The sequence below is a fragment of the Seriola dumerili genome, unplaced genomic scaffold, assembly GCF_002260705.1.
Source record: "Seriola dumerili isolate Sdu_G_001 unplaced genomic scaffold, Sdu_1.0 BDQW01000121.1, whole genome shotgun sequence".
Lineage (NCBI taxonomy): Eukaryota > Metazoa > Chordata > Actinopteri > Carangiformes > Carangidae > Seriola > Seriola dumerili.
In genome coordinates, this window is record NW_019174376.1 from 1406139 (window position 1) to 1535351 (window position 129213).

At 39.0% G+C, this 129213-nt stretch overlaps 5 protein-coding genes across 5 annotated transcripts in view; 1 reads left to right on the forward strand and 4 right to left on the reverse strand.

Moving 5' to 3' along the window:
- The window catches only part of iars (isoleucyl-tRNA synthetase), a 54982-nt gene extending 48454 nt beyond the window's left edge, over positions 1–6528 (reverse strand). Inside the window, exons 1-7 of the mRNA XM_022748276.1 lie at positions 6493–6528; positions 5246–5369; positions 4110–4266; positions 3873–3992; positions 3553–3635; positions 3050–3167; positions 2736–2883 (exon numbers count right to left, since the gene is read on the reverse strand). Of these exons, the coding sequence (XP_022603997.1) occupies positions 2736–2883; positions 3050–3167; positions 3553–3635; positions 3873–3992; positions 4110–4266; positions 5246–5364 (745 nt within the window). The 5' untranslated portion in view covers positions 5365–5369; positions 6493–6528. The remainder of the gene's footprint in view (positions 1–2735; positions 2884–3049; positions 3168–3552; positions 3636–3872; positions 3993–4109; positions 4267–5245; positions 5370–6492) is intronic.
- A 1371-nt stretch (positions 6529–7899) lies between these two features.
- On the reverse strand, positions 7900–11270 carry rpl29 (ribosomal protein L29). The gene is made up of 4 exons (XM_022748395.1): positions 11215–11270; positions 10708–10760; positions 10073–10137; positions 7900–8083 (listed from the first exon to the last, which is right to left on the reverse strand). The coding sequence occupies exons 2-4, from the start codon at positions 10742–10744 to the stop codon at positions 7991–7993; spliced, it is 195 nt and encodes a 64-aa protein (XP_022604116.1). The 5' UTR covers positions 10745–10760; positions 11215–11270; the 3' UTR covers positions 7900–7990.
- Positions 11271–55010: 43740 nt separating this feature from the next.
- dusp7 (dual specificity phosphatase 7) lies at positions 55011–62010 on the reverse strand. The gene is made up of 3 exons (XM_022748286.1): positions 61132–62010; positions 58982–59410; positions 55011–56199 (listed from the first exon to the last, which is right to left on the reverse strand). The coding sequence occupies exons 1-3, from the start codon at positions 61538–61540 to the stop codon at positions 55883–55885; spliced, it is 1155 nt and encodes a 384-aa protein (XP_022604007.1). The 5' UTR covers positions 61541–62010; the 3' UTR covers positions 55011–55882.
- An 18208-nt stretch (positions 62011–80218) lies between these two features.
- On the reverse strand, positions 80219–121513 carry poc1a (POC1 centriolar protein A). Its single transcript, XM_022748258.1, has 11 exons — positions 121372–121513; positions 117673–117757; positions 117366–117537; positions 116981–117160; positions 116594–116701; positions 115985–116119; positions 110556–110562; positions 108177–108329; positions 107789–107938; positions 91570–91836; positions 80219–80699 (listed from the first exon to the last, which is right to left on the reverse strand). Exons 1-11 carry the CDS (start codon positions 121384–121386, stop codon positions 80589–80591), a joined length of 1383 nt encoding a protein of 460 aa, XP_022603979.1. The 5' UTR covers positions 121387–121513; the 3' UTR covers positions 80219–80588.
- Positions 119075–119832, forward strand: b9d2 (B9 domain containing 2). Its single transcript, XM_022748257.1, has one exon. It carries the CDS (start codon positions 119183–119185, stop codon positions 119708–119710), a length of 528 nt encoding a protein of 175 aa, XP_022603978.1. The 5' UTR covers positions 119075–119182; the 3' UTR covers positions 119711–119832.
- Positions 121514–129213: the final 7700 nt, after the last annotated feature.

Sequence of the window (129213 nt, forward strand, 5' to 3'; positions counted from 1 at the left end):
ACAAAGACAGCGATAAGAAAATGAGAGGAAAAATTGGGATGAAGATGGAGCGAGAGGGGACGGCAGATAAAAGACTGAGATGATACCCAAAAAAAAAAAAAAAAAAAAAAAAAATGTATTGGTATTCCAAGGCGGTCTCCCATGCAGCACAGAGCAAGAGGTGCAATGACAATGACAGACTGTGTTTCAACAGTGCCCCCTGCAGGATCAAAGAGGCCATGACAGGCTTGTATGAATCTAGGTCATCCTTTTAAAAACCCAGCAGTTTCTCTCACAGGGAACCAAAAACTACAACAGGAGGGTAACAGAAAAACAGTAGCCACCTCTCTGGAGTATTCTTTTTTTTATATTTGAACAAGGACAACACTTATTTTAAGTGACCTGATTTGAGGTTCATCCACATTTCTCAGGTCTGAACTACACACAAATTTATATGTCACACACACTAAACCTGCAGTTCAAGTTACGACAATACACCTTTTCAGCTGAACTCATATTTAAATGTCACAATAAGAAAAACACAGGTTCAAATAAGAAAATTAATGAAGGATAAATCCCATTAGCTGTGTCAGGGTCAGGGTCCTGGTATTGTGCATACTGGTTCCCTGTTACACTGTCATGGCTGGGACACTTGAATAGAACAGAGCCATTGTTAATGTTATTACTAACACCTGTGCTTTTCCTACTATGACAACTCAAAATTTCTGTTGTGGAAAAGGCCTAAAAGATATGCTAATAAAGATACTTTGAAAATCTGTCTGTTTTCTGCAGTTGGCTTGAAACTATGTTGATAGATAAGTGTAACGTGAGCAAAGAGGTTAGACGTATTATGCTGGAACTGAGGAGTATTTTAGGCATCAAATATTTTTGTTCAGTCTGTAAAAGGCAGAAAGAATGAAAAAAATCCTCATCTTCAGTTTTCAGATCCAAAATTGATGTTTACTTATTACCAGGTTAAAATCCAACTTAGTGCTGTGGTAAATTATTAGACAATCTATCAATTAATTGAGAAAATAAGACACTGACTAATTGATAATGAAAAGAGTCATTACAGCCCCACAAAATTGTCATCCATCAAGTTTCTATCAATTAAGTAAAACAAGTACATAATCCAAAATGACCATAAAGTTAAGTAAACACCTCTCTAAAACAGTTTTAACACAAACTGAACTTCACGACCTTCATGAGGTAGGATTTATGCAGGGCTGATGTATTACACTGACTGGTTTCAGGTGTACCAAATAAACTGGCAAGTGAGCGTATAGCAATGTGGTGTTGAAGCACAAATACTTGATTAAAGACACCGTTTCAATATTATTAAAGTTAGAGGAAACTTACTCATCTTAAATCTGCTTCAGTTTTTGACTATGCTTTGAGATTTTATTTAGTGAAGCCGGTTCCAGGTTGGACCTCAGATGGTGTCCTTACAAAGAAATCCATTTCAGATGGTGCCCTTATTAATTTACCCCTATAAATTGAGAAAGCACTTCTTAGTGCAGCCTGTATAAAGAAAGCATTAGCATAGTGGGTACACATTATTTAACAGTGTTGTTCAGATATGACAGGTCCATTTTACGTGGGTGAGTCTAGATTCACATGGAGGACAGATAACATTTTTCTTGACCCATGTTAACATCAGTCATGCCTTAGCATCAGGTTAGTGTTTGTGAATGTGGAGCATCTGGTTGGTTTCAGATAAAAACCAAGTTCCACTGACAGAGAGTCCCTTATCATACAACAAAAAACAGTGTTATTTTATCAGCCAACACACAGCCAAAAGCCAGAAAGTCCACCAACACATTATGGTACAGAAATCCTTTCCTCTGGGTACAATTTTCCAAGGCAGCACTCCTCCACTGCTAATTTGTTCCTGTTTGTTCTTTCTGAATAAAAACAACCATCAGCAGATACTGAGGTCCAAAACACTAAACCCACAAGGGAAACAAGATTTTTAGTCAAAAAACTCTGGCCTTAGGCAACAGTATTTAAGCAACATCATTCAACAAAACTACCAACCCCAGTAATTCAAGTAATCCTCAACACAAACATGTTAGTCAGCAGGATGTGTGAGCAGTTATTTCCTCTTCCTTCCCGCAAGAATCACTTTAAAAAAGTACAGATGGTAGTAACAAAACATTGGCTTTTTCTTTTCAGCCCATCAGTGGTTGTTTATATCGGCACGGGTGACTAAACCCTGATCTTTCAACAACCTAAGCTGTGTCCTAGTTTCATACTACGCACCAGTTCTAAGCAGGTTTCAAGTAGAAAAGTGACAAAATAAATATACTTAAAAGAGTCAATATGCATATTTAAAAAACACCTTGATTTTTGAGGGCACTGTTGATGGACATTTTTCTCATAAAGTGCAATGTACAAAGGAAGCGGAGGAGCTATTCACATCTGGAAAAAAATTTAAGGTAACTGTGGATAGTGGTGAGATAGCTCCAGGACAACATCAGAAAACAACAAATAACTACTAAATGTTGGAAAAACAATTTGCTGTCTCTGTTAAGTGTAATTACCAGTAGTATCAGAACATCACAGTTTGATGGAGGTCCAACAGGGCAAATATTATATAAGGTCCTGTTAGGATAAAAGCAATTTGATTTCTTGTATACTACGTAGTAAAAACAGTATACTATAAAGATTAGTGCTGTTTTTTAGTACATGCTGTATACAATTAGTGTGTAGTATGACACTGAGACACAGCATTCATGTCAAGTTTTGTCTCTCACCTTTGACTTTGACATATAGAAACTCCGGGTTGACGCAGAGGGCCAGGTTGCTCGGCAGTGTCCAGGGTGTTGTCGTCCAGGCAATCAAAGCAACATCTTGATTCTCAACCAGCGGGAAGCAGACGATCACAGATGGATCCTGAACGTCCTGCAGACAAAAATGAAAGACAGATTTGGTCAGTTCAGTTTTTTTTTTTCCCCAAATTATCTGCTCTCCCTGATCCTATCACCATCTCAGGAGATAAATAATACTGAATACTTGTTATAATTTATTAGACCAGCAGAGCTGTGATGTGGTTATAATTTCTACCAACCTTGTAGTTCTGGTGGGACTCAAAGTTGGAGAGAGGGGTGTTGCAGGCAGTGGAGAAAGGCATGACTTTGACACCTCGGTACACCAGACCCTTGTCATACAATTGTTTGAACACCCACCTGTATGAGTGAAAAGAAAAAAGTAAAAAAAAAACAAACAAAGTAAAAACAAAGTAATGGTACATAAGAGGACAGATCCTTAGTCTGATTTTTATTGTATTTATTACTTTTATGCTGCTTTATATAGTATATTTACTATACTCAGATTGTGGCTCGTCATTGTTATCAAGTGTTTAATGCCTGAAAACAAACCAGATTCCCTTCTGGCAGCTAACTGTTAAAGTTAAAGAAATGACAAAGTTGAGTAGATACTCAACTTTATACTAAGTGGTAATCTAGGATGAAAATTACTTTGTGCTTGTAAATCAAAAAAGCCTTCAATTCAATTCCTTGTAATTCAGTAGAATACAAATGATCTATCTTGTATTTTTTCTGACATCCATACCAAACAGTCTCCATGAACCATGGGTAGAGAGTCTTGTAGTCATTCTTGAAGTCAATCCACCTGCCCATTCGCCTCACTGAACTCTGGGAACAAAAAGAAGCAAAAACATAACAAGTCAAAAGAATATAATGGTCATATGCCAAGATTCTGCAGGGCAACTCATACACTATTATGTTTAGGTCTGTCTTTATTAAGGCTAAGGAATGTGAAATTAAAAAGACATTCACCTCCCATACAAAAAAAAAACCCACATTTGTTCTAAATAAGTATGGTTACAAAGGTTTCTCAAATGAGCATATTATTCTTCCTTGTATGCTCACCTCCCACTCGTTGGAGTATCTCATGACAATATTTCTGCACTGCTTGTTGTACTCAGCAATGCCCATCTTGGCCACATCTTCAGGCCCTTTGATCCCCAATGTTTTATCAATCTCATACTCCTACAAAAACACACAGGGCATGAGACACGTAATTAAATCAAACATAAATCTGTAAAACTGCACGGATGTTTCAGTAAAAAAAGATTTTAACAATATCCAGCAGAGCGAAAATCTTACCACAGGCAGACCGTGGCAGTCCCAGCCAAAGCGCCGGTCCACATGGAAGCCGCTCTGGTGGGCAAAGCGAGTAACAATGTCCTTGATGGTGCCGGCCAGGATGTGACCATAGTGGGGTAGACCTGTGGCAAAAGGAGGGCCATCGTAGAAGGTGTACCTGGTTGGAAAACAGGCAGTAAAATATTTTTTATGGAAAAACAGAAACGACAGTTTTGAGGTTACAAATGCAATATGTGCTGATATGAAGCCAACAGATAGAGTGTTTGCCATATGATGCTCAAGCTATTCTCCTTTTATGGACACTGTCATAAGTGCTGAGTCAATTTAATTATGATATCAGGGAGATTTTTAGGTGGTACCAAGCAAATATCCTGTTGAATCTCTAGTAGTATTGGTCAAGGTCTGTATGTGACCAAAGTTCCTCTATGCACTTTTGCTCGGTTTGCCATTTGTCATCATGACATTTACTCTTTTGTTGGATAGAGAGGAAAAAAAACATCTAAAATTACTTTGGTGATTACATTGTTTCAATGTAAATAAGACAGAAGCAGATATTTAAATCTTTATGTATTTTCCACCAATAACGAAACCCCAATGACTTTGTTAGAGATTATTTTTCCATCTATCTTTTTTCATTTATTGTGGTTAAATCACTTTATAAATATAAATGGATTTTTCTTCTTACTTAACATTTAATGTTTGTGCTGACTGACTTTTAATTTTTTTTTAATTATTCATTTGTTCAACTGGTTGCAATGGTCCATTGTTTCTTACTGCATGACTGCATATGCTGGACAAGTACTGATACTGACTATGATTAAATTCTGTAAGTACGCAATGGAATCTAAGGACAGGTTAGACAGGAAATGCAATGTCTTTATTTGGAAGCACGACAGCAGAAATGACATTCAAAAAAAAAAAAAAAAAATCCATAACCGCGCCAGGATAAATAAATTCAACAAGATGACTATGTCGCCGTTCTAAACCACTTCTAAAGTATGTACGGTACTTTCTCATGGAAAAGTATGACAATGCATCTTCATGACAAATATGAAAAGTAATGTATATTGTAACAGCCATTACATTTTAATATAAGCTGCTTATTTGTAATTAAAAACCAAAAGAGTTGAATTTACTTGGGCCTGTTCTTGGACTGTTTGAGGCATTCCTGGAAGCAGTCCTTGTCTTTCCACAACTGCAGGATCTTCTCCTCCTCAGAGGGAAAGTTGATGGACTCGGGGACTGGCTCCACCATGGTGTCTGTCAAAGCAAAGAAAGCAAAAGTAACTAAAATAGACTTGTGAAGCAGGAAGACATGGACTGTTCGTGTCATGAAGATCACACAATGAGTCTTTTGATTTAAAAGGTTATGATGTCAATAAAGCATGAGCCATTCAAATACGGATCATTAGCCTTTTCATTTGAAAACAACTGAACTAGAACTAATTAAATTTCCCTTTCAGTACACACTAACTGTTCCACAATGCTAGATGCAGGGTATCTGTAGGTCTTGAAAAGTCTTAAAAGCATTGAATTAAAGCACTGTCAAACACTGTCATTACTGCTAACTACAGTACTAGGAAGTTCATCACCATGGGCAAGTGTTGATTTTGACAAAACTTTGAATCATTTTAAATTGGTTAATCCAAACATCCACTTTATGCTGCTTATATGGGTCCAGGTAACATTAATTAAATTGAGTTTATCATTAGCAACTGTTGTTATATAGTCCTGGGAAGTACTTAAAATATGTGATGTAATAAGTCTTCAATAGTAGTTATTTTTGGTATTAACATTCAGGTATTAAATTGCATTCTGTGTGGTATTAAAAAGTTTTAAAAGTCTTAAATGTAAACTGGTGAACCCTGCAGAAACCTGTTCATACTATTTATGTCAGACTGGGAAATTAAACATACATTATATGCGGTGGGCAGTAACTATTTGTCTTTTTTTGTGAATGTCTCTCACCCTCCACAGATCCTTTTAGGATCTTATTAATAGCTGACCTGTCAAAACCCGTCTGTGCTCCGTAGTTTGTCAGCACAACATTTGACGAACATTTGATGAAATGTCAAGCCTAATGTAATATATAGCTTCAACGTCAACGTTGCAAATACAGAAACTTTGCCCAGACTAGTTAGTCGAGTCCAACAATCACTTTTCCACAGCAGTAAGTTCACAGGGATGACGCCTCCTTGTTGTTAGCTAGCAAGCTAAAGCTAGCCGATCAATGCTTCAGATAGTTAGCTTGTAGCTAAACAGGCTGCAAAGTTTGTTAAGGGGCGGTGTTTAAACGCTCACATATGCGAGCAGAGGTACAGTGAAGTGTGGCTGTAATCAACGCTTTATGTTGTGATTATTCAGTATGAATGGAGATACTCACATGTTGTCTGCCGCCGCCGGCTGCCGAGAGAGACAAGAAATGATGCAAGCTGGAGTCAGAGCAGGAGCGGAAATGACGACTAAACGCAAACTGACTTGTTGCATAAAAATAAAATGCTAATCAATGAATTAATAAAATAAAATTCAAATATATGTATCCAGTGGGGTTCCACAGTCTGAGATCACTGCATATGTAAATAAATGAAATTACATAACAAATCAATACATAAATAAATTGCGGCTTTAGTTTCTTGTTCTCCTGTGACTTTTCTCCACAACCAGTGAAACTTTCTAGATATCACCAGCAAAGCTATGTTAGCATGGATGTTTGTTGAACTGTTTTGTACACAGCCTAAGTCCTCCTTAAATGGAAATGTGGACATATTTATTTTGTCAAAAACAAAATGACAGTCTTCAGAAATTGGCCTTTTATTTGTCTAGATGTCTCTAGGATCTGTGCTTCAACACAATCCTGTCTCTGAGCTCTGTGGGCAGTTCCCTCTGCATACATCTTCATCTGTGAGACCTTATACACACAGGTGTGTGCCTTTCCAAATCAGGTCCAATCAACTGAATTTACCACGTGGGCTACAATCAAAGGAAATGGGAGGCACCTGAGTTAAATTTCAAGTGTCATAGCTAACGGTCTGTTAATGTGATATTTCAGATATAGCTAAAGATGTTTTCACTTTGTCATGATGGGGTATTGACTGTAGATTGATGAGGGATTTTTTTTCTTTTTAGGACTGCAACATAAAATGTGAAAAAAAACTGAAGGGTCTGAATATTTTCTGAAGGTACAAAGCAATGGCTTTCAAAACAGTTTTCACATTCATATCTTCCTATTTTCCTAGCACAGCAAGATCCAACGGAGGGTTCAGCTATGTAGGCAGGTAGACAACCTCCTGGAGATGACATGTAGGTTTGTGAAACCTTAAGATGAAGAAACTGACACCCTGCTTGACCAGCACTGAAGGCTAGTCGCCTACAGTACGTTTCCTTCCATAAAAATAATCTTTCACACAATTCATTTCACAACTCATTAAGGTATATTAAAGAATGAAATTGGGTAGACCAGAGTTGGCTTTCTGCTTTAGATTTAACTGGCCATAAGTAACCTGCTGGATTACAAGGTTTTGGAAATCTGCAGGGGTCACAGCACATTTCTAATGAAAAAGAGCAACACTGAATCAACTTTACTTAATCCGATTGAACTTTTTATTCGTACCTTCAAAATGTCATCTTGAAATTGGCCTTGTTCAGTTTTCTAAATTATTTGGATCTTGACACATGAGGAACAAAGACAGCAAAGTTGACATGAAATAAACCCTAAGCACTCAATAAATTTAGTTATTCCCTATGTCTCAGAAGCAGGAGCAGTGACAACAGAAACAAAAGTACAATCTGATGTTTGTTTGTTAACAAAGCATAGCTTTATTGTGATGGTGGAAACACAGTCTATGGAACGCTGACAGACATGGAGGTGACCGGATAGCAGCTTATTTCTGCTGAGCTGCCTTCTGTGCCGCCTTCTGACCCTTCTTGTTGTGCTTCTTGGCAAAGCGCATGTTCCTCAGGAACTTAGGGTCCACCTACAACAAACAAAGAAAACAAAATAAATGAACAGGCCAACGGCAGGAGGGGCGAAATTAAATCTTTTTTTTTTTTTTTGAACAAATTAATCAAACAACTTCCAACAAAATAAAGCAAAAGACAAACAGGCTCAAGGTGGGGGAAAATGCAAACACTCGTCTACATCAGAGTAGTTACATATCTGGGGTTCTGGTTTGAAAAAATATGTAATAGTAACTGAACTTAACTACCCGGCCTACAAAAATGAATACGTGAGATTAACAACAAAGACAATGCAGAACTCCTAGTGAAAAAAACAGTGGGGACTACTGTTTATAATAAAGTAGAATTGTGACAGCAAAAAGTGATTTCATTAGGTGTGAAAGATGGCTGAGGCAAAAAAAACATGCCACAATATACTTACACCCAGTCAGCCTTAAGCCAAATGATCCTAAAACTGGTCTCAACAGTAACAACTTTGACCATAAAAACAGAATTATTTCCTAGGCACTCCAGTGATGGAAGATGTAATATTGTCTGCATGATAATGCAAAGTCAGTTTTCCTGTATATGAAAGCACTGTTGATTGAAATTAGATCAGTTTACGGCTAGGATATATTTTATAGAAAATCTTGAGGGGATGTGAGTTTTATAAAATGATGCAGTGTCAGCTGAGAAAAACTGCATTTCACCAAGTTCTGACAACCAGCTAAAACTGCTGAACCTGTCTACCAATTTAACATTATAACAAACAGAAACCAGCTGGAGGACCACATCCAACAATGGTTTCAGCATTTTTAAATCAAGGCTGCCCAAGTACCATGACATTTTCTAAACTTTGGAAAATCATAAATCATGCAACTCTGAAAGTTAGTCTGAAAACTTAAAAGCCAATTTTGATGTAAACACATGGTAAGGACAGCTTTAGATTGAACATTTGAAGAATTTAGAATGACTACCGACTACTAAAAACTACAAAGAAAAAAGGTAACTTGCATCACTTTCCAGGTAAGGCTTAATATTTAGAGTTTTCCTAACCCACAAACAGGTAATGTGGGGATGCATGGACCTCCCCATCACTAAGCACATTTACAAACATTTTTGTAACCAGGTTATTACTAAGTTACTACAGTAATATATTTTCTTATAAGTCTATGGTCAGGGTCTATAAAAACAGTTTCAGTAAATAGGGAAGTAAACAGGGAGACCAGATTTAACTGGGAAGATATCTCCTGAAGGAAAATAATTTCCTGGCCATGTATACAAGGTGCTACTTTTTAAACTTTTATACATGTGCATGACAAAACCCTCAAACATGGAAAGTATTGTTATGACAGATAAACGGCAGGATGCAAGGAAAGATCTATACCACTAGTGGCTGCATCCTCGTATTCATATTAATTCAAAGTCATTCAAAAGCATATTCATAATAATTTAATTCCACGTCCAACTATACAGCATCCCTACAGCCACATAAGCCGGGTTCCAAAACTCAACAGTTAAATATGGGACACATTTGTGTTGTATGTGCAGGCTTTGTGCACTCGACAAAGCCTGTCCTATCACTTCGCATTTGTCCAAACCCTCCAAACAACACAAAAATAGAGCATGCAGCATCTTGAATCATTAATTTACAACAAGTGGGTCATGGAATAGAGAGAAGGCTGATCCCACATTCATGTCATATTTGAGTTATCTTAAGTAAGGGTTCATTACTTCGAAATAGTGTTTGTCAATTTCCAAGCTGTAATTGCAAAAGGAAAGTTGAGATTGGATCTCATGTCTGCCAAACTTCTTTGCTCAACATAATTGAAGTCATGTATAATAGATATGGTGTTACACAACAACTTTCTTGACATCAGTGCTCACATTTTGTCATCTACCATCCATCCCATGAGACCCAAATGCAGCAAAATTACAGTCCTGTGGTATGTAAACATCTTTTTTTAAGTGATCAAGTGTCTTGATTATCTAAACACCAAAGAATACACAGATGTTACAATACATACCCCCTTCAGTGACTCATAACGCTGAGATGTGGGCTTCTTGATGCCATTCCTGTGGGCTTTACGAGCTGTGCCAACACAAGGGGAAACAATTAGAAACAGGTTCATCCATAAACTAGGAGTCACCCATACAAAAAACACTAAAGAGGACAAGCATGCAAAAGTAAAAGTTGGAGCTGAAACATTACTGACAATCTTCCATTAGAGTGATGGTTTATGATTTAAAACACATAATCTTGCAATTCTGCCCTGCCACTTTACCTTTCCTGCTTGAGTTTGTAGAATTCGTGACATGCTGCACCTTCAAATCAATCCCTTAAGTATATTGTACTGCTGAAATTAATACTAACTGTTATATCACTGTTAAATGCACAGTTCACTGTTTATAGCACATATTAACTTATATAACCTTCACTTCTGAATGACTGCTTTTAAATACACTATGTTTACTTCTCATTCATATACTTTAATTTTTATACATCTTTTTTTTTTTTATAAAATAGCAATACAGAAAGACTGCAAAGTAAGAATTGAATTACACAGTATAACATATTGCTCTGTTCTTAAGTGTTCAAAGTGAAATAAGCTCCTACAGTGAGGAAACTTCAAACGTAGCTTTTCTCTGCTGTCATACTTACACTGGTTGTGGGTTGTGTGGTTCTTAGACTTGGCCATTTCGACACTGGTTTATCTGGAGAGAGAACATACAGCAATTCACGTTAATCTGAATGCTACATCACTGTTATTTGCATGTTAGCACACATTAGCTTATTTTGAATTGCTAACCAGCAAATTATAGAGTTTAATACAATACGAATAAAGCTACGTTTGCTATAAAACGAAGTGAAACAGCAACCGTGAAGGGACGATGTAAAAGGTACATTTCAGACTGAAACTCAGACTATTTTTCTGAATGTGGAACTAACGCCCGGTCGCTAGCTGCTGCTTTGCTAAACGAAGCGTTAGCACTTCAAAAGGCGTTAGTTTTATCTTTTTAATAAGGATCAAATCTGAAACATACTGCAGTGGACACATAACCAATAAAGTGCTTTATCAAAATCAGTGACTGTTTCTGTGCGGACATGTAAAATACACGAAGATTGATAAAGATTTTAAGACTCCACCAAAGTGGGGAAAAAAGATACCTGCCACACGAACAGACGACAACCGGAAGAGAAAGAAATTCAAACCCGGGGGAGAAGAAGAAGAAGAATCGCGTCAAGAAGATGAAGTCAGTGAGCGCTGTTTAATGACACTGCCTCCTATCGGTGAATTCTGAAACGACAGGTGACAGTCCACAGCTGGCCACTGGATGTCACTCTCTGGTCATATGACACCCACAAAATGAGAATGAAATGTGTGGCTGTATGAGTCACAATACACTCAGCTGCCAGTTTATTAGGAACACCTGGCTAACACTAATGCAGTCCTGCAATAAATCGTCCGTCGTAGAAACTGGTGTTGATTCAACTGTATGATCATTTTGATAGCTGCAGTTTGTGGTGCGTTATGTTGATGTGTTTTGTTTTTTCTTGGGTTCTTCATTAGAAATGAAAGTGTGGCAATGTCAACTTCCTCTGTCTGCGAGTGTAGGGTTTGATCTTTCTTTCTCCTTTACTAGATTAAGTTTATTTTCTCTTTTTATTTTGTTTAGTTTTGTTTTCATTTCTTTTCAGGTGGAACTAAATATACCCAAATACTGAAGTACAGTTTTGAGGCACCTAAGCATTCTTAAATTGCAAAAGACATGACAGAGGACATTGTACGGAAAAAGGAAAAAACAAAACAAAAAGGTAGCTTACCGGACAATTATAAAAAGTTTTGTTAAAAAGCAAGGGGATGTAGGTTATCTGGTAGTGTTATGTGGTAGTGTGTTGATTTGGTGTTGTGTGTATGTGTGGTATGATGTGTGTTCTGGAGGGAACTACATAACTGTATATAAAGTACTTGAAACTATCTCCACCTCAAACAGCTGCAAAAGAAAAATGCTCATTACAAACAATGTAATGTAACAATATATCAATCATATGAGCCATTTTTCTGCAGAACTAGTTATTTTACTTTTGAAACTTTAAGAACATTTTGCTGGTAATACTTCTGTAATTTAACAGTTTTACAATACAGTTTATTTTTCTCTTGTTTATGAGGTTCCACAAGTAGACATTGTTTCACAGGCCAAAAAAGGCTGAGAATCATTGTTACAGAAGATCAGAAAGAACCTAGAAGGTAATTATTCATTCCATTATAACCACATGCACACAATATGGCCCTATAGGAATACTGGCAATTATTTTTCTAAATCCCTTTGCCTCTCTTTCCTTCTGCCTCCTTGTGTCTGACAGTGACAGAACCATGACCTACTTGACCAGTTTATTATCAGCGTCCACTTCTAATTATTCCTTATGGAATAAGCTTTGTGGTTATACATACAGTTCACCTAAAAGGGTTTCACATGTTGTTCTACTACATAAATTAGTTCCTGTTACTAACTCCAGAGCTGTGCGCTGTTAGCCTGTTAACTTCTATTGGCTGCATGTGGACCAGAAATCTTACAGCATGTGTTGATTTGTGAAGATTTTCTTTTTGAAAAAAAGAAAAAAGATGAGGCCCCGATTGCGACAGAGCTTGAATTTCTCATGAACCTGCATTGCAAAACCTCCACAGGAAACCCTTTTTATGGGTCCACTGTTTGCACTTAAATCTAGTTCAGCCACTAAAACCATGTCATCACTACCAAAGTATCTCTCTGAGCCAAATAAGATGGATACTTGACATGTGAGTGAAGTGTGAGGTGGGGGTAAGTGCAAATAGGATGATTTCAGGACAAGATGAGAGGAAAAACATGCATCCACAGTATCATTAGTTGGCTGCAACTATTGATTCAGAAGCCTGTTTAAATGAATGAATGAATTAGTAGGTATTTAGTTATATCTTTTAAAGCCAGAATTATAAGATTTCGGCAAAACCATGAAATAATAAGTCAAAAGTTTGACTTCTAAATAGCATTTACAGGCAAAAACAACAAAGGTCAAATTTACAAGATAGAAAGTGAAAATTACCAGATCAAAATGTTGTATTACTGTACTTAATATTTGATCATTTTGATGTGGCAAGACAAGATTTTTGCTTATTATGTGACTTAGATTTCAGAGATAGATTTCAGTGCATATTAGCACAAAACTTTCCTCAATTGCGAAACATCTGAATGAGGTTTGGTGAAGATCACATGCAATCCTGTCTTCCTAGAAACTACGTATAGAATGCAACAGCAAAAACACTTGTGGTGAAATGAGATTTCCCTCTAATAGACCTGTCAAAGGCACCCATTAAGTGCCATTCATGATGGCTTTCATAGACGGACTGCTTCTGTTAGTCACTGTCCACCGAGGCGACAACACTGCAACCAGCACGGTGAGATGATGGACAGATTGTAAAGCAGCCAGCATTTATAGACGGATCCACAGAGATTACAGTGCTGCTGGCCCTCCCCTGTGTTGAGATGGATGAGAATGGATGCCGGACCATGTGACTGAGCTTACAGCTCTCTCTTGCACACACACTTGAGCACACACTGAAAGAAGTGAGGGATTTTTCTAAATTTGGCCGTAACCTCTGGTCCCCTTTCCTTTCCTTTCCTTTCCTTTCCTTTCCTTTCCTTTCCTTTCCTTTCCTTTCTCTCCTCTCATTCTCAGCTGAGGTTGGGTTGAATTCCTGCTCAAGCAGAAGAAATCAGGCAGCAGCATCCTATATTTAGACCCCTGTTTGATCATATGAGCCTCTCCGCTCCACTCTGCAACACTCGGCTGTGCTCAGTCAATTACAGGGTGCATGTGTTATTTCATATTTTCTCCTTGATCTGATAGTGGTCAAGAGAGGACTGGTTTCCATTTCCTGTCACATCTTTCGCACGTGGGACTTACGGTGGTGTGAGTTTTTACAGCAAAATGAACACGTCTTGATGAATATTTTCTCTTGTTTATCTGCGAGGAATCTTTATTAATGAGGGATGAGACACTTTCAGTTGCTTCACTGAAACACACACAATTATCATACTGTAACTCTCAGCAAGTGAATAAATCTGATCATTTCTCAAACAAACTGAATTGTATAAAAGTTTAAACTTAGTGACAATTTTTAAAAAAAATTATATAAGATTAAAGTGTATTCTCTCAGTATAAACGTATTAATTTATTTCCTGCAGGTCCATGTTTGCAGATATCTATCTTTCTCGACTCTATATTTTTCTGTTCAGACACATACAAATGCATACGCAATTTCAGTATTCCCAGGAACAACTTTAATACATTTTCAGAAAATGAAGGTCTTGTGTGCTGTCTAACTTGATCTTAGATATTACATCTTATCTGAGAGCCTGTAACTGATTTTCAATATAAGCAACAAACACTACACAGGCACATCCATAATTGTTTATGTTTATTAAACATTGTGCTATATTGCTTCCCTGATATTACATTGCCCATTTCATATCACAAAAAGAATTCAATTACTTTTGCATCTTCATTTCAAGTCATGATCAGTTTGTTGTAATTAGCTTTAATTCCCAGGGTATAAAGGTTTAAAAGCCTCTAAAATATGATCTAATGTCCGGATAATGTCTCATTTAACATTGCATAGCTACAGTACAGTATAATGATGGTTTTACAGAATGAGCAGTATCTCTAGAGATGCTGTACATTCATTCCCTCCGATAATAAGCCTACAGGGAACCACCAACTCTGCTCTGTTACTTAATCGTTTGCCTGTGAGAGAACAGAAGACATCACATGCTACTGCCACTGCTGCTGCTGCCGTGCTCTCTGTTTCTTTGTCTCTGTCATCCTTGTCATCCTCACACTGTGTCTCTTGCTGTTGCTCTTTCTTTATTTATTTCTCTGTTTTTTCTTTCACTCTCTGAATTTCTTATGTGCCTCTGCTGTTATCCAGAGGTGCCAGTACTTGTGCTTAACTTGGAAGCGCCATTTAATGCTACTTTATATGTATGTGTGGTACCAAAGGTCAGACCATGTCAATCTATTCAATAACTGTTGAGACATCCAAACTACAAATGTCAGCTTCTTGGTCTTTCACAAAAAAACCCAGAGGATCACCAAAGTCAGTAGGATTCATTTTCTGGGGACTTTACACATGCAGGGTCTTTTTACACAGTTGCATTGCTGCTCATACTCATTCATGACCTATCCACTGTCACCTGCTCCCTTTTTCTTCTACTCCAACTCAGTCGTTTGCTCTTTTCTGTCTCTGCATCTCTTTCTCAGCTTTACCCATGAACTCCATCTCTTGCTCTCCTGCTCTCTCTTTTGTACATCTCCCCACCCACTTTCATTTCCTTTTCATCTGTAAGAGGAAATCTTGCCTTTGAGCAGCGCAGAGTCGATCCCCCAGGGACTCACTTCACCTCAACACATGAAAGAGTCTGCTTATTATGTCTCTGGATTTGGAAGGCATTATATGCAAACACATCCAAACAGAGTGGAAGATCCATTGTAATAAACAGGAAAAAAAACCCACAAGGATATTGAAGAATTGACGAGTGACATAATCATGAATATGTAATATGTTCTTTGTTTAGCGTTAAATTAGGAGTTGCTAGAGTCTGCTACAAGCCTGTAAAGCAATAGTTAGTATTTGTTAGTATGTGGCTGTTTACTGTGACGTCTTCTTTACTGCTCTTTTAATACTACCTTAAATGAGGGCTAATGACTGAGGTCAGTTACTGGTATAGGTAATGGTAACAACTTGTTTTATGACATACTGTACGCCCTGTGTAGTCAAGTACATCAACCTGTTACAGAAACACACGTGAGTGCATAAACGTTCCCTTTTGAGAAAGGATGCACAAATATTCTTAAGGTAAGAAATCAAAGCATTAAAGCTAAAATGTTTTTCCTTTTAGCTCCATTTTTGGTCCCCACCAACTCCTGAGAAAAAATATCTGGATTGTTAGCTGTTAAATACACTATACAGGGGTTCATTCAATAGTCTATAGTTATAGTGTTCACATGGCCAACTTTTAAACAATTTTGAGAATTACTCAGGTTGTAACTCACATTCATCAGTCATTATAATTCATCTTTTTCATCATCTTTTTATCTTTGTTCACAATTCATGATGATGGTTAGCTCCTGTTTAGTGAACACTGATTCATACTGATTCACTTCTATTTACTTTGCATTGTGGGGTCATTTCACTACATAAGGTACAATAATTTTCACAAGACATTTTTACAAAATGGTGAAAACAGAACATTTTTGGACTTGACCTTTGTTAACTAGCCACCTGCTGACTTTTCCCGTCAACGGTTTGGTGGTCCACAAGTAGCATTCAGTGGTTCATGTTTTGCTAGAAGCAGTCAATGTTAATGGAAGAAAATATTAATTAATGGAGGGCATTATATTCCCATACTTAGAATACATATTTAGTTAGCTCATCTCCATAAATTGATGATGAATCATATAACCCTTGTTACTTTCTTACAATTGATTGAAGAGACCAACTAATTACTTATTTTGCATGTGAAAGATTTTCCTTCCTAATTCTCTGAAGAAACATAAAAAAAAGTAGAACATCTCTTTTATGTTTCATTTAGTTAAACTCATTATCAATCTCAATTAAAATAGCAGACTGGGCCTGACCTTTTCATATACCGTCTATGGGCCTGATCAATTCCAAATGTGCTCTGCAGTCCATGCTCTCAGCTTCTGCAGTAGTGCTCTTGAGCAACATGATGAATCACTGGTTGCTCAAGTGGTGCTGTTCAGCAAGAGGAAACTGCAGCAGTTGTTGTTTATGTGTATGTGGGCGGGTGGGTGGGTGGGTGTGTGGCTGTGTGGCTGTGTGTGTGTGTGTGTGCGTGCGTGTGTGTGCGTGTGTATCCTCCCTCACCAGATGCTACACATATGATGAATGTCTTCCTGCTAGGTTAAAAAGAGAAATGAATATAATGCTTAATGTCTTCTTTTTTGTTAGTTTGCAGGGTAGACTGACTATCTTACAAAACACTGCCTGTCCTCCATCAGTGAAAATCACTTGTACATCATACTTGTAAAAGTGTCTTCTCCTACTCTTCAAGCTTCGTTAATCACTGAGTGATTCTCTTGCTCTGCGCATATGTGCGTGTGTGTGTGTGAGCTTGTGTTTTGTCTCAGATGTACATCATGTCCTGAATGATCAAATGCAAATATACTGTTTGAGGTTTCTGTTCTTCTGACATGCAGCATGGGAAAATACTCTCTATAGCCATCTTTCTCTGTATGCCACCTCTAACTCCTCGTTTGCTTTGCTGCACTGACTTCATTCATTGTGGCCGAAGGACAGCACAGGAGAATGAAAGAATGAAGCAGAATGTGTGTTTATTGGTGCTGGGAGAAGATGAGTGGGCGGTCTCTGCTAAGATTGAGCTTTCTTATTGGTTAATGGGAAGGGATGAATGAAAGGATTCTGATTTGAATGAAGGCCAGATGTCACCGAGCATCAGGGCATGCAGCACCGCTGGGATGACAGGAAGGAGGGAGGAGTGGTGGAGGGAGGAGGTAGAAGAATGACTCATTCACTTTGCCCTACCTTCTATCAATCTGTCTATCCATCTATCTTGTCTCTCTTTCCTCCATTCTTCACATATCTCTGGCTCAGTTGGCACATGCACATTAAGTACAAAATACACAATAGAATAGATATGTTAAATAGCAAAATTAGACTTTAAGTCAAATAAAAACAGGAGGTTATGAAGTCAGTTTTGTTACTTTGATGTAAAAGACTTTAAAATCAAATATATTGGTTGTTCCAAAACGTTAACTGCGTGTTTACTATTGTAACCATGCCGCTGATACGCAAGTAGGGACAAATAACCTGTATGGTCATTTGTCCCTACTTGCCCCTATTTGTCCCTATTTGCATGCTAACACGCTAAACTAAGATGGTGAATATAGTAAACATTACACCTGCTGAACATGTTAGCATTGTCAGCGTCAACATTTTAGTGTGCCGATGTTTGTGTTTAACTCAAGGCACCTCTTAATTTTTAATTTAGGGTGAGGTCCACTGTGTAAGCCTGCTATATGTTTTTTATGCTGTTTGAGTGCACAATAATAAAATAGCAGCATCCTAATGACCTATTTGACTGAGACAAGACCTCTGTTGTATGTCACCCCCTTCACTCCCTCTCCATGTTTCCTCTCTATGTCCAGCGTCAACTTTGAAATAGTGCCACAAGGCTAACAAGATAATAAAAACATTAGAACAGAATATAGAATATCATATTCTTTGTCTAGTTTGATACTCAGTGGTGCAAACATATTTCAATCAATGCTAATGTTCAATGCTCAACCAAAATGTGATTATCTTTATTTACTTAAGAATAGCATTTATTATTGATTTCGTTGACTTTGCACTTCAATCTTGTTGTTTGACTTTGCCCATCATATTTGACTTTGTGCAGTCGTTGTTTCTGGCAAATGGAAACAACAACAGATGTCAGTGTTCATTACAGTAAATAGTCTGTACATCAGACAGATACGAATACCAGTTAATACTGTAATATGTGGTATAAAATCCCAAAACAGTATACAACAATAGAAACATCTACAAGGACGTGACTGGAAATGAAAGGAAATTACTATATACTGTCAAATACCAAAACATTTACATAAATATATTTGGCTGATATATAACTTAAAATAGAAGTAACCCTGATGAAATAGAAGATAAAAATATTAAATCTTTACATATCAAAAGATGTATAACAGACAGCTCTGTTTTCCTCAGTGAATGCAAAACTAAAAAAAAACACATTTTAGATCCTGTACAGCTAAGACTTCATTTGTCAGACATCAAAACATTTTTTCAAAAATCTAACCTTTTCTTTGAAAACAATATCAATGTGATATCCAACGCATCCAATGTTCTTAGAAATATAACCAAGATAAGACTTTTCCTCTGCTGAAATGACCTAGAAAAACTGAGACATGCTGTTATTTCTTCCAGTATTAATTACTGTAATGTACTCGTCTCAGGCGTCCCCGCTCTGCTCTCAATCAAACTAATTCAAAACTCAGCAAATGAATGTGAGCCAGTAAATATGATTACATTATCTCAGTCTCTGTTCATTGGCTCATTGTGAATGCACATATTGATTATAAACTTCTGTTTCTAACTACCAAAGCATTACGTCGTCTCTCCACGTAATATATCACTGATTCACTCGCTGCTCTGTTCACAGAATACACGTTCTTTGTTATTTTTGCAGGTGACAGCTCGGAGCACAGCCTCTCCTACTGTAGCTTCTTAACGGTGTCAGCGTATCAGACTCTGTCTCATTACTGGAGACTCGGTCGAGACTCAACAACAATTTGTTTTCTGCGATCCTAAAGGTTACCTGAGCTCTCACACACCCAACAATACTTTCCCTGTCTTCTCTTCTTTCTTCTTTGCCTGAAGTATTTCAGTTACTTCCTTCAACTAGTGGCTGTCTGTGCTGTATTCAAACACGCACGCACACACACACAAGAGATAAGACTTTATTGATCATTTTATTGATTTATTGAGGGAAATTCATGTGTTACAACAGCACAAGAGGCAGCCTTACAAGGTGGTATACTAAGAACAATGTGAGAAATAAAAAAAAGTACCATTCAAACAAAAGCTATGTACTATATACAGTAATTCTAGGGCTAGAAATAAAGAAATTATGGCGTCTGTGTTGAGTTAAGCTCTGATATGCTAAAAACTTTCATCAAAGAGGATTGGGATTGGGAAAACTTTAAATGTTTACTTTCTTTTCACTTTGATTGTTTTAATTAGACTTCCCAACTGTTACTTGTGTTCATTGAGACTGGAATGTTTAAACGCCGTCTGAGACTCCTGTTGTGTAACCGTTGTAATTGTGCATATGTCAACACCAGCTACAATGACAGTGATATGTGCAGTGCAATAAGATTGTTGGGGAAAAATATGAAGAATCTTCATTAAAAATGGCTTTAATCTGTGACTTCCAAAACAGTTACGAATCACTGCTGAAATATAAGTCAGTTTTATGATGTGAGAATGCTCTGGTTGAAGGTCGGTGAGGTTTAGGCACAAGGTTAGTTTTAGGGAAACATCACTGGGTTAAAATAACCACTTGGCAAATGTTATATAACTTGAACTGAAACATATGCTGTTTATCCTTATCATAGATGGCACAGATTAACATAAAGCAACTCACTGGTTAAATAACGGAGCTAAAACTGAAGCAAACGAGCTGTATTAATCATATTCTGGTGACTCACTTGTATTGCTGCCACACTCGTTCACATTCACACAGTGCACACACTTTTATTGCACATACAGTACACACATAAATGTGTCTTCACAACACACCTACACACACACACACACACATATACTTGGACACTGCAGCTCAGCAATGGGTATTTTTGAACACAGTGTTGTTGGGTAGCCCGTTATACAATATGTGTCTCAGGGACAGCCAGTCTTACTCTGACCTGTTTTCTGTCTCAGTGGGAAGGTGTGAAGAGACTGGCCTTGCAAACAGGCACGACTCACCATTGTCCTCTCAGAGAGAAAGAGCAAGAGAGAGAGAGAGAGAGAGAGGGAGAGAGGGAGAGTTGAAGATTAAAAGTAATCATCACCGCCACCAGGCTTTTCTACTGAATTATACTGACGAGACGCCAGAACAAACATAAAACGAGTCGCTGCAGAAAGAAAACACTGAGGAGACATTGTGATGATGTGAGGTGTACTTGATCTGAAAATGTAATTTTGAAGTCTTGATTGTCTAGAAAAGGAGGTTTTGGATTAAATAACACACAGGATAGGGTTGATGGGATGATGCTGACTTGCTGTAATGATGAGACCTTTATCTTCATCACAGTTGCCAGTATTTAACTGGTTTTTGCTTGTAAATTTGTTTTGTATATATCACAGTTACATCCCTTCTTACTATGTCTACCCCACTGGTCTATTCTTCATTCTGTACATAAGTGTATATGCCCGCCTACTTCCTTTCTGTTTAGATGCTTAACTGCATTGTGTGCAATGACAATAAAGTTGAATCTAATCTAATCTAATCCGATGTAAATAACCAAAACAAAAACAGAGACATTCCTTTTTTTTCTTTCTTTCTCCTCTCTTGAGCCTCAGACCGTTTCACTCTCTTCAGTAACCGTCCCCTTGTTTAATCATTCACGATTCCCTACATAGTAAGCACTCACTACTTTACTCTATAGTGAGCACTAAAGTGAGATTTCTGACATTCATGAATCATTGAATCATGAATTTCTCAACAGCTGTTGTTTTGAATGACTGCAATTTGCACTTCTATGAAAGGCAAATCATTGCACTGTGGGACTTTAGCAAGAATAAGGGTACGTGCTATGGACACTGCTTTTTCATTCCACAGTGGGATTTTTATTTTATAAGAAGAATTCAGATGCTCAAATAAAACAGTGAGATTGAGAGTCTTGCTGGTGTTTTCTCTCCCAGAAAGACCTTCATAGTGTTGCGCTCGGCTGTATACAAGAAAAGTGGCAGAAATAGTTGTGTGAAGAATATAAGAGAGCGTGAGAGACGAGTGAAAATCCTCTCTTACCTCTGTACAGCGTGTCAATCATAGCATAGAGACAGTGTGGATGCCAGATTGTTGGTTTGTGTGTTTACCATTTGCAGGATGATGTCCTGTCTATCATCAATGTGTATTTCAAGTTTCAATTTGTGGAAACTGTTTCATTGTTTTTCCCAAAGTAGTTTACCTCAGGCAAAGCAGCATTACAGTCCACAAATGAGAGTAGGCCCTACTGATTTTTGAGTAATGACATGACTGTGCGTCTTCATCTTTTGTGGGGCAAGATAGTCGAAAGTAAATTAAATGAACTGTGTTTTTGCTCTGAGATGAGTGGTAAGCCTCAGTTCACCTTCAATATTGTGAATCACTCCAAATTACAATAAATGCTGCATGTTTGGATTTTTCTCTGGAGACTGTGTCTTACATTTCTGAATTGAAAAACAAAAACAAATTACAGAAACACTATTATGTACAACTGTCCAAAAGTACATTGATGACCATGTGTCTGTAATTTTCACCTTCAATATTCTTTGTCAAGCCATCTGTGAATAGATACAATAAAATAAAAAAAATAAATAATACATGTTGTCTCTAACAAGGCCAGGCTCCTCAGAGAGTTGAGTCATGACTATTGAAGAGGTTGTTTGGCTCCGGGTTTGTTCAGATTATTATCCTGCTTCTTCTCTTCAGGCCTGGACAACACCACTCACCAGTCTTATTCAGCGGTCTGTGTATCTTTGTAGTTTTCAAGCCCTTTCCCTGCGGACCTATGTACTGAACCATTGTACAATTCATATGTTCAGACCTCTCTGTAGACTCATCATAATTACCCTGGCTTTAATAGGGCACCAACAAATGATACTTTGCTCATGTTGTTTTACATCTTTTGTAAAATTAGAGATACCCCTTAATATTATTTAAGGAAGGGAAAAAAAAATTAACTTTTACGAGAGAAAAAATTGTATTCTGGCCAATGTACTGAAATAGAAATAGATGTAATAGTTGTATGTGTCAACACTCATGTTCTTCTGAATCTTTTAACTGACAGCAGAATCAGCCACCCAGACAACTGGAGATCAGATTTAAAAGCAGGTAAGTGTGAATCCACTAGTTTGTGGTTCTCCTGAACTTTGTGTTACCATGTGCATCAAAAAGCTAAACCAAAAGAGACATTTTAATTACCTTAAAGAAGACCTTAAGAATTGGCTATGGCTATAATTGCTCTCCGTTTCACCAAAATCCTCACAGATTTCACAAATCAGTTGGACTACTGTTTGTAACAAACAAGATTTCATATTCAACATAATCAGAATTATAATAAAATGGATTTTGTAGACAAAACAAAGAGATAAATTCTGCATATACTATATGATCCATCATAAATCTTTGTGAAGCAAAGTGATGGACTCCAGGGCTACATTGTCTATAGTATCTCAAACTTTTTATTGACCGTTTAGAAACCTGCATTTCCATCAGCCTGATTCTCCTCTTCTTGTATTGCCACGTTGCTGCTGCCGACAGAAACGTGTGTCAACTCATCCCTGTGCTTGTAGTGCATGCTCGTGGCACATGTGATATAAATAATATGGCAGCCAACTCATCAAAAACGTTGCTCCTCAGCACCACTAGTGGTCAAGAACTCAACAGGGGACCTTTAAAAGAAAAAGGTTTTATTTGTTGTTCATAGTGGTGGGTCATGTGGTAGGGGTATGGGGGTTTGGCTTCATAATGATATATTTAAACATATCAGTAATGAGACACAGCAGCAACCTGAATCTTTCCGGCTAATCCTGTCTCTGTTTTCACCTTTTTCTTCTCCCTTTGCTCGCTCCCCTTTTTCATAGTAGGATTAATCTGCTGTCAGTGTGTGTGTAATTACAGCGGAAGCTCCTCTGTGGTTGGACTGTACATGTCGACACATACACACACACACACACACACACACACACACACACACACACTCGATGCAGAGCGAGAGCGGTGCTTACAGCTGGAACCCCACTGCTATCTGTGTTTGGGAAAAAGTAGGTCTCTCATCTTGTTAATCACACATGTACAGTTCGCTGCCAGATGAAGGTGTTGATTAAACACACTGGTAAGAGAAAAAGAGAGCTGCGGCTCCACCAGGGGATTTTTATGCTGAGGTGATTTTCAGGTCAGCCCAAAAATCTTGTGTGCTGATCAGATGTTGTGTTTTCCTGGAGGTTTTTTTTTTTTTTTTTTTGTGGAGGAGAGCACTCTCACACCTGGGACTCATAATACTTGAGAAATTCTTGAAAATAAAGTCATGTCTGCGAGGGTAACATAACACATGTGCAATGTAATGCAATGTAATGTAAAACTAGCACAACAGCAGTATAGATAAATATTTTTAAAATACCAATATCATGTTTGGTCAACTTTTGTAATTTGAAGGATTATATTTCTTCTTTCTCACTGGAAACAGGGTTTTCCAGGATGTCCGAATCTTTAGGATGCATTTCAATGAAGTCCAATAAAACAGCAGTCAGACGATCAAACAGGGTGTATTTAAGCAAACTGTTTGGCCTGAACTGCTTAATTTTGAGGTAAAACAGAGAGTGAGCCCATCCAAAATGTTGGTAATAATTGCTCAGTGCACATGAAATGAGACATGAACTGTGAAAATAAGGCCCATATTGTAATAAAAAATAATTATTCTATAATATTCAAAATCCCAAATGTTAACAAATGTTACATGCAGGCACCAGATATACATTATTTACTCTAATGTGGAGCAGGCGGTTAGCATCACCACTGTGAAATGAAATAAAATATATCTAAATATAAAATGTTATTACTGGGCTTGATCATGTATGTACATGCATGGTCTTTCAGTAAACCATATGCCTTATATCCTGTAAAGTTGAGTTTGTAATATACAGCTACAAAAATTGAATCTAGGCATCAATAACCAGAAAATAAATAAATAAATAAAAATTACCATCCCTTATCTAAATCTGATCTGTGAACAGTAACACTATCTCTGCTTCTCAGTATTCAGACATTCCAGCATCTGGTTTCTATCTGCTGCTATGGGAAACAGCACAAACTATCAGAGAAACAGGGACTCGATCCATAACATTTTTATCCAATTTTAGGTCCCATGGCTACAAGTGTAATCCATAAGGGCTGCATGTGTCTTATTTTCTTGCTGGGTGAGGTGCACAGATTTCCAACAGAAAACACTGGTGCGAGTGGGAGTGACCAGGATCTCCATGGGAGCGCGTGAGAGTGCGATGATGCATCTGTAGGAGTTAGAGCTGTAACAATCACAAATCGTACAGGAGCTGGCGGGTGCAGGATTGAGAAAAACACGATTGTTTTTTTTCTTCTTGTGACTTTTTTTTTTTGTTGATTCGTTATTGGAGAAATTCAAATATCTGTCTCACTGTTACAGCCAAAGACAATTTGTAACAGAGCTGCAAAAATGCTTTTCACGTACAGGTGGAGAAGTTAAGAAAATCCTGACGATGTGAGACGTGATCATTTTCCTCTGCACTGCTGCTGCCTCGTGTGTTCCTGAGCAGAGGCCATGTGACAGCAGATCCAGGCGGGCAGCCAGGCGCAGTGCAACTGCACAGACAACAATGCACAGGAACATGCACGAACAATTACACACGCATTCATGTCCACGCTAATGTATCTCTCCATGCGTGAGAGCGAACATGCTTCAGTAGCACATACTGTACACACACACACACACACACACACACACACACACACACACACACACACACACACACACACACACACAGACACGCTACTATGTCTGTGTAATCATGTGGATGTACCAGGAAAAACAACATATTGAGAGAGTATACGCAGAGACGCATGCTACACAAGCCAGCTCACTCCCTCTGTCCATCTCAGTCCTCTCTTACACTAACTCAAGGCCAGTGATGTGTGAAACTGAGAGGTGCAGCATGTGACTCCATTAATGAATGAACAGGTCTCAGCATAGAGTGTGTGAGTGCGCTTGTACATGATTGTGTGTGTGCCTTGAGTATGGTGGAATTAATACTCCCTTTGATCCCCTCTTGCGGATCACTCAGTACTGTAGATGGTGTGTGTGTGTGTGTGTGTGTATGCGCGTGTGTGTGTGCGTGTGAGAGAGAGAGAGATGGAGTGCAGAAGAGAGGGGGTGTTAGCAAATCCCTCTCATTCAGCAGCTAGCTACTGTTTGATATATCATTCAACTAAAAATGAGCCTTGGTGGAGAGAGGGAGGGAGGGAGAACGACGGGGATCGAGGCAGAAAATTGGAGCTGACAGAGATGAAGCGAGGCGGTATGAGACAAAATCGGAAGCAAAAAAAAAAAAAAAAAAGATGAGAGAGCCAGAGAATGGAAAGAAGATGGAGAGAGTGGGGAGAGAGGTGGTAGAGGGATGAAACAGGGCTGAGAGAACAGGAGAGTACGAGAGGAAAGAGGCCACTGCAAAGGATAATTAGAATCTAGGATCTACATTTCCTCTCCATTGATTAACTATGAATGGAGCTGGCAGGGCAGTTCAGCAAGGCAATGCTGGGCACTCTCTCTCTCTCTCACACACACACACATTCCCTCTCTCTCTCTCTCTCTTTCTCTCTCTATATATTTGTGTGTGTGTGTGTGTGTGTGTGTGTGTGCGCACGCACGCGCTTTGGTCTGGCCTCCGTTGTGCACTCGAATGCTCAAATGTGGTCGAGAGGATTCGTGTCCAAACATCCTGAGTGAAACACAGCGATCTGTGAAAAGTCACATGATCAGCTCTGCTCTGAGGAGCACACACACTTTAGTAGTCACTGCTCCAGCAGTAGCTCGGCTCATATTGGGAAAAGGAAGAGGGAGAGAGAGAGAGGAGAGGAGTCCTTGCAAACGCTGGATTTTACGAATGAGAGCAAACGAGTTTCTTCAACAGTGAAAACTTGAGTTGGAAATGAAGTGAAAGTGGATGTTTGTGTGTATGTCTATATGCTGCATGTTTTTGTTCATTCGCTCATCCAGCTGCTGTTTCTCAATGTTTTTCTTTTAGTCTGACTAAAGTTGCATGAATATAACTGTCACATAAAACTTCTCGAATGTCTTTTGTTCATTGTGTCTACTGGCGTCACTAGTGCGATAAATCTCAGAGATGTGGTGCTAAAATCTTTTCAGTGCTACACTCTGAAGAGCACAGTCTGCACTTCGTCTCTATTCAAGTCCTTTATACCATTATTGGAAATACTGTATCTATCATAAGTCATAAATAAGTCATTGGCACCTGTTTCATTCCTCTTTTACATTACATATTTGATTGTCACACCTTCCTCAAAAGGCTGAACTTAGATTTCCTAACTCATAATCACAGACCTACAGTATTTACATTTCTTTTTTTTGCCACACTATGAAACCATAACTTCCGAGTTCTGCACCAGAGGTAAGAAAACCGCAATCAAAATCCCACTGATTTGTGTGGGAGCCATGATGTTGGCTCCCGGTAACCACTGACTTCAGTGAATGCCAGATTTTTCATAGCACCAACAGGTCCACTTCGATCTTGTGAGCCTCAGCTGTAGTTTGACATTATTTTACAGCATGCTAACTTTCTGCTAACATCTGTAGGCATATTAAACATGCTGTGAGCATAGCATACTGAGAAGCTAATAAATGAACATCACACATTAATGTACTTGTCATCACATTATTAGTCAGTTTTTTCAAAAAGTTTGGCCAAATTTAAAAACATAATTTCAACATCACTTAAAAAAAACTTGCCTACAACTTGTAAAGATCCAAGAATGGCAAAGTTTAGCAAACAAAAACGTTTTGTTTTTCATCTAACCATCAGTTTCCTTTTCTGGTGGCTAATGAGTATAGCTGCCTCACAGGTCCTCACAAGTTCAAGATCTGAAACAGAGCTGTACAAAACATAACATGCGGAAATTATTTTCATGACGATCCAAAAAGGATAAGAGGACAGCCAGACCCGGTCTGAAGCAGAGGGATATTGATCCCAATTTTGTCTCAGTTATTATCGACTGAGTGAACTTACAAAGACCTCAAGCAGAGTTTTAATCTTGTGTAGCCTTGAAACTAAAGAAATAATATTTTTCATGAGTAGCAAACTCTGCAAGGCCTCCTTCTGGGGCTGTAAGATGATAGTGACCTTATATTCTTTTAGTAGTGGTGATGTTGTCTACTGTCCCAGATGAGGCCTTGAAAAGCACAGGGTATTTCAGAGTTAAATCGTGAGGGAGGCAGCAGCACGGAGGTACAAGTTCCTCCTGAGGCCATGGTCCATCTGGGAGCAAACACAGCCAGCATGATGTTCAACTCATGGTCACCCCAGCTGTTACAGAAAGGCTGCTTCACATTGTCTTAATTAGTCTTGCTGGATCTTGAACTTGAATCTGAAATAAATGTCTCCTGGGCCACGTCAGCGAGCGGTCGTCATCACCACGAGCCATTACACCAGCTCTTTATAAGTTTAAGTATATGTGTTAACTAAGTGAAGATTTACACATTATTACATTAAAAAGTTTGTACCACACAATCTTTCTTATGTAGAGACTAGTTGCTAATAAATATTTACACCCAGTAACTGTCAGGTAGCTGTAGCATATGTAGCTAACTGAATAAACTGATGAAGGGATTCTTGATCAAAATGATATGATAAACTAGAAGCATTTTAAATTGTGTTTCTCACATATAATGCAGTAGACTATAACTGAAGTTGCAGAACAATATTCCAGTCATGTTCGACAAATTGACCAAATAGCATCAGATATCATCAGCATAATTATTTATTTGCCACCTCTCCTAAACTGCATGAACACTGCTAACTCTCAAATATAAAGCAATAACAGTATTTCCATAGGATAGTTTAACATATCCTTTGGCCTCAAAACTGTTGATTTTGGCAGTTAGTGATACTGCTGCTGTGGCTTTCTGTTTATGATGATACTTTTGAAAAGACAGAGTTATAGACAGAGTTATAGCCTGATTTACCAATTTTTTTTTTTAACACTTTTTTTACCAGTAAATCCCTGCTTTGAAACTAGTGAGAAGTTACTAAGGACTTAGCACACACTTAAAACACAAATTTAGTAACGGATGTACAAATTGCTGCAAGGTGAAACCCATTCTGGGCTTGTACAATCACAAAGCCTCATTGAAAGTCCTAAAAAAGTACATTTACTCTATACTGCTCCACTATAATAGAATTAATAATACAAAAATATAACAAATATATGAGTTATTAATATAGTATATATATATATATATATATATATATATACATCAATAGGTTAAGCCAATAATGTGAAATATATTATTCTGAAATGGGCCATTCTTTATCATAAATACTTTTACTTTTGGTTCTTTTTTGATGCTAATGTGGGTATTTCTACTTCTTTCCCGCCTGAATACCTTCAAAAAACATGACCCACCATAGTTTTCTTGCAGTCACATGTGTTTTGTCTGACAACACTGCTGTATTTCAAATTGAAAGTGAAACACAATCTGTTTTTTTTTTTGTCAGCGCTATTTTGTAGAGCAGGCCTGTGTGCTTCAGACCCCATGAGAGGCCGACCCATAATTCTGACTGTGTGCCAAAGCTTCCACAAACTATTGATTCTCTTGTGCACTTTAGATGTAACCCAACTCTCGGCCCCCATCAATCCTCTCAGCCCCCTCTGCATCCCGCTGCAGCATCCAAAGCTGCCTTCTAGGGTACCAGGTCTGACTGGAAATTATTGATCCTGGCACGGACCATCTGATTATGGTTTGTTTTATGACTCTCTGGATGGGAGCTTTATTGTTTTAGTGGCAGCATCTGGTTTCTGATGATGGACTTGATGAGGTCAGTGTAGAGGGAGTGGAGGGGAGAGAGAGGCAGAAGTGAGGAGAGAAACACAGAGAACAATAGAGAAAGAGAGGGGCAGAGTGATGCGTTAGAGGGGAGAGTTTAATCAATACTCTAAAGCATGACATCATCGTTTAGCCGGTCTGGAGGGACGTCAGGCGCTCTGCCAGTAACCGACAACAACCAGACCCTAGCCATGAATCATTAATGTCATCCGCTCATCCCTCTGTGTTGGTTCAGTCCAGTCTGATGTTACAGGCCAGGGCACCTTCAAGGCAAAGCAGCATGTTTGTCACCAACAGCAACTGATCTAAAAATGCTGATGTTGAAGCCAGACACCACATGCCATTACCGCCACTACTAGACCATCACTCTTCTTTTAAGTTTTGTGATGATTTATTACCTGCAGGCTGCATGTAACTTATCATCTCTGGGAGCAGTGACTCGTGCTGAAATTGGTTAAAAAAAAAAAAAAAAATTAAATTTAAAATTGTTTCTCCTGACTCAGTTTGGGGCTACTTTTGGCCTTTGGATGTTTCGTGAGTACGACCCCTGAAGCACAAAGCACAACATGTTTACTTTTTTTTATCATTTTACCAGACCTCAGCTTTCTCCAAATCTTAACCAAAATGCTTTAGTTGCCCCAAAGCACTGTGCTCTGTATGCCCAACCAACCACTGGGAAAAAAACATTGCCTGTGAAAATAAAACCCAGGCAGCAACTATGTCTCCTATCGCCATGCAAGAGGCAAAACAAATAATTGGTATATAAATGATCATTTCTAGGGGACGGGGTTGACTGAAGTATTCTACTGTGACGTCTTCTATTACACAACATTTACTCTTACTATTTTCTTAGAACTACTGCTACCAACAGTGTTGTATACTACCATTACTGCTTCTTTTCCCATTAATACTTGTATTGTATAAACTGCAGCTAATAACAGTGCTACAGTGTAATTACCATTATAATTACAGCTACAATACTATAGTCCCTTCTGTTATTACTATTACCTCATACTGTCACTCTTGCATTGCCACTATTACTAGTATTATTACTGCTATTATTACCACCTACCTTAAGAACACCACTTTTTCCAACTCATGGTTGGGTGTAAAATTACAACTTACAGCTACTTAATTGTTTTCAATAATTAATAAATGCAATACATCAAATATTTTGTGTGCACTGACTAAAATGTTTTTGAGATTATATGTAAAAAATATTTTTCATACGACCCTGCTTTTTAGGAGATCAAAATAAAAAAATAAAAAAAAACATAACGTCAGGGGAAATCCATACAACACCACCCACATTCTAAATTAAGCAAACCTATTAGATTGCAAACAGGAGACATCCTCTACCTCACCCGGCTGACCTCCAGACGAGACAGGATGTCTCGTCTGGAGGTCATTTAAGTATACAAAAAAACACACAAGGATGCAAAAGGCAGACCACACATATCCGCACATGTGAGATAGACACATGAACAGACAGACAGAGACAGAGAAAGGGAGAGTCTGTGAATAGGGAGAGGAAGATGGGTGATGTAAGTTGGTATTCCTGCTGTCTGGAGGTGAATTGGTCTCCTGTGGATTATTGATGAAGCAGGGAGAGCCCCTTGAAACCCTGTACTGTCACCCATTTTAACTTTAATGATCCAGGCACACCCGAACTGCTGTATATCCTTACTGTTAGTATAGACAGACCTACAGATTGAGACAGACAGTCAAAGAGATACTGCATATCATATGATATTAAAATCTGTCTTGGTCTGACAGTGGTTTATTTATGGTAAAGTGGCACCTCCATAGAGAAACAGAAACAGAAACAGAAACAAACAGATGAAATGCATATACATAACATGAAAAATAAACATGCTCTATAGACAAAATACAAAAATGGAAACACAAGAAAAGGTGGTTTAAAGAGTCGGGTCTGGAGCTGTTTTTTGAAGGTACCCACTCATTTTCACCACTGTCCGTCAATGTCCTATGTTGGATCTTTGGAGCGTGCACATAGCTAATTGTCTTCTCTGATACACAGTGAGTCACCAGACGCCTCTGGTGGGGTGTAACACACAATAATGTTCACACTATACATTGAGGGACCCCATCTCCCCACCTCAAAGTCACTCCAACCAACCAGGTGTCTTCAGTGCAGCCACAAAGACATAATCCCCAAATCCCCCACTGGCTTCCCACCCATGAATACTCTGAGTTTGGAGAGGGGGGGGTCCAGAATACGGATATCAAGATGGGAGTAATGTGAGACCTTTTAACAGCCCTTGTTAAAAGCCTGTACCACTTGTGAACGATCCAAGGATGTCCTGCTAATGGAAGTAAAAAGAGAGTCGGAGTAATCCAAGTGGGATGAGATAAATGCAAGATTCGACCATGGCCATGGAAGAGAGAGCGACTCAGAGTCTACACTGTCGGCTCTGTGAGGCTGTACTGAGGCACAGTAGTGCTTTGAGCTGAAGGCTAAAGTGCTAATATACTAATGTTTGACAGGCATGTTTACAATTGTCATATTTTAGTGAAAGGTTAAAGCAGTAGTGAAAGAAGTACTCAGATCCTGTTCTTAAAAATACCATACATCAATGTATAAAATACTCTATTACAAATAAAATGACCTTCATTTAAAATCCTACTTAAATAAGCGTACAGAAGTATTGTCAAATGAATGTAGTTATGATATCAGATGACACTGTTTTGTAAAAATAACTGATTAATTGTTATTACACACAATTCCTGTTGGTAGTTTAGTCCAGTGGTTTTCAAACTGGAGGCTGGGCCCCTCTGAAGGGTCACAAGGTAAATCTTGGAGTAAAGAAGACGAAACAAAAGTTCTTTAAATGAAACCATCTGAGAAGTGTAGAGGGAGAACCTCTTTCTTTGGTAAAACTGTGTCTGACATGTGGCAACAGACCTCAAGACAGTGCTCTCTGGTCAAAGAGCCACTGGTTTCATTTTTAAGAACCTACTGTTCTTTATTAGATCACCATATGTTTATATGTAATACTGCAATCGGAAAAGAAACTAGTAGCCTAACTATAGCTGGTAAATAAGTGGTGGAGTTAATGTCTGAATGTCATGAATGTCCGTACAAAGTTTTGAGCCAATCCTTCTGGAAGATGTGGAGATATTACACTGGAAAATTAAAATGTTGTCCTCCCGGGAGTGCTAGAGGAAGAGTCAAGGGATCACTAAAGTCGATAGGATTTATCCTCTTGGGAACACGAATGTCTATACAAAATTTTAAGGCAACCGATTTTGTATTTGTTGAGATATTTCAGGCTAGACCAAAGTGGTGCAGGTTGACCGATGACTGACATCACTATCGCTAGAGGCTGAAATCACTCATTTCTGATTGGCCAAGAGGAGTCAGTTATAAGAAAACATTTTAAACATAGTAGTGATCAACAATTTAACAATTTTTCTAAATCAGTGTGCAAAGCACTGTTTATTAAACTGCAGATAATCATAGCAACAAGTCCGTCTACTTCCTGCTATGTTACCATTTAGTTTTCTCTCAATGGTGAAATGAACCAGAACATGTTGTAAACTTTGCTTTGCCCTCAATCAGAACGTCTCATCTTGTCATATCACTTCCATCTGAGTTTGAAATCCCTCAGCTGGATAAAAAACATGAGCCACTCAAGCAGGACATGCCGGTCAAAGCTTGGTCAAAAAGCGAGGCCTGAGATTTTAAAGGTAGAAGCCTTGGTTACCTTGGGGACCAGCCTGTCTGAGGCGCGAATAACATCACCAGCTGTGAGGAAGAGCAGATGTTGTTGACACATTTTTTCACGTGTGAGATCAAAGGATTCCCACAGTAGCTGCCGGAGAACCTAATGAAAACCCCCTCGACGATCTCCTTCACAAGGCTTAAAGTGAGGTGTGATATCACTGTATATCCACAAAGGTTAATCCCAGCATCACTGCCACACATACGCAGACACCTAAACACACAAGCACATGTTTATGTACACAAACAAATGTGTACATGCATATAAATACTTACACTCTCACAAATAAACAGACTCACAGTTCACCACACCGGATAGTGCTGTGTCCTTGTTGCCATAGTGACAAAATATTAAGCTCAATATATATATGTGTGTGTGTGTGTGTGTGTGTTAGTCACACACTTTTGTCACACCTTGATTGTGTTGAATGTTGATTTGCGAGGATTTCATCGGTGCTTTGCCACAGCTCTGGTGTGTGTGTGTGTGTGTGTGTGTGTGTGTGTGTGTGTGTGTGTGTGTGTGTGTGTGTGTGGATGACAAAACAGAGGAAACACTTGAGCTCGTCTGTCGGCACTCCAACCAGAAATAGGCCTGATGAACACCTACTCACCAGATAAGAGCCTCTTTTCCATTGAGCCCCAGACTGAAAATCACTCTGACTCAAAAATTACTCATTTTCTCCCCCTGAATCAACCAGTTGAGAGCTGACTTTTGCAAATTATGTCCCACTTTATATCTTTTATGTGAAGAAAATACTAGACTATGCAATTAATTGCAATAGGTGAAACATATTTCTACACTGCATAAAACATTAATCTTAACAAGACATTTTGGCTCAGATTAAGCCTTTGAGACTACGAGTGAGTGTTTGAGAATAAAGCTAAGATAGTGATGTAACTAGAATGTAGATGTTTGTTTAGACATTTGTGCTGTTTGTTTTCAGGAAATAATGTACTCTATTATAGACACAATAATGAAAAAGTTTTTGCAGCGTGCTCTGCCAAAAATATTGTTGAAATTTTTGTGCAGCAAAAGCTCTGTAGCTTGACTTTTTTCCATTTTATTTACAGGGACTCTGGCCCACACTTACAACAGTACTGTAATGAAGTTGTGATCGTTCAGGAAGTAGTGAGAGCAGATAACAGAGAAGGAGGGATGCTGCTTGTCTACAGTTAGAAGAAGATAAAGACAATAAAAGCACCGATTTAGGGAGTGCTGTTATTGTTTTTCTTTGCACAATTTATGCAGACAGCTTTACCCGCACTGTTACCTGTCCCACCTAAGCAAGTATATCTGGCTTGGTGAGGAACAGTCTGTCTAACAGTTACTCAAGACAGGTAAAGGAGTCCACAGCATCAATTAGAGGCAAACAGGTAAAGGTAAAAGTAAAGTTTTTTTGGGCTAAATGGCAAGAACCGCATTCGGTAGCAAAAAGGCAGTCAGAGCAACCAACAAAAAGCAAAAAGAGCACAGCAGAAAGGAAAAAGTGCTGTTGTAACCTGCATGGACAGAAATCCAGGTCAGACAGCTGCTTAAGGCTGGACTGCAAACAGACAACCAGAACAGAACAATGGCAAAGGGGCTGGCATATATACTGAGGGAATAATTAGGTGATTGGGATCAGGTGTGCAGGTGGGTGTGGAGGTCAGGTAATGAATGAAAGGCAGGAAACACAACAACACAACAACTTCAGAGCACGGCCGGAATAGGCCTTTTTTTTTTTTTTTTTTTTTTTTAAAATGGAAGACATTTTGACATGTCACCGCAAGAAAAGCACAGGTGTAAATAATAACATTAACGCGGTTAAATTCCATTTAGCTGCATCAATTTCAGGGACCTGGTGTTATTCATGCTCTTTCACACTCTCATGGTTTACTGGGACACTTGAACAAAAAATGATGAACTTGGCTGTTATCATTTTAGTGTTTCCTTTCCATTGTTCTTATCAATTTCTATTACAGGAAGCATTTTCTGAGCTGTGCCTGTCACGAGACGAGGACGTTATTACTCGTAAACTACAGTTGTCAGTATCTTCTTGGAGACACAACAACAGTTTGGTGTAAAAACTAAATTGTAAAACTTTGTCACATGAGTCCTTTTAAGAGCCTTTTCTATGTATTCTTTTATTTTATTTTCTACGATATTTGACCATAAGCAGAACAAACAGTTCCTCTGCTCTATCTGTAACACCATATGCCCATCATTGCTTTAACAGGAAGCTGGGCGGTTAACATGTTGGATGTTAATGGTCACAGCATCTATTTTCAGGCTGAGTGCTGCAACCTGAGATGGTTGGCAGCTGTGTGGATCTGGACTGGGCCGCTAGCCCCAGAGCACAGGGACAGGAAGGCAGATTGGACACTGGGGTTTAGGTATCAGTAAGTGTGTGTGTGTTGTGTGTGTCTCTGAGAGGGCAGGAAGTGGACGTGGACACCCGAGTCCTCTGATATGTAGGGAATCTGTCACCTCTGATCACATGGTGGAATCTGTCGCACCGGGCCAAGGACGGGCCAAGACTTTCCCACAGTCTGAAAATTAGTCAGAGAGAGACAGACACAGAGTCACTTCTGTCAGTTCTGCCAAAAACATGAGGTAGAGACTGAGCAACACTTCCTGTTACACCACAGCCTCTATCAAGACATAAAAACCAACTTGGTTATGAAAATAAAAATCAAATTACCAAGTATTCAGCATACTCTCGGACCAAAATAAAATGTTACATTTATGTGAAAAACTGACACAGCCAAATATGTCAGAGTTTAATAGAAAAACCAGCAACACATAAATAACAACAAAACATGAAACTGTACTAAGCCCCTTTTAAATCCCCCTTCTCTTTTTCATTGCTATTGGGCATTTCATTGTGAAACCATAACTCATCTACATTATGTATATTCTTTTATACTTTTTTTCTCATGATTTGGAGTTGAAAGTTCATTCTTGACCTTGAACCAGCAGTTGGGAAAACAGCCTTAACACAAGCTGTTGTGTGAAGCTTTTGAAAATGTAGATTTATTTCAACATTTTGTTCATATTAGCTTAAAAAATGAAAGTTTTGTTATTTTTTATTGTATAGATTCATAGTTTAGCATAGTGTATACATCTGTATAGTGCAGACAGTGCTGTGTAGTGTATTGATATGTTGTGAATTATTATAGTTTGTATATAACAGGACCTTATACGACAGGAATATTTTATTTCAAATTGCACTGAAGCCAGTAAAATACTGGACTACAAGCAGGACAACGGAGAATGCCCATGAGATGGGTGAGAAAAATGAATCCTTAAAACACCAACAGATTTAGAAAAATTTCCCAAATGACCAAATCTATTCTGTTACAAATATGTTATGACAAATGGATCATCCTCTCCTCTCCGCTCCTGCCCACAGCAGAAAATCTTCCAATAATTGCCTGTTCTCAGCTCAGAAAGCACACCGTGTGTCACTGTCAAATGAGTGGTGGCTTGTTAGCCGACAGAGTGAGAGGGCAGATTTGACTTGACCCTGTCACATGCTGATGCTAACAGAGGGCGACAGAGACAATGTCCAAACCCTCTAAGGGGAAAGACGACAGAAACTCAGATTCTTGTGTAGGATTGAATCATTTTCAAAAAATACCAAGCCATTCACCGTGTATTAAGAAATGGAAAAAGTGGAAAAAATGATGGGTCTCCTCTGTTATGACGACATTTTACGTTTTCTTATTATTTGCTCAATTGATCTGCTATTTCTATAGTTAGCTAGTTAGAAAAGCAGCTAATTAATCAATTTGTTAATCTAATTTGTTACCATTCAAGTTATTAAAATCACAAAATAAGCAGAACCTCGGAACATTTTCTCAGCACAAATTATGTCAATGTCACAATACGTTTCTTTACCGCAAACTAGACTAAGTGATTGTTCAAGGATGAGGCTTTAGAGTAACTGAACATTTCGGACACTTAAACTCAAACACTCTGCAGCTGAACACAATGTACATAATGGTTCAGACAGTGGTCCTCTTTTGGGCTTGTGACCCCTTAAAATGTGTCAAGGTCTACCTGTGACCCCCCATCACAGGTTATGGTATTAGTCTGGAAGTTAGTTAAGGATGGAAGAATTGAAAGTTTCCACAATTTTGCAAGAAAAGGGTAAAAAATGTAGGAAAAAAAAAACTATTTATAACTATTATAAATAAATATTGATTCAATTGTATTTTGACAAATTTTGGGAGTCCTTGGGGTCTCTGCCCCTTAGGTCCGGAACCACCTGGACAGGATAATGTTTTAGTCAAGCTGAAAGTGCCAGCTGACATGACTTGAAACTGAACCAAGGTCAGCTGAGGTGAAAACAAATATTTGCGTCCATTCACCACATACACCACAACACCATTCCTTTGCACTGCACTATTTCAAAGTCTGTCTGTTTTTAGACAAATATCGTCATGTAAATTTTTCATGATGAGGAATCATATTTCTGTTTTGTGCATTTCAAGATACGGGGGTCATTAAACATTTAATTTTTCTACCAGGCTATATTTAGCAGGTGCAATTCATTGAGCTATTACCTGTAGTGCAGGAATCCCTCTTCTACTTAAAGGGATTCCACCCAGTGTGATGATAGAAACTAATCTGTGTGCATGTGCATGTATGTGAATGTGAATGTGTATGTGTATGTGTCACACACACACACAAACACACACACACACAGATGCAGACATCTCAGCTGCTGTGCTGTAAAGCCGAGATTCATGTTCAGCAATAAGTAGCAGCCTGGGCAGCAACACAACCAGGGGATTTGTAGCTCATTAGTAGCCCCGACACACACACACACATACAGACACACACACACACACACACACACACACACACACACACACACACAGTGTCCTGTATCCTCTGCAGGAAATGACTTGTTGACATCCTGATTCTGAACGCTGCATCTTTAGCTCTCCCCACAGATAATGGACACTAATGAGGAGAGACAGACAGAAGCAAAGAGTCAGAGGGAGAGGACGAGTAAAGACAGGGACACCAGAAGCGGGAAAAAAAGAGAAAACAGAGCGTGAGGACTCCATTAAAAAAAAAAAAAAAAAAGCATTAGCTGGATGAAAGAAAAAAAAAGAGACATGGGATGAATTAGCTACGGAGACAATTAAGCGCGTTTGAATGAAACGAGAACACCCTGTGAGCACATAATGAGATTACAATGTGGAAAGAACATTCATGATTATTTTGAATCCACCAGAGAGCTCTCATCCCTGCTGATTCCAAAACCCATGTACTCCTCAATAATAAAGTATTTGACATGCAGTCTGAGCACGTTTGCTTAGTCTAAACAACAAAAGCAGTTTGATAAGACAGGAATGGCATTTCAAGTGATACCGACTCATCACTCAACTCATTTTTGCCTCTCATTGTTCATAAAAATGAAAAATGAAGTGAAGCCTTCCCTCTATATCATTTGTCAGCTGACTTATAATAGAAGTACTCTAGTGATTTCATTTTGCACTTCCATACATTTAGGGGTCTTGTGCAAAGCAGGACTACCAATCTGGACTCAAGACTCCCATGCGCTGGTGGGTCCATATCTCTTAATAGTAGATCCAATAAGTCCAGTTTGAGTAACAGATCCATGAGTTTTACAAAAATAAGAGACAGGATTTTACAACTTCGGGAAGTTAGCACGGTGACAACTTTTCCATCTTTTATTGCAACAATTGTGAAGTAAACAGTAGAAATACAGGCCAATGTGTTCACACCCCTGCGGCGTTAGTGGACTGGCCTCAATCAAGTGAATGAGGGAGATTTTTTTGGCCTCAGGGGGGAATTGGAGGAGGAGAGGGGGGTTAATAGGGGCTCAGCAGCACATTTCTATCCCAGGGCCCCCTAGCAGGTTAATCTGGCCACAGGCCTGTGAAAGACAGATAAAAAAAAAAGAAAAGAAAAGGAAAGAATAGTCAAGATTGATGCAGCAGAAGCTGAAATATCCTGACTTTTATTTGTTAATATGACGTTAAAAAGCCCAAAAAACACTGGATCTTGCACATCGCACAATGTGACTCTGTGGTCATCTTTCAAACTCGACACCTCCATAATACATGGGCTTTGCCATTAAAAAAAAAAAGTACATGAAAAATTGATGAACTGCCCTTTTAAATTAATTTAATCTCTCCTTCATTCATACAAGCTCGTCATATTGAAACCTGCACGCCCTCCACACCATTGTACTGTAGGAGCCTCAGACCAACATGATCCACATGTTGCTGCTTGTAGAGCAGAGAATATCCTTGGTTGTGACTCTGTCTAACACCAATCTACATATCATATTAAAAGTGTATATTATTATATACACTTTTTTTTTTAGAAAGTGGAACTGAGAGAGCGATGGTTACGCAATACTATGTTTCTTTCTTTTCATCAGTGGTGTTATTTTAAAACAGTGCTATGAATAAACAGCCTTCAGTGAGTCTTTCTGAAGGACAGAGCTCAGGGTCAGCCTTCCTGACGGTGTGTTCATTACGCTCTAAAGCTAAAGGTATATATAGGCAGAACCGGGTTTTAATCACATTGACAGAAGGGATTTTACTCATCAGTAGAGGTTTTCTGTGATAGGAGAGATATTATGCAAGGGAAATGCATTTATTCATCAAGCATGAAACGCGACCTCCTGTATCTGAATCCATTTAAATCACAGAGGAACAGAAGACAGAGACAGCTGAAACCGACAATCTGAATAATTAGTGGAAGTTGTACTAATATGCATTTTTTACATTCTTGTGTGTGAAGTCTACTCTATGGGGACTCCTGCAGCATTATGTAACACAACTCAATGTAGTCCAGGCCTTCATACAAAGAGCAGAACATGGAGTATAAAATTTAGGCCACAAGAGGGATGTTTTCCCGGCCTCAGCACATGAGGGAGAAGTGCTTATTGGAAGATTGAAAAGTATAGTTTCTTAAATCGTTATAAACTCAGGGAGCGGCTCTTGAGCACATGCTGTGAACCCTTTTCAACCCGGACAAATGGAGCTGCGCTTAACTCTAACTGTCAATGAGCAAGTCATCTGGAGAGGCTTGGTTGCTAAGTGCTCCGTATTTTGAGAAATGCGCTCATTCGCTTGCTTACCACTTCACAGATAAAACGGTGGATGCAAAAACTGCCACTGCACTCAACGTAGTCATCATACTATCTGTCTGAGGCTAATGTGACGCCTGGGGTACTCACTCTTATTTTTCTGTTGTTCTGCTGTATTTTGTTGTTATTTATTTGTTATTATGTTTACTAGATCCATTACTGTGTTGTACTGAGACGTAGTGCTGTTCTTTCACTGGCCATGTATTGTTCTTTGTGACATCTTTTTACATAGTCGGAAAAGGTAAGTAATTTGACAGCATGCTTTTTCACTTACAATAGTTACAATACCTACATTATATACCTATAATACTTGACCTAAATAAATGCATTGCATTCATCAGATTTTGTTACCGTAACAGTTTTATTCTGGTCATCCTCTATTTTGAATCTTTACTGGAAGTGAGTTTTAATGCTAGATGCTGTCGAGCTGCGCAGAAGGGGAAGAGCTTTTCATAGCTGTACGTAGATTATCCTATAGCTGATATTGAGATTTCAACCAATTAAGACAAATAAAATCTTAAAGCCTACAAACAAATACATGTTTTGTGGGTTTGTTTTCCCCCCATCTGAAAAGTCTTTCATTGTCGTCTATTTCCTGTGTTTACATATGCCAGCTCCCTGCCGGTGTCGACAAACAATCAGGATTTTGTACTGCCATCTTTCTCTCTCTTTTCTCTCTTGGCAGTGGTCACACAGTTACAGTATCGACACTCACACTCCACTCACATTCTTGAAATCCACTCGGATTCATGGAGATCAATCCTTCAAAGGCAAAGTGTTTGGACATCTGTGAACGCTTCACATCTGTCAGGCTCAGCTCTGTCTTGGCTCAGACCTGTAAAGATGTAGCTAAAATCACACTTCCTGCTTCATATGGTCTTGGTTTCTCCTCTTGAAAAGTTGAATGTATTGGAGGGCTGATATTTTCATAATTTTTATTTTATAATTTTCTACTTTTAATAGAGAGTGAACCCCTTCATCTCTGATAGATATGTTTTTACAGATCCTTTGCGCTTTGTAAATCCTGTAAAAAGTTATTTTATGCTACACTATTGATCCCTGAAAGATAAATTCCTCTTTTGCCTCGTCCACAGTGAGATCAAAGTACAACTTCTGATACAGAATTGCACCACTTCAGGGAGAAGAGATTCACTTTGTTGCTCAGGTAGGGTGCATTTTAACTGTGAAGGGGGACTGAATCACTGTGCCATTCTGCTTACCACTTCTAAGATCAGGGCACAGTCTGGTATGTACAGTCTCAGTCTCAGTTCAGTTGATTTGGGTTCAGTACAGTGCAGTTTAGGTCAGTGGGAGTTTTCAGAGGCTGATTATGCAAGCTGATAGATAATCTAATGGGGTCAGATAAGACTCTGGCTAGAGTCCAGGGCACGATGATAAGAACTCACCACTACTACCACAGCATGCGACTATGCTAATAAGGAAGACCCAGTAATAGGAGACTTTCCACTTGCAGTAGCTTCCACAAGTTGTGCAATATTTTAATGCATCACAAACACACAGATACAGGATCCTCTACAACCTGTAATCACTTATTCTGGTTTCTGTCTGTCCTGCTGAGCTCTGCAACAAATCCACTTCCTTCCTGTCCCCGGTTACCATGGTAACAGCAAAAGAGAACTCCGTTATCATCAGATGGATCGGGCCGCAAAAAAGTATTTTTATCTCCACTTCCCCATCTCTCTGCCTCATATAACCGAGGGACTGAGTGTCCTCACGGGTTTCACGGTACAGCTGGAATCTGCAGCCATTTCAAAGAATGTGAGAGAAGTTAGAGCGAGATAACAACAGAAAGACATTCAGAAGCTCATTGCATGTAGGAAGTCTAAGTATTTATCAAAGCTTCTGATATGAACAAAGAAAAAAAGAAAAAGAAAAAGCACACACACACACACACACACACACACACACACACACACACACACACACACACACACACACACACAGCAAAGGACGAATGTAGCAGCCGTAACACAACATGAAGATAGGAAGGCGATACGTTTCAAGCTCAGTGTTTCATCGATGCCAGTTTAGCTTCTTGTGTGTGTGTAATTAAGACATCACTTTTGGTAGCTATAAGCTAGAAAAGTATATTTCAACATCATGTCAAACACAACTCTGCTGGAAATATTAAACAAAGGTACCAAGTGAAAAGATTTGCCTTCAAAACTGCTAGACCCATTGAAAAGTCTGGGTTTTATAAGGAAATGTGAACATTTACATCTGTGATGTGTTTTAAACTAGATTGAGAATAAACCAAGGAAAATTATCATGAAAACATCTTGTGATTTCATTGTTTGTAAAATCATTCAAGTCTTAATCCTTAGGTCTGATGGTATTCTGTATTTTTCTCATTGTTAACAAATCCCATGATCAAATCAACTATGAACTGATCACCATAACAAGTACTGCCTCTGTGGCCAAAGCGTGATACAGCTTATTCCTCAGTGATGTCCAAAAACTGTTAAAACCATAGCCATGTCTCAACTCAGGGGCTGTATCCTTCGGTGGACGCGGTCTACAAAAGCGTGGCCTCAGAAGACCGCAAAGGCCGAACCAAAATGAGATGGTCTCTTCTACGGAGAGTTTCCTATTTATCCTTGGCTGCTATTATATTTGAAAGAGCCTTCAAAACGGGAAAGGCTTGTTGCGCCACTGTGACGCATTCTGTCTTCAAATGCATCTTTCGAAGGATGCAGCCCCAGAACTGACGCACAGCTCACATCGATTTGTCTCACTGTCACACTGGATACCATGAACATAGGCACTGAAGTGTATTTTGAATCAATCCCACAAACTCCATCCTCTTTCTGTAAACACCTACCAGCACACCAAATGTGTATTAATAGCCCCCCTATAAATGTCCTGTTTACTCCTGGTTGAAGGAGTTTTGCTAAAAACTACAGTGCCCAGCTGTGTTCAGAAATTACTTTGCATTATTTGCGACGTGACATATTTCAGTTCTTTTCTAAATAACATGTATTGACCACTGGGGGCAGCCAAACAAACTACAGGTGTCATGTTGTTTCAGTAAAGGAAACTAACAATTAACAATTTCACATCACCATTTTTCATCCGATACATGAATGCATCATTTCTTGTGAATCCTTTGAGCATTTCTGAAACCTGCGCAGAACAAAAAAAGAAATATTCCTCCTGTATCAAATTAGAATTATTATATATAAAGGCAAGAGTGGTTGTTGCTGAAAACATGCACTAAATTGAACAAAACAGTGGTTTGATAAAATGTTCATCTTAATGATGAAAACTGCAGCCAAGTATCGCTGAGACGGTCTTATACCAGTAAACATGCTTCAGAGACTATCAGGCAATTTAAAGGAGTCACCGTGCTAATGGTCTGCTAATCCAACTCCGGGGAACGCAACACAGCATTTCATTCATCATTCATGAATGCCAGAGTAGAGAGCATGTCTAATCACTGATTATTTAATGGGCTCATATCACCTGTTGGCTGAAAAATGACTGGATATATCTTTCATCTGCATGAGTGAATGGATGTTAGTTGATATGACTTGATACACATTTAAAGGTGATAGATGAGGGAGTCAACTGTCAAAATCTATTTGGATTATGAGTGATTTAGATTTTATGTAAACCTCTTCACACGCATATTGAATATACACGTTGAACATCCTGTGTCTCTCTGCCCAAACACTCCCAGACATGGCTGCTGCAATCTGGACTGTGGTCACTGTCTGTAGTGAGGTAATCACCTGCTGTCTGTTGTTACTCTTTAACTTGCAGGCGCATGTGCGGCATATTTTATCAACCTGCTGAGCACCTCACCCTCACCCTGTCTGCGGTCATGGTACACCTGGCTAGAGGGGAGGAAGTGGAGGTGAGGGAGGGGGAGGGGATGAAATGGATATTAAGATAAAGTGAGTGAAGCAGAAGGAGAGAGAAAGTGTGGTAGTGAAAAGGACAGGACAGAGAAAATAGGAAAATTAGGAGATAATGAGGGGGAGAGGACAAGAGGAGTTAAAGGAGGTGAAAGTTCAGTGAAATGGAAAAGAGGAAAGAGAGAAAAACATAGAAAGAATCTATAAGGAAGGGATGGTCATTATCACTTCACCTCTATCACTATATGTGCCAGACTTTACAATGAATCACTTACTTTACTCGCTGGAGCTCGGAAAGACGCCATCCTAAGACCTCAGTAGAGTATAAGTTACTACTACTACTACTGACCAGAAAACAGTCCAGTATAGAAGCAAGTGGACTTACATGACAATATTTGCGAACAAACATTTAGGCTGATGGTGATCGTAACTGAAACATGTGGTTGTAATCATCAGATAATGCCAAAGAAAGAAATAGCTGGAGCTTGTAAAAAGTGTATTTGTTACCACGAAACTGATCATAAATACATTCCACAATAAGCAAATGAAACAAACACAACAGTGGCCTGTTAGGTAATGTTAAAGAGGGCAAAGGAATAAGAACAGACTGAATATGTTTGCTCTCCAAGGGCAGGATCAAAGTCAAACATTCACACAGGCAAATCAGGGTGCACATGTACACATTCGTGCATCAGGCGCCTCTACAGCAAAATTTGCTTTGACGCTCCAGGTAGTGAGAAATGAGCAGGATTCTAAACCAGACCCTGCACCTGTGCTTTACAGTCGCAGACGAACCCACCACAGTACTGACTGCGCTGGAAGCTTCTCTCTGAACGTTTACAGGCTTCACTTTGGGTGTCCGACTTCAAAATTCACTGAGCCTCATAAGTATTGAAGCCACATCCTCAGAACTTCCAAGAAGTCCTCTAACCAACTGAATTATTTGGTCAGAGGCGATTGAACCTCAAACATGCTGAGCCATTTGGTCAGACACTTCTGTGCTGTATTTCTTAGAGCTTTTGAGTTGTTGGGTGTGGGACTTCAAAATCCAGTGATCCTAATGAGGATAGAAACCCAAAAACTTCCTCCTCAAAACTTGGTCCACTGTTAGTGAGGATGCAACGACTGGGAGGTCCATTGTTGGATAGGTACGCACGCGCACCTGCACACACACACACACACACAAACACACACACACACACACACACACTTGGTACAATAGCGTCTGAGATCATAGTCTAAAAGAATCTGGATTTTGTTGCCAAACTACAAGTGTGTAACCATATTTGGACTCAGTTAAACGGCTCCGCACATCTAAGACATGGATTTATTCCCAAAGCGACACTCTGTATATCCATTCTGTGGGTTTATAAAGTCATTTTCTATGTTTTGCCTTTCATGGCACCAATCACTTTGTTTAAGGTGACGTCAGTGATTTACACCAAGTTAAAACTTTGTTCAGGTGTGTGTTTGTAATGAGCTCACAGGAAGTTGAGCAGCCGACACAGATGAACTGACAAGGGCTATATTCTCCAGCTGCTCTTTGTCATACTAGTGATACCACTGACCTGCCAGGGTACACAGGTTTTCAGCTTCACAGCAGCTGATTTCACAGCTACATGTTTAAAGGTGTGCAGATGACTCTAATGTTTGTTTGGGATGGAAATGTACAGACTGTACTCTTGAGAATGGCTATATAAAGTCAGTCATGTACTCAAGACTCAAACTGAAGTTTTAAAGACTTCCTTTAGTTTTAATGTTGCTAATATATGATGTAAAGCCCATGTTCATCTTACTAAATTAGATCTATTACCCACTTACCGATAAAGCCAGAATACACACCTGGCAGCACTTTGTTATCACCTGCTGTGAGGTAATGAGACTGTTCTCTTAAGAAATAAGAGGATCAGTCGTTTCAGCGGATGCCAACAAACATTCAACTGACAAATAGGAATCACGACGCTTGTCTGTCGGGAGCAAAAGGAGATAGTTGGGTGACTTTGTTACAGAAGCACAAAATCTGTGTCTAAAGTAGGTCAGGGTGGATGAATGTGTCCACAAAATGTGCTATTAGTGAGTTGAGAGTATTTCTGAGAGTTTAACAGTATATGTATTTTTAATACGTTCAGTAACCACAATGAGGTTTATTTTGGCTTGTTTCGCTTTTATGCCCCCCCCCCCCCCCCCCCCCCCCCCCCCCCCCCCCCCCACCCCCCCCCCCCCCCCCCTCATTTTTTTCTTTCTCTTGCTTATTCTCTGCTCGATAGTGAGGCTTTTATTTGTGACAGATATTGCACCTGAACCAAAACATTCATGCTTTTTGAAACCACAAATGGACTGAATCTTGTAATACATGCAGGAGACCGCTCCCTCTCCACAGTTTACACCGACAGGGTGTGAAGAGGGCAATTTTGTTCGGCACGTGTGCCACAGATTCTGCCAAATGTGTAATCGAAACTATAACATTCAGTACTATATATTACAGCAACAGAAAACACATGGAGCATATTTGCTGATTAATCATCACTGAGGATGGGGTGTTTGCGTCATAGGCATCTCACAAAGACTTGATCGTGTTCTAACAGGGAAAAATGGGACATTTAATATAATAATTAAAATATAATGATAAACAGACAATAACAAACACAGCAATACTCAGAATGCAAGCTGATGATGAAGATGTGATGATGAGCGTGATCACAACATGGCAGGGATATTTAAGGAATTAGTAATAAGTGCTACAGCTGAAACATTTGTCTCTCTCTGCTTCCCTGGCTCCTCTGCTTCCTTGTCATTTTTTAAGTTTCCATTTTCCAGGTATGCAGGTCTCAACATGATGAAACAGGAACATCTCTCCCTCATTTCACTCCCTCGCTCCTGTCATCCTCCCTCCCTCCCTCCCTCCCTCCACTTCCGCTCCCTCCCAGATTCCCTCTTATTATGCTCTTGAAGTGGTGCGTTGCTGGAGAGAGTGCTGCGCTGGTTCTTTATATAACTGTGAAGGAGAGCTGAGAGAGTCCAGTGCATCAGTACAGTAGCACTCACAGTGGGAGGACAGTGTTCGCTTGAGTACTGCAGCAGCAGCAGCAGCAGCAGCAGCCATAGCAGCTATTTACTGTAATTGTTTGGGCCAATCAAAGGAGCCAGCAACAGTGGAGCCTTTCATAAAAATAGACAGTCGTGAGCTCCTCAGTTTGTCAATGTCATGACTGTGGCAGATGTAATTTATCTGTAAGAATTTCACTTCTATCAGAGAAGGTGGGGAGAATCTCACTGAAAGAAGATGGAGGCATGGTCAGTGCTGAAATAAGTCCGTGCTGCGTTCAGGGGAGTAAAAATGGCAGAATCTTTCACTGATGAAACTCAGGTTTTGTGTTAATGTTGTCAACTTACATAAAAAAAATTATGTAATCAACATTAAAAGTAAGTTTAAGACTGCAGAAATGACAGCCAGCACACATACATGCAGAGTCTCAATTTCTTAACCAGCAGCACATATTTTGTCTGGGGCGTGTTGGCACCTGCAGAGCTGAGATCAGATATCTTTCCACTGTGACCTTTCATTCACCTTGAGATTATGTCTGCAGCAACTGGTGTAAATCAGTCACATTCCTAAACAAAGTTTGGTTGGTACAGTATCACTCATTCATCAACAGTATACTATAATATAATCTTTTTTTTATCTTGGTAGCACAAAATGAAAATAAAAATTGTGATTGACTGGCAGGTAGAGGATTATTATCTTTCTGCAGCCTACATGTTTTATTTACTTATTCATTTTGGAAAATAAATAAACACTTTGGCATAAAAACCATGTGAGGTAATTTGAGCACATTATTAGCACATCTTTATTCTCATCAGCAGCAGTGTTAATGATTTCTGGGCTACAAAATGGTTGGAATAATGTAGTAGTAAGGGTTGCATATGTGCTTGAGCTCTAAAGGTGTAAAGGTTTTGTGATTCCGGACCTGCAAAGCAGAACACAAGCCAGGGGTTGAAAGTGAAATAAGTGGGGATGAGGATGGGGGAATGAAGGCCTGGAGGTTTGGGCAGGATGATGGAGAAGTGTTGGGCAAAGTTGCAGGGGAATGGGATTGGATTTGCTGCAGGCAGAGAGGGGAGAAAAATGGATTCCTCAATGGACGATGCAGCAGTGGAGCCAGGCGGAGAGTCACAAGTGACGGTACTCAAACAGATAGGTGGCAAACCAGGAAGAAGCAGGATAAAAAATCAGTTATCCAAAAAATCCAAAGTAGCAAGATTGAGTTTCAAAACAGAAAAGACTGTAGCGCAATACCTCTGTGGGTGACTGAATGATCTGATGAAGAACGATGAGTTGACTGGTCTCTTTATACTGCAGCAGCATGTGGAGTTGATGGCAGGATGAATATCAGGTGTGGAAGGGGACTGGTAGGAACAGGAAGCTCAGGAGGCCACACCCAGCTGCACTGACACACACACACACACACACACACACACACACACACACACACACACACACACACACAGACATACCCTGAGCATGGACTGGGGACAAACAAACACAAGAGGGAGGGGAACACAGCAGTGTCACATGAAGTCGATGAAGCAGATATCATCTTCTTTATTCCATGAATTCTTCTGACTTCTCAAAAATGCTAATGTAGCCTTGAGCCACCAGTCCGAAGCAGAGGTGAGGAGCAGGCTACAGAGGTCTAGAAAAGCTACTTCTTTCTAACTTAAGTTTCTAACTCTAAGTTAGCAGAACATCTTCATTAGCATGTGTTGCATGTTTTCAGCTCTTCAAGCCCACAGTAGTGCTCTATTAGAGAAGACAAAACAGGAAGTGGCACAGCGCTGTCGATTAATTCCTTTAACTATACCAGCTCTTGATAAACTCGCTGCTTTAATTACTTCAAATTAGAGCGGGAAACATTTCCTGTTACATGAACTATCATTATGATAACTGGCATGTGGGGAACCCTGTCATTGCGTTGCCAGGAAACCAGAGAGTAGCCTTAATTTCCATTATTTTGTCGCCACTGTCACTGTAATATCCTGTCTGAATTACCATGAGGTGAATGGCTCTCTTGACGGTGCGACGGCGGAGGAAGTCGCAGAAAAAATGAAGGAGGGATGAGGAGTGAAGACAACACTGGAGGAGATGAGGATATATTTATAGCCAGCTCAGCTCAGCCACAGTTCTGTCTTTAAGACGCTCTTTTTTTATTTTCATCAACCCCCCTCCCTGCTTTGTCACTTTGCTGATTCTCTGTCTCTCTCCCTCACTGTTACTTTTCATGTACGTATGAGCCATTATTACCCACTAGTTGAGAAGATGGAAAAGACAGGAAAGCTTATAGAAGAGGACAGGTGATGGACACACAGGTATCAGGGAGAGAATCATTGTGCTTCTTGGAGGAGAGAGAGTTGTTATTGCCTGTTTCTTTGCAGTGCAGCTGGAATTCCACTGTCAATGTATAGAAATAGAAACCTTATGCTGGTATACAGCATATTACTTCAAAATAACCAATAGCTCAATGTTTTAGTAAATTCGCTCATTCAGTTTCTTGAGTTAGATGAGAGGATCGATACCAGTCTTATCGCTCTACAGTAAATATGTAGCTGGAGTTAGCTTGGTTTAGCATTTTATCTTGTTTGTATATTTCGTACAAATACAGAATTGTAAAATGATAAATCAGGGGATTATGTGCCAGACTAATTGGCCAGGAGCAATTGTCAGGTAACCAATGGAGTGTCCTGGAAATAGTCTGAACAATTTACTGTTTTTATCCCTTTTTTGTACAGATTAAACAAACCAGATAAAAGATACATCTGGACAGAGACAGGCTAACTGTTTCCTCCTATTTCCAGCCTTTATGCTAAGTTAAACTAGCTATAGCGTCATATTTACGGTACAAAAATGAGAGTGTCAAACTTCTCTTTTAACTCTTTTAACTCTATTTCCCAAAATGTCTTCCACAATGTACTGAATCACAAGTATATTGCACAGCATACTGCTCTACAAACTGGACTAGATTGTGATCTAAGTGGTTTCGTGGGTTTTTCTAGTCTTTTATGGTAAAAACAAACAAATTGTTGCTCTTCCTTTATGGGAAGGGAAGTGGCAGAGTTTCAGTTTAAGCAATCAGATATGTAGCTGTCAGAAACCTTCGTAACCACAGCAAAGATACAACAAGACAAAGCCTGAGTGTGAATGTGGAAGAAGATGACGGGAAGTCTCTTAAGCGAAGCAAAACCAAGAACCAAATATGAAACAGTTACTGTCTCGTAAATACGCTTCTAAATACAATGTTTTTGGCTTATTTGCCATCAAGTCTAAAACAGATCATTTAACACTTCTAAGCAGTATATAAATTGTTAATTTGTTTATAACCTACTATAATGTAGTTGTAAGAAGATACAATTCATTAAGCAGTGTATCTTTGCTACTCACTGTCACCAGTTGTATCTCTACCAGTTGTAAGTGCTTTTTTCACATTTTTTGTCATTTAAATTATTTATAGAGACCTGAACTAATAAATTACCTAACAACTGTCAAGAATAAAGCATTAGATGAAAGTCCAAATATGCATAATATGGTGTAGCAGAAGTGTGTTTTTCTCCTTTTACCTTTTCCTGTTTCTTGCTAAATCATCTCGTGGCTCATCAGATTTATCTTGACGCTCGGGCTGGTAACCATTACCTTGCAATATAACCTGCTAAATCATTCAGTAACCCGATGACTACTGCACCCCATAAGCTGTCAACATGTTGGTCAGTCAATGACAAATTCTCTTGCATTAACTGGAATTGGCTCTTAATGTAATTTTGTGATAAGAAATAAGAAGAAAACAGGTGTTAAAGAAAAAAATATTTCAATATTTATTTGCGGTATAAACATGTCTTGTGTTGTTTCCATATACTGTACAATACATAGGGTCAATCGTATATCCTTCAGAGGACAGAAAGGTGAAACTGCCTCGGTTAACATGCCCCTTGTTTTTATACACAGACAGATTGCATCTTTTTTAAAAACTGTTTACAGCACAATACAAAACAGCTATTCAACGTGTGTTTGAAGCTGTAACACGATGCAAGATGCATTGTCAAAAAAATCCCTGAAAAATTCCTCATTGAGGTAACATTTTGAAATCATTCACTTTTTCTTTCACTTTGTGTTTTACGCCGCCACCACCTCTCCTCTCCTCTCCTCTCCTCTCCTCTCCTCATGCTCAGTCATGTCTTACCCTCCCGAGCACATTCTTACCAAGATGTAGCTACAAGTTTAAGGACACAGAAACTGCCGTTCCCGTGATCTGGCAAATTTACAAACAGAGAAAAAGACTTGATTTCTCTTTCATTGTTACAAAGACACAAAAACACAAGAAAGCAGCTTGAACTCAACCATATTCTTTTTAAATAGAAAAGCTCCGTACTGAAATATATTTCAATCCTAGGGTGCAAGTGATCAAGTCCTCAACATTTTTCTTATTGTAGGTGGGATACAACTCTCAAGGGAAGTCCATTCAAGCATGGTAGTATTATTTTCATCTCTGATGCTATAATAGGAGAGGAACTTTTGCATATAAATTCATAACATATATATACTTAGATATATATTCATATTGAAAGGCCACAGGAATAGCATAGAGCACATTATATCAAAACAAGACAGAAAAAGACCTTGTAATTATTTAAGCTGGGTGGTGTAACTGTCTATTGTGAAACTTAACTGGCATGCTGAACCACAGCTCTGGCTGTGTCAAGCAGTGTGTGTGTGTGTGTGTGTGTGTGTGTGTGTGTGTGTGTGTGTGTGTGTGTGTGTGTGTGTGTGTCAATGAGGGCCTCTTTTATGTTGGTAATGGGCACACTGGCCCTACATTTTGGACACCCCAGGTGAAATGTTACTTCAGTCCACAAGCCATAATCGAGCTGGATCTTGTATAATCATATAGAATAGATATAGTACAAAAGAAGAAGAATTTAAAAATTTTGAGGTCTTGGATCTACAAAATACTGCAAAAAAGGTGTTTTGATATATTGCAGAGTAACAAAGAGGACCTCGTGTGACCCGTCACGGTTAAAAGACAGCTTGCCATCTATTATTACCATGTTCTGATTCAAATAACAGATAACAAACGTTTCTTTTTTTTTTTTTTTTTTTTTTTTTTTTTACACAATGTTTTTTCTAAAGTGAGATACAAAGAGTATTGAACAGTCAGCATTAGAAACAAGTTAGAAAGATTATGTAAGGCCAGCTAAAACCAACCCTGTTCAGATTCAACTACTGTCCCCTCTGAAAACCTGTTCTTTGTTTCTGTTTTGACCCCGTCCACATTTCTGCTTTGAAACAAAATTTCTGTAGTTGGCAATAAAACACTGGGCCTCATGGAAAAACCACTCTTACAAACAGATTCGTTATCGTCACGCTTTAGTAATTTAAGAGAAGTTGGATTTAGAAGCACTTGTAGTTGATTGAAACATCTGCCTCTCTACTCAAACAGAACGCTTGTTTGACTTATAATTCTTTGAGTTTAAGGTTTTTTTTTTTTTTTTTTTACCTTTTACGGGCATGAGCAGTTTTGGGTTGACGAATTCGCACTCTAACAGCTGCCTCAGCGTCTTTATGCTGCTCACTTTCAAGCCAAACATCCCCTGTTTCACCGGTCAGTGAATATTACCTACATTATTATAACATAACATTATTCTCTCCAATGATATTCTCTATATCCACTGCCTCACTTTTAAAAGTCAGGAACCACTTTGTTTTGGCAAGATGTTTTTTGGCATGTAACTTCATATCATATCTGCAATGACAGTGAAGACAATTGTAGTAATAGCCTACTTCTCTCTACTTTTTGGGTCCCCTTTGCGCTACTATGTTTTGGTCTGCTGATTTCTGACAGAAAAGTCCTCAGTGTGAACTTCTGCTTTTTTTTAATCATAGTGAAATTTTTGTGAATGAAGCTTGCCTGCGAATGGAGCGGTATGGTATCCTTATATGGTAATTTTTGTGTTAATTATGCTAATGATCACAACCTCTGAAAGTGTACCTACTCGTGAACATGTGACATTCACCAGGTTGACAAACTGTTTGTGCATTTAGGAGAGGTTTTCTAAATCCAACTTGAAGCACTTGTACGAACAAACTTGCACTCTTGCATGAGCCCCAGTGTACCTACAGATATTGCTGGCGTCCACGTGCTGCAGTGTCGTTTCACCCCTAACAGGAAGCCTAAGTTAAAACTACAATTATTGCAGCAGAGGGGGCGGGGTTTCAATGTTTTGAATCTTAAATTGAATGTTTCTGGATTTTTTTTTCTTCTTCTAATCGCTGCAGGATTCTGTCATTTGTTTTTCTCCCAGACTTTTCAAATTCATATTTAACTCATTGTTTAAGTGCTACTAATGTGGACAGGGTCTCAGAAAACTCCCTGACCACATGCTGAGTGCCGCTGTGTTCAGCAGCAACAGCAGTTAAAAAAACGATCCTCATCATTCCTCTTCCAACCTGGTAAAGCAACATCCAACCCGTGGTTACGTCTACTGTTAGAGAGCATACAGTACCACAGCATGCTCAGGTATACAAAATAATATGGATCTGTTTACTATTAGCTCTATAATATATATACATATATATATACATATGTATATATATATATATGTATATACATATGTATATACCAATTTGTGTTTAATATATCTTTCATATAATATACCCAAGGCTTAAGGGTGAATCAGACAAAATTTTCTTTGATGAAATGGGTGATCCCTTCGCAGAACGACCTTCCTTTCCATTTTCTCCAATGCAGTTAAGGGACATGATGCTATTAAGTAGCTAAGTGCAGTCTGTAGCTGAGGCCAGTCCCAGTCCACAACACCAGAATCCCAACACAGAGACCAAGTTACAATCACAGTCCCTTGTCCTAGAATCCCCTTTTTGGCATCTATCTGGGTCCTAAAGGGAACATAGGATAGGCCAAGAAATCCAACAAGTTCCTTTTGGGCAAAAAAAGAAGTTTGCAATGTAGTTAATAAAAGAGTGCTGAGGCACTTCTTTGCTCGAGGTTGCTAAGATACGGTGCCCAAAAAAGTTGCTCAGAAATGTTAGCACTACCTTTGTATCTCCACCGCCAACACTGACCTCTCATTCAAGTCTCTGCCTCAAAGTACAAAAGTCAGAGCTGTTAGAAACCAGTTTGGCAAAGCAGACTAGTAAGACAACACGTTGTGACGAAATAATCCAGGAAGCGAAGAGTTTAACTGAAATGAAATGAATGACTAAAATAGTCATAAAATCTTAGGCAACTGGATGAACAGTCATAAGGGGAAGGAAGCAGGAACTGGGAACTTGTGTCTGAAAACAGCTGACCAACGTCAAATCTACTGTAGTATCTTCACCCATCAACAACCACATTTCAACTGACAACTCCTAGCCCTGTGCCTGGTCTTACCACTGTCTGTCTTAGACTCTAACCCAACCCTGAACCCTGAACCTCGTCCTTTGCACAGGGCCCAGTTCCTGCTCCCTCCCCACTGCGCGGTGCAGCTGTTGGGACTTGTCGCAGCCTGGGACTGGCCTCTCCTCTTTCTCCTCCTCTTCTCTGAATGTCTCTTTATCTGCCTGCTTCCAGCACTGGCTCCAAGTGCCAGCAAGTCAATGGCTACACCACTGTGCAAACTGCATTAGGTCATTACAAACCTAAAAGAAAAACAAAACTAAAAAAAACGACAACAAAAAAAAAAAAAAAAAAAAAAAAAAAAAAAAAAAAAAAAAAAAAAAAAAAAAGAAGACAACTAGGAATATCATAACAACTTTCCTTTGTTGGTGTCGCCACACCCATTCCCCTTCTTTAGTTTTACAATCTCTTAAGCCAGTATTGGATTGGATTACTTTGTTTTTGGACAAAGATAAGATTTCTATGCGTATATATATTTATATAAGGTATAGATTTGTGCGTAAATGTACACAAAAATATACAAAAATGCATATAGACATACTGAATTTGCCCATACATTTTCTGCTATGTACGTTAACATACATACAGTACATACAGTACAAACATACATACTTTGTTTATGTGTGTGCGCGCATGTGTGTATGTTAATTCCTTGGTTTTTAAAAACTCTACATTCAGTAGAGCGAGATTTCCTACGAGTAAAACCCAGATTCTCCACTTGGCACCAGTCAGCTCAGCTCGAGAGCCGAGACAGAAAGACAGAGAGGATGCTGTCGTCTCACAAATCGAGCGCTGTAGATTTTTCCGTGTTCCTATCTTTGTATGAAGCTGTCTGTCCTGCTGCGACCTTCGCTCAGTTTCTCAGTCAGTTAAGTTTCCTCTTCTCCTCTTTGTTGCAAGAGAGGTTGATCGGAGCTCTTCCCCTAAATTCAGTCAACTCTGAGGAGGACACCGTCGTAAACCCATCTGTCAGTTCCCCGATCTGGGTTAAAAAAACTCCCCCTCCCCTATAACGTGGCATCTGTGACCTCCCCTGTCCCTTCAACGCTGCTCCGTGGCCAGGCTCTCAGACAACGCGCCTCGGGAGGCTAAAACATTCATTAAAACCGGCTGCTCTCCTCCAGTGCAGCCGCTTGTTACCATTGTAACAACATCATCTTGACCCCGCGCCACAAAAAAAGGGGACAGTCCCCCCTCTGATTTTCATGTGGACTCCAGCGTGTCCAGTTGAAACACATTGTGATTGGTCGGGGTGGTGAAGAAGAGCTGGTCGTGCGTCGGGGAGGTCGAGTGGTTGTCGCAGGGGCTGTTGAGGCCCAGCGTCCGCTCAAAGTCCAGGAGCTGGCCCATGAAGTTGAAGTTGGGGGAAATGTTTGACTTTTTCCGCTTCACAAAGTCGTAGGCGTCGTTGAGCGACAGGTTGAGCTTCTGCATCAGGTAGGCCACCGTGACGGTCACCGAGCGGCTGATCCCGGCCAGGCAGTGGACCAGGATGCCGCACTTTTTTGAGCGTGCTTCGTCTGTGGAGGAGAGGGAGTGACGGAGGAGGAGAAGATGAGAAGAGGAGAGAGGAAAGCATGAGAGAGATGATTAGACTTAAGTGGCATTTTCATCCATATTAACATGGAAATGTAGTATAAAGAAAACAATTAAAGTTTTCAGAAGGAGTTAAGCTGCTCTGTCAAGTATAATGACCGGAATCATTTAAAATACAGTTCCAAAATCAATCACAATATTTTCCAAATATCAATATAAATCACAGGCTGGCAAATATGCAAAATTGTCAAAGCATTGAACTGTGCTGTTGTTCGGTACATAAAACCAAACTCTTCAAATGTGTAAAACAAAGGGTACGTGTAGCTTAAAACAGTAATGGTTGTAAACTGGGATCTTTTTGGACTGTTGTCCAGATGGAACAAGACAGCTGAAGACGTCTACAATTCCATGGAAAGCCAATAAGGAACGATACTGAATAATCGCCCAGCCCTAATTCAACATGATGCACCATAAATCGCAAGCATCCTCCAACGCAAAATATGACAAAAGCAAATTTGATCTTTCTTTCAAAAAATAAAATCATACTGTTAGTTGCACAATCCAGGATAACCTTTCTCAATGACAGCAGAAAGTCATCGTTCATTCTGCTTTCTAGCTCTCAGTCAGTAGAAAAAAAACTGAATAAAAAAACATCTTACATTATTAACAGGCTACATCCATCCACCTTCTATCAGTTTCGAGCCCTTGCGCTTGCATCACTACAGGCCATTAGGGTGAGAGTTAAGTGCTTCTTGCCTTTCTTTCTTCCTTCTTTTTCTCTCTCGCTCTCTTTCATCCTCTCCTTTGTCTCTCTCTCTCATCTCCTCACTCGCTCTGCCTGCATCTCTTGTTGTAGGATTGGGGTCAGTTGGCTCACGAGCTCAGGCTGCCAAGCGGAAGCCAAATTAAATTTATATGTGATGTGTTCTCGCTTTCCGCAATAAAAAAGGGGCCAAAAATCCTCATCAGGAGACTCAAGCTCAACTATACAAGGCTCACAAGCGGAATAAGGAACCAGAAGTTCATCTGAATTCAAGTGAACTTCACATTGTGAAGCATTACATCGCGTTACTTGTGCTTCAAATACATAATAATGCAAGATCCTTCCATTTGTCAGATGTTAAAATACTAGAATATATCAAATACCCTCCTTCTCCACATTCTTGAACAGATTAAAAACAATGATTTCAGATATTTAAGGAATCCACAGTTTACAACAGTACAGTGTAAGATCACATCTGGGTCTCCCTTTCAGCCCGAGCTTCTCTCCTTCTCCCATAATTACCCTGCTGTTACCAAAAAGATCTGATGTAATTCCTGCACATTACAGCCAGCCAGACAGCTCCATTTAACATCAGCATGACCCAAATCTGCCACGACCTCTGGCTCTGGCATATGTCACACTTCCTCCCACCTAGGCAGACACATTACTCCGAAAAAAAAAAAGTCAGGGGTCTGGACAATCTAAGACAAACATAAAGGCTTTGGCACTGACTCATCAAAGGGAATTCACTCATTCTCCAGGAGTTAAGTCAGAAGAAATGATGGGAAATACTGAAACTGGGACGAGATGATGCAGAAAACTGGAAAGCAGCTTTAACAGGAATGAAATTCATGTGGCTTCGGTATGACCTCATTCTCAAAAAATCCATTTCCATGTTTTATTCAAGGATTTCCTTTATATTTTGTGTGGTTTTAAAATCATATTTTACCAGTAATGGTAAAATAAAGGCGGCTGATGTGTTGCTTAGCAAAGCACTAAATTCTGTCAAAAATCATTTCCACGAAACTGTGAATTACGTGAAAAAGACACATTTTTCCTTGTTTTTTGATTGAAATTGTGGGTAAATACAGGCAAAGTGAATAACGATTAGTCAATTAATCGATTAGCTGATTGACAGAAAACTAATTGCCAAGTACTTTGATAACTGTTTGTCATTTTTAAGCAAAAAGGGCCAGAAATTCACTTGTTTCTTCTTTTCAAATATGGTTCTCAAATGGTTTCTTCGTTCTCTATGACAGAGAACTGAATCTTTTTTAAGATGTGAACGTGTCCTGACATACTATGATGTGCAGTTTTCACTATTTTCTGACATTCTTATATACAAAACGATGAATCAATTGAAAATAATCGTTAGTTGTGTCCCTAAAGTTACAGCTATTTTGATAATCAATTAAAGATTTAAATCATTTATCAAGTAATGGTTGTTAAAATAAGCTATTTGAAGACATCAGCTTGGGCTTTGGGAGAATTTGATCTGCGTTTTTTTTTTTTTTGACATTTTGTTGACTAAAGACTGAACACCAGAAGAGGAAAACAAAAAAATTGTACATATTTATGCTACACAAAATGATGCTGTTTTTGTTTCTTTGCTTTTGTCTTGTAAATTACTGAATAATTTTCCTTCTTTGGGAAATGATTCAAATAAAATCTTTTGGTTTAACCGGTCACAACTGGTAGACATGTACAACTGATGCTCACAAGTAGACATTGTTTTGTTTTAAGGTTTGGATCTGATGTAACAAACATTTCATTGATTAATTGAAAACATAATCCAGATTAAGATAATGAAAGTAATTATATAGTTTAACTAGAGTTGAAACTGACTGTTCATAGATAGAACGATTTCTATATTGTTTAAGAAAACTATCAGCAGATTAATCAATAATCAAAATATTGCTGTTACCAAAAGGATCTGATATAACGCCTGATGTATCTCTGAACATAACATAACATTGACTTGAGCACTCTCCACCTTTACTCACCAATGAATGAAATGGCCTCGGGGAAAAACTGCGAGAGGTTCTGGCTCCAGTGATCGGAGATTGGGATCTGTTTGTACTTGAAGTCGCCTTCGTGTTCGAACATGTTGGGCAGGTTGGGCGTCACGTTGAGGATGTACTTGATATTATACTTGCTGAGCACATCCAGGTTGGTGGAGTCTTTGGCACAGCCCAGGTAAAGGTATGGCAGGATCTGGACAGGGAACGCTGGCTGGTTGTTGGGGAGGGGGCTGCCCTCTGACTCTGTGGCGCTGCCCGGCTCGCGGTCAGATTCCCCGTCAGAGCAGTCTGAGCTGATGCGGAGTCCTCCGAGACCAAGGACAGAGGCTGGTGGCGAGCTGCTGGGACAGGAGCAGTCCAAATTGGTCTCACAGTGCTCTGGGTACTCTGACTGGAACTTGTTGAAGCCCCCTGGAGGATAAGGAGAAGACCAGAAAAGGTCAATATTTGGTGTACCTTGTACATAAATACCCACAGGGCAGGTTAGTGTGTATGTGTGGCAAAATGTGCAATTCAGCATCCACAAAATGGCAGCTGGATGTCAAGTCTGCATGATGCCAGAGGTGGATGCTGAACAATAAAAAAAAAAAACCTTTTGGATTTTTGAAACACAATGAATAAGTGAGAAAGAAAAGAAACTATCAAGACATATATAAAAAAGACAAGAATGGTGGTAAATATTAAAGCAAAAAATTTAATACAGAAATCTATTAAACACATCTTTTACCACAATAAATTAATTTTCTAATGACATTATATACTATACAGTGGTCAGATAGAAGTGTAGTGGAGGCCAAATGAAATCACTTTAAACACCTGTTCTCACATGTATGACATATTACATCATATGTCATGTTAAACTTGCAATCTATATGATGATATGGGTTTATAATTGAAAACAAAAGTGAAAGATAACATGAGAATAACGTGATATTTACGTCATTGTGAATAAGCAAACAGGCTAGACAGATGTGCGCCATTGAGAAAAGCTGAGCCCCGGGGAGAATCAGCAGCAGAGCAGGACAGTCAGCTCTGCTACAACACAGCTCTGCTCTGCTCTGTGGACTTTTTGTGAATGGCAGCTCGGATTGTGACACCGGTGAAACATTTCTATGATATTCTATAAATCAAATACCCCACATATCTTATGATATCACCATCTATTATATGTGTGTTTTATGATTTTACAAAGGTTATACATCTCGTTTTCATGCTGGAGGGTCATACAGAGCGCGTCTCCTCGTTTCCCTGTTCATTCATGAAAAAAAAAACGCCTGTCTTTTCCTGAAGGAACACACAACATGGCGGGGACATTTTTTTTTTTTTTGCAGCATTTAATTGAAAACATATTTGACCAAGCTCTTTAAACTGAAGCACAGGACAGTGATGAGGGTTTATTTTTGATAGTAATTCACGCTATTTTTATTTTATTTTATTTTTTTGACAGAGAGAGGATAGAAAATAAGGCCATTTTTATGTCGGCGATAAGAGAACGAAACTGCTCTGTCAAACATCAAAGTTCATTTAGAGACTTCACACCAGCTGCTGTGTTACAATATATCTGTTATAATAACTGTAAGCATAAAAATATGCTTTGTTATAGGCTAATACACTGTCGCTGCCTCATTATGATACATGAATAATAAATAACAGACTAACTTTGGTAGTCGGACGATAACAGCTGCATTTATTTGAAGTGGCGCCACACTGACACTTAAATACCCTTATAGAGACTTCTATAATAACGTTTTTTTTTTACGAATAAGTCTTTTATGATGATATTCTTCCGAAATAATATAAAAGCAGCCAGAATCTCAAGCGTTGTCCCTGACAGCAGACATCTGGAGATAAAATCCAGTAAACGTATCCGTTAAATGAATCATCCCATGTCAGGATTATAATATATTGTTGTTTTAGCATGAATCGCTCACTGTGGTGAGAGTGACACAATCCTCCTCTAATTGGGACAATCTCAGTTAATCACATCAGAGTGAAATTAAACAATTTGTCTTCCTACTGGACTCCGGTTTGACAGGAAAGAGTCGCTGAGTTTTTTTTTTTTTTATGAATTAAAAGAACTACAACACACAGCCAGACCCTCAGATTTAAAACTAAATAGAGTCTCATCTTACCCTCCAGATAGAAAGCCTTGCACCCGTCGTCCCGCAGCTTCTGCAGGAGCAGCCCCAACACGGAGCTCCCCAGTCCGGACTCCTGCCGCTCCGAGGTCGCCTCGTCGTACAGAACCACCACGTCCGTCTTACACCGCTTGACAAATTTCTCCTTGTCCTCGTTGTTGGGAATGATGGAGCGGATGGGGAGGTTGCCCTTCTTCAGCCTCCGGAGCATGAGGCCCGGGATGGCCAGGTTGATGGCCGACTCGATGTGCGAGGACTCGTACAGCTCATGGGGTCTGCAGTCCAGCAGCAGCAGAGAGCTGGCCCCGGACTCCAGCTCATCCTGCAGCCACTCCACGCTCTTACTCGACATCATCATCATAGTCACGATCACAGAGCCTCTCCACAGATGATTAATTTTCATCAGGGAAACGTTAATCCGCCTGTCCCCTGCTGCGACATGAAAAAAAACACTGAACAGAATAGACGAAAAGAAGAAAATCACGGCGCTAAACTTCCCTTCCCGCGGCCGCCACCACCACCACCGCCACCGCCGCCGCTCCTGCTCCTGCTGCTGTTCCTGCGGGCGCGCACACACACGCACCCAACACACACTTCCACACACATCCAACACGCGCGCACCGATGCCCCTCTGGTTGGAGCAGGAAACTTGAACATGCAGAGGTTTCTTTCCCTCCTTCCTTCAGTCCGATAGAAGAAGTGGAGCTTTCATTCCAGTCCATCGACGTCCATTTGTCGAGTCCGCTCCAACTTTGAGGCGTCCGCAGACCAACAAAACGGCCCAAAGAAGCCTCGTTAGTGTCTGAGGATGACTGTGCCGGATGAGGTGCTGTTGCTAAAGCTCATGGTTATTGTTATTATTTGACATGCTGGCCCATGCAGCGCCTCTGGTTTGTCATTTCCACTGGATGCGTTAAAGAGGCTCTGCGGGCTTGTCACTGAGGAGGGAGGAGCGGAGAGATTTAAAGGTGCAGAGCTGCTAAAGATTCACAGGCACTGATTTCATGACTTACTATCCATTCATTGATAGTCTGTACAGTGTAGTCTACCTTTGAATAATACATTTGACTTGGGATGGTTAAATCTGCAAATGAAAGTCAGAATTTGATTTCTCTATGGTCTCCTGTTGCAATGGTGGAATGTTGCAAAGTACATTTACTTAAGTAGCTACTCATTTTAATAATTGTAATTTATTTTTAAAATAATTTTGAGGTTGAGAAAATTGAGAAAATAATCAGGACATTATAAAAAAATGATCAGTGGTCACAGGCCTATATAACTTAGCCCCACCTCAACCAACTAACAGTAAGCTGTGTTCATTTCTGTATGAGTAATAGTAAACTAATGATATTAGGGGACATTTTGCTGCATTAAGTACTTCTACTTTTAATACTCTAAGTATATTTTCCTGATTATACTTACTGACATTTACTCAAAAACACTTCTTCTAGAACTGGCCTGTTGTGTTATTGGTACTTGTAACCTTTTATTTATATGTTATAGGGCTGGGCAATTAACCGAAAATCTATCTTAAAAGGGCATGTTACTCCGCTACTCATTGACCTACACTGACTACCCATGCTACCCAATAATGCTTGCCTTCAGAGTGACTTCTTGGTCTGTACCCATACTTGAACTTAATCATACAGGCTTATGCTCCTTATCACCCCTGTGTTCCTCCAAGTAATGTCATCTGGCATTGCCACCCCTGCATATAAGGCAATTGCAGTCCAGATTGTTCCCACTGGTGGTTTCCCGATGGTGGGACAAGCTACCAAATGCTATCAGAGCAGGGGCGTCCCTCTCTGTCATGTAGAATCTCTTGAAGACTCATCTCTTCAGAGAGCACCTCCTCTCCTAACACCTTTAACACCCTAACATGCCTAACTAGCACTTACTCTGCACTTCGGTGCACTCCTCTATAAAATCTCCTTGCACTTAGTGAATAGATGCAGTACTTACACCAAGGTCTGCTACTGCACTGAAGCTTTAGTGTTGTCCCTTACTTGTAAGTCACTTTGGATAAAAGCGTCTGCCAAATGAGTAAATGTATGTTCATTTTTCCCTTGGTCTCCACACATCCTTCACTCACTTCTCAGAAAAACATCCTCCTTTCATCCACACATCACTTACAAATCAATTGCTGTAATTCCTAACTGAAAATTGTCTTTTGCGACTAACCAGACAGAACTAATTCAGTAACAAAATCACTGACACATTGAGACATATTTCTGAAGTGTCTGCAGAGAGTGTGATGTCTTTATCCCACAGCAAAAAACCTGAACCAAATTTTTTCTCCTGTTTTTCCAGGTTGACTCACAATGACACAACAACAGCTGCCTCACACTGTATATTTTAAGAAGTTTTGTTGGAATTTTATAGATCTTGGCTAAACTCTTTTGGAGGCCTATGACAAGTTGGAAGTGCCTTCCTCTGATGAGCACATGCGAACAAAGTGCACATGAAGCAAAAAAGAAGTGGCTGCAATGTGATATGAAGATAGGTAAAGTGTTTCTTCCTCAGGCAGCATTCAGTTCTCAGGGCATCAGAATGACATCCCCTCTACAGCGGTCGAGCCTGTGGAGCTGGTAAACAATTCATGCCTTTTCCATTGACTCTTTCGCAAGACATACTGTATGTTTGATAACACAATGTAATCCAGATCATCTAGTTCAGGGTCAGGTAGTCGACAGTACAGCTGCAACTACCGCTTTTGTTTCATCATCAAGTATATTTGTATGTGTTCAATCTATAAATGTCAAATAATAGTGAAAAATGTACATCACATGTAGTTTGCAGTTGCAAACCCAAAGATATTCTGTTTACAATCACACTAAACTGAAAAAGCAGCAAATCTTCACATGGGAGATGCTGTGAATGTTTAGCATTTTTTCTTGACCAATTACTGAAACAATCAATTGATTATCAAAATTTTCTATCCACTGAACAGTTATTTTAGCAGTAGTTACCTCTGTCCTCCACTATTCATTCTGTTACATTTATCCATGATTTAAAAAAAAATCCTATTATATAAACAATCTTGTGTAAATTGTTTCAGAAAAGCAGCAATTCGTCACATTTAGAAAAGCAGTTTGGCATCTCTATTTGATGAAGTATTTTAAATGATTCAGAGATTGTACAAATGGTTGTCAATTCATTTTCTGTCACTCATTTATTCTACTATATAATAGCTGTATATACTGTGCCCTAACCAGCCGTGACATTTATACTTTGTAGAGTCAGAGCCATCAGTTAATGATGACAGTAATTTCTGTTTTTTTCACATTTCTTTCCTCACATTAATGCCGGGTGTCACAGTGATGTTATTTGGGATCTTTTTCTAGCTATTTGTAACAGTTCAGGTGGTGGTGTAACTGCTGCACTACACAATCCATCACTGGGTCATCACTACGTTTCACCATGAATGACCTAATAAGGCATCAGCAGGTTGCGACAGAGGCGGAGAGGGGGAAAAGAGGAGTGTTTGATTTCCTCACAGCTGCAGAGAGGAGGAGTGGGGGATGCACCAGCTGCAGACAATGGCTCTTTATCCCGCCCAGTGACTTACACACAAACACACACACTCACTAACAAAACGCAGACACATACATACATGCATACACACGAGTACACAAACAGACACACACAAACTTTAGGCCTCTTGTGTTTCAACTCCCTTCATGGACAACAACAGGCTCTCTGAGAGAGTGTGTAGCCACTCAGTGTGTGTTTGTGCGTCTGCTCTCCAGTAGTAAACAAAACTATCATCACTTATTTTAAAACTTTTATGAGCAAGGAAATTAACTTTACTCATGATGAAGCTCTACCAGAGTTGGTTGGAGGTATCGTGGACATCGAGAAGATGACCTGTTGCTTTAAAGGCACAGAAAGGCAGAGTGATAGTAACGTCTCAGTCGCAATCTGTGTCAGACACACAGACTGTGTGCAATATAAATTTTGGGGTATGTCGGATTGTGTGATGAATCATAGTGCTGCAATAGAACTGATTCAAGCAGACACATCTCATCAACTGCCATTATTCATCTGCACTACTCTCATGTTTCAAAAATGTAGCAAAACAATGAACAAGCTTTGGCACTGGCAGTGCTGTACATCAAAAAATCTTGAAGAGGAGGAGGAGACTGTGAAGCTGGATCACAGCCAGGGAAAAACAGGGCATCATGACACTCTGATTTTGAAAAGTGAGCTTGACAAAAGCATATTTTTCAGAAGTGGCGTTACGCGAGGTCACCAGTGTATTCTGTGTCATTTCATCTCATACTCTGATTAGTTGGTTTGCAAACGGAACAGTCACAATGTTGGATTTGGCATGGATGTATTTAGCAGGATGAGTACGATGTGGACACAGAGCTGCGCTGTCAATTTGCCCCAGTGGACAACCACAATACTACAACAACAAAATCCCTGAGGCTCGAAAAAGCATTTTCCCCATAGATCACCATTGTAAAAAAGGTGTTTGTACAACATTTGACAACTGTAAATGGTCAATTATTACTTTTTGTACAAAAAGTGAAAATGTGCTCAATATCATCCCAATGTAAAGTCTATGGAGTGAGCGTGATTTTCATTCAAATGAATAAGTGAATTAACATCTTGCAGAGAATCTAAAACTGTTTGTCAACTTTCATCTGTGACTTAAGTTCACAAAGCTTAAAGAGGCTTTACATCCACTGAAACTTTGTTTTCAAATCTTGAATTTTTTTGTATATCCTTAATATTTACAACCAAATATGGAACAATCAAAGTTAAAGTTGGAACAAAATTGTCCTTAGGTATTATTTCATGAGAATTTAATGTCAGCTAATATGTTTCATCAGACTGTGTGGGTGTAGTTTATAATCGGATTTGAAACAGTCATCGCAACATTTTAATTCAAATATTGCTGAATGGTCCCCGGAAATATGTGACATCATTTTTTTTCCCCAACTGAGCCCCATCCTCAAGTGTTAATGTGGGGCCACATCGGTCAGACAGTAGCTAGAAGCTGAGTGAGAAAATACATTTTTGGCGTCTTTACCTCGTATTTCTTCATAAATGTTGGGGGTACCAAGAAGCATGAGTTACATAACCAAAGCAGAATAAGACAAATAAGCTTATGTGAAGATTAGGATGTATTCACCACTATCTGAACAACAAAAGACATGAGCTCATCGCCAGATTTACTCACCAATGTGAGTCTACTTGCTCATACATGTATCAACAGTCTTTAATCTGCCATTAAGGCAAGCATAGAGGCTTACAGATCGTCTATGCACATGCATTTCCTGATTCACAATACCTCTAGTCTGTGATTTCAAACCGTCAACTTTTCAGAAAACTGCCCTCCTCCGTACACCACTGCTCAAGGTTTTTAATCAGCTTTATTGTTCTCATATTGAAATTAAATATGAAGAACAGCCACACAAAGAAATATGACTGTATAGTATAACCTATTCAAACAGAAAAGCAATATATGCAATATGAATCTATTTGCTGTTGACACAGAGAGCCATCCTTCATTGGTGGAAAAAAAACTCCTCCCGCCAGATGGAAGAGCCTTCAATTCCATCTTAAATCTATGCTCCAGAATGGTAATGTAATTTTCTGAAGCATGGTGTTGAGATGAGCACAGAGACCTGAAACTGAGCTCCCCTGTCTGCATGAAGTGTTGTTTCTCTGAATGAAAAGCCACATACCTACAATATTACACCAGTCCATGTAGAACGCAAAAAAAAAAACAAAGGACAAAGATGAATCTAAGATTCTTTGGGAGGTGACGTGTTGTCTTAGCAGGTTGAAAGAGAAACGGAACGGATGAGGAGCAGTTTTTATTCCTCAGTAAGAAAAGTCTATAAGACTTAACAATTCGGACACAGTCTACGTTGAGTGGGAACTTGGAAGAAAGCTACTTAGCCTAGCTTGCTAGCTTCCACTTTTTAAGTGGAATACAAACTTAAATGCACAACTGGTCCTTCCAAATGTTTAATGCCGTCAAGAGACATACAGCTTACACTGATAATGATACAAATGTGAGTTTGATGAAAAAAGAAAAAATGTTTTGTATCAGTGGTCTCCCAGCAGCAAATATGCCTGATAACTGCAGTATTGTTATAATTTAGATTCCTTTACACAAAAAATGAGGAGAACTCAAATTTCAGTTCAGCTTTGATGAATATCTATGGAAATAAAGTGCACTTCCGACAGTGAATGGGAGGATTATCTGATCTTTGTGGACCTGTCTGGGCTTTCTTTCCTCTGAAAAGCATTAAATTGATGATTTCTGAACCAGAAGATCTGCCCATATCCCTGGAAAATCACCCTGGGTTGTTTCCAGTATTCAGAAAAAGTCTCCCATTCATTGTCAGTGGAACAGCTCCAAAACCTTTTTTTTTTTTCACAGATTAAAATGTTCTCGTTTCAGGCTTCTGCAGAGATTTAAACTTCATGTTGACAAGACTGAACTGTACTTGTTCAGTAAGACATTTGTAGCTCAAATAAATTGTCATTAGACAGAACTCCTAGTGCTTTGTCCTGATAAAGTAATGTTATTAATTAAACCACTTTTATCTCTTGTCCTGTCTATTATTATCAAAATGTGTTACATATACAGCTCTGTAAATTCTCTCTTCCTAAAGATACTGAGAAAATACCAACTTGACACTAAGCTCATTTTCTAGTTTCTGTGTTTCTGAGGTCTCTTTAAGGCAGACTGTAGTTTAAACCCACTCACCTCAGTGATGGAGTGAGGTGGCCACCCCTCTCCCACGCTAACGCTGGCATTTCCTCTGCTGTTTCCTTTGCCCCAAAACATGCAGGTCGACAACACATAAAAACAGGCCTGGAAAATGTATCAAGCAGGTCTGCCTGTCTCCGTTCAGTTGCTCTGTGATTTGTATCTATTCAATAATCAGACATATGCAGCCACTCACACTGACAGTTCCTTTTTTGTGAGATTATTAGTTATTGAGGCTTTCAGGCGGAAAGTTAAGATTTATTTACAATACAGTGACTCATTTAGGTGTGATTCTCCAAGGTGTTCATGATATTTTGAATATTCCAAAGACAAAAGCTGCATTGGCTGCAGGGCTTCTGTATTAGATTACAACATAAGGAATGAATCAGACGACATTTTATCTATAGCATCTATAGCAACTGGAAATAAAGTGTATTTCCAGCAGTATTTATACCATTCAGAAACAAGTTACAAAAGACTTAAAACCAAAAAACGCACAGGTCAGAGTGGAAGAAAATAAAAATAAGATTATATTTCATGGCAACTCTTTTTAACAGCCAGTGACACTATTTTTTAAAAATGTATTATGATTTGACGTGGGGTTGTGTGAGGTAGTTATACATAGCCAGTGTATTACCTGCATTAGATTTGGATCAGCGCCCCACCAGTTTAGAGAAACAGCCGGGAACACCAGCACAGAAGCTGAGCGATGTGCTGCTGTGGACTGAGGCCAGTGGCAAAAATGTGTTTTAGCCACTTTAAACAAATGCCCAGTGAAAAAAGCAAATATCAGTACCACTTTATCTTGCTGTCAAACAGCCCTTTCTTTTGGAACTATATTTTCTCAACCGTTGAACTACAGTATTACTACTCACAAGCACATTAAGCTGCAGATCAGCAGTTTGAGTCAAAAAGAGCAAAGCATAAGATTGCTTGAGAGTAGGAATTCGGTAGTTCAGCGGCTCAGACTTAGATTTTTGCTGGTTACAAAGCTCCTAACACAAGAATTAATTTGTCATTATGTAAAATCTAATCTAAAATTTTATATTCTAAAATTTCACTAAGTATATGGCACATTTAAGTAGTTGCCTGCTGTAAACAACCAGAGCCAGCTAACATGCTGGACTGATGCTTCATTATGGACAATTGTAATAAAATAAGTGAATGCGCTCTCAAACACAGCTGCTGAAACAGCCTGAAACATCTGGGATGAGATCATCGGGTGAAGTAGTGGAGCACACAGTGTTTCACACAAGTAAAAAGAAAGCCAGTGTTAATGCTGATGTCGGCAGTGAAAGTGTGTGAGCGCTGGCTGCTATTAATTTTTCAGGAATCTTAGAGATAGTAAAGGTGTGGCAGTGTGCCTGTAAGTGTAATCTGTTGTGTATAGTGTGTGTGTCTATTGTAGAGCAGTGAACACGCGCTTAAGCTGTGAACCCTGAGCCACAGAGAAGCCTCTCAGTTAAATTCATTATTAAAGACCAAACTAGAAAGCTGGAAGGAGACAGAGACTAACGTAACACACAGAAGAGGGAGAGAGAGCGAGAGGTAGAAAGCGATCTTGAGAATAGATTTAAAGTAGAAGCTGACTGTACATATGAATGAAATCTCCTCAGTCTAGCAGTAATCATGGTTAGAGTGTTTTTGCTCGCCATCCTTCACTGCCAATCCATTATTGCAAAAAAAAATGTTGTTCATGTACTGCTAATTGGCTGATATGTTTTGGTAGAGATGTAATTATGTAATATAATTAAATGATGTCTAATCAAGGGTTTGTGACATCCTTTAGATCTCAGTATACCTAAAACAAAGTAGTTCATACAACCACTTCTAAAGTAAAAAAAGTGACAATATCTGGACAAGATGTAATTTAACTTTTAAATTCAAACATCAAAAATGTGCGTGTGTGTGTGTCTGTATGCTTCACTTCACAGAGGTGTGTGTCTGTATGCTTCACTTCACAGAAGTCATATTGAGCAGGTCAGGGTGGATGGCTGGCCCTAAAAAAGCGCCGGACTCAGACAATGGAAACCAGGTTCTCTAGTCTTGTGTGTTGAATTAAAACACTACTTTAGAGCTACGGACAGATTGTGGTTTGGATTAGTTTTTTAGTCCTGTAGTCGGTCGGTCCCCAACTCTGGTCCAGACTGAAATATCTCAACAACTGTTTGATGAATTTTCATGACATTCTGTACACACATTCATGGTTTCCAGAGGATGAATCCTAGTAACCATGCTGATTCCCTGATATTTTCCTGTAGTGCTACTGTTAGGTCAAAATTGAAATTTGTCCGGCACTTTGGTTTATGACCAAATACCTGGAAAACGAATCCCATTGTCAATTGTGTGAAGGTGAGACAGGAGCCAAGGAATAAACTTCTCTCTCAAGCTCTCTTTTTCATTTGTTACACAACTATTTGTGGCAGTTCTCATGTGTACAACTGAGCACAAAATCTATGAATGCCTTCCTGGAGAGACGCTCTACAAATGTGAAAAGTTATCTCCATATCTAAACGACGTCACGTCTCGCCCGCTCTCTATGACGACCAGCTCTTCACTCTGCCTTCCAGTGTGGCTGTTCAGAACAACTATAAACAATTTTGATTTGCAAATGTGGTCCAAAAACAGGATGCATGGACTGGTTCTGAGAGTCCATAAACCGGCCCTCATACCTGCCAAATATCAGCATGGTAGTGTTGTCATTGTGAGCGATGCTGATTTAGGCCAAAGTACTGCTGTGCCTAACAGCGAGCTCACAGAGCTACTATTATGGCTGTGGACTCTTAGCCTTGTTAAAAAAGTTTATGCATCCCATCTGGTGCTTCAAGTCACTGTTGATTTTTTTTAGTACTTAAGCAAACCCACAAATTTTCTCTAAACCTTGCCTCAGAATGTATTGGCTGATTCAAATGAAGTTGTAGAAGTATGATTTTTAAGAGACAAGGTTTTCAGAGCAAAGTAAGAGATCAGAGTTTGGATCAGCGCCTCTTTGATGTAGGTAGACACACTGTCCATCAAAGACTTAAAGTCACTCAACCTGTCCTCAGAAATCATACTGCTGCTCACACATTTGGAGCAGCTCCAGAAAACACATTTGACTGGTTCTGATCGTAGTCCAAGTGAGAATTTAATAAATCACTGAACCAACGTGACAAAAGCAACATTAATTTTGTTTGACTATTTATTTGAACGTTTAAATCTTTTTTTCTTTTTTTTTTGAAACCACCTGTAATCTTCACCCCGCCTACCATATCTAATAACCTGCAGAGCAAACACACTGTACCTACGTAGGCACAACTGTAAAAGCACTGAGGTGAGTCATCGTGTGTTAACTTCTCACCTCGCCTCACTCTCTCTCTCTCTCTCACACACACACACACACACTCTCACACTCACACACACACACACACACTCTCACACTCACACACACACACACACACTCTCACACTCACACACACACACACACACTCTCACACTCACACACACACACACACACACACACACCTTCAGCCTCACCCCATTATATCACTGTGACAGCTGAGAGGCAGGGCCATAAAAACAGATGGTCAAAGGTGGCCAAATAACACTAACAATCTGTTGTATCTCCTGAAGAGTTTCACTTTCCTGCTCTCTGTTCCACATGAGCAGCTGACTCACATAACATCAACACAACATTAATCCACCTATTTTAAAGTCTGTACAAATGACCACATAACTACTAGTGTTACAGAATTACAGTAAACCAACTGACTGCAAAGAATCAGGTATGTTATAGCCATACTGTATATGAATGTGAAAAATCATAACGGTGTGGGTGTGAGTACAAGATGATATAAAGTGTGAAAAGCTTATGGCGTGAAAAGTAATATGAATGTGATTTAAACTTTACAAATGTTCATGGTATAGTTTGGTTATTGATTGATCTGTTGATTATTCTCACAAATTATCTGTAACAGTTTGGTCCAGAAAATGTCAGAAAATAGTTAAAAATACTCATCACAATTTCCCAGAGTCCAAAGCCATGTCTTCAAATAGCTTGTTCTGTCCAACCAACAACAACGACAGAAAAAACTTGAAAAACATTTTTCAAAAACATAGTCCTTTGTTGTGGACACTGGGGCAGTGTTTGTCTTTCCTCACTGTAAAATAATCAGAATTTTGGAAGAATGACAAAAGCATAAACAAAACACAATAAAAAAGAAAAGTTTCAGCTGGAAAAATATTCAACTAGTATAGATTTATAAAATTATAGTGTCTCGAGACACTATAACAGTGAATTTGTAAATGTGACAGTAAAGGCAGCAAAGGTTTGTTGTAGAGCTTAAAGAGAAGATTATTTTAATTTGTGATTGATCTGTTGATAATTTTTTCATTAATCATTTAATTTAGTCTTTAAAATGTCATGACACTGTGAAAAATGCGCAAGGTTGCATCACCTGAATTATTATAGTTTATTATTATAGACTGTTACTGTCCTTTTGGAAATTCCCTGTGATTCACTCGAACTCCTAAAATATGTCGCTCTTAAAAAGTGTTTGCTTGAGCTAATTGAAGGCACGGTATACATGCATGTGTGTACACATGATCAGGATGGTACCACCTCGACCTCATTTTGAGCCAGGAAAAACCCTGAAGACAAAGTAAATTCTCACAACTGAGAAGCTGTGAATGTTTGACACAATATCTTTTCAAAAAAAAATTGACTTAAACAAATAATTGATGGTCGAAGTATTTACTGATTAGCTTTATGTTGATGGACTAATCGATTCATCAGCTCATCATTTCAGCTTCAGTCATTCTCAATGCAAAGTTGCTGCTGCTCGAGAGATCTCATTACAACTTGACATTTGCTATTAGCCTGACAAAACATGTCATGGCGCGCTTCATTTAACAAACAGTTTTTATACTGCCTGTCAAAATGCAATAAAAGCTTATTTACAGCGCACTGTCAATCATGATGTACACATTTGACAGATATTAAGAGTTTTCATGGTTCAACTGTTATCATAGTGGGCCATGTTATAACACGACGATGTAATAACATTTTATTATATCTTTTAAAACACTTCCAAATCTGACCACTGTATTTAAGGTCAAGTTATTGATTCGTGACAGTGTCAGAGGAGCATTTGACAGCATCTATCCATTAGCTATATGGATCGGGCAGTTCGGCAGTTTATCGCATTTGACAGCATACTAACATTTTACTATATGAGCCCTGTCATGTGATGTTTATATCACACCTTGTCCACTTGGCCAAATGTGAAGTTGACATGACAGAGCTATCTAGAGCAGTGACAACAATAACCCAGTGACACACCTAGTGACTACTGACATCATTCATAAACAGCACATGGTGATATAACTACATTACTACAATACTAATAAGGATATTTTTTTTATTACAGCTTCCTTGTTATTAATCAACATACACAAAAATGTGTATGACAATAAAATCATATCATCACAATATGATTCTGCTCATGTCGCCTGTATTATGTCTGGGATTTTGGGATTTATCAACCCTGAAAAATGTTTTTGTTTTTTTTAAACACAATTTTACATGGTGGGGTTTGAAAGCTCATTCTCATAATTCTCAGACTAAAAATCTTTAAATTTGATTGTTCATTGTTTGAAAATCACTTAAATTAAGATATAATAAAATGGATTTAGTACAGGATTTGTCCCCCCCTGAAGTTTGTCATGACAATAGGTAGAAGGCTCTGAAACAGCATTTAACTTAACATTTCAATGAATTAAGTATCTTGGGTGGCTAGTCAAACATTTCCTGAAGGGGCAGGGGTGGCACTGAAGATATATGGATTCATGACCTCAGTATTTCTAAAATCTCGTGACATAGCCATGACATTATTGTGCAAAGAATATAAAAGTTTTACCCTGGAAATGAACATAAACTTAGTGAACACAGTATCTTTATTTTTCTGGTTAAAGGCCGCCCTAACACATGGGTGTGTGCTGGAGCGGTTGACCTTTAGAAAGGGCAGGTGAGGTTGAGGTGAGGCGAGGCTTTGAGAAGGGGGCAGGTGTTCTCGAGTTATCAACAGGTTTGTTTTATGGGCTGGCCCGTTGTAAAGTAGGTCATCAATTTTAGATTCTCAGCACACATTTACACACCTTGAAACGTGTATGAGCTGGTTTTATTTGTGTTACCTGAGCAATCGCACCACAGTCATTTGACTTAGAGCTGACCTTGGAGGAGTTAGGTTACACAATCAACACTGAAGTTTCATGTTCTACCATAAGGACTGAAGTGGTCCTAACTATATATTTAGTAAATCCAAATTATAGATGTGTATAGAATGAAATTCTTTGCTGACACATGTGAACAAAGTGAAGTTCTCGACCACTGAAGTGAATCCAGATTTAGTCTGTTGATAAGAGGGCAGAAGAAAATTGCTTTTTAGATGAACTGCAGCTTCTCTTTCAGATTGCCATAACAGGCTAGTTGGTCAACGAGATTAAAAACCTTTTTTTGTATCGTCTTACAAGAGGTAAAAAAAAAAAAAAAGAAACCTCAGTCCCTCCATCCATTCACTCCCAGTGGGATCGAATGGAAAAGATGGTTTTGGAGCAGAAGCTGAGGCGTGGGTTGGAGGAGCAGAACGCCAAACCTAAGCCACCGCCGACAAGCACGGTTCAGTCTCAGAGGGGGAAGAAGTGGGAGGCGATGAGTGGAGAGAAAAGGGGGAGACGAGGGGTGAAACAGGAAATGAGGCACAGGGGAGTTTTGCCAAAATCCAGCAGTGGCCAGAGAAGAAATGGCGGGACTGAGGTGCAAACACGTTTCTGGTGTTTGAATCTGTTCTGTGACAAAAGAAACACCTGTAATATATCACTGCTTTATGTTACTGTGCCTTTGTAAACTCAGAGATGCATCATCAGGGTTTGTTTTTACCCCCTAACCATTTTTATTTTCATACACACATTTATTTCTTCATTTGTGATTGATTGTATCCTAATATCCAATTCATTAGATACAAACAGGTGATAGACAAAATAATGCTAACACCACATCTATGTTTCTCCCAGATGATCAATGATGTAGCAGAGGTGGAAGGCCACCAACATTAAGACACATCTCATCTTGAGTTCAGTTAAGTTAGTAGATGGTGGCCTTAAACAGAGGGGCCTCAGAAAAATTCCTACCAGGCTACAAGGAAACCATATTAATAATTTGGCAACTTATGTTTTTCAAATTTTTTAAGAGACCACAGTGAAATACAAAGTAAACAAACAGTCTGCAGCACAAAACAGCTTGGAACCCCTGGTCTAAACAATGACCACACTCATTAAACAGACTGAATTTGGTTTTTGATGTAGCATCTCTGCTGGTTTACGCTTATCTTTAATCTTTATTATTTCAACAAGCGTGTGTTCATGTGTGTTAATGTTTTAGATTCTACTATTTAATAGCGCCAAGAGCCCAGAACCCATAACAAAAGGAGAAATGATGAGGAACAACAGTGAGCATTGTTGCAAACACTACTTAAAAAGTGGGACATGACTAGGTTACATGCAGTTTACCAGTATTGAGTACATATTGTCATAGTTTGATTTTTGCGACTAATGAGTGACATTGTTTTGTTTCCAATGCATCAGCATTTTGGACAAATATGATGTTTCTCCTTAGTGTAAGTTGTGATGTGTTAGCTAGCTCATGTTGGTTTGAAAACTCACATATAAAATGCACATTTATGCAACAGTGTCTGACTTTGGGGTGACTCACTGGAAACATTTGTACATCACATCCTATAGTTTCCGAAACGCTGGGTTATTCTATGTTATTTTACTGTGGTTCCTCAAAACTGTTCTGTGTATTTTGTGTCGTCAGACCGCCTCTCATTTATTTCCTAGAACTACAAAAAGTACAAAATGTACCTAGAAAAACTACCACCACACTGATGACATGATCATTTCAGATTTATGGTCAACACAGACAATTTATAACACAGGCTAGTACAACTTGTAGATCTAAGAATAGCCACGGGCAGTATGTGCTTTTGGGAAAAGCCTGTTTTTCAGCCACAGTGAAACTATGTATGGGGGTGTAGCCTCCACCTGCTGCAAGAGGGCACAGCAGTTCTGCCGTCAGAGCGGCCGGGCATCATCTCAATCTCATAAATCCTTCAGAATATAACATAATGTTTGAGGAAACAAAGAGCCAAGAAGAGCAAGGGAGTACAAAGGCCTGACACACTGAACTAGTAAAACACTGAAACACACACACACACACACACAGGCAGTGGCAGCAACCACAGCACACCAGGAAAAACATATCCAGATGTTCTCCTCATAGGATTACCAACCCCCTCCCACACACACACACACACACACACACACACACACACACACACACACACACACACACACACACACACACACACTTGTGGGCCACACATGGGCTACATATTACAGAGGCTTGCTCTCCAACTTCTCTTTTCTACTCTTTCTTTTTCATGGGCACACACACAGACACACATTTATACAGTTCTACTTGTGAGGACCTTCTCTGACATAACCCTAACTCGAATTTAACCATCACGTCAAAATCACTAATCCCAACCGTTAGCGGGCTGCTTTGGTGGGGGGTGTTGCTTCAGGTATCGGTGAGACGCTTAAATATGATCCAGGAAGTCCAGTTTGAGTGACAGATCCACGAGTTTGAAGACTTATCTGATGCCAAAGTGCTGCACAGTGGTTGACAATACTCTGAGACACTAACCCTAACGCTTTCCTCGCCACCATCGCAAGGTAAACATTGGACATTCAGCTTTTCTCTACAAGTAATGTGCGCTTACATATATTTGATTGACCACGGTCGTGTCATCACATTGGGTCGAAACAGCTACTTTTTTGCCAGACACCCTGTTGTGTTAATGGAGTGGACTCATTCAAATTAATGAGGGGAGCTGAAGACGACCTTATTATCTGAACAAGGGCTGTAACAAAAAATGATTCCTCGATAAATTATTTGGCCTATCACGTCTTCTTAGAGACCACGATGACTGCTTCAAATATCTCGTTTCGCCTGAACAGTCCAAAGGTATTCAGCTCACAATGATATAAACAGAGAAACACAGTAACTACTCGCAGTAGAGAAGTTGGAACAAAAACGTGTTTGATGGTTTCACTTGAAAAATTAGCTGCCAATTGAGTTTCTGTTGACTAACTAATTGATTTACTAATGACAGTGGTGAAAGTACTGAGATCTTGTACTTAAGTAAAAGTAGCAACACTACAGGGTCCCACATTCAAAACTTTACTTAATTTACAAAATTTACATAACAGCCCATAATATATTATAATTATTCAATTATAATTATTGATGCATTAATGTAAGTAATGTAGTAAGCATCCACACACCCAGCAACTACTAGCACAGTGTACGGATCCTTTTTCTGACTTTTGCCTTTAGATTTGCCCTTTTGATCCAGCACCTGTGAAAGTCCCTTTGGATTTGTGTGCTTTACACCCTGTTTGTCTTCAGTTTTAAACAGAACCAAATACAGTTCTAACTCTAACCCTTAAACCGAGTCTTAATCCTTATTTAACAAAAATGGCTCTCCTATGGACTAAAAATCTGGTCCTCTCAAAGATAGACATACGAGAGTGAACACACACACACACACACACACACACACACACACACACACACACACACACACACACACACACACACACACACACACACACACACAGTGTCGAGCTTAGCAGTTATTGAACCCACTCTTTCAGCCCCTCCTCTTCTCCACTAGAGCTCCTGGCAGGCCGTCTGGTTGAGGCCCATAGTAAAGGGAACCGTTTTCTCTGGCATGAGTGTCTAAGTGTGTGTGTGTGTGTGTGTGTGTGTGTGTGTGTGTGTGTGTGTGTGTGTGTGTGAGAGAGAGAGAGAGAGAGAGAGAGAGAGAGAGAGAGTGTGTGTGCGTGTGCGCGCGTGTCCACGGGCCCCAGACAGGAAGGAAGAGCGTGGGCCCGGCAGCACAGCTCCAGAATTCCGGTTTTGTTTTTCTTCTTTTTCCATCAGTGCGAAGCCTGAGCCGGGTCTTAAAGAAACAGTCATTAATATTTTTCCCCTCTTAATGATGCCACACTGTTCACTGAGAGTAGCTGAGACCTCCACAATAGGACTCAGTATGACTCATTACTTTAGTATGTAAACATATTACCACTTTGTTAAATAAAAAACTCCAATGAATGAGGCTCTTTTATGGCTCAAATGTTTCTGTTCCTCAAGAACTTACACCATGCGTCTGTGGCCTCGGGCTCATTTTCATTGAAGCTTCTAAAAATAAAAGTACCAATCCAGCATCAGTGGTCAGGTTACGTAAATTACTCGAGGGGTGAAACATAAGGATTTCGGACACAAGCAGGGCAGGCGTATTTAGCTGCCACCCACATGCTTTCATAATAAATCATCACTGAATATCTGGCAAAGAAAGGGTTCAAAATTACCCGATGGATGACACAACTCACATCTCATGATCTTAACAGTTCTGCTGAGAACAATTAAAGACAGGAAAGTCATGAATTTGTGGGTAACCGCTCAGGCTCTATGGACCTATCAAAGCAGAAAATAATCTCTTTAAGGTAAGCAGTGACCTCATCGTTTTGGCAACGATTATGAAAACAAACTTTCCTTCGCTTGATACACAAACAGAGCTCAGCATTAGGAAAGAGGAACCGGAATCGTTTTATCAACTCATTTTAAGTTAGAGATAAGATTGAAAAACATTTATTAAGAAGGTACACAATAACTTACTTTCAGCGTATAAAAGTTTCAGACACAGGATACAAAGGGACGGAACAAGACGCTTATCTTTCAAACTGCAGTAATTACAACCAGGCCTTCTGCACTCACTGTAAAAGAAATCCAACTTGGAACCAATGCAGAAAGCACCGTCATTCTAATTTAAAATATAATGATGGGATTATTTTTACTAATTTCAATGTCAACAAATCCCATGCGAAGACCAAAACCAACCATGCGTTAGACCATCTCTTAGTACCTTCTAACTTTCACACTCGACCCTCAGTCCATTCATTCCTACTGAAGACAAAAACCTTTAAAAACAGATCACAGGTGTATGATTTCCTACACAGTCTTCTGCATTAATACTCAAACCCTAAAAAAGTTGGGTGTTGGGGTTAAATTTTTTTTTGGCAAAAGTTACATAAAAGTAAAGTAAATAGTTTATTTATTGGGGACTATTTTCAGGCCTGGATTAATATTCATTCTATGCAGTGAGTATTTAGTCAGGATGCACTGATCCAGGTTTTTCTTTCCTGATACTGATTCATCAACTCAGATCCAAGCAGTGGTCTCTTTTTCCCAAATTTAAAATCCCTATTTTACACTATAATGTGTAAAATCCATATTTTCATGTAATGTAACATGGGTCCAGCGACTGCTGTTGCACTAAAAAGCTAGTCGGTGGCCCGTCGTGACTGAATGAAAACTGTTAACTCTAACCAGGATATTCAAACTGACACTGACAAAGAAATGGAATTTAATGTGGAACGATTACGTCACGGCTGATCTGTCAGTATCACCAATCTGCACACCAATCTGGCATATCGAATCTGTGTGTCTCTAGTATTTACTGGAACAGGACAATGTACGTGGTAATGACTCAAAATAACCTACAGTACCCCTGTAATGAAGGAACATGTCACCAAGCGCAATGTGTTTTTAAAAGGTTTTGGACAACAATGGAGGTCTAAGGGAGAGAGGAAAGATAAATCAGGCTTTCGCTCCATAGCACTTGTTAGGATATATTAATTGTTGGCTTTAGTCTTTTAATGTGATTTGCCGACAGTAAGAAAAACATAGAAAAGCACCAGATCAATCCTTCAAAAACTAAAAACTTACCAATTTGAACATAGTTTCTTCATGTAAGACAAACTGAAGGCACTGCACTGGCTCTGCTGTAACTGTTTAGTTAATGTCACGGTAAAACTTCATGGTAAAATTTCAGTAATTTCACTTATGATGGAAGAAGAACAAAAAAATCTGTAGGCAACAGATTGAACTGAAGGTCAAACCAGGCTGATAATAAAAAAAAGTCATTCAATGAGTGCCTGTCTTTAAAATTAATGTATTGGCCTGACTGCAACTAAAACGATGACTGCGCCCTATAGACACTTTGGTTGTGTATACTGTGCACAGTATATGTTCTTTTTAAATGAAAAAGCATCTTACTGATGTCATTCTGCACACAAATAGAAAAAGTAACACGTGCAGTGTATAGGCAAGTACGAAAGTCTCTTGCATGTGTCTAGACTTTTGTACAGGCAGCCATTGTGTACACACACACACACACACACACACACACACACACACACACACACACACGGTGACTAGTAGCAGCAGGTCCTTCGTCAGCAGAAAAGAGACTGCGCGCTCAGCACTGTTGTAGAGGAATAACTTCTCTAATATTCACCTCCTTCACTTCTGATTTTTCTTTGTAAGATAACCAGACACAGTCCATCAGCAGTGAGGCTCACGGTGCATTTAAAGTCCAGTCAGGAAAACGGTTTGGGTCAAGTCCTTGCTTTATGTGTGAATGCACGTGCTCTGTATGTAAGATCTCACATTTTATTGTGATCTACCGACAATGATGTGAGTTTCTGTTTCTGGTGTTGATGTGACCCCACTTCCCTTGCACCACAGCTCAACCTTTCTCTGATGCCGCCATCTTTAGGCCTCCTCTCGCCTCTGGAGATGTAGACCGATCTCCATCTGATTCTCCAAACACTCCTTGAGCTTGTCCTCTGTCAGCGTCAGCCGCTGCTCCAAGATCGAAACCGTCTGGATGAGAGGAGGAGAGGGGAGGGGACGATCGAGGAGAGGAACAAGACAGAGAAAGAAAGGGGGAAGGAAGGAGATGGATAAGAGAGACAGAGCATGTTAGAGAGGGCTGTACAGCATCAGCCTGACAGTAATGACTATATAATGGCTGTGTTTGTGTGTGTGAAAGAGGCAGCTTGTGTGTGTTTGAGACAGATGTTGTGCGTGCAAGACAATCCAGCTGATTATCGCGGAGAGATCTGCTGCCTGAGCCGAAAACAGCAGAGTCTCTGTGTCTGGCACGCACTCTCTCTTGTTCTCTCACTCACACGTTTGCATAAACACACTTACGCACACAAAGAATACAAGAAAGTCGCTTTCCGAAACAGGACGGGCATGTGTGGGTAGTGAGATCACAGTGCAACATACTTTTTCCTCTCAGCATCCTCCAACAGTGACAGTGTTTGTTGTGTATTTGTGCTTGTAGATTTGAGCATTGTGTCATGTGCCTGTTTATCAGAGGAGCCTCCAGGTGTAATTTTCAGTGGTGTGAATTAACAGATTACTGAGGATAGAGCTGACTTGTGTAGTAGCTTTTATTCTGTGGGCACTTCATCAGCCACATCAAGAGAATAACAAAATGAGCCTTTAATCATTGGAAAGCAAATAGAGGATTCCTGTCCAGATAAACGTATTCATGCCTTTAGCAACCAGGAGGATTGAGCACAATACTACAATCTTTAAATCTCAACACTAGCTTCCAGTAATAGTTATTTAAAATGATTTTTTAATTGCTGCTGCAAGTTTACAAATCACTTAATGGCCTTGGGTGAAAACACATTTCTGATATGCTTGAAGAACATAAAACTTGTCAGTTCCTAGGATGTTTAAGAAGAAGTCAGGCAGTAGTACCTTGAATCAAAACTAGGGTTGAATACCAGGAATTTAGACCTTGGTGTTTCCGGAGAAATCTTATCAAAATCCGATATCATTTCCAGGAAGAAAAAAACCTGTGGGATCCTGGGATTTCCAGCGTGTGGGTGTGCACCTTTGCATTCATATAATTAAGAATATCATACACAATGAAAATGAAAAACTTCTCTAAACTTCATTAACACTTCCATGCAAGATCTTTTGATACAGTCCAATCTTGAATAGCTATTAAAATAGCTACATTATTTTTTTATATCATGCTTATAAATACTAAATAGGGGTACTTCAAGCAAAGTTATACCAAACTAAACAGACAAGTGTTAAATTAGTGGCTAAATAAAATACACATAGCTGCAGGGTTGATTGCAGGGCAGCATTCAACAGGTGGAAAATCGAGCGCAAAAGATCACCCAAAACCTTACATCTAAAAAACCAAGATCAATCTTCCTGTTTCCCACTCTAATATAACAACTTGGACATAGAACTGATCAGGAGATTAAACTATTCTCTATAATTAGTACTGTGTTTTTTTTCCCACTCTAAATATGTGCTTTTAAAAGTAATTGTTACTCTACCATTACCACAGAATCTAAAAACAAATATGACAGAAAAATACCTGAAAATTTTATTAAATGTCATTTTATAATGAAGTATCAACAGTTCTGAGAAATTCGAGGAATCTTGGTATGAGAGTGATACATTCCCGTAATAATTTCGTAATCATGGAAATTGTTAAACTGCATTTACCATAGAACCAACTTCCTATTGATAAATGCACCCCAACATAGACCACTTTCAAATCTAATTAACAGTTTTTGTGTCTTTGATTGATCTATTTCTTCTATTCCCCCTTAATTTCATTAATTAAATTAATATATCTGCACTGAAAATTAATTTGCGTATTATTTTTTGTCTGGTTGCATTTTAATTTATGTCATTTTACACTACTTCAATTGATTTTACTTTAAAATCTTTATGTAAAGCACTTTAAATATCCTCTGTGTTTGAAACATGCTTTACTGATAAACTTAGTGTAGCTTGTAATTATATTTATGTAGCTAACATGAGACACAAGGACATGGGTCTAAAGTGATGATTCGTTGATATCTCTTTGGCTTTCTGCTCGTCTGTAGGAGAAAAAACAGTGAAACAAACATATAAAGCTTATTTCCTACTTGTAATCTACTTTTTAGGTGGTAATACAGAAATGTGAAAATGTGGCACAAACAAAAGCCATTTAAGGCGAATGCAAAAAGCTAAATGTCTTTGTGATGATGACAAACTGAGTTCTGAGAAAAAGTATTAGAAAACTCACTTTGCAAAAAGATGACAGTAATTTGAATGAGTCTTCTTCTCGAAAGTGGCAACAGTTCCCTCTGCATCTCTGACATAACTGTTTACTGAGCTAATGTTGCCTGGTGACAAACACAGCCCCAGCTAGTGAGCAGTTTCGGATAGTCGTGCCTGGCAACAAAAATGTAGTTTAAGGCAGGAACAATCCAACAGTAAACATGTCAACCCCTGACAGAAGAGACTCTCTCGATTTGGGTCAGTGAGAGGAAGATATGTCAACATGTCTCGAACTGTAATTTTATGTCTCTCTTTGTGCCAGCGAGTGTAATTTTGAAATTGCTAGAAAGCAGCGCAGAGATGAGTCACTCCCCGAGCATTTATCATAATATAACCAGCTGTGTATGAGACATTACCTCTGATGGAGGGATGGACAGACATGAAAAAACAAACTAGTTTAGTTTTCCTCAGAGGAGGTTGTCTCTCACAAGGTTCCAGGTATAAATTTTTTCATTGAAAAATAATCCGACAATGGGTTGATTCATTCAAACTATATAGTGGGTAACTCAAACCTATTATATGATATGCACCTCATAGAATATGATCTTGATGGTACACTTTCTCGCTATCTCTTGTTTCATTTCTGTTCCAGGAATGTCTCTATCATAATCATTTAATGGTCACTTGATACAATCAGGGCAGTGTCTATAATGATATGATCGACTGAAAAAAATCTTAGTTGACAAACAGTCATTGTTCTTTTTCTTAAGACTACTTGATTAACTGAATAAATGAAAAAAAAAACGACATTTTTCTCAAGTATTATCCTAAACAATGTTGTGCAGAATCTCTTAAGATCTATTGTTTGATAAGCTGAAGACAACAGTGCATGTTTATGTCATCTCCATACATATGGATGAATAAATAACTCAGTACTATGTGATGGCAGTTTGGTCATTTAAAAAGATAAAGTGAAATACAGAGGTGGAGTGACAGCATAAACACAAAAGAGGACAAAAGCTAGAAAACCAGAGACAGAGGTCGGACAGCGGACATACAAACACTCAATACTCAGATCAAATAACTACTCCTCTTACATTGTCATTGGTTATTTTAACCAAATTAACATCATAAACATAGCCAGATTGTAATTTGGTTGGTGTACCAAATTCTTCAACACCAAAAACACCAAACCAATTGATCGATCTTTCTTCTTTCTTAATTGTGTGACGATTGAAATGTGTGTTATGCAGGCCCCACACGTCCATTTGTACATTTCATAGATAGCTAAAGTCACGACATCACGTCCAGGCTAGCCTCTGTTCTGTTCTGTCTTTTACTGAGCATTTCTTTCATTAGTCTATCTTAAAAACACCTTGAAAGTTGAAACCTTTGTGATTTTAACAGAGTTAAACAGCTACAGCTCCAAAGGAAATTTACAAGAGCAGTAGCGTGGGCACTCAATGTCCTAATAACTTGGTTTCGTCCGTATCTGTAAAACTCATCAGCTCTCTCTTCTAAAGTCATTTTTTATCAGTTTCCTACTTGTTATCTCTGCAGTCTCACAGTGTTCAGTCCTCTTTGTCCTGCTGTTATTACAAACATGTCTGAACAACCCACGACCCGCTCATGAACTCACCACATCTGTCAAGCTGTGATGTTTAGCCCGCGAACGTAAAGGGCTTATGGGAAATGGTGTTTGTTGGAGGCAGGTAAAAAATACAAATCTTGAATAAACAACAATATTAGTTTTTAAAAAAACTAACGTCCTTATCAAAACATATGAAGTGAGCCACACCACATACTATTGAGAGTGGCTGTGTTCGAAGGCTGGATTTTTAATTAGCCTAGTTATAAATGTCAATAGGATTTTGAATGAGATATTGTTGCTTCTGTTACTGAACCCAGACGTTCTGCTTTCACATCAGCTCTCTATAGATTATCAAGCAATATCTTTTAAATCTCATCAATCACCCCATTCTGTAGTGCACATGTACATATAGTCATTTTCAAACCCAACACACAAACACATACACATGGCCAGGCATGAATAATCCAACACAAAATCATGAAGGAATTGACAAAGATTGTTGATTCTCTCGTATAAACCCAAAGTCCAATATACACATCACACGCCAGTGAGTTCAACAATGTGTGGGCGAGGGGTGTTTTCTTTTGGGTCATCAAGCTAGATAACATCTCCTGCTATTTCATGCATCATGGGAGAGATAGGGCTTATATTTCCTCTTTCTCTCCTTCTCCCCGCCTGTCTCCATTTTCTAGATCAATACTACCCTGTTTATCTTACCAACCTGATATGGCTACCCAGTCCTCAGCGCAGCCAGCTACTGGTGTTGGTGTGTGTGCGATTCTGCACGTGTCCCCAGGCAGCGGCAACATTATACGGGCCTATAGTTTTCATCTGGAGTAGAAACCAAATCTTTATGCTCCTAAAAATAGAGCGAGCTGTTTTTCTTTTCTCTCCAGAACACATTATACTCTCCATCGCCCTGAGCATTACTGGCCTCTGTTACAAAGTCTCATAGCTTTGGTATGATCCACACTACAATAGTCAAAGGACGACAAACTGGTGCTGGTGATGGGTGGCAATGGCAGATCTTTTTTCTACATCTAACTAACTGATGTGAGTTATTGAGTATGCCATTATTAAACTGATAATCATTGTGGAATTAGGGAAAACTAATGAAAACACAAAAGCACACAAAAAAGCTGACTGACTGATGGTGTGAAAAAAGGCAGTGAAATGAAACTAACAATCTGCAGGTTTGGAAAACCAGTGTGGCTGGTCATCAGGTTAACTCCTCAGCCTAGCATTAGCATGTTAATGTTAGCTTGTTAGCCTGTTAACATGCTATGACACCGTTGAGCTTCAGGGACACGCTGAAAGTAAACTTTTAGGACCTATAATACTAGTATTTATAATACGAGCAACGCCTTGTTGGTACTTTAAGTTACCATATTTTGCACGATTATTGTAACTTAGGAATCTTCTTTCTTTCTTTTTCCTTTCATGACAGGTCAGAGAGAAAGTAAAAGGGTCATTGAGGGCCATTTTAGAAGAAATGGTTTCATTCTCCCCGAGCAATTCTATAAACTTACAAATCAGAGACTTTTTTACAGTTTCTTAAAATAAGAAAACTTTGAAAACTTTGCAAATCCTGAAAGAACATTTGGTCAGTGAGCAGTTTAGTCGTTTCTAAAATTCCAGAACCTACACTTTAACCACAGAAACTATTCAAATATTTTCTTAGAAACAGTTGTGAGGGAATGTACCGAGAGATAATTCTTTCACTTTTTCCTAAAGTTCCTTGCAACTCCACTTATACCTGTTCTAACAGGAATATGAATTCAGTGAACTAGTCCATATCTATCATATCTATTGTGACACACACACACACATATAGGTGAAACAGAAAAGGCTGGATACTAGTAGTTTGAGAGCATTACATTAGTAAACTAATGTTTAATGGTCTATTGAGGAAGAGAGGGCGCTGCTTCACTTGCATTAGTAAATGAAACTGGGTAAGAGAGCAATTCTTCATTCAAGATTCTTCATAATTAAGAGGGAGAGTGTGAAAGCAGGGGATAAGTGCGGGGACTGCAGGCTTAGTGTGGACATGTAAGAGCGATGAATTATCAGAGGTAGACAAAAAAAAAAAGGGCTATGGGGGCTGAGGATTGGGGTTGGGGGGGTAGACAAGTGAAAAGCAGCTAACACAGCAAACTGAGGCTTTGGAAGATTCAGTCTAATGTTGAATAATTCATCACCTTCCCTCTCAGTCTCCCTAACTATTAGAGTTACAAAGAGCTGTAATAGTGAAAAATAATGCTGCGGAAAAGACTTATAAACGGAACGGGAATATAGTGCAGAAATAAATAATGTTACTCAGTCAGCCTCATTTCCAGGGGATGGGCAGCAGTAATTTAAACTTTCATATTTAGACAAAGAAATGAAATTAGAGTGACATGTGCTTGTTTTTAGTCACACTTTGTTGTGCAATAAAAAAAAAGAAAGAAAAAAAAAAGTATGGAGGTAAACTGCATTAAAAGGGGGATGAGCCTGTCTGACCGCCAAAACACCATTATTTCCTTATACAACATTATATAAATATTTAAAGTTGTGGTGGTCTGAATGAGTCGTTACTTGCTGTCTCACACAACATAAAGCAGATCACTTCCAAGTAGCACCGATCATAACTACACTGTGTTCAATAGAAACCATTATTTCTAACTATCATCCACAAGCTGTGCATGGAGCAGCAGATCAGGTGCCAGTGTTAAGTTGTATGGAAATCCTGTACCCACTTTGCTGTTTTCAGCATTTTTACTTAATTTTATGCCACTGCGTCCACTGTATTTACCTTTATTAAGTCACATGAAAGTGACACTGGGCGGCTACAGAATGACCACACACAAATCTACACACTTCGTACTGGTTAGTTATAACTCTGTTCTGTTGTTTATGCAGGAGATATTGGTTCACAATGGCTCATTCATCCTGTGTGTCACTGTGTCCTTTTCACCTGTGTTTCATGTTTTATTCTTGAAATGCAAATGCTGCTGTGTCACATTTTAAGATATAATATGACAATTTAGTAGACTCAAAACTTAAATAGAGTTGAATTAATGCAATCATATGTATTTACTCCTGTCATTATTGTACTAATTAATTGTTTAAGGAACCCCATATCATCTGTCTCTGGCTGCAGATTTGTGTTGCTGTGTAGTCACATTGTGCCGCTCTGCACCATCCAAACAATATGATTTCCTGGAGAAGCTGATTCCTCACTTGTTGAGGTGTTGTCATCATACATTACTGTGATTGGCACAGATGTGTCAGTGCTATAAGACCAGTGATATGACTGGCTGAGAGTGTTTTTATTAATGCGCTTGGAGATGCCCACACAGTCTGTATTCCCAAGACCTACTGCTTTGCACTTGTCATTGCACTTTTGTTTTATAGGTTTTAACATCAGTTATTAGTCTGAAACATAGACTTAAAACAGCTCAGTAAAAAAGTCTGACACAAACGGAAGTCATTGCAAAACCACACACAGGAAGAACAATACTTTTTCCATAGCAGCCTTGAGATTAACAACTGCTATAGGTGTCGGAAATTTACATTTATATCATATATAAAGAAAACTCCATGCAGAAATTATCTCAGTCTATTGACCTAACCCAGAAAAGACATCACCCATGTTTCCACCACTGAAGAATGAAACAATAAAAGACCAGATGCAGACAGTCCATCTGGGATCAGGGTTGGGGTACAGTGGGCTTGAAAGGAAGAAGCTGGCATCACTACCCTGGGAGGGGTTAGCTAGCTGCTTGGCTGCCCAGGGCCAATATTAAATGCTCCCACATGCTGGATTGCAGCTTGATCAAGAGAGAAAGAAAAAAAAACAACAAAAAAAAAACAACACACACTGACTGAAACACACATACAAGAAGTGTTTCTGCATCTTTGCACGGCCATTAAGCATGTATACTTACTAGCAGTGAGTGAGGCGTGGTGCTTCCAGCGCTCATGTATGAATGATGTATTTTTCTTAGGGCACATTCACAACCTCCAGCTAAAACCCTGCACCATACACAATGCACTTCTCTTCCTTACTCCTCATCTCTTAAGTGTTCTTCTTCCTCTCTCAACTGAATCTTTTCTACCCTACAATCATTTTCTTTAGTTCACCATCACCTTACATAAATTAATAAAATTACTTGTTGTTCTTGTACAGTAAATCTCTAACCAAGCCCTTCACTACTGTGGTATTCGTACTAAGGAAGATAAAAAAGTCATGAATGTGAATTGGTAAAACATTTTGAATGAACATTCGGCACATTACTTAAAAAATGCACATATCCACAGTTCAATACAGCACAAAGAACAGTGCAAGAAGTGTTTGGCATTAGGTGAACACTGGATCTTAAATGTTGCCCTAAGATTAGACATCTGAGAACTGTTTCTGGCAAAACATTACACATCTGGTGAGTCATTATTTGGTGATTCCTTTAACGAGCTGAAACGCAATACTTAAACGAAATGTGCAGCAATTACATGATAATGGTAAATAATGTAAATAAACAATTTTAATTAAACCCTAGCCCAGCTGGCTATACAAATTTGGATTGGCATTTAAAATAAAAGTTAATGTGATTATACCAGGAAACCACCAAGTATAAAATATATGGCCAGTTCTTTCCAGTGTGCGACACAGCTGCAAATGTTTCACAATAAAAACGTTCCATGGAACTATTATGGCTTTTAATCATCTGCAGAAAATGTTGAGTTTAATTTACAGCAAAAGAATCGGAGATAGGAGTTAGGAACACCTTGCACTGAGCTGTAATTGCAGCTGGGTTGTAAAGATAAAAATCATAATAATAATAAAAACATGCAGTACATCCACTGTATTTAACATTTGCAACACTTATTAACAGAAGTCACAAGTCATTTAATTTCAAACTGGATAGGTCAGTCAACTAAAGGCCTAAATTGTAAATTTAATTTTCTCAGAGTCTCAAATGTTTTGCTGTAATCTACGACATTTATTTGACATGTCTCTCTATATCCACCACTGAATACAACTATGAAACTAAACAAAAGCACACGACACACAAAAAAGGACATAAACTGATAAGAAGCAGACCTTCGGATCTAAACTGTTTTTTGTTAAAGGGCCTATTTTTAGTTCTGCAGCCACTGGTTTGGTCTGGCTTCAAACTGCGTCTGGCCTTCACCAGCCACCAACACACTCACAATGAGAGAAGAGCCTCACCAAGCACAGGCAGCACGGTGTGTGTCTATATATATTTTGACATATATGATGGATAAAAACAGTTACTCTGTCCTCAGTGTGGGAAGCTCTGAATTAGGATGAGAAGATTAGAACATGTTAACTAGGTGAGTCACGTGTCTCCATTTGAACCATGATATTAATGTAGTTAGCATATATGCATGTTATTACATATATACTTAAAGGCTGAGGAGGAAGTGCAAGAAGCAGTGAGCAGACTGCAACACCAGGAGGTGGTTGGAAGGGTCTAGACAGGACTGGCAGGCCTCGGCTGGGGTGAGCCACCCACCACATGGTCCAGAGCAAACAAGAAGGAGAGGAAGGATCTTGTTGTGTCTGAGGTCACCAGAATGGAGCAGGAGGAGTACAGAGTGCAGGCTGTGGCACAAGGGCAGCGGGGGGGGAGCTGGACAACATGGGAGGGTGTCGCGAGCAGAGCGGTCAACTGGGCAGACATTTGGAAACTCAGCTTGACTCGACTCAGCTTTTTAATCAGGGCAACCTATGGCACACTACCATGTCCTCGCAACCTGCACCAATGGTGAACAAACCTGCGACCTCTGTGGGACCACCAACGCCTCCGTCCAGCACTGTCTGTCAAGTTGCAAGACTGCACTGACACAGGGAAGATTCAGATGGCGTCACGATCAAGTGCTCAGGAAGCTGGCAGAGGTGGTGGAGGTAAAAAGGCAAGAGGCAAGCGAGGAGAGCCCAGCGGCGAGTAAGCAGCAGGTCCACTTCCTTAGGCCCGGGGAGCCAGTAACCAACACCAACAGGAGACCAGCACCCAAGCTCCTGACTCCAGGTTTGGAGTGGAAAATAGAGGTGGGCCTGGGCAGGTAGTTCCATTTTGCCAGGGAAATGCTCAGTACCACACCGTGCCCAGACATGGTTCTGTGGACCTCGGATGGGAAGTCATCTCTGCTGGTTGAGCTGACAGTTCCATGGGAAGAGGGGGTGGAGGCAGCCCATGAAAGGAAGAGAGCAAAATGTGCTGACCTGGTTGCGGAGTGCAGGGAAAGTGGATGGAATGTGACGCTCCACCCGGTGGAAGTGGGCGCTAGAGGCTTTGGCGGAGACTCAACAACACATCTGCTAAAGGACCTCGGGCTACAGGGAGCCAGGCTGCACAAGGCAACCAGGGAGGTATCGGAGGAGGCAGAGAAGGCAAGGTTTTGGCTCTGGCTAAGAAGGGGGGACAAGACATGGGGAGCAAGCAAATCCCGAAGAAGGTTAGCTGCAGGTGGTGTCAGGGAAACGTCGCTGTTCACTGACCCGCCACCAGGAGATGTTCTAGGTTAATGACCGGTGGTTCCTAGCTGATGACCCTGCTGCTAACAAGTGGGCACCAGTGGAGGTGCGGCAGGCCTAGAGCCCAGCAGGAGAAAACATCTACCTGTTCAGATTACATGATTTGGGATACAATAAGACAAGGAAAAAAGCTAAAGTAATTGTGCAATGATGTGGCGATAAGAAAAACAACCTAAAGACCTCATAACACATGTCCCTCAAAAGAAGTACAAGTAATAAATTAATGAATGAATGTATGTGTAAATGTTAATGACACCGGCCACCGGTGCAATAAAATAATGAAATGTAGCTATAGATATGAGGAGTAAAATGTACCACAAACACACACAGTTGTGTAGTGTCAGTGTGCCGGTCTAATGCAGTATAAACACCATGGAAAAGGTGGTTCTTTTTTTTTTTTGTCTGTGTTTCTGAAACCATCTCTGGCCCACAGGTTGAAAACTAAAGGAAGCTTTTGTTCTGAACAGTGTGAGTGGGAGGCACAGCCAAAGTACAGTGCATGCTGTTAGTCATGAAAGATTAGCACATCTTCTGCTCACCTGAGTGAGAATATCCAGTTGACCTATGATGTGTTCCAGGGTGCTGGCCAGACCAGGGGGGACGCCTCCATCTGAAGTCTGGGACTGGGATGAATGCTGTGGTAAACCCTGGGTCTGTGTCTGATGGGTGGTGGAGGAACTGGTGCTGGGGTTTCTGTAGGTGTGGGAATGTGTTGCTCTACTGTGGCTGCCACTGCGACTGCTGCTCTGAGTGTGGGCGGCGGTTTGGAAGTCCTGTCTGTTGAAATGTTCTGATGGGTCAGAGGTCTGAAAACAGAGAGAGAGGAGCGTGAAGAGCAGTTAAAATTCAGATGCTGTCTGATATGTTTCACATACAATATGGTATTGATATAAGAACATGTCATTTGTAGAGGGGTGTGTCGTCAACATAGAGTTGTGTGCAAAAGTTTGCCCACACTGGGAAAATGACATACTACGTGAAAAGAAGTAAATATAACCCCTGCAGCAAATAGACATTAAAATGAGCCTTTCTTGAAATGTCAGTTCACTGTTACCTTTCACTTCATTAACTCACCCTGCTAAGTCAACTATGGGGGGTGGTAATAATTCTACTTTGGGGTTGTGTGACAGCCAGTGGCACAGGAAACATTGTACAGATAGAGGGAAGAATGGATTCCACTAACTATAAGAAAATTCTGAAAACTGAAACTGAAAGTGGGCTGCCTTCTACAACAGGACAATGATCCAAAGCAGACCTCAAAATCCACGATGAACTTAACTCAAGAAACATAAGCTGAAGCTTTTTGAGCGACCTTCACAGTCCCCTGACTTGAACAAAAATCTGTGGGTAGATCTTAAACATACTTTGTGTGCAAAACAGCCTAAAAATATCTCACAACTTGAAGTGATTACCAAGGAAGAGTGGATGAAAATGAACAAATCAAAAATAGAAAGACTCTTAAGTGTTAAGAGTGTTTGAAGCCATTTACAAGTGTTTGCAAGCTGTGACATCTGCCAAAGGACTAACTTATAGAGTGCCCAAACCTTTGCATACAATCGTATTGTGGTTCTTCTTTCAGGAATACTGAAATGTGTAACACTATTATTGTCTATATTTTTGATGTTCAACAAGTGCACTCTCCAAAGGGAGATGACTTAAACAGTGCATCAAGGTTGCTATTTATTTAATCATTAAACCGGAAGAAGACCTGAAAATAGATGCCAAGTCACTCTTAAAAACTGAAAATAAAGACTCTGGTATTTTTCAACAAGACAGAACAAAGTGCTAAATTAAATAATCAATGAATTGCAAACTGGTTTTCTGAAGGATCGTCACCTTGTGTTAGTGCGACATAGTGACAATAGTTGTAATATTAGATCTCCAGACAACAGACTTGAGACCTACTCAGCCCATAATATATTTATCACCAACAATCTTTTTATATTATTGAATGAGCAACACATTTTGCTCAGAACTTCATCAGACTCTGTTTATGGGCTGAGTGTGTGGGTGATACCACAAACATTTGTGACTCAAATGTTGTTCTGAGCAGTTACCATCATCTCTTGATGCACATATTTTGCACAAAACTCTTAATGTTTTATATTGGGCATATATGGTCAGGGGTGAACCAAACATGGAGTCTGTCCAAAGTTTGATGCATTCTGTCAAATTCCAATTTAGTTCTGGTAACATTAATTTGGTTTTAGAAGGTTTTAACTTGACCAATAAAAATTTAACAATAAATACAGAAATTTTTTAACTTTATAACTAATTTTATAACTAAAAATGCATGACCACTCATTGATTAGATTATATGGAAAAAATTGCTATTGCCAGCATAATAAAGAACACGTGTACAAAGTCTTTCATCAAATTATTATGCATTTGTCATTGTAACAGAAAATGCAGATTACTAAGAAGAAACAGAAGTTTCACATTTAAGAAGCTGGGCCTGGGACTTTTTGAATTTCATTTTCTTTCCATCAACAAATTGATTGACTTTCAGCAAAATGCTAAATATTCACTTTTCCTTTGTTTTGCTAAAGAAAGTTAGAACTTAAAATGGAAACTGTAGATGGAAACCAATTAACATCGACTTGCTTGAATGGATTTTGTTTCAGTAAAGGAACCTGTTACTCTGACTTCAGAGAGGATATGGAGTCAAAAGAGGGAAAATGTTGACTCTCTCTTTCTCTCTCTCTCTCACACACACACACACACACACGCAAATCGCCACTCAGTCTGCCTGTGTTGTGATTAATTCAATGAGACATAAACACATGGAGGTCAGTGACCACATCTCTCCGTCACCATGTCTGTGACTAAAAACTGTGTGCACACATCTATAGGTTTCTTCATATTTCTGTCCGTCTCTGTAGACCTCTGTCTGGTTGTGAGGAATGGTGGGTATGTGTGTGTTGTGTGTGTGTGCATATGTTCCAAGACAACATCTCTTCTGCATCTCAGCGAGGTAGAGAACAACTGTTTTACTCATCACCACACAACAGGAAATCTATTCACACTCAGCTAAACATGTTCAAGACTGCAGTGTCACACTGTGCCGCTCCTAAATGAAGCCAGATGAGCGGAGTTGTCAGCTGTCGCCTGGCTCAAAATATTTGCCACAGACAGAGGTAATACATACTGCCACAATCAAAGGGGCTGTGGTTCCCAGAAGTCACATACAGTGCACAATGACATGTTCCTTGATAGGCTATATCACTTATTATTTTTTAATGATGCTTTGTAAGTTCTGAAAAAAAAAATCATAAACATTAAGTCATTTATCATGGCCAGAAACTGTAAAAACAGAGGGTATCATCAGATTTTCAACTTTCTGACCATCCTTGAACTGTGCTTCCAATCAGGAAAAATAACCAGATCTATCTATCTTAAACTTGTGAAATTTCATCAAAATTACTTTATACTATATGTCTCATATAAAATATTGCCAAAAATGTCCAACAAATAATACAAAGTGTAAAATTGTAGACTTTGGATATTGCATGAAAGTGATTAAGAATAAAACAATATAAAAGATGAAAAACCCAGTGCCCTTAAATATGTTGCTGGCTGTTGGTTCAGTACAGTTGGTTCAGCACTCAATATGGTCTCAGCACTCTACATAGTGCATACCTAAACTGAGCAAACAGACGAGTATATTTCTAATACAGAGGAAAGAAACTATCCAATTACTCTGTGTGTTTTTTTGGTCAAAATCAAAATGTACCTCTGACATTGTGCACACCAGTTTGTGCGGCTGTCACCAGTGTCACAGCTGTGTTACCAGGCACTGAGATCCCAGTAATTCTTGGGAATTCACTCTGAATTTTTAACATGAGAGCTTGTGTGTCTGTATGCATCTATGTGTTTTGTGAGCTTTGTGAGAGTATTTTTTAGATTGAGTGAAGGAATTAGAATAATCTTTGAACAGAAACTACATAGATCATTCGACAAGTGCATTAATTAACATTGCGAACTACAACAGTGGGGTGAATTGCAAAGCTGCATTCAACGAGTGGGGAGTAACAAGTGGACATTGCCCTAACATTACACCTGAAAGTTCAAAACAACACACTGAAATAGCTGCATGCAGTGAATTTTACTTCACTGCCACTGTTCACAAAAGAACATGATGAGATTGATGATCTCAGCTGATCCACCTACAGTGGACTAGGGATGTCACGAGAACTGATACTTGTGACGATACTTGTGATTCTTCCAGGACTTATGAGAGCAATATAATAACACTACAAGTGTCCTTGTCTGACATCAAACTCTGAGAGAAGAAGGCACAGTAAACAATAACAATACATGGAATGGCAGCTCTGTGACAGATCCGCGGCGACTTGCAAAAAGAAAAGAACACACACACCATGGCTGGTGTATGGAGATATTTTGTATTTGACACAGACCAGTAGAGACTTGATAAAATGATTTTTAAAAAAAAGTAAAAATGATGATGATCTGAAGCCACTTCACCTCAGTGTCCAAATGTGTCTACACATCTTTGCAAATAAAGGAACCCCAATATTCTTTGAGGCTTGAACAAATAAATGAGAAATTAGAAAAACATTAGAAAAATAGTTACATACATACATTCAACATACTGTACATTCAACAGAACTGTGTAGTCACAATATCAAAATATTGTCATATTGTCACCAATGATTTCACTGAAAGATTAAAACTATATATAAAGTATGAGTTAGATTTACCTTTTACCTAATTTACTGTTCTGATCTTCTGTTGGTGGTTGACAGGGAAGTGAGGGAGAGAGATAGAGATAGAGATAGGGAGAGAAAGAGAGAGAGAAGAGTGAGAGAGGGACAATAGAGCAGTTCTGCTGAGCCTACAAGCTCCACCAAGACTGGATTAACTCTTGTTGAGAGTACGACTTACAGCTTTGTATTAAAACAGCTGCTTAAACACACAGACACCAAGCACCAATCCCCACATTAACACGCATCCTCATGCAGAAAAGCAGAGGCAAACATAGATGTAGGCATATGTGCATACACGTATGCACTAGGTGTCACACACATGATCACATACAAAGGATTTGTCCTTAGGTGCTTAAAGAAAAAAAAAGAAAAGAAAGAAAGTCGGTAAAGGGGTCTGAAAAGTCGATTAATCTAGCGACACTTGTTGCTAGATTTGTTGTTCATGCTAAATCATTTTTGAAAAAGCAACGACAAATGGGGAAACACAAACAACTGGCCGGCCGAATGGTGTAACCTTCTCGCTCAGACACATGGCATTAGGCTGACCAATGGTCTAACTTCATCATTCAGTCACTGAGTCATATAAACAAACAAATGATTTAAGCCAAAAATATTTTCAAATTTGAACAGATATACTGTTTTGTTCACAACAATTCCTGTTGCTGACAGTTTTTCATCTTTTACACTCTTATAAAAAATTTGCACAAATCCCTTGTTCATGATTTTTTTTTTTTCATTGTACGCTTAACAATCAAACCTGAACTGTGTTATCATCGCTAAACTGCCTTTCAGGTTAGTCATGAAAAAGAAAAATGGATTACACAGTGTACCACTGTGGTTCTAATTTGCCTTATTACATAACATCCTTTGCAATTTGACATGTACATAGTGATGTTGATGCTAAAACAATATACTGCTCTGCAAACTCAACACATCCTGTACCGTCTTAGTCTTACGAGGGGCCAAGGAAAACCCCGATACGCAAAAGTGTACACACATGCTCAGGCAAACACAGCGCACACAGTAACCACCCTCCTAATGAATCACCTGGAGTGGAAAAACCAACAGTGGAAAATTTCCTGAGGCCCAAATTAAACTCTTAGTCTGACACAGCCAGCCATCAATACACCCTGCAAGCTGCATGCAAAACCATTCATCCTGTACATACATTCACACACACTCATTCACACGCACAGTGGGTCCCCCACTTGAAATGTTCTGAGAATTAAGCAAGAAAGTGAAGAGAAGTGAAACATGCATATGAGGAGACAGACACATGTAAAACTGAAATCTTGTCAGTGTACTTCAGCAGCTGGTTTCTTCATCAAGTTTAATCTTGGTTGTAAATGAACTAGATTAAAGACAAATTCACCTTAAACACAACTGACACCTTAATGACACTTAAGAATAGTAAGGTGATATTCTGAGCTGAGGACACTGAAACTTGAAAAACCCTTGAGTGCTATAACTCTCACAATACATCTGCAGGGTGTTTCATAGTTGAAGAGCCAAGTTCAACCTCATGTAACAACGGCCAAGCTTAAATTTTTCCTGAATCTATCCTGAAACTTTTCCAGCTCCAGAGGTGCTGGTGTGTATTTGACCCTTTATGTGTGAACAACAGCAGACTGTACTAGTAACAGTAAAGAGAAAATGTGCAAGTCATGCTGTTTACTCATATTAAACTAACAGTTCCAAATTATGGACTACAGATCTTTCTAAAGGCTGCACTTCATTTTGCACCTGTGCCAGGATTCTAGTGTTATGCATGCTGACTCAAAGGCACACCTAAATGTAACTGGGCCATCATTAATGTAATTAGTTAGACCTGTGCTGTGACATGTTAAAATGTCAACTGTCAAAATGTTAATTGAGAAATTGGAAATTGCTACACTTTTACAGGATTTCCTCTTATGATTTCAAGATTGGTACAAAATTCTGGCAATTAGAAGAGGAACAATGACCAAACACAAAACAGTGCTGTTTTATATTGTGAAAGTCTTCCTCTTAGGCCTGAACTCTTAATCATTTTTATATCGAAATGCCGATTTGAAAAAGTGCAATTTTTTTTAATTACAGGAAGAGAGATTTTAAGCATAAAATATATGATAAAAAGTATCTTTAACTGTAGCAAGTGATGGTTTGAAGAGCAACTGCACCATAATTGTTTTGTTTTTTTTGCACTGTACACATAAACACACAGGGTTTTGTTGGCATATGATGTCGACACAAATGATTTTTGCAACATAATTTATACTGTGTGTAAAAACATCTTTTTCTGGTTAAATTTAAGCAGCTTCTGTCTGCTTTGATGTGAATGTTTATTTCTGTAAACTATACAGATGTTATCAATAAATATAATGAAACTTTAATGTGATGTCCCACCCACTTATCCATAGGAGGAAGCCAAATACTGCGAGAAACAACAATATGGACCTACTAATACAATGTGTGTTGACACCAGCTGTGGCTATTTAACAGGCCCAGGGGTAATTGGCTATTAAAAATTAATGTCTTTGTTTTACTTTAAATTCATGCCAATCCTCCAGGCCCGCCTTCACCTTTACATTACACAGATGGCATAGCTGGTGATAACAGATCTTGTTGTTCTGTTGCTGAGGAAGTCTTTTATGCGATTCATTGTGTACAGTGTAAAAAGCATTTTCCAAGCTGGCGTGACAAGCCAGAGGTGAGTGTTTTCATATCAGTGTCCACATTCAGTGTTTTCCAATTGGACAATATTTATGTCTTTGATGGAATAGGAGGCTTGTAAGTGTGTGTTGCCATAATATAACCAAAGGATGTAAATAACCCACATCACAAACTGCCGACATCTCACATAATTAGAGAGGAGCAATCATGTAATGACAAACTGCAAGTGATGCTTTCTGATGAATGAAGCCCATTGATGTGACTTAGCTCTAACTTAGGCTTCTGGACTCTACTATAGGGGTACCTCTGCAATACTCAGGGGGTATGTGGAAATAATTTATGATTTTATCAAAAAAAAACAAACCAAAAAAAACATACATCCACATATTACACATACTAAGGCAACTACTATGACTAAAGAGTTTTCTGGTGTTATACTGATGTGGGTGAAAATGATTTATCAAGCAAGCAGATGAGTTGAAATATAGCTAAAAGTATACGCTGTTGAAGTAGATAACTAAAGGTAATGGATGAATTATTAAAATATCCAATAGTCATGGATAAACAACTGAACCAGTTAGCTTAAAGTAATAGATAAATGGTTGAAGTAGTTGAAAGTAATGGATAATTGGTTGGACCGTCCAACTCTGGGTGGTAGCAGTATGAATGTAAACCTATCCACACCGAACTAAGCACTGAAAGTTTAATTACATGAAAAAATAAGGGGTATGGTGAAGGGGTGATGAAGGGGTACTTAAGCTCCTGTGACAGGGATTTAAGGAGGCATCATACAAAAAAAGGATTGGGAACTTTTTGTGATTCTATCCAAAAAGATCATATGACAATCTTTTTTAGGTAGAATCGCAAACAATGATCAGAATCATGATGTGCATCTGCAGATTTTACTGTGAAAGTTACGACCGCTGCTTTTCCCGTCGCTTTGACGTTTTTTTCAGATGGCCCCTAAAGCTGCAGCTGCTGATGGCAGTTCTTGTTGTGCTGAGGTAGAGAAATGGTACATGTGGTGCTACGCCAAGCTTGCCGCCAGCTGCAGTTAGCAGGCTAGGTGTTTAACAGTTAACAATGGGCTGGTTAGCAGCAACTTTTAACATTAAATATCCAAATATAGCACCTTTTAATGATGCGATCTGTCTGAGACTAATCTTGGCCTGAAGACATATACATGTCAATATTGAGATATATTTATAGCACCGCCTACTGGCAAAAGGAAATGACATATTTCATAATTTGATATATCCTTCCTAGCAGGTTGACCCGATCTACCCATAATTTGGTCACAAAAACCTTGAGACCTTAATGTAAAGTTTTCGATTGGTCGCAAAAGCTCACAGATGTGTGAATTGGCATCCACTCAGGAGCCCCGGCATCCAAAAGGGTGCAGCTTTAATTTATGCTACTCTAAACTCTTCATTCTCATTTCCACCTCTCTCTCACTGCTTCTCTCACTCTTTCTTTATTCTCTCTTTTCTCTAAACTCTTTCTTTGATTTCTCTCTCTTTGCTCGTCTTTTGTTTGCCTCCATTTTTCTCCCAGTTTGTGCCAATTTCTCCTGATTCCCAGCTCTTTCGGTGAGTCTGTCTTTAGTGTAACTAAGGTGAACAGGTGTCTGTTAATGGCTTTCATTTTCTCTCTTTTCATTATTCTCTTTCTTCTGCTTCCCATCTCGATTTTTTTCTTGGCTCCAGTGTGCTCATGTTGTCTAGCTCACTCACGTGCTCACCCTGTTTTCCCATTTCTCCTACCTTTCACTCTCCCTCTCCCTGTTTCTTGCTGATGCTCTCTCGCTCCACTAGACCATTAGGCTCTCTTTAACTCCATTGCTATCTTGTCTTCAACACTCCCTTGTCACACCCCCTGCCTTTCCCTCTCTTGCCCGCTCTCTATCCCCTGCTGTCAAATGCATTCAAATCCTGCTGTCAGAACAACACCACCTGCTTTTCCATACCAGCACCTTAAAGATGCACACACGCAACTACAAACTGCAGTCTACAGTGCTATGCTCCATGGTCTTCAATGCACCCATGCTTGGTGGATTGTTTCATTGCTTCCACTGCTGTTGAATCTTTAATTAAGGAGAATGCTGGTAAAGTTTTGCACAGTGACAGCAGCCTATTAGCTCCTGTAAATGAATAAAATAATGGTAAAGGAGAAACAAGTTGCATTACATACAGCTACTGCAGTCTCTGAACCCCCCTCCCCACTCCAATCCACATCCTAAAGCTGAGCTGAGCGGTGCAGTGGTGTGTGTGTGTGTGTGTGTGTGTGTTGAGCTGTGAAGGGAGGCCTGCTGTGAGTGTGCGGCTCGTCTGTCTGCACACGTGAGTGGGAGAAAGACCCAGATGTGAAGCTAGAGACAGGAAGGGAGGAGGGGGTAGGGGTGGGGATGGGGATGGGGATGGGGGGGTGGTGGGTGGGGTGATGCAGGGATTAGGGTGGATGCGATCAGAGAGAGCTGATCTGCCTGTCAGCAATGGCTGGCGCGCACACACTCACAGCAACACAGCACACACACACACACACACACACACACACACACACACACACACACACACACACACACACACACACCGATGTATCTATTCTCACACAATGAAACAGCGGGAAATAAAGGTTTGCTGACTGAACCACACACACACTCAATCTTTAGCTGGAGAGACCTCATTTTAAAGCTGGCTTATTGTGTTTAACAAATAGGCCTACATGTTCCTGGTACAGTGCCCATCATTGGCAAATTATCATGGAGCTTCTCATCCAAGTACATTAAAGGATCAGCACATCAAATTAGCTACTTATGAATTCCCTGTGGATATGATTCTGAGAGGGCAGCACACATGGGCGGCCTTTGCCTCTGTATGAATAAGCACAGCATTACTGTCTCCTTGGTCAATTTCTTCCCGGTGAAATGAATTATAGCCAAAGACATTATTGTGCAATACTGGATGTCTCATAAAGTAGATTCTTCACTGTACTTCACTGAAAAAATAAATCTTGTAATTTTAAAGAAAAAATGTATTAATTTACAAGCATACAAACACAACATATCCCATAAGTCTTAGCCATGGTTTTTATATAACGGTACTTCATGGTATTACCGAATGTAAAAAAAGAGGTATAACCATGATCAATATGTTGCCAGGTGTTTGGCCAAGTTTATGTCCTCAGGCCTTTCTCAATTTCATCATCAGTCACAGCCTGAGTACTATTCCAATTCAAAGCCCATATCTAGCCAAATACAGACTAAATGTCCACAAGTGTTCTTGCTCTGCCCATTTTATCAAAGGTACTTTGGGTGATGACTTGTGTGGACCTACGATAGCCAAGCATCCCAGAATGCCTTTCAACCAGTGGCAATGGCCGAGATTTTGAGCCAGGCACAAAGCTGTTTTAATTTTTGTCCTACAACTGTTATCATGTCACTTTATTAAGTTTTGATATTTTGTCAGATGAAAAAGTAACCACTTAGATTTCAATTATGTTATGCAAATAAAGCCTACTTTGAAATTGTTTCAATCATGATGTTTTGATATATGATGGGTATGCCTCTCAGGTATTACTGCTTAAACAACTTCATTAGTTGCAGTAACAACTATTTTGCTTGTTAGTTTAGAGAGTGCCTGTGAAAGCCTGTCTGTTTGGTTTGCTTAGTTAATCCTAGTTTTGCTTAACTGACTTCATTACAAGACAAATAGAGTTTTTAGGCACTTTTACTTAGACATTTTTAGACAAACTTTCAATTTCTAATAATAATATTACAGGTTTCTGATATAAACCGTAATCTTGAGGGTATTGAGTCTATTAATATTCACTTTGGTGCATCTTTTTAATATAGCTACAGTCTGGTATTTGGTTGTATGAGTGGCTCTTTTCATGGTTCCTTTCAGTCATAGAACATCCTGTTTACTTACTGTGCCTCTCTGAAAATAAGTCAATTTATAACAGCACATTAGATCCACCTTTCCCATATTAGAGTACCTCTGTTTTTTTCCTCTCCATATAAACTCATAAAACCTTTGAATACTCTTTCCAAGAGAGAAGAAAATGAAAACATTTATACAAGCTGGTAACATTTTTCTCTTCTCTGCTCTCAGTTGACATGTGTGTGAGACTTGCGGCAGTTTATTAGAGATGAAAGGGCCTGTATTAATAATAAATAATGAATTGATAAATTATACATGAAAAGGAGAATCTAGGAAGCCGGCACTTCCAGGTGCAGCTGTCACCATTATTTTAACTGTAACGACTAGCAGATAACAATTCATAAAAGACAATGAAAGAAATGTCAATCGGAACTAGCTTAGGTTAATGAGGTTGGTGTGTGTGTGTGTGTGTGTGTGTGTGTGTGTGTGTGTGTGTGTGTGTGTGTGTGTGTGTGTGTGCGCATGCAGCTACTATCAATAAATACAGTTTTATGAAAACATTATTTGAATAGTTTTAGTAGCAGTCAAAATATTTATTTGGTATTAGTAGAGATATTAGCTAATGTGTGAAGCCAAATACCAAGTAGAATCTATAATTGTTGTTTCAATAATTTCAAACAAGTATTTTGATAAGTTAAAGCTGAGTGATCTGTTTGGATATGATGCTGCCACTGACTGAGAAGTTTTCATGGTAAAAGCCACATTAGTAAAATGTTTAACATGTAGCTGCCAACAAAAGCCAAAACACTAAGGTGCCACCGATCCCAGGTTGGTGTCACCAAGTCTGGCTCTGCATTTGTTCTCTCCCTCAGTCAAAAATAAAAAGTAGCCAATCAATCATCACAACCAGGTGCATCTGTTGCCTTTGTGGAAACTGAACTTCACATTAAAGGATCAATTGGATATGGAGTTGGAACTGACCACTTTATTTACAGATGGTCTTTGCACTCATTGTTTCTCTACATCATGCATTCATAGCTCTGTGTTTTGAATTTACTTAGCCATTTAACTACTTTGCATTTATTTTATCCATAGTCATTTTGTCTCAGATTCAGCACTTAATTTCCTTAAAAATGAAGAAAACACTTCTTGTCTTCAGTGCAGCTTTCCTTGTTTTTCAGAAATGAGTGCCAATATCTTGAGACAGGATTAAACACCACATCCACCATCATGAAGGAAATTCTCAACCCACAGGAAACACTGGGCAGCACATTTCATACTACATTTCACATCTCATTTTAAATTTTCCCTTATACCTGTCCACGCATGTTATTGTTTCTATACAGCAGTTAAATCTCTAGCAGTTAGAGGATATATAGGACTAGGTTTTACACAGTATGTCCTTGGATATTACAACAACCACAAATCCATGAAATACAGTAAAAATATCTGTTTACCATCACATAAGCATGTGTGCCTTGTCAGTACAAATATTTTTGCAGACAGAGAGGCATCACAACACCAGAGTTGAAATGTCTTACACCGCATTTCTTAATCAAGCAGCAAGTGCTGATTTTCCATTAGTGCTGAAGCTTCATGTGTCTGTATTTGAAAATCCATATTTCCCAAAAAAAGACTTCAGTAAAGTTATACAAAAACAGTAGTTCTCAGAAAAAGAGAATAAGTTTCATACATTGCACTAATCATCTCTCTCCACATGATCCAGCTGCCCATTTGATAATCACCCTTTGAGGCAAGTCTGTAATAAAGGCTGTCAAGTGGAAGAGCTATTAAAATCAATTTACAATTCTGTATCACAGCAGCAAGAGAAAAAGACAGAGTCAGCTAGGGAAGAAAAAAACAGAGCCCCAAAGGGTCCACTGATGGCATTAAGGAAACGGGTGTTTAAAGGACATTAAAAGACATGTACTTTCAAGTCAATTTTAAGGAGATGTTAGAAATAATCACTCTCACATAGGTGATACCGCTTAAACACCTGCTTCAAAATACATCCATTATTCCCATTATAGGGCCTAAGTTGACTGTTGAAGCTTTCTAAAAGTGATTCTTTTTTTAAACAACTGGCTAGACTAAGGTAAAAAAAATCTATTTAAAAACATCTAATGCTGTTGTTTGCTGTGGAACATTTTCTCTGTCTTATCTTTTGTAATTAAGTATCAATGCAACAACATCTTATTGCTGGTATGTAGTTTCAGCAACCAAAAAAGTCCATGTGTCTGACATTGAAGCAGCCACCAAACATGATATGAGTATAATACGGCATATTCAAAGAAATATACATTTGTTCCTTAGAGTTGTATTTTATCCATATCAATTAGTATTCTGTGCTCTGTGTAATGTCGTCTTCAAGATTAAGTACCAGTTTAATGTCAGACCCCCTCACATTAGTTAATTATGAGTCATTATGAGTAAAGTAAGGACAGCATCACTATGGGTGGATGTAAACTTGTAGCAGAGCGATCAATAAGAGAAAGGAGACACAGGGCGCTCGAGTGTGTGCGTGTGTGTGTGTCTGTGTGTGTCTGTGCGCTTGCGAGGACCTTGGGTATGCCCTTGTTGATGTAAGTAACACTGTAGCAGTCAAAGGGCTTGAAATCCAAACCGTTCCATAAGGTTTTCTGGCCAGCCTGTGACACCCTGTCCCCTTGTGCGCGCACAAATTTAAGTATTCTTGTTGCGGGCACATTTTGGTCTGCTTGAGGCTTAAGACTTGGTTTGATATGATATGAATGATATAAGATCAAACGCTCAGTTGCTCACTCGCTCACTCACTCACTCGCTCATTCACTCACTTACTCACAAAGGAATGAACAAACAAACAAAATATTAATTGGTAATGAAAATGATCAAATTATTATGTCAAAAACGTGCCCTTAATAATAATTTTGTAATCAAAAGCCTGCTTGCCAAGAAGATGATAAAACAAATATACTCAACCCTATTCATCAAAACAACAATTAGTAGTGGAAATGGTTCCATTTTGTGAAGGTTTTTTTATGTTTAAAGACAGATTGTTTATATTTCTATATTTCTATTGTATTGTTATCTATTATTTATCTCTCAAAGTATTTCTTATTGGCATTTTGCAGTTTTTCTTTCTTGTACTGTCCACTTTGCTGCTGTGACACTGCAAATTTCCCTAGTGTGGAACTAATAAAGGAATATCTTCTCCATCCTATCTCTTATCTTGGATGAGCATATATACCTCTAACAGTCAGTCCCATGGAGCTATAGACAGTTACAACCACACACTTAAATTAATTAAATTAATAAATAAAAGTTTTTAGATGATCGAAACTGAGAGTTCATCACTAATTTATCTGATTTCACTGTTTCTGTTTATTTACAGAAGACACTAGGCCAAATACCTTCGTAACAGCTAGCTAGCTGACTATTTTAGTTACTGGCTGTAATCATGCCCATGCCCTGACTGGCTTTGGATTCAGCTTGAAGATAACTTGAGTAAACCCAACTGAACACTAATTTAGTGCTCAACCTTTAGTCATAGACAAAAGCAGTTTTCTTCTAGCCATGTTTTTTGAAACTGTACAACCATTCAAATTTTCTTATTTGTAAAGTTATAATTTTTAAATGGATCTACAAAAAGTTTTTTGACAGTATATTTACTACTCTTTCTCCTTGAACACATTTACACAGAAGTCAGAAAGGGTGTGGTGGAAATAGTGCAAGTAGAGACTCCTACTGGAAAACAGAGAATGATGTTTTATTAAATTACTGTCATGAAAATGGAGGAGACTCTGCAACAAAATGGGCTTTGAAGTCTGGAAGGCTTGATTTCCATCTGAATATTTTTACAGTCTAACTGACTTTGGCATTTATTGACTCGCATAATATTATCCAAACCCCATAGTTGTCAAATTGAATAAAAACATTATGATTAAGGATAGTGCAGTGTCATATGTACTGCAATGGCAATAGGAATAATAACATTAATATGTTATTAAGTTACAAACGCCAGATAGATTGTATAGGACAAGTTAGCATAAAGTGCACTTGAGGGAATAAAGTTTTCATTGACATCTTTCGATTTTGTTTGTCAGGGCCTTATTTCAGCACGTTAGCTAATTCACAAAACGAAATAATCATAATAAGTTGTCACATAACAATAATATCTGTCTGCACTCAATAATACTTCATCACTGCCTGTTTGTTTTCAATTTCAAAAATTTGTTCATCATTATTTAAATTTTTTTTAAACTCACTTGCAGTATGATAAGATATATTTATATTTTTACATTAGAGGATGCCATTAGCCGAACACAGAGTAATATTGGGTCTATTTCATGTGGTCAGAAGGATGAGGAAAAAAACTTCCTCTATATCAAAGTGTAGACGTGGGACTAAAGTAAGTATATCTTTCCCTGCATGTAAGATATGAATGTAGCTTTGGGCTACACTGCAGACTTCAAAGGAAGGATATGCATAGAGGAAATAAGCCAGCCACCCTGGCAGCATGAAATACTGAGGGGCATCTGTGCGCATGTATGTGTCTCTTTATGTTTATTTTTGATCTAGTTGGCATAGGCATGCAAATGTGTGTGCATACTGGTTTCAGTTAGTCTTTTTTGTGCTAATGTGAGCACTTGCGCACATACAATAAACATATCTGCATGTATACATTTGTGTATACCAAACAGTATAATTACCCTTTTACAGCATTTTTGAGTCTGTTGGGCAGACAGACACAATATTGTTTAAAGACAAAAATAAAAGGCACAAATGTTCAGACGGCCTCTCCTGAAAGTCATTCATGGTGTTGTTCACATGAAACGTGCCACAAATAGTTGTATAACAAATGAAAAAAGAGAACTAGAGAGAGAAGTTCAATCACTGGCTCATTTTTCACCCCTGCACAGCTGGCCAGTCACTGAGTGAAGTGGGTGTGAACGTTGAATCGGCTGCGGAAAGTTACAGAAATGGTCAAAAAGGTGTGGGATGACGGGGGTTTCCGAAGCCACCTGACACCTGACGAAGCCACCTGACAATCCTATACACAATAAGAGGCACATAACAACCTCCTGTCTGTACTGTATCTTCACTGTCAAAGTATCCAATGAAGTAGACCATGCCAAAAATAAATAAAAATCGAATGAAATATGAGCGATGCTGCTCTACAAAGGTCGCAGCCAGACAAAACTCATTATTACACTGGTAAACAATCAAAACTGCCAAACAGTTGATTAATACTCTATATGTATGGGAATGCCATAAAACTTGATACATACTGTATGTATGGCCAGATAAAGTCTAAAGAGTGTGCATAAAAATATTAATTACCTAAGCACAAAAGTAATGTGTGCATGTAAGGGTTACACATGTTAGGGGAAAAGACAGGATATGTGTTATGTGACTTGTGTGTGTCAATGTCTAGGATAAAAAACTAATTTTTGTAAATGAGCAAAAGGGATGCATTAAATGCTGTGAGTTCATTGTGCTTGTCTCCAGCTGTCGGAATTTACCTGGCTGCGGTGCACAGATGGATTCAAGTTAAAGGGGAGATGAGCCGTGGAGCTTGCTGGTGGTGCCTGAATGCTGGAAGCAGTTTTATGTTGTAGCCTGACAGTGTCACCACACTCACTGCAGTCAAAGTTGCTCTTCCACACCATTACCTGTAGGGTGAATATAAATTGTTGCTTATTCTAAAATAATACACCAAAGTCAAATGACCAACAACCGTATAAACAAAGAATGAAATGTGCAACATGAATAAGTTTTGCTTTCTCTTTCACAGGGTATTGATTCATTTGGGTCATTTTGTTCTTTTGACTACCGAGACACAAGCAAGCCGATCAATCTGGTTATATTTGGTTCAATGTTTTAGGATCAATTAGAAAAACCGGTCATCACCTGTTCATCAGAGCCTCCAGAGGCAAAGTACTCTCCTGTCCTGGAGAAGGCCACACAGGTCACTGGACCCTGCAGGAAGGGAAAGAGAACCAGAGAGATGGAGAATGAAGGTGACGCAACAGTGAAATCATATCCCAGTTCTGCGTGATCCTTCTTACGAAGACAAGCATCCTGAAATGCTTAGCTGCAAACTGTTTGCTCAAGTTGAAAAGAAAAGAAAAATCTGTGTCACTATGAACTATTGACTTTCATAGTCAGCAAAACGCAATAAACAAAAATACAACAAACACGGTCAGATCTATGCAAATATAGTCCAAATCTCATGTTGCGAGCTAAAATGATTTGTCAAATTTGTCAATTTGTCAAAGTTTGCTGTTTGTTTTTGTCTATGTAATAATAATTAATATCTTTGGTTTCTGGACAGTTGATTGAACAAAACATGCAACTTAACATTGAACATGGTGATGGGTACGTTTGGATTTTTCTTTGTACCAGTTCTTAATATTTTATAAACTAAATGATTAGCTTCAACGCTAAAAAATGAAAGAATCCCTGTGAAAGTGTAACTGTCTATGTGTTCCAACCCATTCATTCATTTTCACATCCTACACATAGTAACTTTGAATAATATGAATAATTTAATATTCTTCCTCTGCCAAGCAATATACAGTTGCTGCAAAGTGTAGGTGTTTATGTAGAACATACAAGAAAGTAAACACTACATAATCTAAATACAGAATACAGAACAGTGGTTTCAAAGGATGCACTGCACAACTTCCTTTGAAAGCAACTGTTTTATAGCAGAGAAGAATTGATTTAGGGGAAACTGCAATTTTATCCAGGTGTGAATTTATAAAGTTTATTAATAAATTACGTGGTAACAGATCAGTGAACAGACTTGCATACTCGCTGATACCCAACAGCGTATTTTAGGCAGTATCAGAGGCCTTTCCAATACTAGCATCAGTATCAGAACAACTCTATTTTAAACCATCAGAGGAAACAAAATTTGCTCAGAACAGAAGCTCATGGATATTTGTGTGTGTGGGTGTGTGGAGGAGGGGGGTGGGTGTGTGGGACTGTAGCAGAGCAATCAATAACGGAAAGCGGAGACTGAGGTGAGGTCACTCATGGTCAGAGGCAAAAAAGGATCACCTGGGGATGTCAGGAGTTTGGCATGCCGTGTGCGTGTGGTTGAGTGTGCTTGCTTGAACCTGCAGCGCAGACAGGATCCAGCTTTAAAAACACAGAAATCACACTCTCTCTTGGTTTATTCTTTTCTCTACCTTACAATGCAGAACGGGGTCAACGGTTACAGCCTGAGCTCTCTGACTGTGTTCGAAGAGAAGATGAAGGAAAGAGCAAACAAAAGAAGGGGAAAGAAGCGGACAGGGACGCTGCTGGGAAGAAAAAAAGGAGCAGTGTCCTGTGGCTGGCACCCAGACAGGCTGGTTTGGGTGAGGAATGGTTTCCCAGAAGCACCTGAGAGAAGCAGACAGTGTCACTATGGCAACGCGACGGCCTGACAGACAGCATGTTCTGTCTCTGCGCTGACTAATGCCTGCTGCCAGGCTGGCACTCGCCATGGCCAGACACACACACACACACACACACGCACACGCACGCGCGATACACACACACACACACACACACACACACCCACACACACACACACACACACACACACACAGAGTCTGACAGGGCAGTGAACCTAACTGGCAAATTTTATGTACTAATAAATGAACAGGAATTGCAGAAACCAGACAGGCCCCACATGGTGCACTCCATACCATGCTCGGACTGGTTTTATTTAAGAGACTGTTATTTCTTTAAAATATATCTCTAAGAGTGGTAATAAATACTTTATGTTTATCACTGATCCACTTAAAATACTGTTTCATAGTCCATGTTGCTATAAAGCTGTGATGACGCAGTGTTATTATGTTTCTAAAACAATAATAATTTAAATTTCCACAAGTGTAAAGAAGACTGATTATGAATGTCTCAGATCACAGTTTAGAAAGGAGGTATACAGGAAAAGGACAGAGAGCACTTCACACTACTTCACATGGGTACACTGTATTAGCCAGTACTAAACCTTACTTATCAGAATTGGTATTGGGAATAAATGAGGTAAGTGCATTAGAGCTGAAACAATCAGCTGATTAATGGATAACCTGACTGACAGAAAATTTCTATTTTGATAATTGATTAATCATTCAAAAACAAATATTTTAAGATGTCATCTTGGGTTATGTGAATTTTCTTTTTCACAATTTTTTTGACATTTTATACACTAACAATTAATTGATTAATCAAAAAATAATTGACAGATTAAATCAACATAAAAATAATAGTTGCAACCCCAAAGTGCATCACTACACAACTGTTCTTATGGCTTCAAGGTATGCATTTTGTCTAGTTCTTCATTCAATTTCTGCCCTTTTCTCCTGCTGTAAACACATATTAAACATTTTGCACTCAGGAGCATATTAAAATTCCAACCAATAAAATCTGATCTTAGATTTTCAGATTTTTACAGTAACGCCCTGCTCTCATAAAAATAAAAACTGCAGGTCTACTTTTCTCCTTTAACTGGAATTAACAGCAGTAATTTGTTGAAGGTTTACATGTAAGCGTCATCAACATCAATATCTGTGTGCGCTGACACATTACATAGCCTGACTCTTGACGTCTGTACTGTGGGTTAGCAAGGTAATTTTAGATTTAACTCTGGCTTTTCAGGGTTATGCCGGTGGTTCATTTCTTATCGGGGTAAATCACCATGGTAAATTACACCTAATTCTAACCTGTCAACAGCCCAACTACTGGCTAATCAGATTCCTGGGAAAAATGCGTCATAATTCCTACAGGAACAACTACATCAGGAACAAAAGAGCTTACAATAAAGTGACAAATAGGCTAATAAAGACCAATGGATATGTTTAAAGATCAGTCAAATCATCTTGCTGTTTAGGTCTTTTCATGTGTCCACTCTGCTTTTTAAACAGAGCGTCTAACACAGAGAGAGGGAGTGAGTTTACCACACTTAATAAATACACAATAACTATTATTGCTTCATTTTAATTGAACAAAGATTCTTTTACACTTGCCTTCCATCACAGCAGCTCAGAATAATGTGAGGAGACAATAAGTGGAAATAAAAACTAAACCCTTAGATGACTTATATTTGAAAAATTATCCCCACACTGTTAAATATTTCCCATGATTATAAATGAACATTTTATTCAGATCTCAAACCCCATCAGACTTTTCTCCGCATTGGCAGCAGGAACAGTCCCACATTACTTTAATTTTCTTTTTTCTGCATCACATGTTAATAATAGTTTGTTCATCATCAGACAAAAGAGCAAAAATACTCACTCAGCAAGAAACTTAATAATAATTTATGCACTTATTTACAGTATATCCTTAGTTTATATTGATTTATATTCTAGTTCGTTTACATTTCACCATTTCCACCTTTTGGATGTTGCTGTAACTGAATTTACCTGCAGGTGGCACTGTTTCTTTTCATAGCATATTAACTAGTTTATTCATGGTTCTGACAATGTTGCTTGTAATAAACAACTCAGCCTCTTTCAAATGAACATGCTTGTAGCCAGAGAGGAAAACCGAGATTTAACTGAGCCACTTGATAACCAGCTTTGTAGTACATGTTATCCAGGACGCCAGGATGGCGAATGTTAGGCCCAGTGAAGCCAGATAAAGAAAAGATATCCTGGGTATAAAATCATGTCTATCGTCTTAGCCCTCATCCAACTCCTTGGTAACAGGAGTGATGGAGGAGGCAAAGTGACGACAAGTGATGTGCTCTTCATCAGAAAGACTTGTTCCACACACACTAATTGAATCATTAGGCCCAATATAATTCAACACTTATGACCAGTCATATATTTTCTGTATTTTTGTGCCATTCATGTGCAAGATGATGGCCTGCTCAGCCAGAGAAACACTTATGCGCACATGTGCTATGGGCCATAAAATGCAGAAAAAGCCTGAAGATGTAGCAAATGTCAATGGAATGAATAGAAACCATCTTGGTACACTGGATCCAGTTTTCTTAAGGATACCCTGCAGAGTTTACATTCTGTTTCACACCACAACACACTGTATGCATCTTTCTTACTCAAAAAAGATCTGCAACAAGTAGTTCTGGAAGAATTTAATGCCTATGGTTCAAATTGTTCACACCCACGATTGCTAACAAGAAGTCTGCTTCTAATTTGCTGTTATTGGTGCACTGCAGTGTATTTCTTAGCATGTTACACCAACCGCCGACTGATAATCATTGAAAGAGCATGAAACCATTGGCGGGACTGTGTATTCCGTCACCAGCTTGCACCCTGTATACAGTATATGTGCGTATGTAGTGTATGTGAATGAGACACAAACAGGATCCACCTTAAAAACACTGCTAAATGGTGCTTCTAATGGTTCATATGGACATTTACTTTATACACATTGTTGAATAAGGCTCTCAGTGCCTATTTTATTTTGGCATGCCTCATTTTTGATTTCTAAAATCAAATCTAACCTGACATTATGTCCCGCCATATAACCACTTTCAAGCAAGAGCAAAATATGGAACAACACTAGCATCTCATCTTTTTCATGGGGTATTTAAAAGCTAAAGCCTATGTCTTGAGTTGAAGACTTACTACATAAAAAGTTTTGGATCACACCTTGAAAGTCAGTTGTTAGACAGAGAAGCAGAGAGACAAATTAACCTAAGTTTACATGAGCCAGGTAAGGTTCTCCTGAGGCTTGGTAAACAACACATTTGTCAGATCCAACAGCAAAACACTCCCTCAGAGCCCTTGTGTGTTTTCACATACATTACATGCACATAGGCCTCCACACAAACACAGCAGAACACATACAAGCAGACACATAAACACACATAAACCAAACAGATGGGGGTCTCTCCCATCTCTAGCTATGCGATTGGAGAGACAATTAACACCCTGTGAGCTCCCAGCACCAACAGATTGGCAGAGTCATCACGGAGCCAAAAAGAACAACAACAGAAACGGAGACAGCGCAGGAGATGACAAATTTGGAGGTGTGAAGAGAGAAGGGGGGAAAAAAATGAGTTTTTTTACTTGACAAAGAGAACAGTCTTGGCAAATGGCTGGAGAGCAACACAGGTGACACAGACAAAAAAAGACAAGAATGAGAGACAGGCAATGTGTACAGAGGCATAGATAAACAGACGGACCACATGTGGTACTGGCAAGCCACTGATTTCCACAACTAGCCAGCAAGCCAGTTCATCAGCTGTTCAAACAAACCGATACAGTCAGCGAGCCGTCCGGCCAACTAGTCCAGCCGGCCAAAATGAGAGTACATTGGAGAAAGGGAGGAGGTAGGGGCAAATAGAGAAGAAAAAGAGGAAAGTGATGGTGGCAACACTGAAACATCCCCAGAACACGAGGACATTAAGAGAGGCGTGTTAAAGTCAGAGAAAAAGGACGGGACGGAAACAGAGAGGAGGATAAAGAGAAGAAGAGGAGGAGAGGATCCAGAGGAATGGAGGCAGAAACACAGTTCTGTTTCCTTCCAACAACCCTGAGATGAGTCATCATGAGTGGGCTGCCCGCTCGCCTGGCAAGTACTAAAATACACCGCATACAAAAAAAAGCATCATACACACACACTCACACACATACACACTTCAGAGAATCAAACATGCACAAAGGAGATGTCAAACACAGTCACACATAACTGTCCACACTGAACCCTCGACACAAACACACACACACACACAAAATAAATGGCAATAAATACACAAACTCAGAAACAGCAGAGCAGAGTACAGACATGACCTATCGTGATCATGACCGGGTAAACTGCGCAGTTAGGCCTGCAGGATATGTAAATGGTATTGGTGTGCTCATGTGTGTGTTTGTGTGTGTCTACCTGGTGTCCATGCAGTGTATACAGTAGTTTGCCCTCTACAAGGTCCAGTATCTTCACAGTGGAATCGCTGGACGCAGTGATGAGGAAATTACCAGCCGTGTGGAAAGACAAGCTGTTAACCACACCACTGTGGACTGGAAAACAAACAAACAAAACACACACACACACACACACTTTATAACTGACTGAACTGAAGTTTATTCTTCTGCAATTTAAGACTTAAGTTGTAAAAACCACATCAGACTCCTGTGAAATAACATGGAATCATTAAACATCATTGAGATCAAAATAATGACAATTAAATTGATTATGACGAGGGCTGCAACTAATGATTTTTTCATTATCGATTAATCTGCAAATTACTTCTTGATTAATACTTTGGTCTGTAAAACTTGCATTGTTGCATCCAGCAACAGTCCAATACCCTAAAAATATTTAATCTAATGTAAGAATTATATATCACAAATATAAGATAAAAAAATATATTGTTGGTCACACTTAAACATAAGTAATTCTATACTTTATTGATTCTAGCAGGGCGTTTTTTTTTTTCTTGTTTCCTCTCTTTACAGGAAGTCAAAGGACTTGATCGATTACGTCCAGCACCTCAGTTACTGTTACGAGTACACTGTCTTGCTCAAGGACACTTCAGCAGGCCAGATGCTTGCTAGCATGAATGCCTTGATCCCACTGCTGCACATCACGCCACCCTAGTTGCTGTGTAACTTGAGAATGGCTTACCATCAGGTTTACGTTAGTATAGTAGCCTATACCGAATAATCTAAAGTTCCTCAGGCTTGAAATGATTCTAACATGTGGTGAATGGGTTCTTGGTGGAGACAAATGAGGACAGCAGCAGACATTTAACAAACAACATGGTCCCTCTGCTGGCTGCAAGATGCTATGACACATTCTTATATGGCTTAGGTTCATGCAAGGATACAATGCAGGATAAACACTACAATAAAACACAAAGCCAGGTGAATTAACCGCTCAACAGCAAGTTAAGACGGCTAAAAGAAAACTAAACATCCTGCACCATACTGACTATTCATACATAACCCCTTACAGAAGCAGTATTCAGAGGATTTTCTAATCGGGAGGTTTAAAGCCTACATTATGAACATTTATCTGCAATTGTTTGCAAATATTAATAATTCTCATGGGTATCTAACAGTGACCGCACCACATTTTAACCACAAATGTAACACTTTAGGCTGGCTAAAAAGGTAATTAACTACAGCATGTGAAGTGCAGCACTGTGGAGAGAAGGGGAGAGCAGAGGAGAGGAGAGGAAAAGCTTTTATCTTCATGCTCAATCTCCTCAGACAGATGTGATTATCCATTATTAGATCTCACAGCTTAAATCCATTTAAGAGAGCTGATTAGAACAATCAGACTGAGTACCAGACTAACAAAAAGGCATCAACATTTGCTTTATTGAATATGCAAGAAATCATGAATCTTTATTACCACTTTAATCACAAACTTTAAAGCTTAATTTTATCTTGGTGTTATTTCAGTTATTTGTTGTAAACCTCAGCTGCATTCTTCACTGTGTTTAAAGGTGAGGCTCTACTTTAGCTGGTGGTATTGGATGTCAAGAGTTGCCATATTAGCCCTTCCATTGGGTTCGGGAAAAGCAGCATACATCCAACCCTAATATATAAGGTATAAGGTATCGGGATTGGCTTAATTTAAAGTCTTGAAACAAAAAAAATGTAGCAAATGCTTGTCTTCAAGGTCGATGTGGTTGTTATTTATTAAAGCAAATAACAACTTTGCATTAAAGCTACAAATGTGTTTTGTTTGAATGCAAATTGTGGTTTTGCTGTAGTAAATGACTTCATTGTAAGCAATGTAACCTTTCTGAGGTGTCTTTACCTTGGTAGTGTTGTAGCATCTTATGGGATCTGATGTCCCACACCTTAACCGAGTTGTCAGTACTGGCAGCAGCAATGCAAGTTCCACTGGGATGGAAATCCACATGGTTTGCATAACTTGGGAGAAAGGACATATGAGATTTAGTGAAATTAGGCATTTGGTCAAGTTTTTACAGTGCTTACTCTGACACATCCATAAAAGAAAATGTATTACTTTGAATATTTTTTACATAATTCAACTAAAATCAAAAACAGTCTACATATGACGCTTTTAGCTGATGCTTTAGGAGAAGCTTTTAATCAGTGAGCAGGTGTTCAGTGCCTTGGTCAGCAGAATTTTAACAAGAGGACACATGATTATGGGGCCTGCCATCTTTTTTGTCACTCTGCATTTATAAAAAAAAAAAACAACTACAATGACATCATCTAAAATGATCATATTGCTCACCATCCACCAAACCAAAAAACACTACATTACCTACAGTACATAATGCTATAAATCCTATACTTTCTACAAAAAATACCAGGTGAAAGGTGGCTCTCTTTTGGTTACTGCATTTCTTTCTCCCACACACATGTACACACACTCACCCAGCATGTTCATAGAAAGAATGAATACAGTCTCTGCTGTTCTTGTCCCACAGCTTTATAGTCTTATCATCACTGGACGACACAATCAAACGATCGTCTGGAGAAAACCTGCAGGAAATACATTTTTGTAAATCAAAATTGAAAATTTTAAATTGTAAATTGAAAACTGGCCATAAGCCAAGTCTCCAGCTACAATTTTGGTAATGACATGTATTCATTTACGCTATAAAACAATTCAGAAATGTATAGAATATTTGTATATTCAAATGTAAATGCAATAAATAAAACAAACAATAGAATAAGTCAAAATATCTGCAGTAATAAATTAGAACTAATTGTTAACACTTATTGTATAATTGTATGTGTATGTGTATGTGTGCATCGTACTTAGCACAGCGGACCCAGTTGATGTGTTGGTTTAGAGAGAACAGGAACTTTTGCCTGTGGACCATCCACACTTTGATGGTCTTGTCGTCAGAGGCTGTGACCAGAGTTTGTCCATCACCAGAAAAGTTAACACTGCGCACAGTAGCCGTGTGAGCCCTGAAAACTGTTGACTCAGCCTTCCTGTAAACGCATGCAAACACCAAGACAACACTTAAGTTTAAGAGAACAATCAAACCCAGTGGGTGTTCTGCAATGTGTGCCTTCCTCCGTACTGGCAGAAGCAGTAGAAAAACTGTATTCAGCAAAACTGTCTAGTTTTGTTGCTTTTATGAGCCAGCATCATTGACCTTTGTGGGGGCTTTCTAACAGATAACAGATAACTTACATGCTGGGCACCCAAAGACGTACAGTCTTGTCTCTGGAGGCGGAGGCCACCAGGTGGCCAGAGGGAGAAAACTGAACAGAGGTGACAGCATCTTTGTGTCCATCAAAGCGATACGCTCGCATTTGAGGTTTCATGTTCCAGATCATCACACAGGAGTCCATGGAGCCTGTGGCTGGTGGAGGAAGTGGAACAAGTGAATTAAGTAAACACACAGAATAAAAATACACACAAAATAAAAAAGACAACAGCGACGCAGACGCCACAGTCAGACAAACACAAAGACAGAGAAGGAAGTAGTAGTAATTACCAATCTGTTTCATGTTGCAGCTGAAGTCCACACTTGTCACAGTGTCCCTGTGACCCTTGAAATGTCTCTCTAGGGTTGGATCAGACTACGTGAACAAAGAGACAGAGAGATTGTTTGCAGCAGTGACATATTAAAGCCAGTGAAAACTTGGTTTCAAATGTTAAGTATTCTACAATTAAACATTCAAACATTCAATATTTAAAAAACTTCACCCTTGTGTATCATTTATTAAGAGTTTAACACTCAAAAACTGTTTATGTACTTCTTTCTGGACTGTGTGGGTGTGTGACATAATTGACAGTTTGTCAGCAAGTAATGCAATAATGCTGGTAAAATACACATACTGAGAACTGTCATAAAAATGCTACTGTGAATCCAGCTGCATATATTATGTAGCCAAAAGTATTAGGACGCCTGAACAAAGTATGTGCTCACTCAAAGATAGGTCTTTCTTCACTGAAGACAGGGACTGTTAATGCACTGTTACTTTTTATTTCATGAACTTAAAAATAGAAAAAAAATTAACTAATTGTAATTATGGCATGTGCAAAAGCTTGGACAACATTTAGCACAAGCTGAGACTTTTGGAGCAGCCCTCACAGTCCCCTGACTAGTACAAAAATGTGTGGATAGATTTTAAACATGCTGTGTGTGCAAAACAGCCTAAAGATATCTCACAACTTGAAGTGATTACCAAGGAAGAGGGGGAAAATTCATGAATCCAGAATAGAAAGTCTCTTTGCTGGCTAGAAAGTGTTTGCAAGATGTGATATCTGCCGAAAGGGGGTATCAAAGTACTGACTTAGCAGGGTGCACAAACTTTTGCAGATGCCACAATTACTGTTTTTCTTGTAATTTGCCCAGGGATGGCCAAAATTTTTGCATTCAAACGTATGGTGAATTTTCTGCTACAAAAAGATCTAGTGAAAGTTGGAGGCACTACAACCGTGGAGCGGCGCTGTTTCGCAGTGTACTGGTTCTAGAATCCAAAGCCGATATAAACTCTAGAGAAACCAACAAATTAACACTCGTTTTTAGTTTAGCAGTGAAGCTGCTAAGTCATCCTCAGTGTTTCATTATGAGGAATTAACACGAAGTGTTGTAGTATTTTGTGTCCAGTTCACGGGTTTTCTTCTATAAACGATGCCGTACAAGGAAACAAGTCAAACACTGGACAAAATCCCCTGCACTTAGCTTGTCAGGCACCAGTTCCTACCGTGAGCCTCCACCAATTAAAATAGCTCTTTTTCACGTATACTGTAAAAACTAACATTAATATGGCACACGTTGGGCTTTGGTGTTTATCAACCTATTTAAAAATGTGGGATGTGCAAGCAGCCTGACAGGAAGTGCTGCCTGAGAGGCGAAACGGAGGGTATACGACAGCACAGTAAATCAGGCTGAGTTACCAAGGAGACGAGAGCTGTGAAGCTAATCACAGCTAGCAGTTAAACTCGGAGAAAGAGGACTTTCGGTGCCGCATGTATTTGTGTAAGGGGACATTTGTGACATGGCAGAGCTGCATATTATCGGCCAGATCGTCGGGGCCAGTGGGTTCCCGCAGAACAGCCTGTTTTGCAAATGGGGAGTTCATACGGGAGGAGCATGGCGTCTTCTGTCCGGGCTGAAGGAGGGTCAGACCCAGGTGGATATACCCCAAATCGGAGACATGGCGTACTGGAGTCACCCGATTGATCTGCACTACGCGACAAAGGGACTTCAAGGCTGGCCGAAGCTTCATCTTCAAGTTTGGCACCAGGACTCTTTCGGGCGCTGCCAGTTGTACGGGTACGGATACTGCCACATCCCGTCTAGCCCCGGACATCATCGGATAAGCTGTGTGACTTGGAGGCCGCTCGGATCCTGGCAGGAGCAGTTGGCACAAATGTTTGTCGGCGGAGGACCACAGCTCCGCAGCCCGGACCTCATATACAACGGGGCGGACAGATACAGACTGCAAACCGAAGCCATGGGGACTGTGGAGCTGGAGCTAGGCGTTATCATGAGACACTTCGACAAACATGGCGTCGAGAGTTAACACTGTGGAGTGAAGGGGATTTTTAGGAAAGATGTGATGGATTGTATTTTGTGTAGGCGGGGATCCTTCACGTTTTAATCAAAGCTTTGTACTTTTTTATAAGTTGCGTTTGTGTTTTTATATTCTATATATGTAAATAAATACATTTAAAAAAAATCTATGACGAAGTTTGTTCCACATTGCTGTCATTTCCGGAGAAAATCAATAAAAGTCACACCACAAAGTAATCAGAGAAGAGTGCAATGGTTAGTCGTTTAAGTGATTAGTCACTTTACATAAAATTATACGTCAACTATTTTGCTATTCAAATACTAATTTCTTTCCATTTCTAAGCAGAAATGTAATGTATTTTCTATTTATAGCTCTATGAGAATTTGATACTTCTCTTTATAAAGATAGCAAATTGAATATCTTTGGATTCTGGACAATTGATCAGACAAAACAGATAAAGGTGTCACATTGGTCTGTGGGAAATTAATGGGCGTTTCTCACCGTTTTCAAGCATTTTATAGACAAAACAATCCATCAATAAAATAATCAGCGGATTAATCAATTATGAAAATAGTTGTTATTTGCAAAGCTAAAGCAGATAATTCACAAATTTTCATCCTCATCTCTTGATAACCAAAAAAGTTCTTAAAATGTAATATTCAAATTGTTTTGGCCATTAAGACTCCCTCCAATGTACTGCTAGCTCATCATCTCCATGGGCAACATGATTTTGAGTTGTACAATTATCTGATTATTCGTGCAATTTTCCTTGGGATTTGAAGTTGATTTCTCTCCTAAATTTTGGTACACACATTCTTATGACTTTCACTTGTTGCTATATATATATATTATTAATATATATATATATATACATTCTGCAACTCATTTGCTGAACATTTTCAGAAATAGTTTCAGGTGCACCTTACACTGTTTATGTCAAAAATAAATAAAAAATTAACCCAAAAATTTACTGAGATTTATGTTGAGTGTTTGTCTACTAATAAAAACAAGCATGATTACTTGAAAATCTGAAAGAAACGTATCAAATGTCTAACTACAACCTAAATATGACACATAATCAGCATGCATGAAGTGAAAGTGAGACACCAAAGCACAATTTACTGCAGTGAGACAATGTAGTTACTTTTACATTATTTAACATACAACCTCCACAAGCTATCTTCATTACACGTGTAAATGTGTAGATTGCAATAATCATTTAGAAGGAGTTGTTCAGTAGACCCTAAGGTGATTAACCTGGGGTCGGTATTGCACATGGACAGCCTTGCAACATTTAAGATATTTTTGAAAACACAAAATGAATATTTTTGGCATGATTAACCCCCTAGTCTCAGAGTGACCTATTTCATCCACAGAGCTGGCAATTACTGATTCACCCACTACATCAAAACAGTGTCTGAAATAACTTGAGACACCGCATTGAGGCCAGATACAACAAGAGTGAAATTGTTACAAGTAGGACTAAGAATAGAGTAAATTATGCTCAAGAGAAAGTTCCAATTTCATGTCAAAAATAATCGTTTATTCCTATGAATCTCCTGTTTCTTCCTAACTTTTACTATTAATAAAGTGGTCAGTGTGAAACCCCCAGTACGAAACGCACTTCAGCTCCGTGGTTGAAGTAACAAGTGCCAGGCAGCTAAACTCACCAATGCAGAAGTCATCTTTCCTAAATTCGTTGACCCGGTAAGAGGGACTTGTTGCTGTTCTGACCGTCACAACCGAAATACAACGGGGCTCCACTTCTTTACTAGGACGAATAAGAATGATGATATAGTCCTGCTAGCTAACCGGTCGGCTAATGCTATCTTACAACTAGCTGGTAGCTGCTGACAACAACAAAGTTCAGTTTACGCGCCGCGATTGGGCGCTGAGCATCAGTCAGACTTCTTAAAGGGAAAGTTGCACCGTTAGCGTTTGTGTCGACAAAACAATCGCTGCCACGCTGATAATATAGTACAAGTATGGTAACATACAACGATATGCTGCTGGAAAAACAGGTTAATTAATCAATTAATCCATCTAGATAATCGATTGAAGTTCTTGATACAGGCCGTTTTAACGTGTAGTGACGCATCGTTACCACCAAGTGTCAGGAGTGTAGCACTAATTGAAAATCTCTCTTATCGAAGATGCAGTAGCTGTATCAAAGATTTGGAAATGAGTTTTATATCAAACTGGTGCACAAAGTCCGTGAAAAATGATGAAGGTGTATGCTCAAAACCTTCTCTTAAATCTAAACAAGGTAATGTTTCATGCAAGTACAATAAGCAATCACCATGGGCAGATTGTCTATCATAGAAGGGCCAGAGGCAAAAAAAATGAGCCTCAGTTAAAACCCTGTTCCTAACACTCTTTGTGTAATGTGTATAGCTTTTCTAAGATGGAAAAAACTATCAGCCTCAGATTTCCTATGTGGTAATTTTATTTAACATAGATTTAGGAAATAGCAACATATACAGTAAGTACAAAGCTAAAATAAAATAAAGAAGATTTTGACCCTGGGATCTTCCTCAAGACAGGGCTTAAAGATCAGTTAATATAGCAGGACCAACTTTCAGGCCCTTGTTATGTCACAGTGTCACAAACCTGTAGAAATACATTAAACCGGGATCATTCCAGGCCCCTGGGTCACTTGCCCACTGTGCTGGGTTTGTTATTCTTGTGTGTCCCTTAAGCAAATGTACAGCATGTTGTCACAACGTAGCAAACACATGTTACCTCACTGAATATGGGTTGGATCAGGTCATTTTACCTGAAGCGTAATATTGTTTGCTTTACAAGATATGACCTGCATGGCATACTCTCATATCTGAAGGCTAAAAATAAAACAAATCAGATTACAGTAAGCTCATTTGACAAAGGGCTACATAGATTTAACAGGTGGCTTGAAAAGAATAAACAAAAAACTAAATAGACAAGTGCTGATTTAAGCATTCAAGTGTGGTATTTCAGTGGTAATCGATTCAAGAAAATAACTCATTCTGTTGACCTGTTCAATATCAACACAAACCCTTTCTTTAACCAAATCCCCTGTGGGCCTTTTAAGATGTATGTTTGGTGTGTCACACAGCCAACAGCTCATACCACAAATACTGAAATAAGACACCTTACTTACCCCATATTTATACAGTATGACAAGCTGCATTTAGGTTGTTTTCATGTTATTTTCACACTATGTAGTCATTTCTCTGATTTAGGGTGTATTTACAGAAACAAGTTGCACTTCACCTGGTAATAATCTATTGACATGGTTAATCAAATACTTAAATATGTTATGTATATGTATGTAATGCCTTTAGCAGATGTTGTTGTGAGAAGGAACTTACAAAACCTGCTAAACCTGTTCTGATCTGTCAGAGTACAATTAATACCATGCTCTCCTTTTAAAATACATTATAAGTTTATCTCCTTATATTGTTTTTACAACCTACATTGCAGGTGAGTCAAGGTTCGAATTCCCCGTCTGCTGTAGTGGTAATTCCTGTTCAACCTAGTGTGTGAGGAATTCCCCCATGTGGTGTAATAAAAAGAGATAGTGGCTTTGATTAATTTAAATTCCTGGAAGAAATAAAATGATAATAATAAACAATAATAAAAATAACACCAACCTCACACTGATTTTTATACTCTACATTAGCCATGGGTTTATTTTTTCCTATTAAATACTTATAGTAGTTTTAATACACTATGCACACTTTTTAAACAATATGGTATAAAAAAAACAAGCCAAGTTTATATATCTTGATAAATATAAACAATCATTTCCAGTAGATGATGAATGGGAAGAGGAAGAAGGAAGAACAACAGACGAATGAACTGGAAGTCCTTTTAACCACAATTAATGATTCATTGTCTGTAAGTGATTCACCAACAAATCCAGATGGTTCACGCACACGCACACACACACACACACACACACACACACACACACACACACAGAATATGCAGTTACAGTTCTTCAAAGTAAGCATTCAAACAGCCTTGTCATTTATCTCAAACTGTATCTGTGCCCAGGGCCACATGTATATTGTTCAAGGGAAGTAGTTCAATGAGAAATATAATTACCTTAGTGCACAGACACCGTTTATTTTTCAGTAAGAGAAGATATTTTTAATATTGTTTTGGTATCTTAGAAACATTTATGCAAGACTGGAATTACCAGTTGGGCAAAGTGGGTAACTACTACTCTCCATATAATTTTAGTCATAAGTTTATTAATCACACAGTTGTTCGAAATTTCCACCATTGAAGCACAGTAGCATCTACGACAGATCTTCCATCTTGTTCCTTGTCTTGTAGGAGCCACAAACTGTTTTAGTTTATATTGAGCTCATTTGTTCTAAAGTTGTGTTTTATGAAATTGCATGTGTCTAGCATGCAGAAAACTGCAGGAAGGTAGAATTATTTAATCACAGAAGCACATTAAGGCTGCAACCAACAATTATTTTCATTATCAAAACATCTGACAATTATTTTTATTATAATCAATCAATTGGTCAGTGTGTTAAATGTCAGAAAATAGAGGAAAATGTCCATCATTATTCCCTGAAGCTCAAATGAACATATTCAAATTGGCGTTTTTTTGTCCAGTGATCAATTGGACCAACCAATGGTCAAAAACCCAACAATGGGGAGTTCATTTTGATGTAAAACTGGGAAAAATTCACAGTGTAGAAGCTGAAATCAGTGACTTTTTGGCTTCAGAAATAATAAAACTGCCTAATACAGTGAAGGTCAGTTGGAACTCAACAATAAATTTTTGTACTTGGTCCCCCTTAAGAGGTTGAGCCAGCCATTCATTTATGGCTGCTATTTAAACCCTCAAAAGTTATCTTATCTCCCTCGCTTGCAACTTTCACCGGGAACCATGTGGTTTTATGTTGCTGAGAACTGTCATTGTTTTGCCATCCATAATGCATAAAGAATAGTCTGGCATATTTTCTTATTTTGCTGTCTTATCAACATGAATTACAGTTTCGTATGCTGAGAAGATAGGAAGATGTGTGATGTATTACGCTTAGCACAAAGACTGGAGGGGGAAACAGTTGGCCAAGCTCAGGTTTAACAACCCAAGCACTGTCTGTTTACACTTCATATTAAACATGTGTGATAATAGAAAATGAGGCATTGTGGTTTAATGAGCAGCTGGAGTTGGTTGGAGCTTTGAACTGTTTATTGTTATTTATTGGAGTTTTGATTGTGGCAAACTGTTTACCCATTCTTCCATTCTTTGTGCTGAGCTAGGCAAAGCTGTGTTATATGCCACTGGGATACATGATCTTTCAGCTAATTCTCAGTAAGACAGAAAATAAGCAAATTTCCTGGCATTTTTTGTTGCTTGTTAATTTGAAGCCAAAGAGTCTGATCTATTTTATTTTATCTTATTTTATTTTGTTTTTGTAAAAGTTTTGCATTTGTACATAAACATAATGGGGAAAAAAAGAACATATGACACTAACAATAGACTGATAAGCCACACAACAACACGTAACATAAAGGGTGGGTGTCAGAGTGACATAACTACAGTACAGTACTACATAATTTAGGTTATTGTATTGGTAATTATAGGGTTTACTTGACCTGTGAAGAGAACCAAGTTTCAGAATAATCCCAGACACAGATAGGCTACAATTTACTGCTAACATTTTAAAATAATAATGTGTGCTTATATATAGGTTTAAGTGGCTCAAAGATGATTAAAGTCACTCAGTAAATACGCTAAACTTTATGAATAAGTTAAAATATTTTCTTATTTGAATGTAAAAACAGTAATTCTTTTCTTGATTTATGTTCCTCTTTGTCCCTGGTGTTTTGTGCAGCAGATTAAAAAAAATGTAGCATCAAAACAAAAGTCTGTCTCTAATACTGAGGCTGAAGATATGTTTTTTACTGGTAGAAAAGTGATTTCACAGAACAACTTAACTGTCTTTGTAGTAATTACTGTGAAACCATGATTGTCATATGAGTGTCTGCTGATGAAAGTGAGGGATGAGGTACTGTATGTGGTCTAACGTCTCACAGCACAAAATCTGAGTCACATACGCTGGTTTCTTTTGGTATAAAGCTGTACATGCATCGTGTTTGACAGTATTTCTGTCACTAACAATAGATTTTCATATAATGGATAAGTTGCGTGTGAGAAACATTACACAACATCCTTCTTCCTCAAGTTTTCAAAGGCACGCCTTCACTCTATCAGCTCTCTTATAGGCAGACAAACTCAAAGAGGGAATTTCGCTCCATTGTTCCACAGTGTTAAGGTATGAGTCTCAGGCCGCAGTCACGACACTGCTACAGTGAGAAGGTTTATTTTCAGAGACTAGAGGGAAACAACCCTGCGGCTCATGAATGAGGAAATGTGAGGACTGAACTGCTCATGATTGCGTACAAGAATCTGCAGCATTGCACTTTTATCTGTCAGATCATGTTTTGCCTCAGTACAAAGGAAACAAAGGAGAAATAATTTTTGAAAATGTATAGGTACATGTTCCCTACAGACAGACAGCACAAAGAATTATGTAATACTTGTTGAGTGCATGATGTTCTATAACTGTGGTAGCAGAGTCAGACACACTGTTCTTATTGTCTAACTCATGTAACAAAGTGGTGTGCTTTTTTTAAAGCAGAGATTTTTTTATTTGAAGGGTGTGTATAAAGAATTGTAATACTTTCCAAATTCATGTGTTGCTCTGTAGTTCCAGGTGTTCAGGGTTCAAAGAGAGCAGCAAGCTTTCTTATCTTGTTTAGTTTGCCTGCTGTGAAAAGTGCATTTCTGTAGGTGGCATGCAACATCAGTACTCATGCCAAGTATGCCAAATATGACACGAGTACTGGAACAGGCTGTTGAATGGGGACTGATAAAAGTAAGAATAAAGGTGAATTTAATTCCACAGTGCTATGTATTTAATTTGATCAGTTGTTTTTATTCGTCCATGTTTTTTGCTCTGGCTTTTGCATAAGGCCTGTAGCCATCATATTCTTATAGATTTCCCATGTTTGGTTTAACAAGATAATATCCAAAAATCACTTGTTTGTGTGATTAACGTAAGTGCTGTAAACAATCATAAAATTCCCAATTGAAATATTAACGATTGTTATGTTACATAACTAACTACCGTGTGAAACCCTCTGGCTTATATACACATCATATTTTTTTTTAGATAAATCAAACCCTGCAGGTGAAAAAACAACATAACTATAAAATAGTAATCAGTTGCAGCAATTACAGTAAATGTAATTTCAAGTCAAAAATGAGTTATGATAATGTAAAATATGCTTTAACTAAATTATGATATCTATTTTGAAATTAGAAATAAACTGCATGTGACAGCAGAAGTACTGAAAGTGGCAGTTAATTTGGAGCACACAGGCTGTACAGCGCAGGCAGTCTTTCATAGCTGTTTTCCAGGAGGAATGTATTCTTGTCTTTGCTATGATTTCTATGAAGGAATGGAGGAAACAACAGCTGATGAATTTCCAAAGTGACATCCTTGTTTTCTGTGCATGAACGTCTTGACGTGGCACTGTGAAATGAACAGTATTAATTGCTCACTCACATGCAGCGCTCTAAAAGGAAACGCTGAAAAATGTTAAGTGAAATCATTATGCAAAGGATCAACTATCCAAATGGTGTAGTTCCCGCTTGTTTGTGAGAGCAAAGGGTCAGTGTCTCCCTCATGTATTTGCCTGCTACCCTTTTACCTGCATGGTGTAGAAATGAGTTGGCAACGTGGAGAGGCAGTCACAGGAACATAGTCATGATGCTGCTGCAATTTGTGATGTCTTCTCACCCAGAATGTTCATCAAAGGACTCACCCGGAGCACAGTTTTCATTACCACACAAATTAACCACACAGCGCACCAGAACCATGCTCCTGAAAGCTAAAGTTGCGGGCCTATTTACTGATCGTGAAATCAGTCTAATGCATTCATGATAATGCTCTCCTCCTATGTTGCTGCATGCGCTGTAGTGGTGTAAGTTGCGTGACAGATTTGTTCACTGAAACTGCTTTTTATCAGCAGCCCTACAATAGAAAAAAAAAAAAAAAGGAAGACTCGTGTGTTACTTGGCCGGCAGGGAGGAAAAAGGAATGAATGACCTCATCCGAGCCTCTGCTTCTGTGACTGATATCCTTTACTCAGTCTTCGGTGTCACACACATGCGCATTGTAAATACAACAATGCTCTTTCTTTCTCTCACTGAAAAAGTGACTAACACAAAACTGAATGTTTACTACTTATGTGCAATGGATGAAATGTCTCGACTTTAAAAATGACCCACTAAGAGTTCAGAATGCAAAGCCAAATTCCATTGCCTTTTTTTCGAAGAGTTAAGAAAAAAAAAAAAAAGTTTTATTGTTTTAAGGGTCAGTAATTACTCTTGTCTCTTGTTGACAAACATAAATCAGACTGGAAATGAACAGCAGGAATCTGAGAAGGAAGCTGTAGGCGAAATGCTGAAAAGTTACCAACAATATGATAGGACAATCTCTGTGACGGAGACAGTGACCTTCGCTGGAATTTTGTTACCTTTACACATCCTTGTTCCTGGTGTGGCTTCAGACAGGTGTGGACAAAGTCTGCCTCAGGATTTACTGGTTTAAAAGTTGAAACAGATGACACGTGTTGGCAGGAAACAAGCAGGAAAGATATGAATTTTTTTTATTACTACAACAACAACTTCTACTACTACTACCACTAAGAATAATAACAAAGGCCAACTATTACTCAAGTTCACATTAAAAAAACAATGGTTAAACATAAAAATTTGTCCACCTATTATAACTAGTGCTACAGATCGCTTGTATAAAAAGTTCAGCACATGGACAAGAAATAAAATTTGTCACCATTTTGCCCTCATCTGTAACATGACCTTGTCCGTCTGTGGAGGTGTTTCTAACTCTAGGACAGCGGGCTTGAAAGGCTAAAGAGGGAGAGGAATGTCCAGCTGGTGAACCTGGAGAGTGGCCAGTCTATGTCTGTGTCTGAGAGTGAGTAACAAGGCCAGCCTGACCCTAAACCTCAAACTCCTCATACTCTATAACTGATTCATCCAAAATCCACCAGGTTTCACACTTCTTTTTTTTTATGTAGCTGTGAAACCTATTTGTTACGCTTTATTATATGGGTTCATGATTAATTGTCTAATACTTTTCAAGAAGTTTCCTGACAAGAAATATGAATTTGGTATTAAATATAGAGAAAATAGAGAGATAATGTTCAACTGCTACTCACTAATTAATTGTAATTGCTACTTTAACTTAACTTAGTGCACACCTTACCATGGATAAATGTTAAATTTGAGATTTAATTTCTCAATAATCAACAAAAGCAAATTATTTTTCTTTAGAATTAAAAACCCCAAAGACAACAGTATTTCATTTATCCAGCTTCACGCTGTAGGCTCTAAAGAAGCCTTTCAATACTTGAGGATTGGAACACACAGGGCCTAACAAGCTGTACAGATAATGGCAGCCTTCACTTATCAT

Bases quoted from the DNA above. Each gene is read 5' to 3' on its own strand.
- rpl29 (XM_022748395.1), bottom strand. From the start codon at position 10,744: ATGGCCAAGTCTAAGAACCACACAACCCACAACCAGT. The intron at 10,138-10,707 runs GTAAGTATGACA...GTGTTGGCACAG, and splicing joins CCACACAACCCACAACCAGT to CTCGTAAAGCCCACAGGAAT. The intron at 8,084-10,072 runs GTATGTATTGTA...TGTTTGTTGTAG, and splicing joins GTTATGAGTCACTGAAGGGG to GTGGACCCTAAGTTCCTGAG.
- dusp7 (XM_022748286.1), bottom strand. From the start codon at position 61,540: ATGAAAATTAATCATCTGTGGAGAGGCTCTGTGATCGTGACTATGATG. The intron at 59,411-61,131 runs GTAAGATGAGAC...CTTATCCTCCAG, and splicing joins CAAGGCTTTCTATCTGGAGG to GGGGCTTCAACAAGTTCCAG. The intron at 56,200-58,981 runs GTGAGTAAAGGT...TCTCCTCCACAG, and splicing joins CGAGGCCATTTCATTCATTG to ACGAAGCACGCTCAAAAAAG.
- b9d2 (XM_022748257.1), top strand. From the start codon at position 119,183: ATGGCAGAGCTGCATATTATCGGCCAGATCGTCGGGGCCAGTGGGTTC.
- poc1a (XM_022748258.1), bottom strand. The intron at 107,939-108,176 runs GTGATGACCGGT...TTCACCCTACAG, and splicing joins CTGGAGGCTCTGATGAACAG to GTAATGGTGTGGAAGAGCAA. The intron at 91,837-107,788 runs GTAAATTCCGAC...CTCTGTTTTCAG, and splicing joins CATCTGTGCACCGCAGCCAG to ACCTCTGACCCATCAGAACA.